Raw genomic sequence first — 144,179 nt, 5'->3', positions numbered from 1 at the left:
TGTCACATCACATATTAAACTTTTACACTAAACCAAGCAGGAAAAGTATAATCTTGTTCTTCTACAGCTTCTAGCTTGTGTTTTTTTTTATTTTATTTTTTTATACAAACCACAAAAATGAGATAATAGAAACAAAACATATGTGACAGAGGGACTCAAATTACCATACACTTGCACAGTGGGCGTCCCGTCTACTTGAAAAGGGAAACACTTTTAAACTAATAAAAAAATGTGATATAGCACATCACTGTCAGAATATCAAAGTTGCATTGTTTCTTCCAAAATTCTGTTAAAAAATAAGAGTTGAACTGATGAGATCAGCGTCTGCTCAAAGGCACCATGAGACTGAGGTCATGAGTTTGGTGTCTTTTCTCAACCTACACCACATTTTGTTTTGTAGATATAGCTGTTACCACACGCTGAGGTCACCTGCACTGCGACATGAAAAAAGGATGAACCAGGACTGAACCAGACTCTTCATTCATGCTTCACAGTCACTGACTCACTCACAGTTGTCTGTCTAACAGCTGGATCTACCAATCATATTCAAGCCAATATAATATTATAATTATAATACCATTATAACTTAGTATTTCTCAGCTTATTTGATAACTGATATCATGTTCTCATATATGTTAGTCAAGAGGGGCTCGCTCTGTCAGCATCCTGTGAATATATACCAGCTGAAATCTGATTGGCCCCTGAAGTACCCCTGTATCGTCAGTAGTCTCTTATGTTTTATATAAACTAGCAACTACGAACAATAAATATGACAATGTATTTTATTTTCAAAGCTTTTTTGATTTTTTTTTTGAAATTCAATGATGTGTGGCCTTGTTCAAAGCTATCGAGCTAATAGTAAGCAAGGAATGACTTAAATGTGCACATCAATGAATTGCATATGGATGTTGGACATATAATTGGCCCCTCTGTTTAAATTGTGGCCCCTTTATGGCCCCTTATTTAGAAAATCAAAAACAGCCAGGGCTGAAAACATAACCTCCTTATTGGAGGGGGTAATAATTAATTGAATGTGTAACATTTTTGTAGCTGAATGAATATTTAAACTCATCTCAATTAGCCCAATGAGGTTTAAATAAAGCACAATTTGAGCTCTATATTTTGTCTCCTTCAAGCACTGACTTTTTGTCCTTTACAGTGTAAAGTCCCTGTCGGTGCACACAACGGAGCTTTGTTCACATTCACAACACTGTCAAACATGATGGTAAAACAATTTTTATTTCATGTCCAAGTTTAGCCCATGCTTTTACTAGTGACACCTCTGTCTGTAATGCAGTCATTTAGTATTTGCTTTAAATCATTTTATTAATCTATTGCTTCTGGAAAAGAAACAGCACTGATGATTATACCTTTAGCTCAAGTGGTATTATTAAATCCCCTCATATTTTCAACCTTTGCATTTTATTTAACCTGCATTCAACTAGGCAGCTCATTTAGGAATAAAGCCTGCTTCGTGTGTGCGTGTGTGCGTGTGTGTGTGTGTGTGTGTGTGTGTGTGTGTGTGTGTGTGTGTGTGTGTGTGTGTGCGTGTGTGCGTGCGTGTGTGTGTGTGTGTGAGGGAGAGAGAGAGAGTGGAAATGTGGGGATGAGGGGGTAGAACGAGTGTTTTGGAATGACAGGGAGAAGTGAGGGGGATAATGAGAGGAGGAGAAAGAGGAGGAGTGGGGGAAGGAGAGAGGAATAGCTGACAGGCAGCAGACAAAAGCTTTGTTTGAAGTGTCAGTTCAACAACGCACCGTGTGTGTGTGTGTGTGTGTGTGTGTGTGTGTGTGTGTGTGTGTGTGTGTGTGTGTGTGTGTGTGTGTGTGTGTGTGTGTGTGTGTGTTCATTCAGACAGCATTAGACATCAGAGAGATATCAGCAGGCATTCCTGGATAGACAGAGGAGAAGGAGAAGATCCAGTGAGCCATCAGTATGAAAATATACAGCTCTTAGCTTTGTGCATGTGGATGGATAGTTAAGAAAGAGGATCCCAGAAATCACTGCTTTGTGCCTTTGTGTGTGTTCAACATGAGAGCAAGTATTATAATGAGACACAGCCTTCAAACACATTGTTACCTTCCGGCTTTGTTTTCATGCACATCACACACCTGTGTGTTTGACACTGATGGATAGATAAAGAGACTGAGAACGAGGACAGAGCAGGAATAAGACGGGACTCGGCTGCTTTGTGTTCTTATGTGTGTGTCACTTCTGAGACAAGATAACACTGACACACAGACATATAGAAATCACACAGTAAATGTAAAGGAGTTCTCTCCTTTACATATGTACACATTTTTCTTATACTGTTCGTCTTTTTGTTTGTATTTAAAAACCGTCTCAACTCCACCAAACAATAAAAGCCATTAGAGTTTGAAAGTGAGCAATACTAGTAAAACTGTGTGGAGTTCTTACAGGATCAAACCACTTAGAGTAAATTGCAACAAATCACACCAGCCATTTGACAAACCATGTTGTTGAGTTGTAGACTCCTGAGTGTTTTCTGTTCTGTTCAAAACACACATTTCACATCATTCACTTTCTTATATGAAAGTCAATTAGTGAACTTTACCCAGTCAAGATGACAAGAGTAATATGATGTACAGACTGCAGAAAAATCTTCAGCGGTTTAATCATGAATAATCTGAGGCAAGAATTCACCAGCCTCTGTGTGAACCCACTATCACAGTGAAAAGCTGCTTGCAGACATGCACTGGACTCCTCTGTATGTTCTCCAGAGGATGTGTGAACGCAAATGTCTGAGTGATATGCTCCCCAGTTTCTAGGGAATTTATCTGCCTGACCTCCTAGTATAAGGTCCGTAGAAATTCAGAGGTCGAAGTGTGAACACAGCAGGGATCCCCCCGCTGGATTCACCAAGAGCGAGTGGGGGGGGTTTGATGGCGCTTGAAACACGCGACAGATGCAAAAAATGAAAATAACAACAAAAAACCTCCCGCTGCGTTTGCATGTGTGCACGGCAAACTGCGGTTAAACTCCATAGACAATTCTCCGGGTTTTACCCCCAGGTCATGTCTGAAAACGGTTTCAGACCAAAATGACAAATTATGCTCAAACATGTTAACAATAATGTAGTGAAAGAAAACAAAGATGCGCTGTGTGAACATATAACCCTGCTTAAATAAATGTTCCTTTATTCTTTTTTGATACTTTCTGAATACTATTACTAATATATCATCTTTGACTGATATTTAGTGTCTTTACTGTGAATTACATTTTTAACTACTCACTTCTTCAGCCCTGAGTTCTGTCTGCAGGAGCTAATACAAACATAGAGTGTACAGTATACTGCCCCAACAATGTCCATCCGGTAAGATAGGGCAACCTGTGTGTGGCCTGACCATTGACAATGGACGACGCGTCTCTACCTCCTCCCATTATCCAGAAATTTAGTCAATATAGATACTAACGCTGCCATCTTACACCAACATCGCATTTGGAGCCAAAGTCTGTGCACTAGTGACTGGGGGATGCATTTTAGTATTGTAAAAAGCGAGGAGGGCATTTTGTAATTTAAAATCAATGCATGAGGTATCATTTACAGTGCATTTGATTGGTAAGTGTCACATTTAGAATATGTTACCATTTCTTAAGTGCCTTTTCAACATGGGAGACTGGAGACTATATCTTTGCACGGTGACGAAAACGTGTGTGTAGGGTGTGTGTGTCTATGTGGGCATGTAGTAAATTATGTGTCTCAATTGTCGTAGGTACTTTAACATAATGGCTTTTGGAGCCCAGTGAAACAAAGGATTATGGAGAGAGAGAGGGAGAGGGGGAGAGAGATGTTGAAGTGTGTGTGATACAATGAAAACAGACCACTTAAGCACATTTCTGAGTGCAAACACTTTGTAGTAGAATCACATTCAGCGCAAACAGACTCTATAGTGACTCCAGAAGCCGCTCTCATGCCAACTCACCGCCACGTCCTAGAATTCATTCTAAATTTCTGAAACGGCGTCTCGCTGGTCTTTGTACAATCATCAAAGTTTTTCATTACCTGGCCTCTTAAAACATCTTGAAAACAGTTTGAATTGTTGTGCTTTAATTTATCCCTGGTGTGTGTGATAGGCATGTTTCCACAGTTATCAAAGGGCAGGGAGCAGAAAGTGATCAATTCCAAAAGTATGATATTCTCCAAAGAGTCTTTTCATCTTGATCCGACTGCATGCCGGTGATTCGACGACCTATTCTTCTTTCAGATTACAAGTACAACAACGTGCGATAATTCACAGTTTAAGTGTGAAGATTAATACTGTTTTCATTAATGATGGTACACTTCCTTTTATTAATTAGGTGCTAATGAATAATGACCAGATGAAACGTAGGAAATGATTTTCACAAGTTATGTAAAACACAGTGAGGTCGAGTGGAGTTTATCTCTGTGACTGTGGTTCTCAGGCTCAACATTTTACTCACATGATTGGAAACATTAAGGACATTATGTCATAATTTCATAATTTTGAGGAGGAGGGGGGCGGGGGGTGGGGGGCTCTCTGCCTTGAAGCTTAGAGAGACAGCAATGATTTACAATAAAAAGCCAAATGTGTAAGCTATCAAATGTTTTTATTTCATGTCTCTATCTAAATTATATCAATTTTGTAAACGTTGGCAATTCTGTCAGCTCCTCAGAAAACCCTCAGGTAGTTTTTAAATAAAGCTGTTTTTTTGTGCCTTATGTCTTAATGGGTCAAAATAGCAGCTTCAAAATAAGTTTGACTTGGAGCAGGGAGAATGGTGACTCCCACTCCCACTCCTCACCCTTATTGTCTGTTTTTGAAGTATGATCTCCTGGGAGAAGTGTGTAACTGAGAGAAGAAGGTCAATCAGGTCAAGAGCAATGCTGAACTGTTCAAGACATAGAAGGCATTAAACATTTGAGTTTATCTCCAAACTGTTAAAATATCAAGAATTGAAAACAGGGTTTGGTGTATTTGTTACAGCAGCAGACTTTCTAAATCAGGAAGCCGGGGATCATGGGTATTATCCACCAACCAGTTGTGTTTCAGTTTCGTGAGTGGCACTAAACAGTCAAAGCTTGATAGGCTTTTCTTTCCTCTACGTGAAAACCACTCAATCAACAAGACACAGAGCCCATCAGAAAAACTCCACAGACTATTTCAAGTGATGTAACTAAGTTTATATGTTCAGTATGTTGGACTTAGTGTCAGGTAGTGGTGGGGATGCAGATAACAACCAACAGGATACCCCTCCCTTTCACAGCATATAGTTGAATCTACCGTAGCCTGCAGGTGGTGTGAAAATGTGTAAGGTCCTCTCTAGAGACAGTTTTTGGTTTGTCTGTTCTGGGCTAAAGAAACATGGTCCAACATGGTGGAAGAGGACCTGTTTCCTATGTGTAGAAATAAAGGGCTCATTCCAAGGTAAAGAAAACAGAACAATTCTTGGTTTCAGGTGATTATATACTAATGAGAACAGGATTATGAATCTTCTTTTCCATTTCTGCTAATGTGCCTACTACGAGCTCCCTCCAGCACCTGAACTCCTCAGACAATCTCTAAGGCTGAGCTCAGCCACCTGACTCACTGAGAAAACTCATTACGATCGCTTGTGTACGCGACCTCGTTCTTTCGTTCAACCGCTGCCCCTTTTTGTCGAGAGGAGACGGTTGAAGTTCGGGCATTTAGACAGGATGCCTTCAGAGCGCCTTCCTATGGAGGTTTGCCAGACAGGCTCAACCAGGAGGAGACCCTCAACCAGGAGGAGACCCTCAACCAGGAGGAGACCCTCAACTAGGAGAAAAGATTATTTACCCCATCTGGCCTGGGAGCGCCTCGGTATCCCCCAGGAAGAGCTGGAAAGTGCTGCGTGGAATGTCTGGGATACCGTACTTAACCAGCTCTGCGACTAGATAAGTGGAAGACAATGGATGGATGGGTTTCTACTTATGGATCTGATTCTAAATTAAACTTGAAATTTTATCAAAAACTTTATCACACAATGCTTCCCACGGAATTAATTAAATCTATGCTAACCGGGGTGCAGATGCATGCGCACAAAGTTAGCTTGCACGCTATAGCTTGCATGTTGTAGCTCACACACAGATAGCTTAGTAGCTCACATGCTGTAGCTAGCACGCAGTTGCAAATAGCACCACACACACCAAATTAGAGATCTCTCATGTTATTATTAGAAGTTGAAAACGTTTTTTGTTTCATAATGAAACTATAGCAGGACAAATTAGAATATAGCGGGCCACCACAGTCTAGATAATTAATGGGAACCACTGATGTTGTCGCATTAACATCAGATGTTAAATGTCTGTCAGACCAAAACAATTATAGGCTCAGAAAAACGATCTGCCTTCATTCAAAAAATCTAACTACCTGCAATCAAACAAAAAGGAAAAGACAGAGCCCTTCTTCTGCTCTCTCTCCCACCACTGTTTCCAACATCTTGGTTGTTATAGGATTTTCTGCTTGTCTAATTCTATTCCATTACAAATTCAATATCTTTGGGTTTGGGGCTTTTACTGTGATCCTCAATTTTTATATTTCCTATATTTTTTAAATTAAATTAAAAAAAACTGTTGTCTGCAGCTTTAATAGAAATCGCTGTAAATATGACTTTAAACCTGCTGCTGCTGTGTTTGGAAACATGATCACTTTGCCGAATGCCCAGTTTCAAAGATCAAAAACAGCTCTCTGACAGATGGATTTCACTGAATTAATGGTTATCAGTAAATTAGCCTCACTGGTAAAAATGTTATTAAAAAATGTGTGTGATTTCCTCACAGGCGATCAGTGAACTCTGATTACACCCAGCAGTGCTAATGTTTTGACGCGTACAGAGGGCTGCTTCCCATCATCAGATTTCAAGATTTCTTTCCGCTCTGCTTGATGTGTAACTCCTCAGTCTGCCTTAAGGGTGTTTTCATGTGGCAGTGGGCCCAGCTACTTCCAAACTGCACCAAAAAGGGAAAAAAGCAGAGGATGACGTTCAACACTGGGGGAAACGAGCGTGCAGTGGCAACAATGACACTGTATTCCTAACACTGAAATGTGTCATAGCAATTATTTCCCAGGAATGTGTTTATACTAAATGGCCGCAGGTCGTTTCTCCGTCTGCCAACACAACAGATGACACAAAATCAGAAGTGATGGCGTGAGGACAAGCCTGAATGTTCACTGTTGCCTTTTGAATGGGAAACAGATTATTCCCTGATTAGTCCGATCAGTGATAAGGGCTTTCTTTATGTCCTGACTTTCACCTGTTAATGAGGGGTTAATAATGTAACACACCCTCAAACAGCAACCTCCCCTCCTCCTCCTCCTCCTCCGCCACACACACACACACACATCATAGTTAATCTACAGACTATTAGCTGATGAGAAAGAATTAGTGCTGGGTAAATTTGTTAATTAGAAAATGAATGAACGCACTTAACTACATCCTGTATTCTGTGAAATCAGAGCAGGAGAGAAAGAGAGAGAATGATCAGATAACAGGTTAGAGAGAGGAAGACAAAAGATGGAGAGAGTGGGGAGGAGGGGGACACTGAGAGGGAGAGAGTCAGACCGAGGCATCTGGTGACGGAAATGTTTGCCTCTCAATGCTCCTAGAGCCAAGCTCTGGAGACATAGTCTGGTTGAGACAAACGCACGCACACACAGAAACAGTAATACACACAAACACACACACAGTATCCCTCACTGTCATCTCCAAAAACATTCATTAGAAGATGTTCAAACTGGGCACACAGTTGCACAAACCCACATGCATCCATGCTACAAGCCTTCACAGTCTGGAAATTGTGTGCATGCACACACACACAAGCAGACACACACAGATATACGAAAACAATGTCAGACAGGCAGTTTATCATAAGGGCAGGAAGAGACAGAGAGAGATTAGAGACCATCCTCATACTCACAGGAACATAAACAGTGTGTGTGTGTGTGCGTGCGTGTGTGTGTGTGTGTGTGTGTGTGTGTGTCCAGAGAGCAACTGAGAGCAAAAAAAAAAGGTAATTTGGGGGAAATTACATTTTTATTGCATTAACTGGAACCTTGCCTGTTTTTGCGTAACTGTAAACTCTATATATGATCATTGTTAATCAGCAACACATTACTTGGCAAACTCTTACAGTAACATGGTTATATGACTATACACCAGCTGATTGATATCAGTTTGGTCTGTGTGTGTTCAGTGAGGATATGTCTGACGTGGGCTGTAGGTGGGAGCTTCTACCAAAACAATAAAGGAGACGCATTCCTATTACAAAGTTGTCATATGAATGTTGCAAGCTCTTAGCAGACTGACGTTAACCACAATTACCTCATTCCGTGGTGGGTCAATCTTTCCAACTGGCCTTCACCTACTTTTTAAACTGCAACGTCATGTTTCCCATTTCCAGATGTGCTGCAGACTGAACATGTGACGTGGTGTGGGTGTGGAGTTTATGGAGTTATTTGGAGTGGACAGTTGAGTAATGAAACCAAAGTGATGACTGATGGTGGTAACTTAATAAACTGCTGAGTAACAGCAAATTAAATTACTTTTTCAATGACTAAGTGTAATGAGTAATTGATTACAGTTTACTTTTTAAGTAACTTGCTCAACACTGAGTGACATTATGTTTGTAGATATTTGTATCATATAATCCTTCACTTATATACATTTTTGCGGTGTATTATGTGTGTGTGGGGGGGGGGGGTGGCAATTTCCATGGTGAACGCAGTGTTTAAGCCTGTTTATATGTTAATGAGATCTGTCATCTAGAACGTAATGGCTTCACTAATGTAATCACAGCCATTATCACGCTTATGATCTCTGTCTCAGACATTATTGCTGATGTCACTTGCTCGTCATGGCTGCCGCTGCGATCCTCTGACAGTGGCCCCGTCGCCTCCGTAATGCACCGGCGACATTTCCCTGCGCTACCTCTGCCGTTCACAGTCGAGGCTTTATATGACTCTGTAAATTTAATTGAAAAGACAGGCGTGTAATCCTCACGCTCTAATCTCGCTCATTTACATGTGTGTACATGTCCACATAGATGTATACCTCATCTTTGTATGTGTAGGTGTGTGTGTGTGTGTGTGTGTGTGTGTGTGTGTGTGTGTGTGTGTGTGTGTGTGTGTGTGTAGTTTTGCCTGTGGCTCAGGCAGAGTTTAAAAAAACATGAATATATTAGAGGTGGAACCAAATATTTTGTTAATATTGACATTTTAATAATCTGCAACATTAACCTGAGGATTTATTGTAGATTAGCTGATGCTGTATAATGGATCAATATTACTGATTCTGAAGTGTATCCTTTAAGTCTGAATCTTAGACTTTTAGAGTTGAATAGAAGTGTGTGCTCCATCCTCTGTGATGATCACGTTATGTGTAGAGGCAGAACAGGGGGGTTGTTGTGTTTCATGTCCAATTCGTTCAAAATACTGACAGCCCTGGAGCCCACTGGGTAATACCAGGACTTATGGATATTAACACTGTGACTGTGGTGTTATAAAAGATTCTCATAGAGGCTGTACAGTGTTAGAGTAAGACCGTATTACGTTTGAAAGGAGAAATAATTTCCCCCTCTCACAAATTAAAACTTGACCTCTCTTTGAACAACATGCACCTGAGTTGGCACTGCTGCTGCAGCTGCACTTGGTCTGGTAGAGACTGTTAGCTACATATAAGGGCTACTGCTTCATCCCTGACATAACTGGGTCAGAGTTCATGACTTTTCTCTACTTGTGCTATTCTCCAGTAGGAGAGGCCGTTACATCAGCCCATCAGCTCGTACTCATATAATCTAGCATCAATTGATTTTTTGGCCCCTAACAGCAGCACAATAAGCACAATGCTGACATGTTATCCTTTGTTTTAGCCAATGTTGGTGAACAAAGCAAACAGTTTTCTGTTTTCATCATAGACTTGTAGTGGACACTACAGTCGCCCTGTAGTGGCTGGCTGCAGTAAAGGTCATATTTCCAGCATGTTAGTGGATGGGACATGGACCAAACTACAAAGTACACGTCAAATACATTTTTCTAAAAGGTGGTTTCTGTCATTTTAAGTATCCTTGTTTTTAACTAGTTATTTGATGCAGTAGAACGGGATAAATATGTGGCTCTTTAGCTTCTAAATGTTCCACAGTGTTCAACAGCTAGTCCCTAACAGTGTTCACCTGCTGTTTGGTAGGAAGCATTTAGTGTACGGTGGGTTTATCAGGGCTTTTTAACTGACCACAGCTGCAGCTGGATACAGGGCTGATGAGATTGCTGAGACGGAATCAAATCCTAAACAATCAGCACTAAAGATGCTGTAGTTTGTCAGAGCAAGCAACACCTTTCAGCCATTTTTACCCCATTGTTAGCATTGATTACTGTAAAGCAACAAGCTCAAGTGAATCTTGGGAAATAAGGTTTTATGAACACTACCCTGATGCTTAAATCTCAATTTACTGCCCACGCCTGAGTAAACTAGTGTCGATTACAAAGGGAGTGTTGGATTAGTGAATGAGGGAGGGATTTTGGACAAAGCCATGGTTTCACTTGAGTGTCCAAATCATCTAAATACCTCTACTCCTCTCTTGAGTTTCCCAGTTGGTTCAACACGCATGTAACATTACTCCACCAACTGACAATCAGTGCTTGTTATACACGATGAAATTATTTTTGCTACCCTAATGTCCACTCTGATAAGAGTTACATTTTTATAGCATGGGAACAGTTGCATTTTAAGATATTAAACATTGGCACAGAATGTAACAGAGGTATCATAAAAGCTACTATAAAATACCATTATGTACCACTACACTACACCATGTACTAAAACAGACAAAATAAACTATGACAAAATAAAGCCACAGTGTTTTTTGGTATTTCGGGGGGGTAGGGGTTTCAGCAGAACTGTTTTGAGCCAGCAAACCATTATTTGTGGCTCTTCGTGGAGCCAAAACTACCTGTTGTACAATAGGCTGACAGCGCGAGAAAACACGAGAAATAATAAATGACTAAAAGCCAATTATCCCCCTTCAGTGGCATTAATAAACTATCCCGCTGTTCTTACATGACCTCGTCTACTCTGCTGCAACACTCCGCCTGTCCTGCTTTTCCTTCTCTCTTTCTTTGTGCATGTGTGTGTCTCCATGCTTTTGCCTGCCAGCATGAACAAGCTGTACTGACACACACACACACACACACACACACACACACACACACACACACACTACACACACACACTACACACACATTCACTATACTCCCTGCCAGTTTGTATATGTGCAAGACAGACGAAGGAGCAGCATGTGTATTTTTGTGTGTATGTGCACGGGGGTTTGCGAGTGTGTGCTTGTGTGTGTCTGAAAAAAGATAATACAATTTTTTGGACTCCGGCAGCATTACCTCTTCTTCAATGTTGCTATGGTAACAAGCTCCGGACCAGAGAGTGAGAGCGAGAAAGATGGATAGAGAGACCCCCAAGGACAAACACACGCTTACACACACACACACACACACACACACACACACACACACACACACACACACACACACACACACATTGCAAACATGCCTCCACCCCTCCCTCCTCTCTCTCTCTCTCTCGCGCGCTCTCTCTCTCTCGCTCGCGCTCTCGCTCTCTCTCGCGCTCTCTCTCTCTCTCAGACAAAGGCTTTTCCAGCCAATTATCCAGCCCCGGCACATGAAGGGTTAACAGCTGCTTGGTGTCTGTACCACAGAGATTTTACCTCGAGCCATTTGGTTGGCTGTAATCGCTGCACACTATTCTGTAGCTTTAAATGTATGCCAGACAGCATTCACTCATTTTGGGATATTGCAATAACAGTGTCTCACCACACACACACACACACACACATTACATGGCAGCAGTGTGACATGTTGTATACTGACTAACCGCGTACCAGATGACCATGCTGTGACTTTGTCCTGCGGTACTTACTGTGTAAACAGATACATGTGACTTCCTGTCATTTATTCATTACTCTATTAGTATATTTGGTAAGCCAGATAAAAGAAAAATCACACTGACTCAATGTATTTACCTTAATTTGTTAAATCAAGCACAATCAATATTTATTGCATCAATTTGTAGATCCAAATTGCAAAATATGTATATAATATAATATAATATTTGAAGATCATTACCCTCATTTATTGGTATATTTATGTTTTATGTTTATATATTTATTCACCTTAACATTTTTTTGTTTGGATCATTGCTAACTCTGTCCGTCTGCTGTCTGGTGCTGAGCGGGTTTAAATATGGTTGGATTAGAATTCACAACAGATTCATCCATTACGAGTTAGACCTGTTTCATTTGATACATGGGTAATCATTTTGCTGCCATTCCTGTCTGGTGAGTTCAACTAACCTTTGGTAGCTACAGAGCATAAAAAACTAAAGTAGTAATAATTGCATATTTAAATTAAATTATAAATATATATTCATAGTCAAAGGAGCATGCGGTTAATATGCACAGTAATAGTTCCATAAAAAAAAGCAGAGGCTGAGTTATTGGTAAACAACAGGATACAAACAATGTGTTTTCATTGTTATTGGAGATGTCTGTGTCTGGGTTTGCCCTGGAGACAGCACATTCTCCTGTTTTCAGGTGGGTGAACTTGTCATCCATGACAACACCTTCTGTGATTCACACTGAGGTAGTGCAGTGACTTTTTAAACACAGAACCATCTATAGCACATAGACTGACCGGCCGACTGTTGAAGACCTGCTGCAGAGAGCTGTCAGGGATCTTATCTGAGCACTTCAATCGCCCACTGCACATCCTGGACATCCTCAGTCATTTATCTTATCCCTGAGAGGAGCACTAACTTCAGCTGCGGAGTCGGTGGGCTAACAGGTGCGTGTGGGTGATACAGGTATCACTCTGTTAATACACACAAATAAAAGCAGGCCAGGCTGGTGATGGTTGACCTCTCAAGTGCACTCTAACTGAGGTGTGAGTTCATCATATGGGCCACAAGCTGCTTAGTTTGGATGTAAACCATCATCTGATCTGCTGGATTCTGTCAGGGCCGGGCAGATTCAATACACTCCAGACACGGTATCACTATCTGATCTATCTCTACAGAAAAGCCCAGAGGGTTGTGTATTAACACCAGTGCTGTTTACTTTGCATACAGATGACTGCAGCAGGACAGCTCCTGGTTCTCTGTGAAATAGTCCAATGACACTGTAATCGTGAACACGTTTAGGAATCTCCCAAGGAACACCTGAGCTTTTGTTTTCACAAAGAAACATCAATCTCCATCTGAAAACATCCCAAACAATCCTGTGTCACCTAACAGCCCCATCATATTTGACAGTGGATAGCCGCATCATTGAGGAGGTGGATGAGAGCACTTGAGATTCACTTTTAAGATGAACACATCCTCTCAAATCACTGAACGTGGTTCTTCTTGAGAAAAAGCAGGTGTCTACATTTGCAAACATCACTGGCCACAGGTTTTTTTACAGACTTTCCATTGAATTAGTGTTGGGGTTCATGGTTGAGCTGTTAGATCTCTGTCTGAGCCTCACACAAGACTGTTACTGTCGAAATATAGCCGACATACCCAAAAATGGTTCTTTGGACTGGACAATACCTGCAGACTAACTCGTACATACTTCACACCAAGTACAAAGTTTATGCAAGTTTCTACAAGCCCAAAAACTACACTATACAAACTACACAACTATACAATATTTTTGTCACCACCTAGTCAGATTAGTTCATGGATCCTAAAATTCTTTCTGTGAATTTGTCAGGAGAAATGACAGAATACAGTAGACTTGATGTTGTTTTTATAGCTTTTTTATGTGCAAAAGAGCGATCTGTGCTTTGTCCATGTTATAGCACACACCATCAAAGTTGTCAGACTAGGCAAGAGATAGTGCTGTCATTCATATATAAAAAGTTTAAACCAATTTGGAATAATATTTAATGAGTTCAGTTAAGTGAGTTTTCACAAATTCGTCCACACATCATCGCTCAGATGGTTTGGTGTCGTGATTATCATCATGCATGGCTCACTAGTTTTTACCCCTAGCAAAGAAGACAACTATGGCCAGATTTACTGGGAGGGCAACAGAGCACCCAGAGGGTCCGATGGAAGAGTGCTTTTACGAGAATCTCCTTGGTTGTACAAGGTACGGCCCAGTGCACCTACAGGCCCTGTTCACACCTGGTATTAAATTGTGAATTGTACATGGCGTCCCATTCCCAAGTGGACGGCTCTAGGTATGTGAGATCACACATGGCATTAACAAATGCAATTTCAATGCACGTGTGTGTGAGAGAGAGAGAGAGAGAGAGAGAGAGGGGGGACAAAGAGAAGCTGAGCAAATCAATATGATGCGTGCTGTTCACCGATTAAATCAAATTTTACCCATTTTAAATCGTAAAGAAAGGAGGTGGTGCCTTACATGTGTCCCAGGATGCATTTCACACACATAGAGGAATGTGGGCACTTCCGTCCCAGACCACCTCCCAGTGTGGTCAGAGTGACTGAATCCGTGGGTGCGTTCACACCTGTACTTAAAGCTGTCCACTTGTTGATCGGATCACTCAGGACAGATGTTAATACCACAACTGAGCAGGGTCATACAACAGGACGAATCACATCACTTTCTCAGACTGTCCCACATAATACGCTGGTTGTCTTTCACTTTAACACACTCAATAAAACGGGATAAAATCTGTAATTGTTGGGCCTGAAGATTTGTTGTAGTCGGCCTATGCCGTTTACTGTGGTTACAGTATATTCATCTTTTCCCTAAATCCATCCAAAAGACAAAGACTCAAACAGCTGCCTCTATCAGCTCATTCAATCAAAACACATGGCATAAAAGATGAGCTGTTAAATCTGTGAAGTTAATGATAAGATAAAGACCAATCTCTTTAATCAGTTACTGTTACAAATAAATAGTTGAGCATACAAAAACAGTAGTAATGCCATGTGTTACAATGTGTGTAATAACTGAAATATATTGTATCATAGGGTCTTTCTACACAAAGACTTTTCCCACACAATCCAGGTTCAGACATGAAGTGTCTCGGTACAATCCTCAAAGCGTGTTAGTGGCCCTGAAGAAAAGGACTCTCACAAACATTTGAGAAAAAAGTTTTTTACATTTGGAAAAAAAGTGTTTACAGGATGTGATTGAACTGTTAATATGAGCTGAGGTGAAAACACGTCGACTCACATATGAGTACAACAAAAACATTTATTGATTAACTCTCATCGGTGCAAAAAACTAACATTCATTCTTTCTTTCTTTCTTTCTCCGTCTGTCTTGACTCACTGAGCTGTACCTGGAGGCTCAAGGAAAGAGCCTGACAGGATAGTTGTTTTCTAGGTCAGTTCTTCCTGCATGGCAGACCATCAAGGCCACCCACGTACCTGGTTGTCACACTGGGGATACGATGTTTAGAGAAGCCTCGTTCTTCAGCAGATTCTAAAAGACAAGGACTTTGTGTTCTGTCAGTTTGAAAGCATGAGACAGACCTGGAATCTGTTTTCAGTTGTTATATATCTTCGTGGAACAGGTTGGCTGGCTCATGAAGATGGGGCGTTAAGCCTAACTCATGCCTTTGCGTCGAAAAGACACCGTAGGTACACACGTAGCCTACTTGTTGGAGTTGAAGCTGATAGATGTTGAATAGCAATTACTTTTTCCTAAAGAACTGCAATGAAGAAATTCCTTCATTCCTTCAACTCAATTCACCTCGTAGGGCTGCCGCCCAATTGAAGCTATGACTCATCCGCAGCGGCCTGGGTTCGATTCTGTCCTGCAGCCCTATGCTGCATGTCATCCCCCCACTCTCTCTCTGCCCCCCTTCACAGCTAGCTCTCCATCATATCCAAAATAAAGGCCAAAAAGCCCCCAAAATATACATTTTAAAACAGCGGCAAGTCTGCCAGAAATGCGATGCTACCAAGCGGACCAATCGCAGCTCTTGTGTTCTGCATCTCCTCGACACGTAGTAACATTTTTGGGGAGGTACACGTCAGGGTACAAACACGTTTTATCTCAGCCTAAAAATGATCCAGATTTAACTCCACATACAGCCACATTCTGTTTACACTGTATTTTTGCTGATTGGGTCTTTACGGTCAGAATAAAGCCTTCGCTGATTCGTCAGGTTCATAATACATGACCTCCTTACTGAAGAAAACAACCGGCATTAAGGCTACAAGTGTAGAATGCAACATGGATAATCAATTACAAGCATAGCTGACTATGTTGTCTTTGCTAACAATTGTTGTGCAGTTAAATTCTGTATTTCATTGATACAACTGTTTACATGTGTACGAGATAAGCTATTCGAGCCATCTGTGACAATTCCTGTGTCCAGGACGCGCATGCCCGTGTATGTTATTGATAACGTGAAATGCGTTTTCAGACATGTTAGAATGGGCGGGGATTAGAACTGATAGGGAACCAAAACGCTTGAGATCATTTTACTTTGAAAAAACAAACTATTTATGTGGTTAGTTAGTTGGTTGGTTTGGTTTCAACTTTAGCTTTATGCTAAAGTAAGCAAACCGTCTCCTGGTTCTACCTTCATGTTGAAAACACACAAAAACAAGAGATCAATCTTTTTACTGATCTTCACAAAGTCTATTTCCCAATTTAGCTACAAATTGACATATTACATACACAATTATTACATATTTAGATTCCATATGAAGTATGGAAGAGTGAAGAGACTGTATCTTTTATAATTGTATTTCTGCATTTGATATCTGTCATTACTAAGAAAATATCTGAGCAATATAGAAAAGTGAAGATATTAAACTCGACCACAAACACATTATTATCTGCCTCTTCACACTTGAGATTATCAGTGTTAATATCGAACTCAACTCGACAAACCAGTGAGCAGGAAAGCAGCAGGATTCCCACACATCTCAGAGGTGACAGAGAGGCTACAGAGCAGCAGTGAATCAAGCAGCTGCCGAACAACAGCCCTGGCCTTTTCAGGGAACCAGCCACGGGTCACAGTTTCTCTCAGTGATGGAGTAAAGGGGGAACCAGAAAAGACTAAATGGGACTGATGGCCATTTTGTTGGAATGAATGAAGCACTCACAATTCATGTTTTGTCAGCAACAAACTGCAGGGACATTGGAAAAGTTATGATTTATCTATTAGGGTTTACATTCATCACCAATGGAGCACTGATTATTCAAAGTCTGCTGTAGCGTGCTGTCAGGACATTCAAGGTAAGCAGTGCTCAGTTAAATCTGAAAACAGACCTCAATGAGAAGACACTGCAATGAACTAACTGTATATCAAAATGTACGACATGACTGCTCCCCAGAAGTGAAGCCAAATCGTCTTGTCCATCTCATCCTCTGGTGGGTGGCTGCAGTAAAAGTCATGAACCCCACCTCCTCCATATTAGCGGATGGGTCATGGACCACACTAAAAAGTCCTTGTTAAGAGTTCATAAAAAACATATGTGACAATGAATAAAAAAAGTTTGTCTGACTTTTTAAGGCCTGTTGACGACTGAAAATTCACGAAGATGATCGAGAGAAATAATTCAACAGAAAGTTGCAGTCTCGGCACAGTGCTGAGTAACATTACAGAGATTTAGTCTCTAGAAATAGAAAAGTCGAACATTATCTCTGACTAAAATAACCAAAGCGTGATATATTCTAAAATAAAATGAGGGAAATATTACAAATCCCCATGAAGCTAAAAGACTTAAGACTGAAGGATTTGCCCTGATGACACGGTGATTATACTCAGAGAACAAAAGCAGCAGAGTAAGAAAACCTGAGAGAAATGAAAAGAATAAAGGAAGACAATGAGTGGAGGAGGAAGGACTGAAATAGCAGAGTGTGGAGCAATGTTGGGAATACGAGTTCATGTTTGAGAACTTGCAGGAACTGGTTTGTATGTATGTTGGGCTTTGTGTGTATGTGTTGTTATTTACAATAGCATTAACAATTTGACCTGGTTTCCTTTTCCTTCTATCTTTCTTTCTCGATTTAAGTCCCACAGGGTCTGAGACTCTATTATTTTTGCTCAGGTTTATTATCCTTATTATTCTCCCCCTGCTGTTTCACTATTTCCCCTGAGAGCCCGAAGACTTGTGTATAACTACATATCTAATGATGTGCAAATGCTTCTTAACAAATGCTTCTTGTATTTCCCAAATGTTGGCGCTAAAAATAACATTCAGAGCTCAGATATAACAACATTTGGGGAGTAAGTTATTTTTTATCTATATATAATTTCATTATATATATATCATTCATAAAACAATTACAATATGGCAATTAAAAAGGGTTGAATGCTAAGATGCTAAATGTATTCCATTAGGAACTTTTTGGCTTGAATGGGGGTAAATAATTTAAACTCTTAATATCTTAATACTTTAATACCCTCAAAAGACCAATCCTGTACTGTAACACAGTACACTACACAGGGCTCCAGAGTGTGACCAAAAATCTGTGAAGTGCGACTAAAAAATGTCCTTTGCCGCACCGGTGTGCCGAACATTTAACTGATGTGTCTCTGTATTTGGTCCAGTCGTGTCGCTTCCTCATCTCATCTCCTCTGCGGAGTTTACACTGACACACACAGACCCCGAGCTGCCCCCGCCCACACTCACTCACACACTGACACACTGAGATGAGAGACGCCGGTAAAGTGACAAATGTGCAACCAATGTAAAAGGTTAGTCTGGAGCCGTGCAATAGGTAAATTACAAAGAAAAACCCTGGTAATTAAAACACAGATAAACTGTAAAAAATAAATATAAAAAACATATTTAACATCTATTACTGTAATTTTACAAGAAGTCTCAATAAAATTCCATATATTTTACCTTTAATATATATTAACATTGATGTTCGCAACATAGTTTATAACAAATCGTTGTTAGAATTTAATACATCAACATTAAACTTGCCTCAGGAGATTGAGCAAGACAATTGATCTATAAATACTATTTCAAGAAGAGGAACCTTACATAATAAAAGAAAAGCATATACATAAAGATTAAAAAAAAAAAGATTCTCCCCCCGTCTATTGAATAACACACACTGCAGGCTGGGCAGAGGGAGATCATTATCAGAATGACTACCGGAGATGATTTGAAAGACAAACTAAGCTACAACACTGAAGAGATGTGGGAATATAGATGACAGTAAACACTAACAGCACGACCAACCACTGAGTACACAAATGTGTGTTTATGTATATGTCCAGTGAGTCTGTGTGTGTGCGCTTGATGATATCTCTGTGAATTCAAGGAGCTCAAAGAAGACTGACCACACAGTACCCAAAATGCATCAGTTTGAATTCTCAGCTGGTGAAAAAATGTCCCTTAGACTACTTTTAAAAATCATGCTGATGAATCACGCTTGAGCCGACTTCATCTGTCATTGTTTGTGCGAGAGAGCTGGACTTAATGAAACTGAAACACAGCAGAACCATCAGATACACAAAACAGCACCACAGGATCAATACACACTCAGACAGCCTGTCCGTACGCACACACACACACACACACACACACACACACACACACACGAAATGCAAATGCATTCACACTATCCAGACTCTCTCTCTCACACACACAAACACACACACACCCACCCACCCACCCACCCACCCACCCACACACACACACACACACCCACACACACACACACACACACACACACACACACACACACACACACACACACACACACACACACACACACACACACACACACACACACACACACACACACACACACACACACACTTAGCGTATTGATTGAGCTCCCTGTTAGCCATTTTCTCCACTAGCTGTACGGGCAGGGTGAAGGCTTACAGCTTGCAGTCTGTCCTCACCAAACCACTGCCATCTATCTGCAGGTTAATGAGCCTCAACTTGTTTTGTTTTTTTCTTTTGCTCTTCTTTACTGTGCTTAGCAGCAGCATAGTCAGGATTATACACAATTAGACAGAGTATTCTGGGATAACGGAATCGTGTTTATCAATAAATATCGATGATCATTAAGCGACAGACCGTGGGGGGAAATGAGTAATGGACACCCAGCTGCTCGGGTTTGTGACTTTTATCATGTCCACCAAGGAGGTAATGTTTCTGTTTGTTTGTTGTTTGTTTAAAAGCAAGATTATACAAAAATAACTGAACCGTTTTCCACGAAACTTGTTATGAGTTATAAGAGATAATTCATGGATTCCATTGTCTTAACCCCTCTTATTATTTATAAAATGCAACCTTTTGCAACAATATACATTAACTTGTAGAGGGTTATATATATATATGAGTATTCAACATCCAAGCCCTCACATCCTCACTATAGTCTTCTTCTTGCTCTGGCACTTAACACTAACACTATTTGCACTATTATTAATGTTTGACATCATTTATTTAGTTAAATAAATAAGCTAAATGCAGATTACAGGTGTTCCACATATGCAGCAGCGTTTGTAGACAAGGCCACACTAGCAGAATAAAGAAGTACACAATTCAAATCTGCACTCATAGCTCATATGTGGCTGCATTGTATTAATACCTGCACGAGTCTGCCTGGGCATAAACATGTGTACATGACAAATGCAAACATGTCTAAGGTGATATAGAGATTAAATTACATGCTGTGCTGGATAAACAGGAGGATTTGTGTGTTTGTGTATGTTCGCTTGGGGCTTCAGACTGGAAGTAGAGAGCTGTGGGTTATTGGAAGATGATATTTTTTGTTTCAGAAATACAAAACAAATGAGATTTTCGTTTCTTTTTAAGGATATTTATGAGACCTTAAGAGTAACTTTACTAAGGAGGAGATGTTTTAGGGTGACATTTAAGATGAATGCTAATGGGTATCACTCAGACACCCCATGAACCCAGTATGGGAGCCTGCCAAGGACTCTGAGGCTAAGACCGCGGCTCGGGAAGAAATAAGTACACACAAAAAAACAAGCACGGACATAGCAAGACACAAAGCGAGGAAAGCTAAGAGAGATTGAGAGACGCGAGTCCTCGCGTTCACACAGAAAATGGATCTCTGTGTCCTGCTGGCGTTCAGACAGACAAATTGTCTGCCTGTAGATAATAGAGCCTCAGAAGTGAGGATGAAGGGGTATCCTGAAATTCATCTATTCACAAACCTGAGAGGGACGGACAGGGAAGATGCAGAGAGAAGAAAAAGTCCGAATGAAATAGGGCAGAGTGAAGAAGACATCTTGACAGAGTAATAGAGATAGGAAAGACTCAGAGGAGAGGAGGCATGTTAATTAAGGAGCAGGTTGATAACAAATGTATTAGCAGGCCTCTGAAGGAAGGCAGGGCCGAGTAAAGGAGAGGAAGAGGGGTGGAGGGAGATAGCAAAAGGTTAACAGAAAAAGGAAAGAGAGGGGAGACACTGATGAAGAAGGCAGAGGGACAGACAGGATAATTATGAGTTAGTTGATAAAGAGGTAATAAAAGTCCTGCAGTGGAGCAGGAGTGACAGAGACAGAGGACACACAGGAGCAGCGGAGGGGAAAATGAGGGCTGGGATACTCTGAATAATACATTTTGAGCATGGAATAAAAGTGATTACCACTCTTATTTACTGACTTTGATGACTCTTCACCTAACGTCGTAGGGTCAGAAATAAATTTCGACAATGGGACGCCGTTTGAAATGTAGAGCTATCGACTGTCACATCAACAAGAGCAAATACACAGACCATGTGCAATGAATAGTATAGTCAATTAAGTTTAGTCAAATGTTTAGCTTTACTTCAGCCGACATGTTTTGAAATAAAGATCGACAACTTCCACAAGGATACGAACACCGCCACATTGCACCAATTATGTAATTTGGAGCCAGAGACAGAGGTGATGGAGCTCCCGTATCGAGGCCATGATGATACACGCTTTCCACCAATCAGGAGTTAGGGCTGGGCAATTAACCGAAAATGTATCGAAACCAACATTTATAACCTCTAACCAACTTAATTCACTGAAAAATCAAAGCATGTATAAATAAATGTACAATTCAAATGTAGAACTCTGGTGCTGTATCTGCATCATCACTATACTATATACTATGTATAAAAAGCACATACTGAAGAATCCCCCAATTAGTTACTTGGCCCCTGCATCACGACACCTTCTCTGCCAACACTCCACACTAGATGCTGCCACTTTAAATAACAAAAACAAGGTTGATATGAAAAGTGTACTTCTGTGCACTTCTTATGGGATCTAATTTAAATATTATGCTTTAGTAATTTAAAAAATCTAAAAAATGTAAATATTCATATTTCCATTCATTCCCAAGTACCAGACAATTTAACCACAAACACCTTCGGCTATTCCTTTCTCTGGATAGCCCAAGGGACACAGACATATGCAAACACTAAGCTGCTCTTTGGGGAACTGAGTCCTCTCCTTCAGGGGAAATAAAAACTACTGAAATATATCAATTTCTCCACCAAGTTGTAGTTTGTTTAAGGTATTGATAATAATGGAACAAAGGAATTTTTATTATATTGTACAAAATATCACATTACTTATATACACAGTGTAACATACTGTAGGTGTTAGACCATATGTGTGGGGGTTTATCTCCATCTTTGGCAGTTCCCAGTTGTTCCCAGTCAGTCAAACAGTTTCTACACTTCACTTTACAGAGATTATCCATCAGTCATAAAGTATTTTCCTGCAGCTTTTCTTTGGTGGATTTACCTTCTTCTAGGTGGCACAGCCACATCACTAATGTAAATTGCCCACTTCTTCTTGAACTAACTAGAAGGAAACATCAAACATCACTTCCACAGCTCCACAGTGGTTTTCCCTGAAAAGACTTAACAGCCAGTTAAAAGCAGTGATGTTGTAGAAATCAGTGAAAGACAACGGTAATACTGTTTTGTGAGTTTGAAAATGCAACAGATAGCATTGGAAAACTTATTTTTTAACAATGATCAATTTAATGTCCACATTAGTCAGTACAGTGTCTCTCTGAATATCCAAAACTAGGTGGCCAAAAAATGAAAACATCAAAATGTTGCAGTGAAACATCTCTAAATAACACGTAGGACATCACAGATGCATGTCAGAAATGCAGGTGTTTTGCTTCGATAAGAGCATCATTAGGCAAAGTGTTAGCAAATGTCTTCAGGGTTCTCATGTTAACACAGTAGACCAATTAGAGTCAAACACACACGCTCTACCTCCCACCCTCTTCTTATACTCTCTGTGTGTCTCTAGGTCTCACTGCCTCTTTCTACCCAGTGTAAATAATGTAATTTGTCATAGACAGGGCTCCATGTAGGAGATGACCTTTAGAAACCTCACAGTAAATTGGCCTCGGCTAGAAAAGCTACGTCATTAGCCCTCTCCTTCTCCGTCTCGCTCTCACTTCCTCTGTGTCCCCCTGCTTTCAAATTCAGTTTTATTCTTTCTGTTTCATTTTAAATTCAGTGTTTAATCGACTTCTATGTGAGGCTAACTAGCTCTCTGGCTTTCGCCCTTCTTCTAAATGGTGCCGTCACACAAACACACAAGACCAGATTGTTTCGCTCAGATGTTAACATGTAGTGTTTACTTTTTTAATTTCTTTTTATTTATTTGTATGTATTGAAAAATCACAATACACTGGGTACAGTAACTTGCATAAAGGTTCTTGTAGCTGTTAAGTTTATCCAGGTTTGATTTGAATTATATTGCTATAACCCCTGTATTATTGATTTAATGTATTATTTAACTTTATTATTTTTAGGAGAATAAAACATAGCCCTTGCTAAGCTAGCCAGTGCCAACTTGGCTGCTTACACAGGTAATGTAGAACAGAGAATATGATCTTTAATACTGCTGAATCCAATTACTAGGTTCATGAGGGGTAATTATGTTAAAGTAATGCTTCAGTAACCATTGACGAATATAAGAAAACACAAAGCAGCACACACAATTGTTAACTAGCCTGCTACAAACGGCTCAATATTGCTAACAGTATATTACAGATATTTAAAAAAAACCTTATGAGGGTATCAGCAAAAAAAGAACATAAAAAAGAAAAAGAGAGGAACATTTTCAATTAAATGTGTAATCTTTTTCATCTTTGTCAGCATCATTTTGTTGAACCCAATAATTGGGGATTTACTTAAAATAAAAAGAACAGTTCAGTACACTTGAAGGTAATAGCATATACTGAGGGGAAAGTCTGTGTTTTGATAGTAAATAATCTCATCACACAAGCCAAAAATCTGTTGTTATTTTCATCAAATGGCAAGAAGATAAAGTCTGGTGGGGAAATAGTAAATCCATTATCTTTATTTCTTAGTTTAGAATTTGGCAAATTTATATGCAGTACTCAGCCAATTGAACAAACAACAATCTGTAAAGTTTACAGTAATTGTACCATGTGCACTCCCACCAGGTTGACCAGGTTGCTGTTATGGACAATTTGAAGAGTGTCTGCCTCTGCCAACAAGCTGGTCAGAGTAGGCGGAGATGCAACATGGAGGACACTTTCCTCCATAATCTTCATTTCTTTCCTCAAGTTGGGCTTGTAAAAGATTTAAAGATAATTATGTGTAGCTGATTGGTAGCAGTATTGGCCTTTATGAGTGTAGGATGTTTACAAAAGTGGACATTTGCAGGACTCTGCTGGAAGCATCAAAATGTTTCTGTTTTTCTTTAATGATGTCGGACAGACTAAAGCTACTAAAATGTAAAAACACCCCAATAACAGCCAGATAGACGGATTTCCAATATGTCTGTACAGAGCAAGAATTAAGTTGGCTCTCTGCCACCTTAAGATACTCAGACACTCACACACACACAAATTTGTAGAGAAATGCACAATATACACACAAAATAGGTATCAGCAACATCAGCAGTGCCAGCTACCATGCACAGGGGAGAGAACTACTCGTGCCCTGGTTTCAAGGCAGACTGTGTGTTTGTGTGTGTGTGTGTGTGTGTGTGTGTGTGTGTGTCTCAAAAAACAGAAAGAGAGGAAAGAAAGAGTGTGTCTGTGAATGTTGTTGTGTGCATGTGTTATCATTCCTCAGCACCGTGCTCCTCTTGGCAGATGGCTCTGCCAACCACGGGACCTGGGGTTTGTGTGTGTGTGTGTGTGTGTGTGTGTGTGTGTGTGTGTGTGTGTGTGTGTGTGTGTGTGTGTGTGTATTGTATTGGTATCTTGGGGAGCACAAGGGCAGAAGCTACCTGGTGTTGACTGCCAAGTCTCTTGCTCCCTTGCGCTCTCTCTCTTTCTATAAACCTTGCAACACACACACACACCTGCACACCCACAGACTGCTATGTCTTGCCCTGGTACGACTTTTATGGTGTTTGTGATTGAATTTTTTATTAATAAGTTTCGGCAGTTAAAACTGAAATTTACTGTAGTAGATAAATGATAGTGGATATCATTACTCTTATTTAGATGACCAAGTTTATTATTCTTACCAGCACTAGTGTAGCTGTAGGAGAGCAGGTACAACTTGTGGAAAATCCCAAACTTCTGCTGTCTGAATTCGAGTTACAGAGCAAACACTACTTCATTAAAGGGGACATAGCATGCAAATTCCACTTTGTTAGTGCTTCTACAGGTTAATGTGGGTATCTGGCATGTCTACCAACCCAAAAACTCTGGGGAAAAAACACTCGCGCGTTTTGTTATAGTTCCTCTAAGTCAGAAACGTCATGCTTGAGCGACTCGATTGCACTTCCTGGGTATTGTGTCGTAACAAGGAACTGGAAGTCTCCCTACATGGTCTTGGCCCACCCCCCTCCTCCACACAGCCAGCAGTGTGGAGGACTTCCGCAGTGTTCAGCGCTACTGTAACCCCCGAACCCCGACATTCAACGGGTACAACAACAAGCGGAGAAAGCAGAATCGCGGGCTGACCTTATATATACAGTCTATGGGGCTGACCAGCGCGGAGAAATGCTCGTCCCGTGTGAACAGCCAGGCGGCTGCGCGCTTGAGAACGGCGCTACGCTGCCTCGCAGCGGTCTTCCACACTGCCAGCTGTGTGGAAGACTTCCGCAGTGTTCAGCTCTACTGTACGCCGGGTTACAGTAGTTACGCCGGGGTACAGTAGTTCCGCCGGGGTACACCGGACGCGGAAGTGCCGCTGCGAGGCAGCGTAGCGCCGTTCTCAAGCGCGCAGCCGCCTGGCTGTTCACACGGGACGAGCATTTCTCCGCTGGTCAGCCCCATAGACTGTATATATAAGGTCAGCCCGCGATTCTGCTTTCTCCGCTTGTTGTTGTACCCGTTGAATGTCGGGGTTCGGGGGTAAATGATGGTCTTCATAGCCCCCCCCCCCCCCCCCCCCCCCCGCCCCACCTCTCTTTCTCTCTCTGTCTGTCTGCTTGTGTGCTTGTAGTGGATGGGCAGAGGGGGACATTTAATTATGTGATTGGGAAAATTAAAACTCCAGGACAACAGAAGGGGAATACAAAGTATGGGATGCATATTTGATAATTTATATCATATAAAATATGTAATTTATATCGTTTAAAATCATGGGGGGAGAGGGGGGAGGGGGGAGCTGGCTCATTAGCATTTAAAGGAACAGGCACTCAAAACAGGTCACTCTGTGGAGGGCTGTTTTATACAGGGTAAAAAGGGTGCTGTTTTATATGATCCTTGTGGTATTTTGACCAAAGTATGTTACAGACATTTCATTAAGACCCCAAGGAACCATATCAACTTGTGGTAAAATGGGCATGCTATGTCCCCTTTAACTGATTGAACTAATTAGTAAAAAAACATTCACAGAAAATAAGGGAACGCTACCTCAAGTAAATAATTAATTCCTAATTAGTTTTAACAACAAATTAGGGAGTGTAATTTCAAGCAGGTTATTCATTAACTAATTTGACTTATCACAAATTCAACTCTCACAATAATGAGTGAATATTATCAAATAATTTACTAATGACTTCATATCATTAGATTATTGAGCAAAACAAAAATAGCATGCTAAATATTTCCGTGCACTTCATACAGTAATTAGCCACAATTTTCAGATACACTATCCTGACAGATATGGATTTTACAAATGTGCACATCAATTGTATCCCTCTCCCTGTGTTGAGGGTTTGAATGTGGTTCAAATACTCTCCAGCAGCTCGCTCTCTCCTCTGTGTACTGCCTGATAACAAAAACGACCCCAAAAGTGGTCTTTAAAAAGGCATGAAAGGGACTCCGGGGCCATCACTGCACAGATAAATATGAGCATTAAAAGGTGGGAAACACTGTGAAGACAACGACTCTGCCAATATTGGAACAGCAGCGACAACAGGAGCCTGGTGATCTGATCCCATGGGGAAGATCTGGTGCAGTTATGTACACTCTTCTGCTTCAGTGTATAATCAGCAGTTACAAGGCTTTTAGTCACATCTATTGACAAGGCAGCTGAAATCCCTACACGTCATTACTAGACAATAATATCTGTGATAAATCTGCAGCATCTTACACCTGAAACGTTTTTAACAGCTTTTGATGAGGGGACACTCTTATCGTCTATTCTCTAAGTCTTTTTTAATGAAGATATTGCAGCTCAGGGGGACATATGTCAGTGTAAGTACCTTCAGCTGCACTCATGAATGACTATTTACTGCGCCTCTTTGAGCCACTCAGTGCCTGTTGGGTCTTATCGTCTCATGGTTGTCATGGTCATTTGCTGTGTGCGACTTCATGTTGTTTCTTATTGCGGTTTCATTATGTACTTGAAATTAAGCGAAAAAGTGAAAAGGTAATTTGATTCCCTTACAAACTAGTTAAGAAAACAACTGACCTTTTTTCATTATGATAAATAGAGAAAAGTATGTGGCTTAGTAGTATTAGCAGTAATCAGATTTATTAAAGAAGTTCGACCTCTGGAGATAATGGTGCTATAGCTAATTGTTGCATTGTACTTGACTGAGCCCTGTGGCCTTTTGGCTAATTATCTATGACATGAACCCAGCTTACGAGGAGAACGTGTAGCATGCAATAATAATATAACGAGCGTGATTCTACTATTAAGTAAGTTCTGGCACTTACCACATTATCGTCATTAATGGGGTTCTTGAACTAGCAAACGAGCGGCTGGCCCAGTGCTGTTCTTTCAGAGCAGGTGACCAGAGAACTTACACCGTACAGCGTCAAACAGAAATGGAGCGGCACATGTTGGAGCTCAGAGATCTTTTTAACAGCAGCCATTTTTACAGGAAACAGTAAACACTATTACTATAATAATAATAATAATAATATACAATACACAAGTAATCAAGCTGACTAAGACTCTGTGACTAAACAGAACAGAAGCTTCATTAATGTGATTAGTAACACCTGTGTTTACCTGTGTTTCAAAATGGCTGCCGTTAAAAAGGTCTTTGAACTACAGTGATTTTCGCACAGAAACAACAGAGGACAGAGGAGTTCATTTAACAGATAAAAGTAGCGTAGGGCTGGGCGATAAAGCGGTATCGATAATTATCGCGATATAACTTTTCCTCGATAGAAATTTGAGACATGTCGATATAACGTCGATAGAACAGATAGAACTCATCCCGTCTACGTTTTGACGGACAACACAAACAGCCAATGAGAGAGAGATAGACTAGAGTTACGGAATAGAGTTACGCCCACATCAATTTAGGTTGAGGCACACAGCACAGAGTGTAGAAGGAGCAGCACAGGTGTTAGTGTTTGGGCTCCTGGACAGAGGTGGACGACTCGGCATCGATGCAGTAACATATACATGTTTTCTGCTACGTTCATTGTTTCAGCCATTTTCCGCTGTTGAATATTTATAACACCGCTGCTTCAGGACCAGGACAGACACTCATTAAAGGTCCGGTCCTGTGTCTCTGTCAGAGTCTCTTTCTTCCTCACTCCCTCTGACCTGCGCTCACTTTACACTTTATTATTAAACACAAACCACAAGTTATTAGGACACGTACAGGACTGACGTTAACTTTGTGTTTGTTTGATTCACTAGAGTTTATGAGACACATGTTTAAACCTGCTACACAACACGAGACGTAACGCACACAGTCAGGGCATCAGGGTTAAAGTGACCGGAACGATCCAGAGACATGATCCGACACCATCGATTAATAACTGAATACATGTGATTATCAGTTTGTGTGTGAAAAGACAGAGAAGAGAAGAGAAGACACGCACGCACGCACACACACACATACACACACGCTCTCTCTCTCTCTCTCTCTCTCTCTCTCTCTCTCTCTCTCTCTCTCTCTCTCTCTCTCTCTCTCTCTCTCTCTCCTGCAGACAGAGGTTCTTCCCTCACGCAGTGTTTTACTTCTGTGTTGCAGAAGAAGCGACGCCCCGTTCATCCAGGAAGATAAATATGAATTCATCGGGTTTTTATAAAGATCAGTTCTAAGTGTGATGATTAGAAGACACCAGAGGAGCAGAGTCACTGGTTGACCAGCGGAGTAATGAGCCTCAGTGCAGTGAAGCTCATTTAAGATAAGATAAGATAAAACTTTATTGATCCACACACCAGGGAAATTCAGTTTTTACAGCAGCACAGGCACATCAGAATGAGGGAGACAAGAGAATAAAGAAATAGAAAAGACAATAGAAAAAACAATTTAAATTTAAGAAAAAATGCTGAGTATGTACATTATATTCACCTTTTCACTGTAGTGGTTTGTATGACATGTTCTAAGTAAAGTGCTGTGGCACAGAATGATTGTATGAGCAAGTAAAATTAGTCTTTTGCATAAGAAAAAACATTTGAAGAAGAATAAGATTGTACATAAATACAAATGTTCAAAGAATGTATTTTCTGGTTATTAGATTAATATCGCGATATATATATCGATATCGACTGATAAAAAAAAAATTGTGATACGATTTTATTCCGTATCTCCCAGCTCTAAGGCAGGGGGGGGGGAGTTTGCTTGTTTGACCACTGAGACACACCTGGTATCAATATGTGGCTTTTGTGATACGATCTCAAGCGGACAGCTCTAAGTACAGGTGTGAACGCACTCCGATCAGATATAGATACAATCACGAGAGAACACATTTGCCAGACCACTCTCTCATGCACGAGATTCACTCAGCTCCTCCAGACTCCTCTCTCTCTCTCATGCCGACACACAGACACACACAAACAGTGACATCGGACACATCTGTTACCTCAGACTGGGTCAGAACAACATCATTTGGTCTTAACTAACACAAATGACATACGTGTTCGTTTTCATTTAGAGCGGGAAGTGAGATACGATCCCAAGTGGTCACAGGAGACACATTCAGGACTCATGTTAATACCAGTTGGGAACACGTGCTTAGCGATGGCTACTTGTGCATACAGGCTCATATAAAGATAGACAACATGACGGCTCCCAAAAGTGAAGCCAAATTGTCCTGTTCGCCCCCTGGATGCTAACTGCAGTATAGATCATAAACCCTGCCTCCTCCATGTTTGGTGAAGGGACGTGAATCAAATTAAAAAGACAAAATTCCCAGTAATTGTACATAAATTGGCCTTAAACTGGAGCAGGTTAATCACACCCGCAGTTATACCACATCCCAGTCCACATCCTTGGCCAGTGGTCATTAGATTTCATGTTAAAATTCGACAAGGTGAATTTGAAAGCTCTGGGAACAGTCTATAACAGACCATATGTGTTGCTGTGTCCTGCTGAGGTGCAAATTATGGCTGATGGATACTGCAAGACCTTTGACACCTCTGAAGAAGTCACAGCTTTCACATCCACCCTGAACAAGACAGCTGGCAGACGGCAAGTTTCTGGACATTTCAGACACTAGGTGCGTCTTAAATCATTACTTCCTAATTATTGTTTGTTTGTTTGTCTCCTCAATACAATTCTTCTGTGGGTTTGGAATCACTGTATGACCTTGCCATGGCTTGAACAGTTGGCAGAGGTATATTATTCTACAGGCTACTGTTTGTGTTGGACGGTTTAGATGAGGGTTATGTTGTCTGTGTTCTGATAGTTTTCATTTTTTATAATATTTGTATGGTACTTAAACCGGCTAAACTCCTTCATTTTTCCTCAGGGATGTGCTTACTGCAGGTTCTTCATTGGATTACCTACCTTTACTTTAAAAGATCCTTTTACATGAAACTATAAAATTATATATCACATTGTTTCTTCAGCTAAGAGCTAGTGTTACCGTACTTGCACTGCTTAATCATATTGAAGATTACTATGGGATGCTCTTAAAAATAACTTAAATAACTCAAATAATAATACAAATCTATTTTCAGCCACTTACTTCTCATTTGTTTTCCTCTGAAACTAAAGAATGACATTTCTGGGTGAATAGAGACTTTCTTATAAGATAAGATAAATGATATACCTGCTCATTAATGAAACACGTTAATGGTGGTTTTAAAATCACATTTATGAAAAAAAAAATCTACATTTATGGGTTGAAAATGGCTCATAACGCCACTTACAGTTTCAAACCATCTTGGATCTTGCAGGGCCAATGCTAACGTAGAGTAAATCGTGGGGACGTCTCTACATCATGACATTATACATATATACGTATATATTTGAAAAGATTAACAAATGACTCAAATCAAAGGTGGGCGTATCCATCTTTGAGGGACACTGAGAAGACGCGGATCCCACTCTCCTCACATCCTGTGTGGGCAAAATCTTCACTGTTAAAGACAAATGTTCTGCTGGGGATTTTATATCCGATCCAGATGGTTACTGTTTTATTTTCTTGTAAGACACTGGCTTAGCTCTTCATATAAAGCATGAAGCCTAAAAAGTCTACACTGCACCTCTCACCCACAGATTGGGGCTTTGTTTTACGCAATCATAACGTTTTAACAGTTGACCCGTGTCTTTGCAGCACCAGTGTCATGTAATCATTTAAGTGGATTATCTGTAGAGCAATTAGCTCAAAGGCTCCATCTCCTTCATTAGGATTTCTTAGGATTTCTGCAGTCGAGGCATTTTATTATCTGTGCCGCTGCTTTGATGACTGACAGAAAGTGTTTCAGTTATTTTACTATAGATATTTTTTGCAAGGCTCGAGCATGTCTAAAAGCTTATGGTGCTAAAAAGAAATTGTCAGCAGTAAGTGATAATGACATGATATCTTACACATGATACCTGTAGGAACACAGAAACTCTGAAGCAATTCAGCCTCACCTCATTCACATCTCCTCTTGAAAGTTTTTAATCCTAATATGTCACAGATGTGGTATCTGGACTGCTTGTCTGTGGTTTTGTGCCATATTCTAATCACGCTCAATCTAAATCCTGAAAGAAAGTAGAATGTTTGGAGATTCAGCCTCATCGTGATTCAGACTTCCTTGTTAAATTGGAACAGCTGGAAAGACACATCTGTATAATGTTACACCATTTGCAGCTCAGAGAAATCTGTAGTCTGCAGCCGATCAGTGACGAGTCCTTACAATTAGCGCTTGGCACAGAGGTGAATAAATACTTCTGGAATACATCAAAAGCTGCTCTAATCAGTATTTTTCCTACAAAAAGGGGATATAATATCTGTGGTGAGAAAATTGTCAATTGCCGTGGCAAACCTACAGGGAGCTTTACCCACCGATGTCATTCTTATGTTTTACTGTCTTTGAGTTCCTTGTATTGGTTTTACAGCCTGAAAATTATTTATTTGTTCACTCTCAAGTTGAGAGTCTCAACCCACCGTGACACCCCGCATTGGTTTGTGAACTGCTGATTTCAAGCCTCAAGTCTGGCATTTTGTCCAATAAACCACTATGTACTACCAGCACAACACCACAGTTAGCGCATGTAATGAAAACTAAGCAGCTAAAGAGTCATGTATTTCTCCAGTTCATTCATTGAAACCTTTTTCCATTACTTTGCAGTAAGTACATCAGATGATCTGACGGGTCTCGCCAGCTTCCTCACATCTGACGACAGAGCTCCCATTTTCCATCGCTGAGGGATAGTCGCGCCACCTTGACGGTATACAACAGGATATTTTTCCTCCAGACAGAAAACTTCCGTCATTGTTATCTGCGGTTAGTCGTGGAGCATTTGTTTGTGGATTCTTGGCAGCTGGCGTTGAGACGTAGCATCCGTTCAAAGCCTGTGAGTCGCTGATGATGTTGGTGTGAAGTACTATCAAGTGGAGTGAGAATGGAAATTTCAGCGGCGTGATGAATGGCTGTGTCCGTATTGAAGTTGCACGTGTGACGTGTGAGCTGACTGAGAGCTCGGGAGGATTGAGGGGCAGACTGAGTATTGGACTGTGGGTCTGAACATCATATGCACTGACTATAAATTGACTGTGTCACCACTTTTCCCTGCAGATCCCATCTTCTACTTGGGAGCTTATCCCCAGACTGAGGATTTTTTGCTCTGAACAGCAATTTGATGACAACATTTTTACATTTCTCTTGAACTGTTCATCCATCGGCTTCACTCTTGGTATGTGTGATGTTAATCGGCCGAGAAAGTGCTTTGTCAAATTTGGTGCAATTTGAACACATATTATTAACAATCAATGAATATAAATATTCTGAAAATTCAATAAATAGGCGACCCGTGCTCTGTAGCAGTCAGTGGGGGCCAGGCAGTGTGCCTTCAGTTTGCGGACAGAGTTGAACATGTCTTCTTCTACATCCCTGGATAAACTACTGCAGTGATCGAAAACTGGGTCAACCCGCAGATCAAAATTGCAGCAAGATCATTTTGATGATTTGATTATTTTTATTTCACTTTATATCGGACTGAGACACAGACACGGATGCATTGGGTGCTGATCTCCATCATAGTCCAATGTTCTTAGACTCACTTTCTTGAGCAAGTTATCTTCAAAGTAAAAGCACAACCCTTGTTGTTCTTCTTCTTTTTTGGTGGCAACCAACATCAAGGTGCATTAACACCATCTACTGTGTCTTCGCCCTTCATCGTCCCCACACAACCTTTGTTTCGTTGCTGTAATGCTTTATACCCAGCGCAATTACAGACTTTTTATTTTGAAAAGCTGTGAACTTGGTACTGAAGATTGTGTCGACTGATTAACAGATCTGTGAAATACTTGACATACCATGTATGAAAAAATAACAGCAGTTAAACAAATCATTCAAATTGATATATAAGCCACATGAACAGTAATAAAGAAAATCCACACATAGTTTTCTAACTTTACTCTGCATTGTTTATAAAAAGCTCTGCACACAACGTCCAGCACACAAACAATAAAAAGTGACAGTATGTTGCAGAACTGTTTGAGGAGGACTCACTAATGACCAGGAATAATTCTGAAGTAGCTCCAGAGCTTTAACTCAGGACAAGAGAACAGCTCATTCCAAACCGACAGGTTTAGAACAGGCACTGCACTAGTGATGTTAAAAAATAAGTTCCTGCAGATCTCAACTTTCAGGTTCTGAAACACACAGTATTAAATGCTGATGATATGTGTAATCAATTCCCTAATTAACTGCTTAAATGGTTCAACCAATCACAATCAGTGTCAATTACCAGTCAACACGATCTCCCCCAGATTCCACCACCATGATTAGCCAGCTACATGATGGGCAATTACAGCGAGGAGTATGCAACATTCAATGTAAGCCCCATTAAAGTCATACAAAGCCTTCAGATCTCTGAGCGAGAGAATGAAACAAGGGGCGAGATGGGAGGAGGAGGTGGAGGGAGAAAGAGCAACAAAGAGGAGAAGAGATGAAAGGATATTTCTTCAGGAGGAGGAGGAGGAGGAGACCTACAGTGTTGGATTCGTTCAGATTTAACAAAGGCATGGGGAGCTTCAAAATTGTTTTCTCTCTCATTTTTTTTTCGCCTTAAAGGGAAAATCCACTGCCAAACAGGAGCCGCACATCAATGGCGACTGACAGACTTTTAACTCCAATCTCAGTGATTTTCATGGTTTCTATTGAAGCTGTGCGTCGCCTTTTATGCCCAAGTAATCCATTGTAAAATGTTAAGAAAATATCTCTCTCTCCCTTCAGGTTTTCATCCTTTAGCTGTGTTATTCTTCTTAGAATCTTGGAGAGTTAAGTCCATTCTAACACTTATTGACACTGAGCTGCCGCTACTTCAAAAGTGCTTCCAGAGCTGTTGGTAGAAGACACTGGTTGACAACAACACACTCGGCTGCATCATGTGCTGCACTGGCTGCATTCAAAAACCTTTTTTGGCCCCATCTCTCAACTTTTCACTTATCATGTTATTTGTATCTGACTGGTTTAGGGGTCAATATGCTGGAAATTACCAGAATCCTATAAACTGCGTCTATATAGGAGAATGTACAACTGTTCCTAATGACCTTCGTCTTGGCTTCATCTTACTTCTTCTTCCTCTTTTAAAAAAAAAAATCTGACTTTGAAATGAGACTTCTTTGTAGTTTCCACACAGTGCATGGATCATTCAGACGGGAATAACCACACACTCTCAGACTGTCTTTCATCAAAGGCTTTTATGGTGCCACACTTGTTTGCACACACAGGCTACGTCCACACTAAAACCTTTTCATTTTTCCACGGCATTTGAAATCAAAAGCAGTTTCCAGTCCATCTCTACATCAGAGATAATCTCTGTCCATACTGTCGTCTGAAATATGACCATTCACGTAAACTGGGCGTGTGTGTACTCTAGCCTTATGACATGCAGAATTAAACTGTGCAACAGCTGCTAGCAAAGACAACATGCTCATCAAGGCTTTTAATTTGGTATCCACGTTGCCTTCATCACTGGGTCAGGGTCAGGTGACGGACAGTTTTCATGTCCATTTGACATTTGATAGACAAAACAATTAATTGGTTATGACACTTGTTAGCTGTATGCTTTATATCTGACTGTGAACACCCAGTGACAAGCAACATATGTCTGAGTTTTGAACATGTGTTCTACAAGAAAAAAGCCAATATTCTGAAAGCCTGGAAAAAGAACATAATTCTGTGCAGAATGTTTTTCCTTCTTTCTTATTCCATCCAACATCTTGTAAAATGACAGTCAAATCTCTGATGTTCAATAATTTCAATCCAACAAAGTTGTTTGATCGATTATCATTTGAAGCACTTTACAGAACAGTAACTAATTAATATAGGCACACACGCACACATTAATACAGTGCATCTATGTGCAGCACTTGGGGGCTCAGTATCTAGAAGGACACTTTGGCATGAAGAATGGCATCTAACTTTCAAACTTCTGGTAAGTGGACAACCCGCTAACCATCCTGAGCCACAGCCAAAGTCACGTCACAGGCAGCCCTTCTCATTGTTCTGTTCTGTCTGCACGGTTCTGTGTTTTCTTCTCCGTAATAAAGCGCATTTCTGTGTGTGTGTGTGTGTGTGTGTGAGCCCAGTTTCCCACAAGGACCGTCTGACAACAGCAGCGTGATGGAGTGGTGGCAGGGGGAGGGTTACATGTGTAGACACCCTGAGCTTGTTGTTGAGCCCTGAGCAGCTCCACTCCAGCAGCGGGGGGTTAAGTACCTTGCTCCAGGGCCCTTCCACAAGCGGCTGCTGAGGGACAGCAGTGTGTGTCACTTTTCTGCTCACACACACTCGCCACCACCATCACCACCACCCACAGGAATAAGGATTCAAAACAGCAACACGGTTGCCAAGTTATTGTGCTCCCACTACAATACGTAGCTGAAGTGGAGAGGCTGACTTTTATATCCAGTGTGCTGTACAATCGAATGTGAAAAAGAAATGTCTCCGACACAGTGGTTATCCAGCGCGGAGTGAAACGTGAGAATGTATTTGTATCTTCCTGTTTTTGAATTCATATTCAGCCGGCACAGAGGGTCGTCCACTACTGTCAGGGTCGACATTTCATGGTTGGACGAGAGGTAAAATGCAAGGTGCTTTGGATAAAAGCTTCATACAGTAAAAGAACTTTATACTGTAGCCTGTACTGGGAGCAGGACAGTACGATCTGAGTCTGAGTTGACGAGCTGATCTATATTTTCAGATCGTCCCTCCATTACTCCTCATATATCTAAATAAATCAATGAATTCCAAATCATGCAGACAAACACAGATCTAACTTCTTGCAGATCCAGTATCTCTTGTTTTCCCTGATGTTAAAAAGTCTCCATCATCTCTCTCCACGTGAGTATTTGTTCTTGTGTTCTCAGCTGCATATAAAACCTCCTCACTTAGAATTGTAGTATTGTACAGTATTGGTTACAACTGCATTTATATTCATCATATTATATAATTTATTGTTTTCATTGCAGATGATTTCCTGAATATTGGTGAGTTTCTGAGATCAATATTAGTATTGATATTTGTTTGAATTGGCAACCTAGTATATTGGAGAACACAAATATTTTTCTACTATAAATATATAAAAAATTATAATAATCATTTTTGGTTAGAAGAAATAAACTGAGCAGCCACTTTACATTTGAAAAGTCAAATTGACAGTGCCCTCTGTTGGACAAAATGAGAATCAGTGAGATTGTTTCTCGTATTTCTGGTCTGGATTTTATCAGGGTATACATGCATATATGCAATGGGCTCACATCAGACAACACACAAGTCTGACTCTGTACAGATTCTATGTTTTTTAATTGATTAATAATGTTGTTCAGTCTTTCAAATGTATACCCCAAAAGATGAGGGATTCTTAAAGCCATTGATTCTGTTATTTGTGTATTTTGTAAATCAAATAATAAATATTGACTGATATATTCATGAGATTAACATAATGTTTTCCTTTTAAAAATGTACCTGGACATTAAAAAAAATAATTGTATCACTTCTCTTGTGGACCAAATTGAAGCTGTTTTGAAACCTGTCTTCAGCTTTTCTGTAACACAATGTGTTGTCATTCATCAACCAATACCTATGTATCTGTATGGACTAATATCAGTCAATACTGGAACCAGAGCATGTTTAGTGTTTGGGGACAATTGATCTACTATTGTAATAACATGTCTTAGTAGCTCTACAAACAGAACACACAACTGTCAGCCTCATGTACAGACTGTGTGTGGAGCACCAGCACAAAGCTGCCCAGTCATTTCACTCAGTCCACACAGGAAAGAAAAATGACGCCTGGTCTAGTTTTAGATTTTAATAACCACATGCAAACATTTAGATTCCTGCAACATCCCAAAATAAACCCCCAAGTTGACTCTGTCATTGTGGAGCCCACCAGCATCACCTGCACGGCCCAGGCCCTGCTGACCAACACATTCTCCGGACTGAGGGGAAACTTCTGCCCCCTCTTCCAGGAGCCTTTCATTCATTCACAGGTTTTGGTATTCCTCTGTGCATCAGTGTCCCCGCTCCGTCACATCAGCCCGTGCAAATCAAACATTCCTTAATGTCACAATGTGAACTGTGTGTGTGCGTGCGTTGGCGTGTGTGTGCGTGTGTGTGTGTGTGTGTGTGTGTGTGCAGGCTACATGTGCATGTCTCCCGGTTCGTCTCATGCAACAACGGTGACAAAGAAAGACGCATTTCTCACTTTGGCTGCGTCCCCATCTCCCCAAATAAAAACAAACACACACACACGCTCCATTTAAAGGCTTGATTTCAGGATGTCATGTCCGCTCATCCTCTTTAAAGCCTCACATGCATCCACACACACACAGAGGAGAGGATGAAGCAGCGTGTTCTGGACTTACCATGGTTGTTCAAGCTCCCAGTCTCTGAAAAAGTCGAATTCAAACAGATCCATGCCCGCTCCTGGTTCTGCTCCTGTTTCCGCTGCTGGTGTTTCTGGTTTAAAATCCAAAGCTGCTGCTACGTGGTTCTACATGAGCTACTGATACTGAGTGTCTTCTGTGCGTGTGTGTGAGAGAGCGAGAGCGAGAGAGAGAGAGCCACAGAGAGGGAGAGTAGACACGAGCCGCTGCCAGGAAGCTGCTACGTGGTCGAGGCAAGCTGACAGCCAGGCAGAGGTGGAGAGAGAGAGGGGGGGGGGGAGCGAGAGCGAGAGCGAGACAGAAAGAGAGAGAGAGAGACAGAGAAAGAGGGAGAGAGGGAGAGAGAGAAAGAGTGAAAGAGAGAGGGAGAGAGAGGCAGAAAGAGTGTGAGAGAGGGGGGGGGGAGTGTGAGAGGGGGGGGCATGCTGGAGACAAGTCACATAATAAGTGGAGCTATTTATGTTGATCTTACTAAATAAACTTTGACACCCCCCTCCAAAAAACCCAACAGTTGCCATTCATATTATTATAATTATTATCATAATAATCATAATTATTATGATGATTATTATTATTATTATTGTTGTTGTTGTTGTGATTCAGTAGTGCTGCTGGTGTCAGAGATACCTGCAAGTCAGGCTTTGATAATAAACTGTGACCCCCCCCCATTTCATTTGTAGAGTGTCAAAGCACAACATACATTATCTCAAGTTATTTAACATTTAAATTTTTTTATTAATAATGATAATAACTGTCAACAGCTGTAGGAGGATGTAAATGTCTTTAAGATGCGTGCTCTTGTATTTAGCCTCACGCACAGTTCTAGAGTCAGTGAAGTGCACACTCCAGACAGACGTCTGCACTAAACATCACCTGTGACGCTCTGTGTGCTCTCATGACTCACAAGCTTCTCATTATCTCACAATCCATTAGAGGAGATTTATTTTTTCTCGTTCTTTTCCTTCTCTATAAAAAGGGACATCTGAAGCAGGGGTTTCCTGATTCAAAGCTGTGACAGTGAAGTACACCACACATGCAGCTCACTGACTCCAGGAGTCTTTGTTCAGACTGTGCATGAACACACCGCAGAGGGCTGTCAACAGGATTTTTAGAAAGAACTGAGGTCATTAGCCAAGACTCCTCTGAATGCCTGTTATTTTTTGTCTCATTTGATTTATTTAGTTGAATTTATTCGGATTTTCTTGGATTACCTTTTTTTTTGTCTTTCCCAAAATTACTCAAATTACAGGATAGTTGGTCGAAAAGAAGCGGGTTCAGAACCCAGCATGTGTGAGGTCATGGCCTGTGTTTCCTCTGTGGAATCACAGTGATAATGTTCAGTGCAGAAACACATGACCTAACTTCCCACCCAGGGGCAGAGAGTCTGCACACGTTGGGTCGAACCTTTACTGGATCCGATCACACATCCTTTTGACCAAGTCTTCATCAGGCAAACAGCTGACTGGCTCAAGTGACACTTGATTGAGGGACAACACTGATATTGATATCTAACACTGCAACTGATTTGTTGAAATGAACAGTGTTGTCATGGGGCTGTGTGATGATGTCAAATCATGCTGAACAACCCATTTTGAAATATATTTAAATTGGATGGATTTCTGAAATTCTTCTTCCTTTTTTGTTTCTTTATTATTCATTTTATTGGTTAATCATGATGTGATTACTTCTGTGTCATGTTTTGTTGGTTTCAACAGAAACAAATGAACCAGACATTTAAATCACTACTCTGCAGTATTATAGAAGCTTGAAAAGTTTATTTTCTTGTATTATATTCTCGTATTACGCTGTTTCTATTCTGTACTGTCACATTTTAAATCTACACAAGCCGCTCTATTTCTATTCTGGAGTCTGATGTGTTCTAATTATTTGCCCCTGACGCTCAGAATGTTTGCAGGGTTTGACTGTGACTTGTTATTTTCTCATACAATACAAAGGAATAAAGATGGAACAACACTGAACTTCAGAAGACATTTTCTTTTTACTTTGAGTGTTTAGTTCCAGGTAGATGTGATTTGCTATTCGCCTGATATGACCTGAACTGTTCAGGAGCTTAGATCCGCTGTACGGTTACTCGGTGCTGTTTCCCGTCACTGAATCGGCTCTGCCACCCACCTCTGTATCCTCCAAACTTCAGCCTCCTCCACAGCAGAGTGTGAACTCCAGCTCTACATTATCTCCGGTCTTCCTCCCAGACACATCATGCACACACACACCAACCAAACCTCTAAAATGGTAAAGCCTTTAGCAGAAAGCCTGTGATTATTCCAGCCAGGATGTCAGTGCAGTCTCTTGTATGTAGCCGATCACAGTATTTAATGAGGTTCTTACAAAAGTGTTGTTGCTGTGGATTAACGTAATCAGCCATTCTCTATGGGCTCCCTCTCAGTTTGGGGCCCCAGGAAAATTGCCTGCTTTGCTGACCCTGTTGGAACACCCCTGTTTCTAAATATACTACACACTACACTTCTTCTTTGGTCTTTGAACCCTCCACAAACTGCACTCATCGTCCGCTTTTGTGTCTTTATCCGACCACATCACCTTTGTTTCAGATCATCCGATGCACCGTGGCGTTAATGACAGTTTAGCAGCCCACCATCCTCATTCTCCATCATGCACTTGCTGCAACACATGCCCGGCGGCACGTTTTACTGTTTACGCCTCGCTATGAATAATGATTGACCAGATGGTTGGAACTTCTCACTCAGCGTGTGCGGCAGCAGTAGCTGTAACTGTGGTTCCTTTATGACATCACTGTCCTCCCCTTTAAAAAGTCCTCCCACACAAAGGCCAGTTGTTTTTTTCCCCCCGTGATGAGAGAACATGAGAAGTCCAAATGTATAGGAAATTATATTTGAAGATGTACTGCAGGCTTTCTGTGTGTGTGTGTGTGTGTGTACGTCTTTGTTTTGGATGGTGTGTCACTGTGTTTGTATGTGTGCATGTGTGTGTGAGTATTTCGGTCTGGTCAGGGGCAACATGCCAGCACTACTCTACATCACACTGTGCAAGTACAAACAGCAGCCTTGGATAGAGGAGAGGAGAGGAGAGGAGAGGAGAGGAGAGGAGACTGCTGGCCATAAGCAAGTCTGAAAGTGCTGTTTCATGACCTTGATCAATTCCAGCCATTTCAACCTCACAAATTAAAATTCCAGACGTCTCCAGACCTTAAAAACACCAGATCGAAATTCAACCAATTTTCAAGGATTTAAGCACCTGCAGGAACACATTTTGTGTGTGTGTGTGCATGTGTGTGTGTGTGCGTGTAAGAAAGCCTGTCCAAAACTAGGTCAGACACAGAGAGACAAAGAATGACTGGAGAGAGAGAGAGAGAGAGAGAGAGAGAGAGAGAGAGAGAGAGAGAGAGAGAGAGAGAGATGTAGCAGAATCTATAAAAGCTATTCTAGTTTGAGATGATGGAGAAGTGGATGATAAAAAAAAGATGGAGAAACATTAACATAAAAGCTAATTAAGGGCAGATAGACAGAGACACTCAGACAGATGAATCTCCTGCTCATTTCAGTCTTTACTACGAGCAGAGGAGCTGTTAGTTTAGAGGTTTGATTTTTTTTTGTCTTTTTCTTAAAGCCACATCTGTGCCAGTGATTTATATTGTAATGGTGACACACAGAGAGTGAGTCTCACACGCAGACACAAGCACAAACTGATAAAATAGTCAGGAAGGAGCCGGCTCTCAGCTTTGAGCTCATTGTACTTGCTGTGTATCTTGCAGAAGTTGAGAAGTGCATGTCATGAATTTTCAACATGTGCCCAGGCTCTCTCTCTTTATCTATCTCTCTCTCTCTCTCCTGGTACAAGTAGTAAAAGTGGTGAATGAAGATGGCACCACAGCTCCTCCATGTGGTCAAATACAAGTATTGACCTGCGAAATCTACCAGGTAGCCGTAGGGCTTCTTTCATCATAGATTTAGAAAAATCGACCTTTTCTTCAGGGGTAGATTCAGGGGCGGGGCAGGGCCAGCTACAATTTGATTTGCCCCTGAAGTGCCTGTGTTAGTAATTCTTTTATAATTTTTTTAAGTCACTTACTAACAATTCATATGACAATTTGTCATAAGCTTTTTTGAAGTTCACAATGTGCTTTAAATATATAAAATGATGTGTGTGACTTCGCTCAAAGCTACACAGTAACAGTAAACAAAGAATGACTTAACTTTGCACTTTATTGAATCAGAAAGGTTGGAAGTATAATTGGTCCCTTTGTTTAAATTGTGGTCCTTGTGCCACGATGAGAAAATGTTTTTTTCCTGTGTATCTCAGCTTTACCTTTCCTTTTACAGGGAACCTGTGAAGAGGTGACACCCTCCTGACACGTTTATCTACCGATCTCTTTCTAAAAACTTTTTTAATCCAATTTCAAAGGCTGGGGGGAGAAAACCTGTTTGGCCTTGGCTCTTGATTGTCACTAAGGTTTGATGGGAAGCGTCATATCTTGATCTCCTTCCACTATCGTCATGTGGTCTTTTCACTAATGGACTAAACAAAGGGATCTTATCTGATCCAAGGCCTCAATTGGAGCTAAAGTCTATGCAGTAGATGGAGCCGTGGCATTGAGGTCCTGTCCCGCTGATACACATGGTCAACCAATCGCTAGTCTTTCTTCTCTTGTCGTGCACAGCAATACATATCGTTCATTCTTTATTGGAACTCTCTTCCGACTGAATTATTACATACTTTCAGCATGAGGTTAATCAATTTCTGTTGTTTAAAATTACTATACTTTACACACTATAAAGTTATCATCAAAGTTCTGGAGAAGGCTAAAGCTCAAATGATATTCTCTCTGATAGCAATTCACATTGTGTCCATTAGCCTTGACTGAGCAGGCGGTACAAATAAAAGTCAGATAAATCCTTCGACGTTTTTAAACTATCTTTTCTTGTGTTTTGACTTTTTGACAGCATAACATGCTGAAACAAAGAAAATTCTGAGATCAGGTGACGCTAACGGAGGAAGATCAACCTTCATTTATTTATTGAAACTGCCTGCATACAAAATATATTGCACTATAACCAGACCAAACATCTTAAATGCAAGTAGTATGTACAAAAGAAAAGAAACAAAAATGCCCACAGGGTGGTGCACACAGGGTTTAACAGTTTTCCTTTTTTTTGACTACCCTGGTTTTAAATATCTACAGATTTTCAGTGTATCTACACTTTCAGACCCTCTACAGTTGAACTTCCCACAGTTTGTCTGCTTAATATCTGTTGATGTTATATATACTCAAATTAATGACTGCTGAAATCTGCTGCCAAACAACAAATGTCACCTTATTCCACAAAAACCATGCTGCAATCCCAACATGACAGCATGCTCAGAGAGAGGGGAATGCAAAATGGTCTACGGGACTGTGTCACAGTTATTAGGGTTGAAACCTTTCTGCACTGAAGTCACACAAATTGAAGCCGAGATGTCAAACACAAATTGTATTCTCGGCTTGTGTTTGACATCTCGGCTTTTGCTCTGAATCAAGGTTTGACATCACAACACAGTGTCGTCAAAACAGGCTCATTCAGTCTAGTGCCTCATTCAGTTTTGAACATCTAACGATGCGGACGAACACTTTTCACGCCAAATGCGGATTAGGTCATTAACATTCCTCTTCTGGAACCCATTGGATGATGGGTAAAAAAAAAAATACCCTCATGAGAACAACAAACCTTTAAAGACAATCACAACAGCTGATTGCAGTAAAAAATAAAACTTGAACACACAAATACTAACCCCACAACTACCATTATCTTTGTCGACCGACGTAAAACATTTCATTATGTGAACAGCTGCCGATACGTGTTTCTCTAAACCACAAAAGTCCCAGTTAAAATTAATTTCCCTCTAAATTACTTCAACAGTCTGGATCCAAAGGCGATGCTGGAAAAATCTGAAGCTACAAATCTATAATCCAATTCCTCTATATGATCTGTTCACAACACAACTGGAAGATCACATTTTGGACCAAGCACAAAAACTATCTCATAACATCTGTTCATGTAATGTGGTAACAGAACACAGAGTACCAGTCATCAATCTTAATATCTAACATTTCATGGGAATAACAGGATTCAACAGTTTTAAAGAAGAATTACTCTTTTAAGGTTTACATACACTGGAAGTGTCATTATACTTTACAAAATTATATGTTATAGCACTGTTGTAATGTGCTGAAGACAATGACTGGATTGAGGACAGTGTCAAACAATCCAAGATAGTGCAACTTACATCTTTAAAAAAAAACAGTTAATGTGCAACATTCGGGTGTCGTCAGCATTGGTCGTGCCATTTGGGATCCCTGTGAGTCGATTCCAGTTGGTATGACACTTATTATTGCCAGGATCAACCAAAATATACACATATTGATCCTGGGAAGATAATGTATGCATGCTCTTACATGTCTTTGTTTGGGACCCCAAATGGTTCAAAATCTACTTTGCAGCTTTCTATATGACCACATTAGCAATATTTCAGAGGCTCAATACGAGACCAAGACAGCATTTCCTCTACTGTACTCATTTCATGTTTCCATTGCAGGCCAACATTACAACCGCTCAATCATCGCACACATTTAATTAAAATGTCCAATGTAGAAATTCTTACTTAGCACCAATTCTTAATGACCCCAACTGGTCAGTACACAACAGTCCCCCCAGCGCTCACACATATGCAAATGGAAAGCAAATATTATGGAGCTAAGTTCAAAACTTAACAAACAAAACATGTTTTACAAATTCCCTACACAACACAGTGTGGTTTGCAAATACAAAATGCACCTGACAAACAACAAAACTACATGTTGTTCAAATAAATGTAATAAGTGATATAAACAAATAGCCTTACTTTCATACAATTACAAAAAAATAATCACACAAGTTTAAAAAAATGCATCCTACATGTATAAAATATATTACACGTATAAAAATGTATTTACTAACCCTACAAGTACAAAAACAATATTCCACATGGAGGTCATGTGTGATCATGTCTGATAGTGGCGATGCGTTCAATCTCATTGGCTTTCGACTTCCCTGTGCCTGTAAACTGCCTCACAGCGCCACCTGCTGTTGTAGGCTGGAGGGTGAATTGCGCAGGACACGGCACAAAGATTGTGCATTGTATTGCAAACCACAATGTTTGCAAGAAAATGGTAAGAAATATGTAGAACATGTTTTGCTTGTTTGTTAAGTTTTGGATCCATAGAATTTTGCAGTTCATAGTTCACCAAAGTGGAACTCCACGTAAAGACAGGCTGCCGTTTGCCTCGCCACAAGATTACAAACTGAATACTTGTTCATGTGTTTAGTCACCGCCATGGTGACTAAAAAGCAGAGGCAGGATCAAAATGATTTGGGTCTCAATATATGATGGCTGACAATCAGGGACCAATGTACAGGGAAAATCCACCATAAAACTGTGGTGACATAGGTAACATTGGTCACTGTATGAGGCAAAGGTACACTTCCATTACAGGGCTTATAGAATAGTCCCATTTTGGAAGATACATAGTATTCTACTCATGTCTGTGCATACTGAGGAGAGATGGTTAGCTTAACTTAGCATAAAGACTGGAACCAGGGGGAAACAGTTAGCTGTTCAAAGTTCAAAAAAGCCCCAACCAGCAGCATTAAAAGTAATTATCTGAAAGGCTGGATCTCAGCCGTAAAGTCAGCACACAAGCAGAAATGCTAAAATGACTGGCTGAGGTTTTACCAGTGCTTGCGTGATGGAACTATTCACTTTGCTGTTGGTGTTTGAAATGAACACGACTTACAACATGTGAATTAGCTGCTGTAAGGGTGCTGGAAGTGATGTTTTTCAATTTTGGACAGTGGCGGGCTGTTTCCCTGTCTCTATGGTAATAATCTCCTGGCTCTAGCTGTTCGCAAACAGACATGACATTCATATCAACTCTGTCATGTACAATTTCAAAAAATGTCAATCTATCTTCTAACCCTATAATTTGGGGGGGGGGTTTAGTTTAACTGAACGGTCTATCCAAAAACAGAACTCAAAGTCCTCTTGCTATCGCTTTCAACTGCATCTCACAGTCCTCACAAGTCGTGTAACTTCAGTTGGTTGTATACGACAAACTTGATCTACCGAGGAGGATCATGGGAGGTGGTTGAAAGACCAAAAAAAGCAACTGAGTGAACTGAGTGTTGATTTTTTTTTTTTTTTAAATTACTGTTCCCAGGTTCCCAAACCCTGAGGGTTTGAAAGATGATCTATAGAGTTGCTGCTCCAGTATAACTGTAGTTCTCTATAAAAGGTGAAATTACTGTCTTAATTTATCAATCAAATATAAATCAATAAATCAATAAAATACATTCGATGGAGTATCACTTCCAGCTTTAATGCACAAATTGTTCTCAGTTGCGCTACCTGGAATTAACCAAAGAATGTAAATTGTTACCATCACTTCACAATTTAACGGACCATTAGCCTTAAAATGGAAAAGCATTAATTATGTCATTATAAGTGAAGTTCCTATGTGGGATTTTCATTCATGAATCGGTTAGTTTTTTTTGTTTTAGGGTGGATTTTTCTCAGTGACACCACCATCTTTTCACCAGCATTATGTTTCAAGCTCCGTAGCACTACGCACATTTCAGTATTAACTGCGTTTGACTCCACCCTGCTATTTTTTCCACACATCATTAAGTTTATTATCAAGAGATCTAGCATTGAACTGATATTAAACAGCAAAAAAGAAGATATCAGGATAAGTGCACATTTGAAACAATTGTACAAATCTTTTCTCAGACAAATAATGACATCATTATATACAGTATAACAGCCTCCCTTGTCTTATGTTTTTTTAACAATACAAAGCAACTCCATACTGTTGATGCTCTATTGACAATATAGAGGTGACTTTCACTTGAGCTGTTTGCTGATGCACTGCAGAGGATGCTCACCGGTTAAACAGCTGTGTGAACACCAAGTGAAAGCAAACGTCCGAACAGATTAGTGATGGAGAAACTGACACCGGTAATACTTTAGAAAAAGGAAAATAAAATTTCAACAAAAAGCCTGTTTCGTGATTCATTACTCATGTTTCCAGCCTTTCTGGAGACATTTTCTAAAAGGTATAAGTTTCCCATGTCTCACTGACTCTAAGCTGGTGGTTGTCAGAAGATGTTACTCATCATCGGATACTTCAAAACTCCGACCAGTCTTAGGTCATAGAGACATGAGACAAAATAACACTGATTAAAAAGAATGTATTTTTTCAAAGTCATTGAATGTCCAAAATCCATAATAAAAGATGTGCATGCATCGCAAGACTAGGAAGTTTCACTGATCTCTGCTAAAGAGAAGACCTGGCTCAACCTCTGAAATCTTTTCAGTTCCTTTCATTACTGAAGTTACTATCGGGAAGAATAGAGGGAATAAAGTTGCACTGGGTCAAACTATTTAGCATCTCAAGATTAAATGTTAAAAGAAGGAAGTCTATTAGGAGGCTGTGTTTGACTTTCAAACAGCAGCTAAGGTTCTGAACTGCAGCCGTCTACAAAAGCAACTGAATCCATTTCACAGATGAACAATTGAACCAGGTCATAAGCTACAGGCTTATGTTTGTCGACTGTACAAAGATACAACACGCTCAGTGTTTAAACCCGACCAGGTGGTAAAAGATGGTGAAGCCAAAGTCACCTGTACAATTAACAGCCGCCCTTTGGGTTTTAGAGGAGGGTCAGAAATGCTCAGCTTTTTCCCAATGACAACCCAGAGTGAATCAATGAATGAATCATGAATCACTTTGGAATTAGCCATCTTTATCCATCTGGTCAATGTCTCCTCATCATCCCTGATTTACAAGTCTAGGTTGTGATACTAGCCACAATTTAAAGGCACATGTCACACAGAATATGGTAAAGTTTCTCTGAGCATTCACAGCTTTGAAGCATAAAGATAACAGGATTTTTTTTAAAACTTGTTATATTTTGTCTTTATTACATGTAACTTTTGTTTCTGTTTTGCAGGTAAAAGTCGATCACAAATTTTCTGGAGCGATTTTGCACTATGCTTATTAATGACAGTCCTAAAGAAAGCAGTTCATTAAAAGGATAGTTTTGACATTTCAGGAAACTGTCCTTTTGAAAAGAGGAAGGATAAACATGACTCATTGTGTCGCATTATCACATTGGCAGTTAGTTAGCTTAGCTTATCATAGAGACTGGAAGCAGGGCGGGAATGCTAGCCCAGTAGCCACAGTGCCAGGCCAAGAAATAATTCGTTCTAAAACCACAGATTTATGTTTTGTACAAACTCAAGATAAATAAGATATACTGTAACATGTTAGTTGGTGGGTTTTAAGGGTGCTGGCTGGATGTTGTTAACTCTGCACATAGGCAGGCTGGGTATTTCCCCATTTTCAGCCCTTAGCTAATCCAAGCTAATCACCTGCTGGTTCCTTCAACTCTCAACAATAAGGTGAGGATGTTTTTTTCCAAAATGTCACACTATTCCTTTCGAGGAAAAGTAAAGTTGTTCTTTCCACAACATTGACGCATACGTAACATTAAAACTTAAAATCAGGTCCAGCATACTGGCATATGCTGAATTACTTAGTGATTATATGTAGAACATTGTGATCTAATGTTGACAAACCTACGAATACGCAGAGAAACCTTGAGAAACTTTTTTTTTGCTTAGAATTTTTGTTTTTACAGCAACTTTCTCACATTTCAACAGGTTTTCAAAAGAAATAAAATTAATCCAAACAAATGTCACCATGACTCTTATTTTCATTCATTGATATACAAATACTTTCTATACTAGCTCATCAGAGTTACTGGAGTCAGTTTGAACATAGGGCACAATTTAGGTCAACTGAGAGTGTAAATGATCAGTAAAGGCCTTCGTGCCAACTTATTTTGATGATGGTGAAGTTCAATAGGATCCTTCAGTCAGTGACTCTACAAAACAGCAACATTTCAGAATGAGAGCTTTAAGTCTACACAGGTCAGTTTTTTTCTGATGTTCCTCTGATGTTGAAAAACCTGCACTGCTTAGGAAAGTCACTTTCTGCTCTTTGCTGGTTGTTCTCTTCTATCTGTCTATGTCACTGAGTCACTATCACAACGCAGATAGTTCTAGAGCAAAACTACAAGACTGGACATTGTACAGGACTAGAAGCCCTGAATCTGTCGAAATTCTCTTTGACCATTTGGTCTATCCAAAAGAATTCTAAGAAATTCATACAGATTCATGGAATGAAAGAGAAAGCAGCTTGTACCCAATGTCCGAAACATGAAAGAAAAAACGGCAGCGGGTTTAAACATACAGTATTAAAGGATTTGATCTATTCAGGGTAACCCGGTGCTTTTAAGAATGGGCCAAATTCACAGAAATTGAGGAGCATAAATTGAAGGCACAAAGATGTTTGTTTTTTTTAAAAAGACTTGTTATAACCCAGAGGAATGGCAGAAAAGTGCCAGTGATGAACACAAAGGATTTAACCAGACTTATGACAAGAATTGCTTGATTAACCTTCATTTTACATTTAATCTGAGTGGTTTGACTAAAATGTGCCTCTAACTTCAGGTAACATTCACAATCCCATTATTAATAAGCAGGAAGTAGAAAAAAGACCTACAATGTTTTTAGTAGACTCCAGGCAGAACAGAAGAGCTAAATTAAACCAGATTAACATAGAAAATATTCAACTAAGACAGATGGGCCCACAATGAGTTTGAAAACCAAAGAGAATTAAACTTAAACCAAGTTTTTATTATATCAAGGCATTACTCACAAGAACTTGTTTCCTCTACACTAATACTTGAAACACTAACTGCAAAACAAAAGTTAAATACAAAGGTTTTCATAAATTAAAGAAAAGCTCGTGATCAGGCGACAGGAGGTCTACACTGACAATGTTGTTGCCTTAATCCGGTTTGTCTGAAAGCAAAAGTTGATGCACTAATTTAAAAAGGCATCCATCCTCGACTGCTTTGTTAGTAAAAAATAACCAAAGTTAAGTTCATCTTGCAGCCTAATCAGAAATATCCCTTTGTCGATGTTAGAAAGGTTGTGATCAGTGTGGATTCTAGTTGACGGCAGAGATCCATGAAGGCGGATGGGAGTGTCACAACCGCGTGGGCTCTTTAAGTGGTGATTGTGCTGAATGCTTTCATCATGAGTCAGAGTTTATTCTATAACCGTATAAAAATGTGAATGTACTAGTTTTATCTGTGATTCTAGCTGTTGTATGTTCGGTGTATAATCCTTAAGTGCAGAATCTATATAATGGACAGCAGTTCATCTCATATTGTAACCTGCTGGTGACGCTCCTGTCTCCCTTTGCTTCACTCAAGACTTTTTAACAGTTTATTTGCATCAAAGTGCCTCAGATTTATGTTTCTCCATCGCTATGTCTTCGACTTCTCTTAATTCATGCTTGGTCCGACAGTCGGAAAGAATGAAAGCATTTTACAGTATGCAGACCGAAGCAAACAAAAAACAGACAATTTAAATGATGAGACTGGTAAATCATTCACTGCTGAGTGAATTCTAAGTGCCAAGCCATGATTTCCCCATGTATACACAAGTTATTTGAGAGACACCAAAACACGTCTGCCCCTTCCTTCTCAAAAGGATCATATATTTTACAGTTGATAATTAAGTCTTTCTGGAATCATACCTGAAAGACTGTAAGACTTATAAACTCGTGACTGCCAAATGTTGGAGTTTTAAACCACCACAGATTATTTCTCCACCTGTAGGAAACTAAAATAAATCTGAGATGTAAAGGGAAGGAACACACGTTTAATTCCGCTTTCAGACGTAGTTGTAATTCCCTGTTTTTTTCCAGTTTCACCTAATTTCTTTTGTCTCTTAAGTGAGCATTTTCAAACAGGGCAGTGACAAAAAAGCTAAACAAATATTTGTTGTTGATGGGGGAGGGGGATATGTTCAGGGATAATGCCTCAGTAAGAGATGATCTTTAGTCAACTCCCTGCTCTTCTTTTCCTTTTGTCCAAAAAGGTACTGATTATTTTACTTGTCACTCCACAGAAGAGCGCAAGATAACATACCAGTCAAGAAGAGTCCAGAGCAGTACACTCACAGACCAGACCAGCAGATACCAGACAACCTCTGGTCTACGGTAAACTTCCATGCTGATGAAATATGTGTATTCACGTGTTTGACGAAAAAAAGAAAGAAAAAGCGAGAGAGAGATTGAGATTCTACAATGGTATATGACCAGTTGCCTGTGTGTATTTCTGAATGTGTGTGTGTGTATCTGTATCTGAACGTGTGTGTGTGTGTGTATATCTAAATGAGAAGGTCCTCCAGTGGTGTATCTACGACACTCCGTTCACCAGCGGAGGAGCGTCTTGTTTGTCCTTCTTCATCCCTCGGTCTCTGATTGGTCTCGGATGATGATGACGGGACGGGCCGTCACTGCCGACACCACCCTGAGAGGAGGAAGGCCCTCCTCCTCCTCCTCCTCCTCCTCGACCCCCTGACGAGTGTTGCACGCTGCGCTCGTTGTTACCGTCCACACGGATCTGTGGGGAAAAGGAGACGAGTACAGTCTGGTCCCACAGTGCACAGGTTCAGAGAGTTGAGAAACATGATCACTGGTGAACTGGGTGTTTGCTAAGCCCCGTCCCCTTTGGTTACTGTTGCTATGAATGTCAAACTTTACACATATATTCTATACATATGCAGTTAACAGAGACTGCAGCAAATTTAACTGTTGGGGTTTGGATTTCACAAGAGCTGATTTTTATTGTTTCCAGAGCACTCAATAAAAAATAAAAAAACTAGTTAGTTATTAAGTCCAATTCATGCTTCTGCGTTGAAGCTATGCCGTAGGTACGCACGTTCTTTGTCGCGTGTTAGAAACTGCATCACACGCCCACTAGCACGTGGTGAATCCTGCAAAGGATCTCGTGGTGTTTTCTTGCTCATTCGGACATTATCCCGAGCTTTTACAGGGGGAATGATGGGGGCCTCTCACTCTGACATTTTCGTTCTCACATACAGCCGCTCCGAAGAATATCAGGAGACTATAAAGAATTCAGTGCATGTCTGAAAGCAGCTTTAGAGGTGCAGCTGCCGCTGATCAGATGTGATCCTGACATGCTCAAACACCTTGTCGCTGTTTTGTGGTTTGTTCCTGCTCGTACCACTGTGAGTAGCACCTCCCCCATGTTGAGTGAGAGCTCCTCACAAGCTTCACTGTTTCTGAGATGCTTTGACTCAGTTGTCTGGCCATAATGATTTGGCCATTGTCAAACTTGCTTTGGTCTTTTCACCTGCCCTTTATTAGTACATCCGACAAGTTGACTACAAGAGTTCAGTGTTTGTTTACAGTCATATATGTCCTATATATTGACGGATAATCGACGTTATTTGTTTTCAATTGACAATTGAGATGTTTTGAGAGGGGGAGGGCTGCTTGCAGCTAGGCTGAAATCAGTAAAAAGATACTCGTTTTTAACATTAGTTTGGACTTAAAATGTACATTTTCCATACACTTGTTGAAGCTGTTTGTTATTAGAGTCGAAAGGTAAAATGTGTGTGTATGTCTGTCTGTGTGTGTGTTACCTGTAGGCTGTCTTCCGGCGCTCTGGTCTTGGGGTCTCTGATATGACGAGGTCTTGGATCACCCCACTGCATGTCGTCACCTAAACCAAGACAAAAACAATCCCCAACCAGAAATGAAGCCAAATTGCCAACATTGCTGAAATCTTGCATCGATTACGTCTTTTGGAGCCAATGTCTGTGCAGTAGTGATCGGGGGATGGAGCTGTCGTATCCAGGTCTCGTCAATGCACGCACTCAACCAATCAAGTCTGTTTTACCCCGTTTTTAAAGCATCAAATAACTAATTAAAACCCAATTTATCATAAACACTTGAACAAACAGTGTGGTAAGATCTAGAAAGAAAAAAAAATAATGTGTAATTTGACTTTAGTTTGGTCCATGTGCGATTTGCTAACATGGAGGAGGCAGGGTTTAAGACCTTTACTGCAGCCCGCCACCATGAGGCGATCAAGATGCATTGGCTTCACTTATGGAAGAGCCATCATGTCATCGATCTTTAGTTAAAGTCTAAGATCTCAACTTAAAAGTTTTCATATGCGTCCCCACAACTTGATGGGAAGATGACAATGAGTGATAAACTTATTCTGGAATCAAACACCACTCACTCCATCACTGTCACGCAGCCAAAACCCTCACATGTCCCTACATGACTTAAGAGAGGAACTCTTGGCAGGGTTTAATTTATGAGCATCATAAATGTGGGTCTCCTGGAAAAGAAAACACTCATGAGAATTTATTAGCAAAGAGAGTCCGCGGAGATCTCATTATTTGATTCATGCCCATTCTTCAGGCTATAATTTGATGAAAGGCATCTCAAACATATTTATTTCCATTAACTATGCTAAGTGACTTCTCTCTTTTTTCTACTACTTGAAACATTATCTTCCAAATCAGCTAAACTCAAATGGTGGAAAGATAATGAACAGTTGAATAACTGATTAGGAATATGTTTATCAGGATTTTCTAATGGAAATGTTTAACTTGTCTACATAAATTCTTCAATACATCTGCAGAGAAAAATCCTATTGCTACAAAGAGGTCAAATAACTGCCATTGATAATCACTACCAACCTTTATACCCTCCTCCTCCTCTTCCTCTTCCCCCTCGTCCCCTTGGTCCACCACCGCCTGGTCTCTTCCTCCCATCTGTCCTTCTGGGCAGAGTCCCGCCTCCTGTCATCAGCTCCTCGGTGCAGGCCAGCGACCAGTCGCTGAGCTCCTCTCTGTGATCTGACTCTGTCTCTGAAGCATTGGATGCCTCTGAGTTAGTGCCTGGGGAACCAGGTACATAAGTGAAACCTCATTTAACAGCCTCGGAAAGATAACATGGAATTAACCTTTGACTAACTGTTTAGTTTTAAAAGGAAATCATTGCCTGGGGAAGACAGACTCCATTCAGTACTTGTAATCTTGTACTAGCTGCATGTTTCATATCCTTTCCATTCAAATGTCTGAAATCTAAACACTTAATTTACAGAGTGGACACACAACACATACATTTTTGGATTTAAAGCTTCAGGTATTCAGTTTCCCTTCTATATGTACAGGCACAGTTTCTAATTAATATGTTACGATTATTTGAACAGGATTTAATTAGTTTTCTTGATTGTAGTTATTTTATTGTACCTGAGGCAAAAGCTGCACCTCCTCCTCTTCGTCCTCGCCCCCCTCGTCCTCCCCCTCCGGTGTAGGGCTTCCCTCCTCCTCCCGCTCCTCTTCCCATCCCCAGTCCCATGCCGTTATCGAACACGTAGGTTTTGTCTTTCAGATTCCGAGGTCCCGTCCCTCCTCCTCCACCTCCTCCTCCTATCTGTCTCAGCTGCTCGTCAATCTGGAGACGCTCTAGGCGGAGCTGATCCACCTCCTGTGGACATGGACAATTGGAAAAAAGTTTAAGTTGTTTATTCTGGTTTAGATCATATTCAAAACACAGACCCCATTCGGAGATGGTATTAACATCCATCCTGAGTGACCGATCATAAGTGGTTTGCGTGAATTTGAAGTCTGAACACACCCAAATGAATCCTCAATGCATCTTGAGATCCGAACACTCAGACCACATTCAGAAGTGATCTGGCCACATAATTTTAGCAGTGGGAAAGCATATGTGACCTGGACCACATATGAAGGACAACGTTTTCAGCTGACGTTCTTTGACCCGCTTTAGTTTATCACTCATTTCATCAGACACATCAGTAAACTCGGAAAAACATAAGTTGGTCTTCAGGAACAGAAATGATTGAGTCATAATTATTTGCACATAGAGTGGTAAAGTGAGATCCAATCACAAATGGTCACAGGGGACAGCATTTTAATACCAGGTGTGAACAGACAAACTTAGAGCCGTCCACCTGTGATGAGATCTCTCAGGAGGAACGTCAATACCAGGTCTGAACAGGCCAAAAGCATTGAGTTCAAAGACAATACATACAGTGCTAATCACATATTCAGCTCAGAAAGTTAATCAATTCATTTGATCCATTCATTTATGTTTATATAGAAATATGAAAGTACAGAGAATTAAACAACTTTAAAAGTTGTGGAGTGTGATGATTGAAAATAGTTTGCGTTGCTATGATGACTCTTAAATTTAATCTTGCTAAGTGAAATATACTTTCAACATTCCTCACTGTAAACATGAGTATTGCATTGTGTAATTTTAAGCATTATGCTGTTACTTTGACCTTGGAGCTGGGCCTGGTCAAAACTTCAAAACAACTGATGGCAGATGTTATGACTGTTGATTACACACACACACACACACACCTTAAGGTAGTTCAGATGGTAGTCCAGCAGTACTGTAGCATTGGAGATGCTTTCCTTGGTCCCCACAAAAACGAATGGCACCATTCCCTGTGAGAGGTGTAAAGAACATGAAAGATAGTGGTTCACATACTCACACTATTGCAGTTATACTTATTCATGGAGGTCCACTTTGCAGGACTTAGGGAGATGAGTAGAATATTCATAATAATTTTTGGATTCGTGTAAGATCATTTGAAACTGATAATTGCTGTGTTTCTCTTTAATTATTTCAACATAGGAAGTAGGTCCTCTTCCATGTTTCTACAGTAGCCCAGAATGGACAAACCAAACCCTGGCTCTCTGTAGGGCCTTTTGCAGTTTTACATTAACCAAAGGCCATTGTACCACACTATACTGTTCTACTGTTCAACTCCACTGAAAGATGCCACTAAACCCTACACCGTGAACCTTTTAAATACATTCAATAGCAGGGGTTCACAAACTTTTGTGGCTTAGGACGCCATTTTAAAATCTTGAATTATTAATTAATCACTAATAACAATAGGGGATGGAAATAATAAATGATTATGAAAAACTTCTAGAGTGTGTCGTGATGTGTCGCAAAGTTTCCTTCCCAACTGACCTCGTCTGCTGCTGCTGCCGCCACTGCCGACGGCTTCTTGTCGTTTTCAGGTTCAATACGAACCCGCACCACACCAGACTTATCAACCACTTCCTGGATCAGTTTACCATTCTTGCCAATGACCTTTCCTGTGAAGACAGATACATCATCCATCAGTGTCTACTGGAACTCCAGAGTTTAATCGTCTGGCTAATCCTTAAATAAAGTCATGTTACCGCATGAATGGTCTCATCATCTCAGTTGATTGATTTTCTCACCTACTAAGTTCCTGGGAACTTTGATGACATCTTCAGAAAACTCCAGGAAACACCTCGCTAAACGAACAGCCTCCTGGTCCTTAGACAGACAAGCACAATGATTTCACATAAAATGTCTCTAAGCTCAGGTCTGTACTTGTAAATCCAGAAACAAGAGGGGCTTGATCTATCAATCCTACCTCTCCATATATGTGAAAGGTGCATGTTTCTTCATCCAGGTCTATGTTAGTGACTCCTGGGACCTTACGAGCTTGTTGAATGTTTGCTCCGTGAGTCCCAATGGCCAGACCCATTAAATCATCCCTAACTACAAACTGTTCATGAAACCGTGATGCAAGCTGTCTGGAACTCTGTAGAAACACACACACAAGGGAAATGTATCAAAGGGCAAAACACAGCAAACAAGAATTATATGACTGATGACAAATCATTTAAAATCATTATTTTTAACAGCAAAATTATAAATTGAAATGCCTATGATCACAAGCATATATTTGTATGTGTGTGTGTGTGTGTGTGTATATATAAAAGTCTACCTCCAGTTGTCGGTTGGCCTCTTCGTTCCTTGTCATGAGAGACAGTTTGGTGCGGAGGCTCCTAAAGTGCATGTCACTCATCATATTGGCGCGTTTCATTGTGACCTCATTCACTGACTGCGAAAACAATTAACACCCATTTGACACAAAGAACCTTAATGTGGAATATGTTTTCGATGATGTCATCTACAAAACGTAATGTAAGTGACTTCCTACAAATGACTGTAAGATACACACGTGTACCACAGTAACATAGATTTGTGTCATGTTTATCAAATGTAATTCAAGAGATAGACAAGAGACTTTTGTCTTAAGTTCTTAAACAAAAATATTATTTTTATGTACCAGGATGACCAGCTGCTTTTTTTCTGAGTCATAGGTGACAGTGAACGCTCCCACAGCCTTCTTAAAGTCTTTGTGTGCCGATTCCTTGGAGCACCTGTCAAAACAGAGTCACACAAATTCATATCATGAGAATTCAGTCATCAGGGGCATGAGTGTAAAAATCTTACATACCTTACACATACATCACAGATTTGTGCCTGATAAAACATATGTTGTCTTTTCAGAGCAAAACACAAACAATCATAGCCATTTCTTATAAAAGGATTATTAGTATTATATTATTGCAGGTTTTAGACAGAAACCAAGAATGTGACCCACACATTCTTGAATGGGTGCTACAAATTGAAGTGCTGTATTAGTGGCACATACCACTGTTATATGGCATTAACACTGTACCAGCTAATCATGCTGCCACCTCACAGATGTGGCTAAAGATCAGCAGGTTCTGTTTAAAAGTTGTATGCTACTGATAATATACAACTGGTCTCACACTGCTTTAATAACAACAGCTACACAACTGTTTCTCCTCTCACCCCAACCGGTCTAGGCAGATCGCTGCCTACACTGAAGCTGCTTTCAGACCTGCATTGAACTCCAATAATCTCCTGACATTCTCCAGATTGGCTGTATGTGAGAAAGCAAATGTAAAAACTTTGCCGGTGTTGATGTGCTGTACACAAAAACATGCGATTTCGACAATATAATTAATATGTTACGCTCTGCATCTGCCTACTGCACCACCCCTAACCTGAAAACTCTGGATATTTTAGTTTTGTTGTCTCAGCGGAGAATCTCCTGCTGCGTTGTTCATGTGTCAAAAGCAAACTCCAAAGAACATCCCGACCCAATTGTGTGGACATTCTCCGGAGTTTATGTCTGAAAATGGCTTTAGTCTGGTTCTGCTTGAGGTTTCTTCCTGTTAAAAGGGAGTTATTATCTTTCCACAGTTGTCAAGTGTTTGCTTGTTGTGGGAATGTTGGGTTTCTCCACAATATTATATACTATTTAAAGTACCTTTACAGAACGTATGTTGAGATTTGATGCGACAGAAATAAAAATGAATAACTGTATTGAATTGAGATGCATGCAGTTGTCACAAAAGTCTTTGTGTGCGTCCTGTCTTTAAATCAAACTTACATCTGTCGTAGATCCTCGGGTACATCCAGTCTGATCTTGATGAATGTGTTTTTTGTGGCTGGTTTGTTTGGGTTGACTGGCCGTAACCTCTCCAGTGTCACAATCTCATTTAATGTAGCGTCGCATGCAGCATATTCTATTACGTAGAACTAGAGATATAGACAGACAAAGATAGAATCAGAGTGATCCAGTTCTGCATATCTGAAACAACAGATTTTGTCCAATCTAAATTGTTCATAGAATATAATCATCAGTTATAATAACAGAATTACAAACTTCTGGAAAGAATGTGGGTAAGGGAAAAAGTGAGAAAGAGCCAGTAAGTGAGAGACAAAGGAAGAGTTGCAGATATTAAAAAAGGCAGGGGATGAGATCGAATGAAAAACCAGGTCAGAGACAAAAATGGGTAACAGAAGTAAAACGAACAGCTCAGTGAGACATAACTGACACATTAGCCTAAATCCAATCTGCCAACTACTTATCAGCTGAAACTAAAAGTCCCCCCACCAATTTAAAACTGACTGTACACTTATAACTTATAATCTACACTTCATGGCACTTATATATATATATATATTTTTTTTTTTATTCTTAAACACTTGGGCTTCCCAGCCCACTGAAACTGAGAACTGATGTAGGACTTAACGAAAACATGTATGACACCGTTGTCATGCTGATTTTACTTGCATAATAACTTTAGTAAGTATTGTTTTGTTGGGTTCCGGTGCTTCATTAAGTTTGACGCATTCCTTCCTTCCTCCCTTCTTCTTCTCTCGGTTTACTGGCGGATCGCAAAGATAAAAGGTGCAAAACCCCACCAACTCTACAAGCTGTTTCTTCCAGGACTTACTCTCTGCTCTCAACTATTGCTCAAACATTTGCTGCACGTCCCGGTGTCTGAATCCTTTCGCATGAAATACAGCCACATTTTCTACCATTTAGCTTTTGGCATTTTGTTGTCTTGAGTATTGGAGTAGCTACTACCTAACTGTAGGCTGACGTTACATGCAGCCAGAGCCATGTAGACAGTGTGCTGTCACCAAAGTTAAATGTAATGTTAACAAGGCACGGGCAGTGATGTGTATGTTCCCTGTAAGCATGTCAACTAGGTCAGTGCATAGCTCTGCATTGAAATCTGTATTTTGATTTAGTCTAGTATGTACTGGCTATGAAGGAACTGGTGCCTGACTTTGGTACACAACCCTAGTCTTAAATTGTATATTAAGAGTTAGAAAACATGCAGACTTAACCTTACCTCTCCTTTAACCATGCGAACCTTAGCCAGCCACCACCCACAAGGCTCTTTGTCATTAGCCCTGGAATATACCTGGTAACACACACAGTGCATTTCTTAAAACTTTCCACTCATTACACAAAGTCTGGCTCAGAGGCAAAGAGTCTGGACGAGTAAATAAACAGATTGTATTCAGAGATTCACTAATTTGTGCTTCTTATTAATGTCATTTAAAAGCAAGATTCTTTAAAAGCCTTTTTGAGAACTTCACAGAAGGAAACTTCCAAACCCAAATCATTTTATTCAGAAAAATGGACGACTTGCTCATTAAACATTTATTAAATAGTAAGGGGCGTTCTCTGATGAATTCTGAAGAACACATTTAAATTATTCCATGAACTGAATTATTTAGTTTCACAGATCAAAACACAAATGAATGAAGATAGCAATAAGCAAAAGTAAAAAATTTGAAACAAAGGTAGGGTTGGATATCGAACTCTGTGCTTTTTAGGGTACCGACCGATAACGTCGGTACTACCGGGTACTGGTTCACATTAAATCAATCGGTGCCAAATTTCAGTACACTGGGTGAGAGAGTATGTATACGTGAATGAGAGTATAAGAGAGAGAATATGTTAAATAAAGAGAGAGAGCAAAACCATGTGACTCACCCCCGGAACGGGATCATGGCAAGCTCATTTCTGATCAGTGCACACAATCAGAACAACGGTGATGTCAATTGCGCAGACGCCCAGGGAGCCATGCACAGCACCACGGCACTGACCGAGGGACCGTCAGAGTGTGCACAGCCCGGCCACAGCTCCGCCAAGGAGAGCACCCAGGGAGCCATGCACAGCTCCACTGAGTCCAAGTTTTTTCTAAGTAATTTACTGCTCCTCTCTGTATCTCTATCATTAGCGCTGCGCACTGCCAACTGAATTGAGCGCACCCTGCCATCTCCACCGGCTCTTCGTACATTGTCTAAGTTTACAAATTCTGTTGTTTTTACCCAGACTGAGTTTACACGTGTCCGATGACACTGTTTGTTTGTGTGAGTGCATGTCAGCGCGAGAGACAAGCTGAATTATGAATGGATGTGCAGTTTAGAAGAAAGATTTGACTCATTGAAGAAAAGTATTTATCTTTGATAATCAGTGTTGATATTGTGGCGTCATTTCAAACAAATGTTTAAACGTAGCAGATCAGAGACAGCGGAGCAGTCGATTAAGAGCACTGGAGTCAGTGTGTGTGTGGTGCCGTTACCTTTCCTTAAAGTTACGTTACTATCATACTGAATCTACACAATTATTTTGTAGTAAGCAATCGCTTATAGTAATGAAATAAGCCAGGGACAAACGTGATCACTAGAAGTGGTTCTGGAATTTTGTTGGGAGGCGGATACCTCGCAATACACTATGCATAAAAAAAACCTGGTCAGATATTTGTGTGTGAGAGTAAAGTACCGCCCAGTACCAGTTCAAATGTGAATGGTACCCAACCCTAAACAAATATTTTTAAATTATAAGTGAAAATCAGATATGAAAACATAATTTGTACCACCAACTGTACACTGCAGGTTCATTGTTTTTTATGCAGAACTCTTGACTAAACTGCAGCACAATGTGCATTTCCTCTCTTTTGTTCCATTTCAGTCTATTGAAAGTTGGCCTCTGCTCACTATGTCAGGTCAATGTTTCATAGAAAGCTATGCTACCTGCAGCAAGTAACAGCATCAATTATGTTTTAATGTATTTTTTTTATTATGTAAATGACCTCGTTTCGAGGTGGCCTGTTATGTTTTTTTCAGTTGTTTTATTACATCTGAAGAAGGACTCACCATTGACTTCAATTGTATTGGATTCTGCTGCAACAAAGTTTACCCCTGAAACTCCAGAAGTGTTTTGTGGACTCAAACAGTTCACCCACCCCTCCACCGGCATAGGGGTAAGAAGATAATGAGTGAATTCGCATTTTTCGGTGAACTATCCCTTTAAAAGACCTGCTCCTCTTTCGTTCTCACTGTACCAACTTTGTCTTTGGTGTTAATGCTGATTTTCTTAAAACTATTCTGAAGGTATTGAATCAGTCCCACCTCGACCTCATCGCTCTCATTTATCTCTTTGCAGAACCCTGTTGGAGGAGGAAATCGCACATCCTGGAATGGGATCTGACGCTCCGGCTGCCAGCTGGGGCGGAGGAGCACATACAAAAATAAGAGTTAATTTGATCACTGGCAATTTTAACACTCAACAATATATCATAATTTGTTGTGTGTCCATTTGTTTTACTCACTTGTTTTCAAAAGCCACAGTGACTGATCCTTCATGAACATCCTTCACAAAGGCCTAGAAGAATCCAAGAGGGGAATAACAAAAATTAAAATAGCCAGAATTTGACATACTACAACAACAGGAGTGTTACACTGGCGTCAAGCATGCAATTCAGCAACCCAACAGCCCAGTGTTTCTTTATGGGGGTTTTTGGCTTCGTCAGGTTTGGTTGCGTCTCTCTCTCTGGTTGTGCACATAGTCTGTCCATGTGTGTCAAGTACTGCAAGTAGGACATACAACGCCTCAGAGGAAAAGGGAGATGGAGAGTCTAGCCTATGGGTAGCATTAGCCTAGTAAGCTAGCAGCCAGTAATGGATTAAATTAAGTACAAACTTAAAAAAATCCCCAAAAAGTCAAGGAAAGCTTTTTATGACCTCGACCCATGAAGGAGAATGCACATTCAGAAGCTATGCACAGATTATGACAGTTCGGATAGTGAGTTTTAGGAACAAAGTTCTGAGGTTGAGGCCAAATTTGAGGAACGTTCAAAGGGAGAAGCTTTCTTTTATTTCTTAAACTAACAGGTAAGGTTAAAGTCTCTCCAAAGATATGATGGTGTCATGTGCTGGCAGTAAGCTGCAATGACTACTCAGGCTGTTGTCGAGTCTTCTGCTACGGTTTCTCTCTTCAGAAAAGATCACAATGCAGTTGTGATATTTAATATGCTAATTAAGGACCTCAGCTTATTTTGAAAGGTAATACAGTGCCAAAGATGCAACTATCATTTTCCACCTACCGTTTTCATTAATCTCTAAAAGGCTGCTAAAAATATATTAACTAAAAATTTAATAATCAACCAATCACCCTCACAGTCATTTTAAAAGATAATATGTTCATCAATAGCATTTAAATGTCTCTTTAAAATCAAACAGATAAATCCTTAAAGCATTTGATCTGCATTAAGCTGCAACCTATTTGGCTCTGTTAAACACAGAACATGAACTACATGTATGTTGGTATTAACAGCCTGGACCCAGGCTGGCATCAGAGTTCACAATCATACCAATTGAACCACTGAACAACATCAGTGTGTCTCTTAGAAACACATCTACCTCCCACAGCTTTATGTTCACACAGGGATTTGTTTCTTTTTTTGGACAAACCAATAATGAATCTCATATCTAATGATATAGTTGTATAATCCAACAGTTTTAACTAGATAATGACATGTAATGTTTATATTCATATATAATTTTAAGAACGAAATAGTCATCTTCATAAATAAACTCACAAACCGACTTGATGCATCTAGTATATTTAAAACTAGGTTACACTAGAGTATTTCAGGTCCAGATGTCTGTAACACTGCTCACATCTCACACAAACATGGATTTTTTGTGGATATCATAAAATAATATAATGCTGACTGTTAAACATTTTTTTTTAGTTGTATTAAATTGGAATAATACCAGCTAATCAAATTTCAGGCCAGCATCACTATTTGCATTTGTGGCCGCTGTGGCTCAGTGACTTGATCCCCAGCACATCCAGTCTGCATGCCAAAGTCTCCTTGGGCAAGACACTGAACCCCCCCCTCCCCCAAGCTACCCCTGACAGCTGGGCTGACAGTGTATGAATGGGGTGTGATGATGGTGTGTGAAGAAGAGGTATGTAGAGAATGTGTGTGTGATGGGTGAAAGTGACTTGTATAGTAAAGCGCTTTGATTGGTCAATAAGACAAGAAAAATGCTATATGAATGAGGTCAATTTATTATTCTCAATGATTTTTTTAAAATCTGGAACATGCATTGGAGGTGTAGGAACTAATTTCTAAATTTAAAACACTTAAGCTGGTGTTGAATGAAGCACAATGCACATGGCTACAGTGACGAAGATTTGCAGGCAAGGTGGGGGACTCAAAGCTCACAACAACTCAGAATGATTTCCAATGGTTGTCCTTTGCAATCACATGCATCCCAATAGTTTGGCAGCAGCAAAGTTTTGAATTCTAGAAAGGTGATAGTTGGTGCAAGCATTCACAATTAAGTCAGATTAGAGGAGCTACTGGCTATAATCTGTAGAGCTTTCATCAATCAGTCAGCATATGTGAGCTTTAAATTCTAACCAACTGCCTTCCTTTACACTTGTACGTAGTGTTTCATATTCAATTGATTTTATGGCCTTCCTTACATCTTTCCTGTTTAATACTCCTCCTCAACTGTTCTCAAAGAACAATCACCCAAACTGGACATGAATGTCCATCCTACAGAAAATCGTTCCAATGTTAATAACCTTAAGGACTTGAGTACTTCTCCCACCACTGACCCCGTATGACCGACACCTGCCCAGGTATGTATGGCCCAAATGCCCAACCTCCACAACTCTTGCTCATCCTACTTGTTGTCTTCAAAATTACTCTCAAATCCTCAGCAGCGTCGATAAAATTAACACGAGCTGCAGGTGATACAAATAAAAACCCAGATTTGCTGCTGTAATCCTCTGAAAAACAATGACTGAATGCTAGAACTTGGTGAACCTGCAGGCAACTGCCCATCACACAGCCCGTCGATTTGATCAAACATGTCGCCACCAGCATCACTACTACAACTGGAATGAATTAACACACCGACACCAGCACCAATAACTCAACAGGCAGCGTTTAGCAGCAGACTGTCGTTGGCTTTGTTTACAGATTTCCAGCCTTCACATCCCTGTGGAGGCTGCACAGAAGCACTGAGGCCCGCTGATACAAACAAATGTTTCCTAGCTAATCCGCCAGGGTAATTTCACATGAGTTAGCCTGAGCTTAGTGCACGGTGCAGTGTGTGAGATGACAAAGCTCCACAAAAGGTGTTTGCCTACCTTATAAAAGGCCCCGCTGGTTCCCCTCACTTCCGCGACTAGTTCATCCATGACGCAAGTTACTAGCTAGCTAGCTAACCACCGTTAGCGACGTTACTAGCTAGCTAGCTAACCACCGTTTTCGACGTTAGTAGCTAGCTAGCTAACCACCGTTAGCGACGTTAGTAGCTAGCTAGCTAGCTGGCTAGCCTGGCGCTAGCCAAGGCAGTTTGCTATGGTTGGCGTCGCTAGCGAGACAAATACCCTGCCAGCGGAGAGCAGGAAGGGGCCAAGATCACTCTCTGTGACCGTGATGCGCGTCTAGTTCTGAGCCGTCTGTGAATCCTGCTTTTATTTCCGGCACACTTGCACTCCCGAATGTTTGATAACGCAAAGCGACCCCTGTAGCTAGCCTGGTTAGCTTGTAGTAGCTAGTTATGTTAATGTGTGGTGAGTGGTGAAGCAGCCTCTGCTGGTCGCATCTCTCCATGTGACGTCTCCACTCTCTTCCTCTGCTGAGGACACGCTCATCCACGCTGTTACTGCTCTCCACAGGTGACACACGAGAATGTCTCCGTTCGTCTGAGCATCTGAGCAATGTCTTTATATTAACAACACAAAAACAGAGTATTATTGTTAGTATTGTTATTATTACTGTTGTTTTTATTATTGTTGTTATTATTATGATTACGTTCTTTGTTATTAGTATTATTAGTATTGTTGTTTTTATTATTCGTATTATTATTATCATTATTATTTTTAGTAGTAGTAGTAGTGTTGTTATTATTAGTATAATTACTTTTATAATGGTGCAGCAGAGATTACATTCTTATCCATACATTGTCAGCTTAGATTTAATTTACTCCCTTTTGGGTTAATGTATTTATTTTTGTGTTCCCTTGGTATGATCGTATACACAATGTCTGTAAATGATAGGGTTACTGGTTGATGATCAGCCCCAAGGTCCCAACTTTTCAAAATAAAAGCTCTGCAATTCAGCTTGTTATGAAATATTGCAGCAACAAAGCAAAAATTGTGCTTTTACTTTGAAGACAAAGCTGTGACTCCCGTGAATGTTTGTGTCATTGTTCCATGGTGAAATAAAAAATAAAATACTCAAATAATCAAATTATCTGGTGACCCGGTTGCCGACCACTGCTGTAGATTATCTGAGGATGTAGAAGAAGACATGTTGAACTTTGTCCGCAGACTGAAGGCACGCAGGGCAGTGTGTCTACAGACTCCTACAGAGTCGCCTGTTTATATGGTTTATTCACATTGAGAGAGGTGTGGAGAGTGGACAGTGGGAGTCTGGATACAAGGAGTGGGCAAATAAATTGAATTTGTTTTTTCAACAGATTTGATTCTGGTCATGTTTTTTTTAAACTATAGTGAGACTGAGTCATTTAGAAATGTTAATATTCTGTCACCTGTAGAGTCAGTATCAAGAGGAGTAATCCATAGAATATAACATGTTCTGTTTGACCTCTCTGATCATTTACAACATTCTCAACAGCACTCATCTGCTCCATCCATTAAAGGACACATGAGCTGCTTGAGAATTACATTTTCTAGGCAGAGACTGGGAAGAGCCACAAGCCACATGATTGGAGAGCGAAAGAAAGATGGAGAAAGACGACTGATGTCGACAAAATTACATGAGGAGGCAAAGAAGGAGAAAAATACGGAAAGTACAAGAGGTCAGGTAAACACAGAAGCCCTGACAGTGAGATATGAAACAGGCATAGGAGGACTTAAAGGGATCAACAACAGTGAGATCAGGACAGAAATAGAATTAGAGGGCAACAGAAACATGGCGACACATGAAGGGTGAAATGAGATACAACGGAGAGAAAGAGAGAGAAAGAGAACGGGAAAAACAGACATGAAACCTGGAGTTCCTGTGTGTGAGAGGGGAAACAGGCGCTAACAGAAAAAAAGGAGTTATTAGTGTATGGCCAAAACAGACATTTTACTGAAAACTTCATCATGTTAATGCTCTGGGGGCACATCATCTCAAAATGTTAAGTCTCCACAAAATGAGGCTTTGAGTCACATGGTGCTTTTTCAGCAGATTTATCAGATTGCAACAACGACAAAGAAGGCAGTGACAATCTGTTACAGATAACTCACATATGAGATTAAGCATTGAGATTACTGGGTTTTAAAATAGAACCTCAGTGTATGATTCATCATAATCTCTGTGAAGGCAGTTTTTATAGTTGAAGGGCAGGTCTGACATGACCTCTGACCTCTCTCCACTACATTTGGTTGTTTGCTGCAAAAAGAGCCAGGCTACAAACGCGAAGCAGCAATGGCGAAAAGTAAAATTTCAGAGTTTAACTGCACAACGGCTGTCAACAGAGACAACAGGGTCCTCAAGGCCAGTAATTCGTTATCCATGTTGTGTACTACACTGGTAGCCGAAGCAGCTGCGAGAATCTACATCATAGCTTCCAAACATCTTTGTTTCTGCCTGTCCAGACTAAAATGCAGCCCTGGAAAATTATTCAGCACACTTCCACCTTCTCAGTTTAAGCTGCTCTAAAACTCCAGAGTAGTGTGGACGCCAAGTGTATCTGTAGCAGAGTGAACTTTCAAATGAAAACTTATTAATGTAGCCTTTGAGTGCACCCCATGCCAAATTGGTAACCATGTGTTACCAATTATAAATGAAATGTTGAAAACAAAATTGTTTTAGTGTTATTTTGAATTGATTTAATATGTAAAAAAAAACATTGATTACCTTAATTACCTCAATGGGATTGGAGGTTAATATAAAAAAGAGCACTTCCCCCAGGCTAGCTCAAAACCTCAAATACCTTTTGCTTTGTAACCTAATTTTCATATGACAACGTTAGGATAAACACACTAAATTTCAAAATGTAAATATATTGCTTTAAGAGTTTGAAATGGTTAATCAAAAGAAACACTTGACAAATAAAACATTTCCCCAAATACAACACATGTACAGAGTAAACAAGCACAGACACTATATATTTGTATTCTTAACTTTGAGTATAAAATACACATTTGTAGTGATTGGAAATGTTTGAAAAAGGAAATTAAGTTAGAGCTTCATGAGATATATAAAGTTAATAATTGCAATGAGTAACAACTGGAGATTTCATTTATTTATTGTACAATCAATTACACTTCTAAACTATTATAAAGTTAGTACAACAGGACCATGTTCAAGTGAAAAGCTGTAAAACAAAAAGTAATTAAATTCTATATTTTTCATTTGAAACCAAGTCAAATGTTTAGGAAATACAGGCACACACGTTTTTCTTCTCATTACAGTGATAGAATCGTCTCGCGACTGAATTAGCCAGATTATGCTCACCTATAAGAGCAATAGATGTCTGTTGTCGGCTGTACCCCTGCTCTCATGTATTATGATATGATCCAGCCACATACAAACCTGAACAGAATGAACAGTTTATAAGACGGATGAATGATTGTTGTCCTAGTTTTTGTGTGTGTTCTTTTACCCAGCCTTAGTTGAAACCATGGCTCTGGGTTGCATGTGTCAAAGTAAAGTTTTCAAGTTACAGATTTGCCCCCTAGAATGAAAATAAATGCAGATCTTCCTGGTATTTGACAGTAATGTCATGTGATCCACTCGTTACCGCTTAAATCTTTTCAAAATAACAAAACAAAAACAGTTAAAAACTTTTTTTGAATAAAGATGAACAAAACCAGACACACTTCAGATGTTAGCTCTCTGGATTCCCCTTGATTTACACAGTGCTTGCATTTCTGAATGTGTTGGAATAATTATGTCATCAGACTGCCAGCTTGGAGCAAAGACTCAACTTAAATGCTCACTGATCTGAATTTACTACATATGGCATCCACATTTATTGTTGGCATAGCTCAAAAGTAGGCTACAGTGTTAAATTAGGGTAAGATATGGTGAGCAAGATGCTGTATCACACTGACAGCATCACAGCCAGGGCTGTGGTTTGATGCCTTATTGCACAAAGGCCTCATAGCTCCGACACTAAAGTTGGGTACAGTGTGTTCTTCAACCCATAACCCAGCTGGGAGCGACCTAATGTGAAGAATATTCTGTCTCTATATAGAGTGAATAATGAATATGGCGTTCTACAGTGGTTCATGCAGCCTGAATCATCCATAGCTCGAATAATCCCAAGCATTTTTCAGACATGTATTGAACTTCAGACATTTTCCTAAACATTTCCAGAAGGGCTGTCTGTGAGAACACAAATGTCCTTGTCAGATGCTCCAGACATCTCCGGAACTTTTCTAGCAAAATATCTGAGTAACACCCATGTGAGAAAACAACAAGAGGATATCCGCAAACTTCACAACGAGCGAGCAAGTGTCTTGATCATGTTTATAACACGCGACGGATGCAAAAGGGAAAATCAAAACCCAGAATACAGCTATCTCAGGGCAAAAAAGAGGAGTGATACAAACAGAAGATGTCAACATGGTAAGACGACGAGATTCGAAAGCTTTTGGTGATAAGGACCAACTCTGATGTATGCAGTAACCGAAAACATTTGATTTCCTCAGCAGCATTTATACATGCATTTATCCTGCAGGCTCAACACAGCCACAGCTCTGGACTCAATACAGACACCAAACACTCACACAGTACATCCTGGCTCAGGCTGTCTAGCACATCTATACAGGGGCCACAGTCTTCTGTCATTTTTCCTGTCCTTTTTAAAACTGGAGGCAGTGGTACTGATGTTAAAAGAACATCATCTTAGATAAAAGACGTTTATTACAGAATAGGAAGTATGGTGTGGATAAGGAGACTGGGTGATAGAGAGAACCTCTTGGCTTTCTTAGTTACACATGGTGAAGACAGGATGTTTTCTGCATTTGCACACAAGGGAAAGCTGGATTTAGCCACTCCACCACAGCAAAAACATGGAGAGGAGTGTTTACATCACAATTCGATGAGAAAGAGGAGCCTTGACATGACGGCACTTCTCAGCAAGAGAGCATTTCTCCTGCTTAAGGGTGAGAGGATCTTACAGCCTCTAAATCAATATGTGCCATACTGCCTGACAGCCTCTAAATGGGACGTTTTCAGGAACCCTCCTTCTCCAGGTCTTACTGTAGCTTCTCTGAGCTCACCGAGATACACTAACATGTGTTCTCACCTTTCCCACGTATTTGTATTTTCACAGTGATTTTAAGTCAAGTTGTGATGGGTAGATATCTGGTACAGTAAAATGCAGAGACAAAAAAGAGTCATTCGTCCTCTCAAGTCGTCCACTTAAGAGGCCGTCAGGGTGTTACTTCTGTTGTATAAACCAAGATCATCTCAAGTGATTAAGATACTTAAGAAAAGTAAAACCTCTACCCTACTTTTGCCAGACTGGTTTATCAAAACCAAGACTGCAGGCAGGTTTTTAAGGCAGAAGGAAAAGGTTTGGAAATACTGCTTTCAGTTAGGATGTGGATGAAATTTTAAATTACTGACAGACAAAGAAATTAGACCGTGATATACAAGGTCTAATGTGGTGCCTCAGAATGTTAAAGGCTGTGACAAACACAGAGCCAGGGCAGGTTTCAGTTTATTGTGGAGCCCCCCCAAATAACCCACATGTTTAACGTGTGATGTTTTCCTGCTCCTTGCTTGTGTCTATGTTTGAAAAAATTGGAAGAATTTCTATATGACACCAGAGTCTTAAAGGCAACATTGTCTTCTTCTGAATTGTTAATAAATATGTCACTTCCCAACCCCTTTTTCCTCTTCTCTTTCTATCATCAGCATCGTCTCTGGATAACGATGTTTCAGTCTTCGCTTTGCCATCATCCCCATCCTTCTCTTCTAGGTTTCTTCTTTTTTCTCTTGACTCTTCCCATTGATAATGCCTCCCACTCCCCCATTTCCTCAACAAGGACAATTACTCTTGGTCGCAGTCTGTTGTGTGAGTCGCACTCTCCCATCCTCTCTCTCCACATCTCTGTAGAGCAGGGATTTCTGGGCCTTCAGACGGCAGGCCAGAGACATGAAGATAGAGTCGACGTTCTGACTCTCCCTTGGGTCCTTGGCCGACGTCTCGAACAGCAGCAAGTTGTGAGCGTCAGCAAACTTCAGTGCCGTATTTGAGGGCACCTGGGGAAAGCAGAGTTTGGTTACAAACCTTAATTGAATTTAGTAGTAAATAAAGTATTACATTCTGTTATGTACCTACACTAACCTGTATTTGGTCCACAAGGTCACACTTGTTTCCAACCAGGACTCGAGGTACTGATGCTGAGACCCGATGGCCATTACACTCCTAGAATAAAAGAGAAAGAGCAGAATATAGCTTTATAAAATATTGCCATGTTTCCCTGATACCATAAAAAATATAAATATGATCAGCTGAGAGGACAAAAAGACATTATTGGCCTCTTGGTTGTAACTACAAGCAATTTATGACAGTTTCTATATGTCATACTGCAAAAACAACAGCAGTGTCAAAACACTGGGGCCAGAATGGCTGCAGATTTTATCTAACTACACTTCATTGTAATTGTACAAATGACAAATGCTTCTTTCTCAAATAATACCAACTACTAGTCACAAAATATTGTTTGGCCTCTTTTGTTATTGTTCAAGATTACTGTGAGGGGATTTCAAAGATGAAGTGAGTAGATTTTGCTGATCAAACATCACAAGTTAAGGTCACTGTGACTTAACAGTGAGCAGAATGATCAGGGATGGCCGAGGGGATTTCATCGATCATATTTACACGGCGGCCGTTTTCCTCTGACATCACGCTCTGGGTGTGAAGCTCAAATGTTGTTATGAACAGAATAATCTTGTGCTGCAATGATCCAGGTTTATAAATCATATGAACACAGAGACTCTGACAAACGGTTTTCATTTCACAGATCCCTAACTGATCCGCAACTGAAGAGACTTGAGGGACATGGTGACATGTTTCAAGATTAAACAACATATTTGATAGCTCATTAGCCATTAGACAACAGCTAATGTTAGCATTCAACCACTTCTGAGCAATGAAGTCAGTTTCTATGTTGATATAATAATGTACATCTTGGACACATTTATTTAAGCCTGTAAGTCTAATATTGTAATGATGTAATCAAGCTAGCAATGTAACATTAACTGTCTTTCTGTCTTTTCACCTGACCTCAAACATTTTCAGTTGAGTCAGTAATGTTATGTCACATTATGACATATTTTGGTGTCATGTTCACAAAGTTTACATCAACACAAAGTTTGTTTCATGCACCTTAGTATTGGATTGAGCATTAAGTATTCCATCACAGGCTTGATTCCAGCGCATTTTACTTCCAGAATAAATTGTTGTCCCGGAGAAAATTGATATTTCAGGATACAAATTTATTTTTCCATTGTATCACGTAACAGTATTAAACTGTGATGTCAGCAAGGAAATGGTTGAATACTAACATATTAGTATTATTATAAATATTTTTTATAACGTGGGTTGTGCTGTGCAGTTTATGCTCAGTCAGCACTTTCTAAACTAACTTATTTGACAAAGCGATGCACCTATCACCAACCTCTATCCATGTCTGTAGGTTGCGGAAGGAAGCCATCTTGGTGACATCATACACAAAGACCACTGCGTGGACATTGCGGTAGTAGTGCTCCACCATGGATTTACGAAAGCGCTCCTGTCCTGCTGTGTCCCATACCTGCACCTGTGGAGACAGACAACAGAATAAAGGTCAAAATGTTCCCTGCAGACAAACCAGGTAGGATGAACACAAAGTTTTCTAACTTCACTCTGCACCATAGACTTGATGAAAAGCTCAGCGCACAGTGTCCAGCAAAGTGACAGTATATTGTATATGTACTGTTTGAGGAGGACTCACTATTAGGGACTAAATTTGAATTTGCTCTGGGGCGTTGATACAGGTGAAGTAAACAGCTCATTCAAAACATGCAGGTTTGGAACAGGCACTGTAGGCTACTAGTTCATTAAATGTAAATTATGAAAAGAGTTACATGTACTCTCACATTACTGTACTGTGTATTGACAGCACGCCAATAGTATATAGTGTACGTGTTTGAGTCAGCATTAGGGGGCATCTGGAGGTTGTAGACATATGGCTTGACTGAGACAGAAGGGGGGGGGGGGGGGGCATATACATACACACATGTATATCACCATCATTTGTTATGATACTCAGTCAGACTGTTATCATTCTGCACTTACACTGGTTTTGCTTCATCTGCCAAAATGTTTTCCGACTTCGAATCATTACACTTTATTTCATTATTATTTTTGATGGCGCAGGAGCTGGACAGGTAGCCTGAGACGTGTCTGGGATTATGGGTATTTACTGGTTCAGTGAGTGGATTCAAGTAAGATTCTGATGGAGGTTTGACAATATAACAGATTTTATATTAAAAATAAATCATAAAATGCTGACATTCAACTGTATGAGTCCTATTACCAGTATCTGGTCTCACAATAACATTAACTCTGTTCCTTTCTTTCTGTCTCTCAAACACTGAATCTCTCCAGCCTGCGTAAAGCATTCAAACCTGAGGACACTGTAGTGAAATGTTGTTTCAGGGTGGGGCAGATAAAATGAAAGAATGGGCCCTGCGTGGTGGGCTGGCAGACACAGAGCTGCAGCTGATCAGAAGAAAGGAAGGTGAGGAGGGGGAGGGAGGTGAGGGAGCTCCTCCTGTAGCTGCTGCTTCTCACCTTGATGGTCTCCCCTTCGATCTCCACCGCCTTCTCCCTGAAATCCACGCCGATGGTGGCCTCGGTCTTGTCGGGGAAGCTCCCCCCGGTGAAGCGGAAGGTGAGGCAGGTCTTCCCCACGTTGGAGTCGCCGATGACGATGATCTTGAAGATGCGCGTCTGGATGCTGAGCTCCATGGAGGAGGTGCCCAGGTCCACGGAGGACGCGAGGCTCGGGGCGGCTTCGGTGCCGCTGCTGGCTCGACTGCGGCCGGCCCTGAGGAGATCCATGGAGGACGTCAGGATGGTGACATTGTCGTCCGCTCGGCTCCTTTGTGCGATTCCTCCTCTTCCACTGCCTCCTCCTCCGCCGCCCAGAGCTCGGATCTCCCCCTCCGGAGAATCGTTGGTCATTATGCCGGAGGAGGCGATGCGCAATCGGGTGTGTGTGTGTGGAGGAGAGGGGGTGGACGGATGGATGGATGGGTGAAGGGAGGGGGAGGGAGGAGGGAGGAGAGCAGGGACGGATGCTCTCTTTTAGCAGCTGACTGTGGCCTTAAAGGGAGAAGCAGTAGAGATATTGTAACTTTGTCTACAACCATATTCTAAACCATAAACACCACATGAGGTCACTACATGAACACACTTATGAGACACATTTGTGGAAAGCAAACAAGTATTTCTAAAGTAATGTACTGCGGTATAACTTTATACTTTAATAATTTTATACAACCTCTCCTCCACAGTGGTGGATCTAGGATTTTTCCAAATCAGGGGCAACAATATATACAGAGGAGCCAATTTGTATGTCCTACATCCTTGTACAATTTCTTATTCATTAAGGTGCACATTTAAATCATTCCTTGTTTACTGTTTCTGTTCTGTTGCTTATTTTATACTGTGGAGACTATTTCTTCTGGTGATAATGTATGAGGAGCCCACTTCATGGATCATATACTGTGATGTTTAGTTCATTGTTGTATGTTGGTTTGGTTTAAGAAAAGAAACGTGAGGCCTGTTGATCGGGATGCCATGTATGATGACTCAACCCTTTACACTAAAAACATTTGAAACAAAAAGACTACTGATGGGGCAGGGGCACTTCAGCCTCCAATCAGATTTCATGTGGAGATACAACCAGGTAGTGAAATGCCTGGCAGCAAAATTCAAACTTAGAGAACTGCTACCATTGCCTTGCCCTCCAGAACACAGAGCGAAGTTGTAAGGACACCATTTGTCAAAGAAGGGGAACTGGAACAGAGAGGGCCTCTTCCACTGACCAGGAGTGGTCAGTTGAAGCAAGCCACAGACTGGCAAATGCGGGTGGATTTAGGCCGTCTTGGTAGAATTGACAGTACCCTGGGAGGATGTTGTCGAAAGCAGTGGTAGAAGAATACTTCTTCATCCTTGTTCTCCTAATTAAACACCTTAAACTCCACATTCCCTCTTGTTTTGAATTTTGTTCCTCTTTTTTGTCATTTGTTTCATTAAAAAAATTGTTTTCCCCATACACCATATACTTGGTCTAAAGCTGATGCATCAGTGGTATTGGCTCTGAATCATGGCTCAGTTTTCTAATTCGAGTTAATATACAAAACAATTTAATGGCAAAATAGTATAAAATGTGCTGCAGCTGAATACTGACAATAAAGACAATGTGAGAGTAACATTTCCTCTGTGCCAGAGAGAAAGTGAAAGAGATTTTCTCACACCACCAAGTCATGTGATCTGATCAGCGGGTCATATTGTCACATTCCATAAACCAACATGGCCGTAATGCAAAGGGCTGCAGTGTTGACAGATTCCAGGACTGAGTAGTTTCTCTGTCAAAGGTAAAATAAATCACAGGAATACCAGAGATTCTCATTCTAACTTATTAAAATCAGAACCTCATCAACTACCTTTAAAAGAACCAACTTAAAGAAAATACTCAGTATAATTTGTAAAATCATGATACATTATGGTTTTTTACTCTGAGATTATTCAATGAATGCCAACCAGGACGACCAGCTACCAGATGAATCGTGACCCCGAAACATTTGATTCAGAACAAAAACATATTCGAAAATGGAAAAGATGTCAACAGTACAAGACTGTAGATTATTATTCTAGGAGTGAAGAAGCTACACATGTCACAACTTCAGTCAGCTCTTAACAGTTTCATTTTTCATTGTCTTATCTTATTTTTTGCATGTACTAATTCTCATGTTATTTCAGAATTCAGCCACTCCCCCCTGCTCTGCATCACCTCGTTCCCACGGATCCCAGTACCTGCCCCACCCCCTGACTCACCTGCTTTCCATCAGTCATTAGTCACCCAGTATATATACCGGCTCATTTCCTCTGTTCTCTGCCAGATCTTCTAGTGTGTTTTCTCCTAGCTTTCCAGCGTTATCCCGTGTTTAACTCTTCTGCCTGATCTCTGCTCTGACCTGCCTTTTGGACCCTGGATTCCCTTTCGCCTGCTCCCTATCCGATTTGTTTGATATCTCCGCTCTGACCTGCCTTTTGGACCCTGGATTCCCTTTTGCCTGCTCCCTATCGGATTTGTTTGATATCACTGACTGTCTGCCTGGTTTTTGACCTCTGCTCGTCCAATAAACTCTTGTCTACTCCCATAACTGCTCAAGTGTCGTGCTTCTGGGTTCACGTCTGCCATTTTGCGCATCCTGACAACACATCCCATAAACCATTGTTAATGATCCCTTTCCAATTCTTCCTGAATTTAACCTTCTCTAAAAAATCTATAAAAAACCACAGCATGGTAGAAAGGGAAGCCATTCTAACATAATGTAATGCTGAACCATCCGATTGTAGGCAGCATGATTTTCATGGTTGTGGTCAACATTCCATGGTAACAGCGAGCTCCACCAATCAGATGTCACGATTACACTTGAGGATTGTGGGTGGTGTGGTATTTCTCCTTGACATCGTAAATAAAATGTTAATAAGTTTTTCTTCAAACACAGTTGATATCATTTGGACTTGTGGGGCTTCATATAACGTTGCTTCACCATCTCGTAACTTGTGCTACCTTGGATGGTTACAATATTAAGGCTGATAATCAAAATCCCATTTAAAATAATGAATGGGACTGTTCCTTCCAGGTCTATTAAGACTGTCGAGACACTTCAATGAAAAAAACTAAATTGTTAAACCAGTGGTCGTCTAACTAGAGGCAAATGGTTGAGACCTGTGAATATGTTTACAAAATGTCATGGCACTCCATCGAGTCGTTGTGTTTCAATCTGGATCAATGTTGAGGGGATGCTGCCAGTGTGGCTAACAATAAAATGACAATGCAAGCATCAGACTGACGGCTTTAATCCCCACAACTTTCTTACCAATCTCACTGTTAGCATGAGTCACCCTCTGTGATCAAAATCTTAATAACATGATTACAGTCATTTTACACCTGCAGATTCCAATATGTTCACTTTAATTCCTGGAGCTTTCATGTAGAACCATCCAGCAATTTTCTGTGAGAATAAAACAAAATCAGTTGTACTTACTGTGCGAGATGTAGCTGTGCAAGGTGCTGCAGGATATTTAAGCCTCTGGGCTTCCATTTTGAAGAACAGAAAAAAACAAGATACAAAAACACACACCTACACACATACATCCAGAATACACACGTAGACTACGCACAATCCCTGTCTTTTGATATCAGACTGAAATGCAGACAGACACAAACAACATCTTATTTTCTCTAAGTCAATCTCTCTCTCTCTCTCTCTCTCACACACACACACGCACACGCACCACTCACTGTAGAGAACAGTCACCCAAACACAAACTAGATCTCTTCCTCAAAGACTACACACTCTTTCACTGAGAAACACACATAATCTCTGTCTCTCACACACACACGACAAACACACTGCGTCAAACAATCCCTCTGCTTGTGTCTGACAAAGCTCCGTTCTTCCTCAGTAAAAGGCCTGTTTGTCTGGAGATGAATCTCAGTGGGACATTCACATTCTGGTGAACACAAACCAACACTGAAATATAGCATGGATTTACACACGCACTTGGCTGCATACAGACCGATCCAAAAACTATTTTACACTTGCGCATGTGCTTTTACAAACATGTGCACGACATCTAACATGACATAAGATACAGTAGGTTTTTAGCAGCAAGCAACAACTGAAATAACATTGTCATCCTTTGTTTATAACTCATCAGAAACTGTTTTTTACTAATTTGGGATAGGGGAAGGCTAATGGCTTCTTTGTGTGATAAACTGATCCGACAGCAGCTGCCACTCAAGCATTTACAGGGTTTATGAATGAGCAAAATAAGGTTAAGTCTGCCTGTGTAATACTTTAATAAGAGTGTAGATCTCACAACCATATGCATAACAACTAACAGCTCATATTGAGATATATGTCACACACGCACATACAGTACCATTCAGATGCTAAATTAATCTGAATGTACATTTGATCTGATCACAAGCTCACGACTGAAAGCCAAACACAGGATAGAAAAGTCAGAATGAGGTTACTTGTAACATCTCACACAAATTTCACTTTATTACACACAAAGCCGAGTCAAACCAGGAAGTTAATCTGCAAGTCTCCAAAACACATTTGGTTTTACAAGCATGGTGACGTAGATCATTTATTATCAGACGCTAATTGCAAGTTCATACAGTTCATTTAAAACATGTGTTTTCTCTTTTCTCATAACTGCACATAGGGGTGAGCGGTACACTGGTGTGATAGTCATCACCGGTGTGACAATGCAGGATGCGTGGTAAAAAAGGAGCAGCCAAACTGAACTCTTAAAATGGTGGGGTCTGTTGTCTCAGTTTTAAATCATCCAGAGCACAGAGCAAACTACAGTGTTATTCAATATAGAGTGCAGCTCGGGTCGCATATTCCTGTCTGAACCTGTCCAAGCCTGGGAGTCAACTTGCAGAGACGCTTTTCAATTTTTCTTTCGGACCTGACTTGAGCCCGATGCAGTTAATGTAAGCTTAATGTAAGCTGCACTGACACACCGATTACATGTGCACTGTTAAAAATCAAGTTGAAGATAGCCCAGCTAATGTGATAGAACCCGACCTGACCATTTGTCACTACTAGTCTATTATGCAAACCAGCCCCAGTGGAGCGTGTCCCAAAACCACACATTGTCAATTCAGGCATCGTTTACCGCTGCCAGACCATTAACGACAAGACTAGTGAGAGATTTAAAGATATCATGAGACTTGACAGGCTTCTTCTCCCAAAACGTGGTATGATCACGTCAACCTTCCCAAAAGGAAGCAATATTGTGATATTATTAAAGGCCACCCACCCCTAACTGCAAGTTGAAAAATTTAACTGGGAGTGAATCCGATCACAGCAAGTCTGATGGACTGATTTGACGGCCATTTTAAAATTCAAACAGGCTTGATTTAAAACAGGTTAAAACTCAATGCTTTGTTATTTTAGCACAGCAACAATAAGGCGATCGACAGATACAAAACAATACATACTTCTGTACCGTATTTTTTACTCATAAATTATATACTTACAAATGTTCCCATGTGCGTGTTAGTTTAACAGTTAGCTCACAACATAGGTATTTTGCACATAAAAAGTTCCTTAAATATGCCACTTAAACACTTGAGTAGAATACTTTATGACAAACCCACATACAGGAATTATGACATCCCACTCCTCATTACTGTCGACTATTGAGATCAAACCTTTGCTTAGTGGGGAAATGAATAAAGAATCACTGTAAAATGTGATTCTACCAGAACATAGAGAACCATATGCATATAAGAGGTACACCTTACAGTTAGGTACATTAATACAAAGAGGGAAGATTCTGAAGTTCTTTCGCTTGTGTTGTCATGTCAAAGCAAAACAATACAGTGGAGTAAATTATTTGAATATATAATCATGTAAGAGCACTGTGAAATTACATCTATGGGATAAGGTCAAAAATGCAAAGATCTGAGCAAGCACAAAAGGCACCTTGTGTAGTGAAATTGCATGTTAAGGCTCAAAATGTATAATTAAAACACTTCAACATATATACTTTAAAACAAAAAAGCACAGGTATAAAAGGTCAATGTTCACTAGAGTTTGATGCGTCATTGTCCAGTGGAAACTTCTTTCTCAATACCACCTGTGATATGGTGAGGGAATCATGTGCAGTATGTGAAAATCCTGATGAAGGAATCTTGATTCAGTCTTAATTCTCCTATGAGACATTCCCATTAGAGAGTAGCTGTAATCAGACTACTTGTAGGTATGTAGATTTGAAGTCTGTTCCAAGTGCGTTTTTGGCATTGCATTTGTAAATACCAGAGTTCATGAGCACAGAGCTCTGTAAGACGAGACTACCCTCTTCTGTCATGTGGATCCCTCCCTGCATTGTGAACCGGTTATGTGGAACCAGCGTTGTGCGTCCAGGCAACGTCCATGAAATATCAGGCTTGGGAATACCAGTCGCAACACAATTTAATGTCACCGATGATCCCCGGTTTACTCTTGTAATTGAGGTTAGCGTATTGGTTATGCGTGGTGGGAAAACCATCACTGCAACTGGGTAGGATAGTGTTGATGAGCCAAAAGAGTTGAAGGCTTTACAGACGTATGTTCCTTTGTCAAAGGTGGTGACCTGCCTGAGCTGGAGGGTCCCATTGGCAAGAAAGGATACCCGGCCAACAGTTTGATGTTTGTTCAAAATAAGGCCGTTGGGTAGAGTCCATGTGATTGATGCCTGTGGCCAGCCATCAACAGTACAAGGCAAATTGAGATTAAGGCCATAAGTGATCTTCATTCCACCTGTAAAAGTAAAATTGTAAGATTAAGTAGATGTCATGCAAAATTCGCAGATACACCAACATATACATCACAATTAAGATATCCACAATAGATGCAGACGAGCAAACAGCTAACAGATGTCAACGTCAGTGTTGTCTTGATATTTGGGCAGATGGAATCTTCTTAAGGATCTTTTCCCTCTCTGACACATCTAGTGATCACAGTGAATGTTCTGACTTTTAGTTATACATTTCGGTTTTTTGAAATTTTATTGAGTGAAAAAAACGACACCAATGCAAAAAAGGAACAAGTTTTCTGACCCATCCACTGACGAGAGCAAATGTAGTATATAGGTCTGAAAGTGCACTTAGCCCTTATCTTGATGAAAACTAAAGAGATTGTTTCTTCATAAATTTGACATGCAAAAACGTACCTGTGGAACCCCTGATCACCGGCCTTCTGCCTGCTTCCAGCGCATAACGTTTTTCTGCTTGTCCTGCCACATTTTTTGCTAGGCACCGGTAGACTCCCTTGTCAGTTGCAACCGATTGAGAGATCCGTAAAGTTCCATTACCCAAATGATGGGTGAAACGTTGGAGCTTAACACCAGGTGTTAACAACATCCCGTTGGGTAGCACCCATGCAAATTCCGGGTTCGGCTTGCCACGAGCAGGACACTCCAAGATCAGTTCCGCACCATCTTGCTTTATTGGTATGATTTCAATATTGGGAACAGCAAAGCTCGGTTTCTCTGCGAGTGATGCCACCTCCAATTCAACAAGGAGAGAGGATTCACCCAGATGGTTTTTAGCTACACACATGTATTTTCCTTCATCTGTTTTCCTAACCCCTCTCAGTTCCAAGCTCCCGTTTTGATGTACCTGGAAGCGACCACCAAGGTAGGGTTTTGTGAGTGAGTGGCCATAAGGAGTAACCCACAAGAATTTTGGCTCGGGTTTTCCTTCCACTCTACAATCCAGAAGCACTGTTTGGTAGGAAACACCCAAAACCTTTGAGGTACTTTTGCCTTTCATACCATTGATGAAAGGTTCCTGGGGTTCAACTTCAAGTTTCATGTTTTTAATATCATCACCTGCAGAATTTCGTGCCACACATGCATATTTCCCTTCATCGGCAAGTCTCACCCTTTTCAATACTAATGTCCCATTGTCCATAATGTGAAACTTGTCTGTTGACACAGGTATCACATCATTTCGTGGTGAGATCCACGTTATTCTTGGAATAGGCTCACCTGTTGCCTGGCAACTCAATTTAGCAGATTCTCCCAGCTTAACTGTCACCAAAGATTGTGATTTTAGTCTAATCTTTGGAGCATTTGGTCCCACTTTGACGCTGACCTTTCTTTCATCTTTTCCCAGTTTGTTCTTGGCATAGCAAGTGTAGTCACCCTCGTCTTTTCTTCCCATCTGCTGGAGAAGTAAAGTTCCATTGCCAAAGATAACATAGCGACGGTTGCGAAGGCCACTGTCATCTGACTGAAGGGCATTGTTGACTAAAGTTCCGTCAGGAAGACCCCAGGAAACCTCTGGATCAGGGAGGCCTGTTGCAACACAGTCCACCTATATGGAAAAAATGGAGGAGGAATATTAGTGGATTTGGTAGAAAAATAAATGTCAAAACTGTATTATTGTATTGTACCATTGGTTAGTTGTGTCTTTTAAATTATTGAATGTCTAAATAAGCCCATTTGAGAACACAGCAGGAGATCCTCCCGAGGATTCACTGTGGGGGAATAGGTATCTTGATGAGTAATCTGACACGCAACAGACTCAAAAATGAAAGAAAAAAAAAAAATCTATCCATTGAAAAAGCAGAGCCACACAAGTAGAAATCACAGCCGATGATGTCAAGTTTTTAGTGATAAGAGCCGACACCAGTATCGATGTTCTGTAAACAAAAACATGTTGCCTGAAAGCTCTGGAGATTTGTATATTGTTGTAAACGTGTTTGAGTGGTGCATCCCCTGCTGCGTTGTTCATATGTGTAAGGCAAACTCCGGAGAAAGTCCCAATTGTGTGAACATTCTCTGGAATTCATGTCTGATCACAGCTTTATTGACCATGACGCTTAAACAGCAGACAGACCAAAACTGAGTTAAAAGGAGAATGAATATTGGATTTATATTGTCAGGTGTTCCAAACCACAACTCTAAACTAATGATATTGACCAGAGTTTTCTAGTTTGGAGAATAGGAAAACATGAAATTTATAGGGTGTTAGTATGTCAAGTGTTTACAGTCTGCTCTGCTGGCCACAGGTGACCAGACAAATACAATGATATTGCTTTGAGATGTTTTACTTAAAAAAGACACTGATTACTCATTATAAGATGACATTTTTAAAAATGAGGTGATAAGGAATAGTGCCTGTAATATTCTATGCAGCCTATCTTACTTTAAATTGACCTTGAGGTCAGCCCCCCACAAATACCTGGAAATGTTCTCCAAATGTGACCTTGGTCTGTGCAGTTCTCACATGTTCGATTCTGGGGGCGGTCATCAACACCTCCAGCTGATAAAACAAATACAGAAATTACCCTTAATAAGAAAGAAAAATTCAGTGAAAAAATACAGAGACAGACCCACAGCTACTTTTCCCAAGAATATATATTAAATAAAAGCTTTTTTCTTTACTAATTGCTCAAGGAATCAGCCTGTATAGACATGTTAGACTGACGACAACATGAAGACAACATTGACTGACGAACAACACAGGGATTCTGAATGAACAATTGTCCTGTATTCTCAGCCAGTTAGCAGTGAAATGAATCCACTTGTCGTTAGTATCCGTCCTGTTACTACCTGGAAGAGCTCCATGTCTTCTCCATTGGGCCGCTGGTAGACACACAGATAATTTCCACCATCTAGCTCTGTTAGCTGAAGAATCCTCAGAGTCCCATTACGGAAAACTTTAATTGGTCTCTCTGGACTGGAAATAGATGGAGAAGAAAATGAGGCTGATATTAGAGCAGTCAAGTTAAAAGTCACCTCACACCTTAAGTCCTACCACAGTACTGTTTTCTGATCAGACTTCCTGTCAGGTCTATGTGGGTGTCGACAATCTGGGTTTGACAGACCACACTATACTGTAGCTCCTGTACCCATTTGAGACAGATAACTATATTTTTGTGACATCATAAATTCCCACCAACAATTTTCCCCTGACAAGTGGCCTGTACTATGAAGCAGAATTTGTGGATTTGGATGTTTTAAACGGTGTTTAACTTCTTACTGGGAAATTCACCTAACTAATGATAGACACTGAACCTGCTCCAGAACCGGTTAACTTCTGAATATCAGACCAAAACTTTTTAAGCACCCAAATACTGACCAATCAGATCATTAGACATCCAGAGTCGTAATTCTACAGGATCCTGACAGGGACAAAAGAGTTTGCAGCAAAGTGACAAAACATAAAGAGTGGAACAGTTGTGGTTCTGCCCTCTGGGGAACTCTTGTGAATTTCTGAAATAATTTCTTGGACATAAGATTTTCTGTTGTATGGAGTTGTCATATTATGGACGTTTACCTTGTTTTCCTTGTGTTGGGATTTATCTTCTGTGTTTGTTTGTTTTTGCGCTCTTAGTTATTCAATTCTTGTTATATCTTAACTTCTTTCCTTGTGTGTCTCTCTTACTTTAGTGTAATTTAATGTAATTATAATTGTTTTCAGTGGTATACTGCTTCATGGCGTTACAAAAGTAGATATTTCAGTTACGTGTATCTATGTTCCAGAATGGTCTTTGAGGGTAGCTGCCAGATGGTCCCTCTTGTGGATCCGGTAGACTCTGGACAGTGGAGGTAGACAGCAGAACCGTACATGGCGGAGACAGAGTGTTGCCGGGATGGCACAGCATGGCGGTGGGTTGGAGGAATGGGAATAGGAGGCTGGTGGAAGAGGGAGGGAGAATCTGCCCTCACCTCCAACTGGACAGTCCTTTTGGCTATTCCAACAGTGTTAGTGGCCACACAATCGTACCTGTGAAAAAGATTCAGATGGTTGCCATTCGCAAGCCATTCCATAATATGACAAAGAGCAACAATATTAAGCATGGTCATTACAGTAAGTGGGCAAACTCTCCAGAGGCAGGGCCTCTGTGTAGTGCAGCTCAGCTGTTCTTTAACTGGTTCAATAATCTTTCAGTCCTATCCAGCCATGAGGCCTGGGAGGACACCACTGAACTCTGATGCTATTTGAGGGGCAGCACAGGATAAAAGATTAAGTAAGAGTAATTTCCAGTGCCACTTTTCATCACTTATATGAAACCTTACTGCTGGTGACTCTTTGGAAACTTTCAGGGCTGTTATTGTCATAAAAAGAACAAATGTTAGCTTTGTTTTCTTTAGAAGTTTGAATAGTAATGCTTTTTAACATTAGCAGTACATTGTGTTATACGAACACATAATAAAATCTCACTCAACTACTGCTTAAGAAATCTTGTCTGAAACTAATGCTGTCTTTGCAGCTAGCCTAAGCGGGATCAAACAGATCTAACCCTAACCTCTGTTGCTTACCTATAAGGCTTAACATAACATAACAAAAGCTTTACATCGGTAAATTGTGAAATACATAAATCATAAATATATTGTTTGATGTAAGTGATAAGTGTAAGATTGAGAACAAATTGTCATTGTACATCATTACTCTAAATTTAATGAAATACATACCTCCCGCCATCAGATGGCGAAACCTCCTTCACAAGTAGTGTCCCGTTAGGGAAAACAAACAGCCTGCGTCCCAGAAACTGCGATGGCTTTACATGGACACCTGCTGGGAGCATCCATTTCAGAGCAGGCATTGGTTCGCCTTTCACAGAGCAGTGGATATACACACTCCTGCCTGGTTAGATGGGATTGTATTAATCTAGATTACTTGTTTTGACATTGTAAACATTCTGCAGTGCAACCATATGATGAGAAAAACGTCATATTAAAGTTATTTGTTTGTATGAATTCAAATTTCTGTACCATACCTGGCTGAATGATAACAGTATCCATTGCTCCTTCACTAATGCTTGGAGGCAGAGCTGCCACATGGAGATGATAAGTAATTGTATCAGCACCTGCTGCATTACTTGCTATACATTTATAGTCCCCTTTGTTGGAGAAATTGGCAGAAAATATTTGTAGGGTTCCATTTTGAAGCAGAGACATTGGAGTGAGAAGAGTGTGAACACTCCCAACTTCACGAACAAATGTCCTGTCTGGAAGAATCCAGGAAATTTGGGCTGGCGGTTTTCCGGAGGCAAGGCAGCCAAGAGTCAGACCTTTCCCTAAGTAGACGGCGATATCTGTGGACTTTGGTGGTTGGATCTTGGGTGCCTCAGTCTGGACAGCTAAGGTAGTGACCATGCGATCTGATCCAAACCGGTTCTGGGCTGTGCAGAGGTACTGGCCTCGATCCTGAAGCTGGATGTTTTTAATAACAAAAGTTCCATTCTTGAAAACTTCAAAACGGAGACCATGCTTGCTGTTTGCTGGGATGGTGGCACCTGACAAAGAAACAGAAAAGTTTAATCTGGTGCCCACATTGAGTAACAAAAAATAAATTATAGCAGAGAGATCTGACCCAAGTTCCAACAATAGACCGTCAATCTTTTACCTGTGGAGACTTTGGTCCATGCAATGGAAGGTTCTGGATTTCCTGTTGCTTTGCAGGGCAGGAAGACATCACTCTCTGCAAGTACCGAAACACTAGCTGCTGCTATTGTGGTGATGCGTGGCTTCATCCCACCACTTCCAGCTCCAAACCTCCATGGAAAAGGTGGGGCAGCTGTTGGCCGACGAGAGCTGATTCGTCCTGCTTCAAACGAAACAATTTTAAACAGTAAGAATTTAATCATCATTATTTAAAAATAATTATTATTCTTTTGCCATTATAAATTCATAGCTTATATCTGTGTACCTACCTCCAACAGGCCACCAACTTCCATGCAGCACGCCAGGGGTAGTTGGGTGATATGGGCGTGGGGTTGGGATGAAACCAGAGGATGATGATGATGTAGGTTTAGCAGGGTTTGGAGGTTGCAAGTTGTAAATGTAGGTAGTTGCTGGTGGCTTGGGGGTGTAGGGTCTGTACAAGGATGGTGGGTTAGGTTTAGGTGCAATTGGGGATAGAGGATTGTAGTAGTTTGTGCGAGGTTTGGGTGTCACCATCCTCCCAAGTTGAGCGATGCGATCAAGTTGTGCCTGGAACAATTAAAGTCATCAATTACTATACATTGTTGATACGTTATCCTAGCCATCATTGGCAAAGGAATCGTAGCTGAATGGTATGACATGAGTGACACCACCTTTACTACACCAACTGATTATTTACAGTTTCTAATTCAAATAATTTCAGTAGCTGTGTCATGGATTTATAAAGTTACCCTCTATGAGGTGAATTCATGTTTAGCACTTAGTCCACATATAGATCCACAATTAGAAAATGGGAAAGATAATGCACACTCCCGAGCACATCACTCGTCATACCTGTCTGTATCTGTTCCTAAGCCTTGACAAAAACAGTTGATCTATGGTTTGGGTCCTGCCATCCACGTGGTGATTTTGATGGTGATTATGTGATATCTGGGGATTAGGGAGTGTGAATTGAGGATTTCTGGTTGTTCCAAAGGCTGTAGCTGTGGGTCTGACTGTTTCAGCAGTGATTTCTGGTCTGTTGGTGACAATGTGGCCTTTAGTCCAGGGGTGGGGCAGAGACCAGGGTCGATGGGTGGGCACAGGGTATGACCCAGGACCTAGGAACAATCGACAAACATTTGATCAAATAAATATCCATACATGTCAACAACAGTCAGATATGACACCAAACAAACATAATATTGGCTTTTTTGTCTATTAAGTAATCATGTCAATTGTTTTGTTCATTGGTATTTGCCTTTTAGAGATTGTATCAATCATATCTTTATTTAAATACAGAATTTATTAAGGAAATAATTGCACTACATTTACCTTGCCTAGGATGAGGAAATGACCTTTGACCTGGCCAGGGGGGGTAGAGAGGGTAGTAATGATGATGATGGTAGAGTGAAGGCCTCTGGGTAGTTGGGGCAAATCTGGGAGGCTGGGATTGTCTGCCTGGAATTACTCCCCCCTGTCTTCCTGTGTTTCTACCTTGATTTGTGTGTATCGTCTTGGAGTTGGTAGTTGGCTCTCGTCCCTGCTTGTTCTGATGGAGCCATGGGTGAATTGGGTCCATTATTGGGAAACTGTGGATCTCAGGTTTTGCTCTAGGCTTGTTTACTTCTTTACCTTCACTCTGTGTGACTTCTTCTGTTGTTCTTCCTCTGGTTGAATGTGAGGTCATGACTTTAGGAGATGAAGGTCCTTCTTGGGTTGGCGTATTTTGCTCAAATGAAGGTCGAGTGTTTGGTCTTGGCCTATTTTGTGTTGTTAACCGCATGCTATCCTGTGTATTATAGTTCTGTGTAACCCATTCCTTTTTAGATTGTTCTGTGTCTCTCTCACTGTCTTCTATGACTGTTTTGTGTTTTTCTTGCTGTTCCATTGCTGTTGTCATCTCCCTCTCACTCTCTACTGCAATATTTTCACTGTGTCTGCTCTTTTCTTCGGTTTGTGTTCTGATCTCATCCGTCCGTCTCTCAAGTTTCTCTGGGCTGACTGTGAATTTCTCATTTTCATCAACAGTCCTTTCAGTAGGATGAGGGGTGTTGTCTTTCTCAGGAGTTACAATTGACTTTGAATTAGGTAAATTATGTCTGCCTGGAGATCTGCCTACATCAGGAAGATTTTCTGTAATTGTTGGAAATGTGGTAAGGCTACTATCAATATCCTGGGTGGTGTGAAGAGTTTCCCTGTTCAAATCTTCCTTGGCATCCAATTTGTCACTATCCTTGTAATTATATTCGTCATCGTATTCGCCTTGATCTTCCTCTGTCTGATACTCAGCAGATAGGCTTTCATTATTTTCAGCTGTGGTTGGAACAGGTGCTGTTGTAGTAGTAGTAGTAGTAGTGGTGGTTGTAGTAGTACTTGTAGTAGTAGTTGTTGGTGTGGTGGTTGTTGTTGGGAGAACAGTTGTGTGGGGCTTGTTTAATGGTTTGAAGGGGTTTAGGTGCGGATGGACTCTTCTCATTGGGGGTTTTCTACGTCTATAAGGGGGCCGTCTCCTGTTTGGCCGACCAGGAACAAAGTTGTGGTTGTTTCTCCCCTCTACAAAATCCTTATTTTCAGATTGTCTGTCTGGCTGGAAGGTAACAATAACAGCCGACTCTGTCACAGATTGAGGTACTTCTGTAATTCCACTAACATGGTCTAGGGATGGTTCCATAATTGTAGGAGGTGGTGGTAGACTTTCTAGTGTTTCAGAGTCTTTGCCGATATAAACATCTTTGTCCTTTTCAGAATGGGTCTCTGACCTAACTCTAGAATTTGTTGGCTCTACTGTAGTATCAGGAGAGGTAGTAGTATGGAGTAAGTTTCTAGTAGTAGTAGTAGTAACAATCATAGTAGGAGTTTTAGTAGGTTTAGGTGTACTTGTTTTGACTGTTATAGTACTGGGCTCTTCTAGTGATCGCTCTGTAGGCAGAGAACCACTTGGTTTAGCATTAGCTTTTGCCAGTATTTCTGCCCAAAGATTAGGGTCTAATTTCTTTACTGATTTATTGGGTTTTCTTTTTGCATCTTTAATTCTAATTTTTTTGGAAAACCCATTAGGGGTCTTCTGCTGAGTTCCTACACTTTTAGGAAACTGCGTGGCAAAAGGACGTATAGTTTCCTGGTAATATCCCCCCGAACCTTCTCCTTCTTCCACGTCCATTGATACAAGCTTCTGCTCTCCCTCTGTCTGTACTTTAGACTTTTCAGAGGCCTTTTTATCATTGACTTCCACCATGTGTGATAGCATATCAACTCCATACAGATTTGAGGCTAAGCAGCTGTATTCCCCTGCATCTTCTTGTGTCAGCTTCCTTAATACCAAAGTTCCATTTTCCATCACTTCTGCTCTTCTTGTCTGTTGCGTGGGGAGTAGAATTTGATTTTTGGGCAGGTACCACATAGTTTGAAATGGTTGAATTGAAGTCACATCACAGGGAAGAGCTAAAGAATGTCCCTTTTCAACTACAATTTTCTGACCATTTAAAGCAGTGGGGCTAAGCGAGAGTTCTTTAATTGTGAGTCTCAAAGGCATCAGGTCAACACCAGCTTTGGCTCTGACCATACAGTGGTAGAGGCCTGAGTCAGACAGTGTGGAATTTATAATCACAAGCTCTCCTCTTTCAGAAATTTCTATCTTATCATTTGCATCTTCCACAATAGACAAATCTGGAAGCATCCACTCAACTTTAATCTCCGGATCTGAAGTGGTGACACTGCACTCTAAATGAACCTTTGAACCCTCGAGAGCTGTTTGAACCCGTCCCGCTGTCCCTCTCCGCATCAGTGCCCAGGAAGAAGTGAAATCATTGTCATCGTCGTGCCCTCGAAGACTGTTGACATGCTTTGATATCAAAGTAGTGAAATCCATCACCAGTTTCTTAGTCGTTGTCTGCTGTCTGTTGAGCTTCAAAGTGACTCTGGGTTGAAGCAGCCAAGAGGGTTCTGCTGCCAAATGTCCTTTTAATTCTGTGAAATATGGAGAGTTTTCATTTACAGCTTGGGAATATTGATAAGTTACTCCGCTTGCATTTCCTCTCTGTTGACCTCTCTCCAGAATAGCAGGGCTTTCATAGTAATATGCAACCAGTTGCCATAGATTTTGCAATGTCTCCCGATCAATCTCACACTCAAGGACAGTCACCAGCGATACATTGACAGATAACTCCCCAGGTGAATGGGGATTTACTGTCCAGGTCATAGGTAAATTATCTCCAGGGTGGCGAACATTACATGCCACATGAGCTTGGTTTCCATGGGTGTCAGAGAGAACAAAAGTCAAGGAGCCCAAAGGTTTTTCAAAGTCCCTGGTGTAAGGAAGGTCAGGCTCTGTTTCAGATTCAGCCCACACTGGATTGTCCCACTGTTTGAGAGGGGAGCGAAGAGCTGGACGTTCACAGGTAAGCTGGTCCGCAGTTAACCCTAACAAGAGGGTACTGTTCAGGGGTTGAGGCGAAGCGCACTGGGGACAAGTCTCATTGGTGCCACGTTCCTTCTTACACTTTATTACACCTGGGAGTAAGAGGAGAGTGGAAGGCAGGGACAGGTCAGATAAATTGGGGAATATAAAAACAAAAGGAATAAATTAAGATTGGATACAGGAAAAGAAGGGGTGAAAAATAAAACATGAATACAGCTCTGGCAGTCACATATTCCTATTTTCAAATGAAGCATGTCATAAACATTAACTTATGTTACCTCTCTCTATAGTATCAATATATGCACAGAAAAGTAAAAATAATCTATCTCTTGTCTTCAGAAAAACATCTTGAACTTAACAAGAACGTACTGTCACAAAATGTTGTATATCTGCCATTTAGCTTCTATCCAAAAATGAAAGACACAGCTACTATCAATCAATTTACTGGTTTTGCTCCATATGTAATTTAGAAGGTTGAATAAATTGTTTACTTTTTTCTTAACTCTCTTTCTCCAACTTTTCTGTGCATATATTGATACTATAGAGAGAGGTAACACACTTAAATAGTTTGACATTGAGTTTTGGCCATGGTAGGAGCTTAGCAGTCATGTTGTTCAGTGTCTTGCATTACATCTTCACATTTGTTTTGACAGATATTGTACCTTTAAGTGGCTATCATGGATATTTTATAATAACAAAGTGTAAAATGTAAACAAAAAACAATGTGGCAATGTCAAAGAGGTCTAGTCAGCAGATGTAGAGATCAGATTTAGCTTTCTGGCCAACATCTTCACCGTTTTGATTCACTAAAGCACTGTTTTCTCCCACTGCTGGCAGCTGTTTCCAGAGAAAATGGTCTAAAAGCTTCCTGTGCACTGGTTGCATTAAACAGCACACACGTTACAGTATACACAGTTAGCTCAGAATCGAGTAATGATCAAATACTGAGAACATGAAGTGAATATTGAAATCACATTCACCAGGTTGACAGAAACGCAACTCCAAATGAATTATAATATGGCTCGATAACTGCTTGATGTGTTAATAAGTAACTGTTAGTTAACATAATTGGATTCTGTACATCACTATAATTTCTAGCCAGATATACTTTTTTCTGCCCCCAGGAATACAAATAGAATAGAACTTTATTGTTATCTGTTTTTGGAACCACAAATTTGAATAATTAAGGAAAAGTGTCAACGTACATTAAGTTGTAAGGTCAGGAAATGAGTTTAGAGAATTAATTCTTGTGTCCTTACCTTCATGTTTGGAACTCCATTCTACCAACCAGTGAAGGTGACAGTCACAGGTCCAGGGATTACCATGAAGAGAGAGGAGCTCGAGCCTGGGAGCAGTCTGCAGTGCTGCGGCAGGGAGCTGCTCCAACTGATTGTCTGACAGGTGTAAGTGTCTGAGACAAAAACATTATATCAATTTCTGTACTTACTGGTCTGCAGGCTAACAAGGGGGAATATCCTTGCATGCAGTGAAACAAGTCCAACAAACAAGCCAGGGTCTCTACTAGACCTTCATGTCATGAAACTGGAGGTACAAAATGTATATGACCTAGGTTATTTCAAAAAGGTTGTTTTAATTTTCCCACAATATGAGCAATATTTAAGATATTGTTTGATTTCTTACTTGAGTCCAGAGGTCCAAAAGCTTCCTAGTAGTGACACTGTAATGAAGGTGTGAGGGTGGATGTCTTTGAGGAGGTTTCCCTCCAGCTGCAGAAGTTTCAGCGAGGTCAGGCCAGAGAAGGAGTACGGCTCTATAAAGTCTATAAGATTGTGGTCCAGATGGAGACGGATCAAACCAACAAGACCCTCAAACAGTCCAGGATTCACTGATGTTAGCTTGTTGTAACTCAGCTTCAAGATCTGGAAACAAGAAAGGTTGTTTTATACTCACATTTAGTGAACGTTCAAACTTCTTCAGAGGCTTAGTTTTCTCCTTGCGTAGAAATTTAGCAACATTGGGTGACAGAGGGACTCAAACTCAGAACCACAGCTCTGATATACAATTGCCTTAGAAAAGAGAACCACACTTTTAGCCAGTCCCTGTGTGGTTCACTTCTTCTATTTGTGCTTTTACACATTGTTTTCTCTCTGTTGTGTGTATCTCTTCAATAGGTGAAACTGAAAAAGCAACCTCATCTCACGTATGTAGTGCAAAAATAAACTTGGTATTCAAATTTAATTTCCACTTATGGCCTAATACTGTTCTATTGGGCTCCAAATTGCTCCAACAATGATCTGAAGCCAGATCTCGACAACAGATGCTCTCAGAGGACTTAACACAGATTGAAGAAGCCCATTAGCAAGCATGAGTATTTGGATCTGTTGGAACCCCTGATTAAATCAATTTAATTCTTAATGGCCAACTAGCTCTTGGATCCATTTTGGTTCAGGTTTAAGGTCCAGTGCTACAAAAAATATAACAAGAATCTGAGTGCTCAGTCAGAAGAAAGCTGAATGTAAAGGTTTTATATATACAGCTCTGTATTATCAGTTGCGCTGGTTTTACCATTAAATATAATGAACATTATGTTATATTATTTAGACTTTGTACAATATTTCTTTCAAATTACAAATTCAATAGACTCTGGAATGAAATGGCTGCCATACGTGATGAGATGCAGAATCCGGAATTTTCTTAATTTCTTCAATTTCACACACACACACGTGCACACACAAATAAAACTGTATATGTAACTGCATTTTTATAATTATATAAAGTGCAATCATCTTTACCCCTAAAAATGAGAAATGACATCGAGGACACATTCGAATAATTGTATTGGTACTTGTAGTTTTATGGCCTGGCGCACACACTCACACATACACTACCTGGAGTGATCTAAGGCTGTAAAATGCCCCAGGGTGGACTGTGTTAATGTCGTTGCCATGCAACATGAGCATTTCCAGTTGCCGTAGTGACCTGAATTCTGAACCCTCAACCTCCGTCAGGCTGTTATATCTGTCAGAAAAGAGAAAATAAATAGGATGAGTTACTATACAGGACTGAAAGAGTAACAAAGGGTCATTGGGGGTCAGTAGGAAGGGAAGCTAAAATTAACAGTCGGTGCTTGCAAACGTGTCTGGGTTGATGTGACCTTTCAAACGAAGGGAAAAGGTAGGTGTAAGGAATGCTGAATGGAAAGAGGGAAAGAGGGATGTCAAAGAGACCTCAGTCAACCTTTAACCCCCCCAATCCCCCAATGATGTCCTTATTATTCCTCTTAAAAGTTCACCATGTGCATGGCAGAGGAATCACACACACACACACACACACACACACACACACACACACACACACATTTACCCACACATACACTCATAAAAGGCTTTGTTTTTCCCTCTTTTAAACTTCATCAATATAATATTTTAAAGCAGCAGGGGTATGTGGCCCTGGTACCACCTTGATTATACCAGCAGTCAAAACTCAAAGAGTTACAGAAGAACCTTTGATGGAATCTTCAGATTTCTACAGCCATACTGTAGATGCCAGAGCCAAAACATTATTCATCATTATTTATCAAATGAACAGAAGCTTCAGCAGAGGACACAGTCTGTTGGCAGGGGCTGACAGTGCTTGACAGATTTGAGTGTAACTGTTACTCAGCCTTTCCAACTACAGGAACCAGGTCAAATCAACACAGTAATGTCGAACACAGTTGACTCTCTTGTAGTGAGTTCCTGGGCTGTAACACACACAACACTCCCTGGCTGCAGTTATCCCTACCCAACTGAACACATATGGGAGAAGGTTGCGTTTTTCCTTTGCCGTCAATAACACATCCAGCTTGCAATATATAATCTAGGTCACTTTCATCCTGAGCATCTTTCGATGGCATGAGTGCACATATTCTTAGTGACTGCTTCAAACTAAACTTTGATCCCTGAAAGTGTTAATGCGTTGCTAATATACAGTAAGAAAAGATGCTGAATTCTTCCTGTATATAGGAGTTCCAGGCAGATTGAAGCTAGTCCATAGCTCGACAATCACCTTATTAGGCCCCTTTTGTATTTTTATTCAAAACATCTATAGCCAGGACGTTTAACACCGAACACTGAAACAATAAGATGACCGTCTCAAAGGTATAGGATGCAGGGTAATTTGAATGAATTGGTAAGGGGATGCAGGTCTGTGCACTGTAAAGGGGCATATTGACACAGGACTATGTGTCAAATGTGTGATAGACTGATAGAAGAGTAGACTTGCCAAATAAACGGCTCAATAATTATTATATACAATTAGCTTGGTTGTTAGGCCAACAAAACCTTGAAAAAACAACAACAAAAAAAGCATCACAATCACATTTATCAAAACATTATCAAGATTGCTGGTGATTGGTTTTCTGTTGATCGATTAATTAAACAATTAACTACTACTGATATTGCAACTCTAGACCAAGTGCCCCAGGTTAGACATCAGAGAGGGGTTTCAGATGCAGTTACACAATCCAACAAGCACTTCATTTTATTTGAAGCTCCTTAAGCATCAAATACTACATTCTTATTCCAATTACCTTGGGTGAATTTGTCTACGTAGAGGCAAGGTCCAGCACTACCCAGATGCAAATAAACCAAACCTTGCAACACAAAAATGAACACTAAGGGGACAGTCTAAGTACCTAATGATCTGTTGTGTTCAGCCACATTAAAGCAAGTTAATCTGATTTTAGCTTTATTCAAGGCAGACTCATCTGTGCTCTTCTTCATCACCGTTTCATGTATGAGCACATGGAGAAATATTTGAAAACCCATTGGAGTCACAGCTTCTCTAAGTATGATGAACTGCTGGCAATTAGACGTCCACATGTATCTCCTCACAGCCATTAATCCCTGTCCTGTAGGTGGTCCACACCATCCTCTATGTCACTCACTGATCATTCAGCACAATGGTCCCTTTGAAAGAGGATGGAAACTTACATGTATTAGAGCGGTTTTCTTTTATTTTCAAACAGCACTGCTTTAACCCCAAACTAAAGGGAAACAGACCCCAGAGTGTAAATAAAACACTCCAAACATGTCTGGTGTGAACATGTATACCAAAAGGTTTGCATTAGAGGGTAAATCCCCCTGGGCTGCACCTCAGTTAGCAGGGTGGTCGAGTGTTTGGAAAGGCAGAGCCTGTTAGCTCCCTAAAGGTTTGGTTACTCTCCAAATGTTTGCTCTGCTGAAAATAAATCATTCATTTTTTGCAGCTGGCTGTTTGCTAAACTTATTACTGACCCCAATACATTTATCGTTCAATTCAAAATTTTTTTTTTTGGGGGGGAGGTATGTGGTGCATTTAGTCTTTAATGGTAGATCAACACAAGTGTGAAATGGGGTCATAGTTGGGAAGACAATCAGCAAAAGGCCCGGTCTGAACCGGACCTGCATCATCAAACCTGGTTTTCACAATACCAAGACGTTTTGTATTCAACAACAAATCTTAACAGAATCCAGCAGGATTCCCATTTTTTTCCCCTTTGGTTCTTGTGTCAAAACCAAATTGGAGAGTCTTGTTTTATTTTGTTACTACGTTGACTTCAGTACAGGAAAGCTCCCTTTTTCTGTTTCAAAACCAAGCGGAGAAAACAAGTATTCGTTTTGCTATTGTGATTTCGAGGGGAAATCCAGGGAATGCTGGGGAAAAAGTGGAGGCGCAGGCACATGAAAAAAAGCAGTATCGCCTGGACAAATGGCTGATGACTCAACCAGCCATAAAAACTGATAGTTATTTTGTATTAAATTTATAAGCTAGCCTAGTTTCTGGAAAGTAAATTGTGTTAAATCTAATAAAAAGTAAGGGGGTAATTTAATTTAATAATCATCATTTAATTTAACTGTTGTGAAATGATATAAACCAGCATAGTCATTTTGTTTGGGTTTATTATTCGGAATGCATTGTTATCCAGAGTAGAGGAGCACATATGGAGACAGTTTATCTCCTGTTCCGAGCTACATACAGTAGCTTTTGTGACATATCAAATGCTTTATCATATCAAAGAGTTGAGGAGCTACACTATGCACACATTTAATGTACCTGAAATGCAGCGATTGCCAAAATAGAGCCTTGCATGCAAATGAAGAGTCTTCTATGATCAATCAAGCAGCTCTGTTTTGCCATGTAAATATGGATTGTTTGGAGACAATTATTAGACAATTTGTTATATAGAAAACAGAAGCTGGGCCGTTTCTCTGCTGTGCGGGAGGGCAGTGAATGCTCCGTCCACAATACAAAGACCCACATGGAAGTGATTAAGAGATATATTCCCGTAGTTTTGTACCACATGCTGATGCTAAGACCTTGTATTCTGCATTTAAAGGAGATTTTGTCAAATAAACTTCACCGCGGTCTACGTGGAGACGACATCGCTGGTGACACTTCTTCTTTTGTGTTTTTCGCAAGCAGCTATATGTTCTCATGATCCCACCCACTGAGGCAAGAGAGTAAATTATCTGCAGGACCCATGGTATTAAAATATGATCTGAAAAGAACAGTCAAAAGGCTATATCACCAATCAAAAAGCACTTAGCTCATCATTTCTGTGTGTAAGTGATATGAGGCGTTGATGATAATATGTTAGCTAGCGAAAACATTTCTCTGACAAATTACCTACACCACATTCCACACTATATCCTGTTGAGTGTTTAGCTTTCTTTCCCTTGGGGTGTTTGATAACAGCGTCTCAGTGCTTCTGTGTGGACGGGTGTTTATGCAGTGATAGAGTCTTACCCCAGGTTGAGCCTCTCGGTATCTTTAGGAAAGGTTTTTGGTGCGGTAGTCAGATGTCTGAATGTACAGTGGACCTCTTTAACACCTGGACAGCTGCAGGTCCGGGGGCAGGATGGGACAGCGTAGACGGGGTAGATCTTCAAGTGATGAGTGGAGGTGTGACGGCCGTCGGAATGAGAGGAAGGGGTGAGAGAGGAGAGTAATTCAAGGGAGGAGATCGGGAATAAAGGTGAGACGGCAGAGAAAGAGAGTTCAAGGGGGAATGAGAGAGCAGTGAGGAGAGGTGGATTCAGAAAAGTTGAGAAAAAGACAAGCCAACAGATGAGTTCAGACTTGTGTAGTAACTTGACAGATTTTGGAAAGAAATCAATACTAAGAGCAATAAATAGACCCGAGGCTTCTATAAAAGAGCCCAGGTGTAATAACACTGCGCTCCTATCCTCATTTCCAGCAAGCATTTTTTTAAAGATGATACAGTGGCCTGAATGAATATCATTTCAGGAAATAAATGTATCTAACTTACTAATGGCTACAGCTTTTGAAAACTGGTGTCAAATACGACCCACACAGCATTTACATGTGCCCAATATCTTCAGAGTGAAAAAAACTTTGCTTGACTGTCACAATGTTAGTGACTGTTATGAGTCATTATTTCACAATTTAAGCAACAAACCACTGGCCTGAGAAGCTCCAAGGAAGATTTACCGTTTGCCACAGCAGTGATGAGAGGAGCAGAGGAAACCACGCTGCAGCCAACCTGCAGCAGATCTTGGCGCACCACCAGAGCGCCATGACTGGACGGCTGTCTGACTGCTCACGCCATCAATACACCTGAAGGAAGGAATGAGGTGATTTAGATGCATAGATGTACAGTAAGTCAAAACAAGCTTAACATTTTAAACTTTGAAAAAAGTGAGTGTAACTAATAAACTGGTCCCTCGGTTACCGCCATTGCTGTTGATGCATATTTCCAGTAGATGTTGTAATTGTAAAGCAACTTGTACACAGCGTATCCTCCAATAACACTTGCCAGTTCCTGCAACTCTGAACAGGATAAGCACTTCAAAGAACAGATGGCGCAACATGAAGAATGTTAATTTAGATTAATAAATGGATACCTCCATAACCGCACTATGTCCTAGACATGTTCATCTAGTGAACCCTGATTCTTGAAAGTCCCTAGATCATTTAAGGCGTCATTGAGGACAGTAGCTTAGCAAAAAGTATACTGCACCTGCATTAACTGACTTTTTTGGCCACTTGGCGGCTGGACAGTCACACTGAACACAACACTGACATGCTATTTTATTATAAAGTTTTATGAAAAATGTTGAAGTTCATACACTTCCAGCAGATACTAAACAACACTACCACTAATTTGGAGTCTCCAACCACTCCTTAGGGAAATATCTAACTCTTCAAATCCACTAACTTTGCTGTTTTGTTGTGCAGGTAACTGAGCAGTTAAACAGCTACTGTATCTGTCGAAGATGGAATCAACACTTATGAGACTGGTGACACTAAATCAAAACAAAAAACTTGTTGGGTGATAGTTCTCCATATGTACTTTTTTTTTTTTTAACTCCTGACACCCAATGACTTATTAGAAAGGAAGTACCTAACTAGATGTTGCAAAGATGACTTTTCAGCTTGGGCTAGAGATTATTAAAGAGAAAATTACCATAATGACGTGCAAAATGCACCACATTAATAAGCATTTTACACAGGCCTCGGCTGGTACTGCCACAAATGTGACATAGATAATAAAAAGATAAAGAAAGAAAGAAAAAATGAAAGAAAGAAAGAAATCACATGATAGCATTTGATGGCCGAGAGAGAAAGTTAACGTGTGAGAAAACACTCCTTAAGTGAATATATTGACAACAGTAGCAGCTCTCTTTATACCAAACTATTTGCCCTCCAGGAGCTATGAACCCCAGCTCATATAAATCCTGCCTGTCTTCTCTGCACCTTCCCTCAGGTAACCCAGTGGAATGCAAATCCTCTCTTATCCATTATAATCACGATATATTTGTTGACTCACAATAGACAAATCATCTGTTGATAATAATGTCTCAAGTCACAGCTCATACAAAACACTGGAATGGAAGAGACTGCAGTACGATTCATTACAATTCACAGTTTTGTGGAAAACAACCACTCAACATTGGCAGTTGTGGTTTGCTGCAGAGCCAGGTGGTTTGGCAGTCGCTATGTTGGTTTAAACGTTAACATGCTGTTTGAGGACATTACATGCCAATTACATACAGCCTCACTCACTGAAACACACACCCCTGCACGCACTAATCTGATAGTCAACTCTGTGAAGGAGGAAAGAAATGGGTGGAAAAGAAGACGGAGAAACATTCACAGGTAAAAACCCAACAACACCCGAACATATTTGAAGTCATGAGAGGCCAGTTTGGGGTTTCTGGTTTCCACTTGTATATCTGTCTTCTCTCCTCACAGGAAGGCTAATTCACCTAACAGCTGTGTGTGTGTACTTTAACTTTAATATTTGTGGACCATTTTGAGCATTGACCTTACGGAGTGAGGCCATTTTGACCGATCCTCACTTTTTGAAAAGGCTTGTTTCAGGGTTAAGACTTGCTTCTCAGGCCAGGGTTAGAATTAGGTTAAGATTAGGGTTAGGCATTTAATTGTGTACTTAAGATGGAGGTACAAGAATGTGTGCGTGTGTGTTTGTGTTGGAGAGAGAGAGAGAGAGAGAGAGAGAGAGAGAGAGAGAGAGAGAGAGAGAAAGAGAGAGAGAGAGAGACCTGAATCATGATTTTGTATCATTGTAATAACTGAATTACTATCATACACTCTCTCTCTGTCTCTCTCTCTCTCTCATACACATAAACACACACGCACACACATGCACACACTAGCATGCACAGTTTGTACTTCCTGCTCTGACAAACACATTAACCTACAGAGGGTATAGAGCTCGGTCAGGCTCACTGATGGTTTCACTAGTGCACACACATCAAATGAATTGTTTCCATCTTCACAGTGTAACGTGTGACAGTTGGTGAGAATAATAACAAATGTAATACTCCCAATAACAAGAAAAGCATGCCTCTTTATTACTTGGTCCTACAAGGCAAAGGCCACACACATGTTAGCTTTGGAATATTACACTCTCACCACTGCAATGAACATGAGGGTGACTGATAGCTTTTCCTACTGTATTTGACATTATTGTCTGGGTTAACATTACAACTAGAATCTATAGCCTCACTACCTGCTCTAAGAGGCTGTTCTCAGGCACAGCAGTAGTTTGAGATAAAAACGTGGGCTGGACAGGCCATGGTCCATCCAACCAAGCTACTTACTGGATCTTAAATTTGCATCAACTCAGTGGCATTCACTGAAATGAACTCTTTACGTTGAAAAAGTGTAAGCGAACAGTTGCTTGTTCTACAAAAACAGCATTAGCATTCGGAGCCGACTTACAGTCAACTAGACAAATATAATCCACTCTTCACTCACCTTGTTGCTTTGTTTTTGTCCAGAACAACTTATTAAATATTTCACTCTGTTAGTGAAATATAAGCAATTATCTAATCATATCTGTTTGATGCTTGGTGCCGAGCACGTAGAGTAAGGAGGCTTTTTAGTGCTCAAATTAGAAATGTTTCTTACTGATGTGAATTTACATTTAAAAAAAGGTACAGTAATTATTTATTTATCCACAGACAGGGACTCTGTTCTCTTTCGTCCTCATAGAGGTCAGGGGTCAACTACAGAACAGAAGGTCTAGAGCTGTTTGAGATTCTTCCCTGTGGTCAAGGATACTGCAAAAGGAGGGATGCTTTGTGGCACACGAGCTTGAACCTGGGGCCTCAGCTCTCTAATGACTTTTCCACCTTGTGGAAACTTGTAAAAAACTTGTATCATAAAAACTGGTACTTTTTTTTAAGGCAGCACCTGGTCATAGGATACCTACCCAAAGAATGCCCCATATTGTTCATATTAGTTTAGCCATACGTGGTATATTTTTAAAAGCATGAGAAAGAAAATTGAGTGCAGTTTATTAGCTGTTACGTGACCCTAATCCATGATAAGACTCAGGTATGACCCAAAGCTGCTGCTACAGCTTCTACATTGGTTTTACAAAGCAATAAAGGTGTCCACTCAGTGTTGGCCTCCAATATGAAGGGGTATTATGATGGCAAGTGAAAGCTAGTTTCCCACTGGTGCTGACTCTCCTCCATGGTTTTAACAGCTCTCCTGTGTAAGCACACTGGAGACAGAGAGAGAGAAGGAAAGGAAAGGAAAGTATGATAAGAAGAGGGGATAGCAAAAAGAAACAAAGATGAGCAACAAAAATAAGGCTTCCTTTGTGTTATGGAATCACTTAGTACCGCTCCCAGGTTCTCACCTGACAAAGATAAAGCGCTGTACTTCCACCAAAAGAGCCAGAGCACTACACGTATCAGCACTCCTTCTTATCAAAATCAGATGTTCCCTGGCACATTCCTTTGTTTTTTTACAATATGGCTTGGACTTCTTTCCATCTTATTATCACAGACTTATTCTGTACTTTAAACTCAAACACTAACTGAATCATGTAATGAGCCAAATCATGCTGTGGAGGTTTAATTAGAAAAGAGGCCTGTCTGTGTAATTTTCATAAATAACTTGCAATGTAATCTCAATTTAAGTGTGGTCACAATGGAAAAGAAACACACATAAACCAGTACCAAGCCTTTGGTTAAGGTTTGACTGGGCAAGGTTTTGACTTATCCATCCTTTCACTTGTTCCAGTAGCCCAGTTTAATCTGTGTATAAATGGAGAAATCTCTGTCTGACCTAAATCATATTAGTTTAATCAGGATATTATTACCTACAGTAAAGGAAAACATGACCATGTGTTTATTCATCATATTCATTGTATTCATGACGTCCAGTGTGATTGGTTTCTGTAAGTAATCGTTCTTAACTATTTAAAAGTTAAATGAATCTCCTTAAAGCATGGTGTGTTCCTTTAAGAATGTCTCAGTGAGGCCAATACATCTTAATGTCAAAAGCATTAAACTGACTGAGAGCCAAGTCACAGCTGCTCTATTCAAGATAACACATGTCAAGAGAGGACTACGAGTATGATTCCCACATGTTTTCCATGCAAGTCTGTAATATCATATGCTGCCCATACTGTATACCCTCATTCAGAAATCTCTTTCATCATAATTTGTTAATTGTTACCACTGGATAACAACCAGTCTCCAAAATGTAATTTACCATGTTAAACATGTATATTTTCTAACTGATACACATATATTTTTGACATTGTATGCTACTTTTCACTAATGTGGAATTATTTAGATATATGACATAGAGAGACATTTTTCATTATTTTCTATGAGTTCTGATGCTAATTAGAGTTCATTTTCATTTTAAAAGCCCTCTTTGCATTTACAGATGTTATAAAATGTGTTAGTCTTTTTGCTTTGTCTCACAAAGCAATGTTTTGCCCTCACACTGAATACATGGCGTCAGGAACAAAATCCTTTGAATGGCTGCTAATTGAAAACTATTTTTAACTATTTTCACGCGCAGCTTGCTTACAGATTTCTTCTAAGCGTTGGCAGTAAATCTGTCCGTTTTTGCATGGCTGCAGATGCTCATGTGGCTTTCAAACAAACTTTAAATGCTTCATACATAAGCATGTCTTGAAAGCTTTATTCTGCCTCTCTGCTTATTATTACAGAAAGCTGGCCCGCTAGTCGTTACAACAATGCTGCGTGTGGCTAATAAATACTTGAGTGTATTTATACTCAGCGCCTGTTTGCTTGAAGAGCTCACTGGTAGCAATATGATTGAAATGCCAAAGGGAACTGGTTGTAGTAAACAAACTTCCCTTGTGCACAGTATGTCATTCATGTGTAAATATTTGCAATTTCAGATGCTCTTTGAAAACAATCATGTGGCAATCTTTTTTTGGGGGTGAGTGGTGGACAACAATAGGTTACATGCATGTAAGAGGTAGGCTCTGTTTCACACTGTTCTGGACGTAAAAGTCAATCAATGGTTGAATTAGAGCAACACTGACCACATCTGTCACCACATGACAGGAAGTAAGAAATCAGATTTCGGAGTCCAATGGCATTCCTCGAGGTTGCAAAGACGAATATGGATGTAAAACCGTCACTTTGCTTCCTTGTTCATGCTCGTCAGACAACTCAAAGTTACTCAACTGACAGCCCTGAATGATGACAATTAGATACCAGGCATTTCTCTCTGTTACGCTCAAACACCTGGTAGAAAATCACTCCATTCACTTTCGGGCTGTTGCATCAACATGTGAGAAGTTTTTTTAAAGTGCAATCTCCACATAAAAAATAGCGTTCAATGTTAGCCTCTGTTAAAGTTGCCTTTTACATCTGAGAGCATTTAGTAAGTTCTCATTATATAAAAAAACACACACACACACAAGAGACTTACCTGAAAACTCCTGCAGAAGAGTGAAAAAAATAAACAGTTTAAGTACAAAAAAGACCCCAAAAACGAATCCTTTAGTTTTCACTGGAGGCTGGAAAGTCAGAGTTTTACAAGAAAAACAGGCATAAAAAGTATCCACTTGATGTTTTGGTCCCTGGATGTTTGCTGACTTGTAAAGCCACCGAGGTCCCGACGTCTATGAAGGAGAGAGGAGAGCTCTGAGTCTCTCTTTCTGTGTGTGTGTGTGTGTGTGTGTATGTGTGTGTTAGTTTGACCCTCTGTTGGTCCTTATGGCATCTGGATTTCAGATTAACTCCTCTTCCTCGTCTCGTTCTGTAACTGTGTGGAATGCAGCGGCTTCTCCATCCCCTTTTACACCTACGCTCCTTCCTTCACCTTCTCATCTCCTGTCCCACTCGCTCCCTCTCGTTGCTTTCACCTACGCCTCGCTCTCCCTCCCTTAAACGCTTTGTCTCTTTTTCCCTGGTTGAAACATTATCACTTCCTCACCATTTCCTTTCTTTCTCTCCTTTGTGCGTCTTTCTATTTTCTTTGCCTCCTCTCTTTCTATGCTTTTTTTCTCTCTTCCCTCTCTGCCTGTTTTCCTCTTTACATGCTTTCACCTTTCCAGTCCCTCCACCTCCCTCTTGCTCCCTTTTCTCCCTCCTGAGATACATTACAGTTTCTGAATACAGATTAGACAATTATAATAATCCGTCTGTAGATGTCGAGCCTGTGCCGGCAGCTACATACTCTGACACGCTTTTTTCAAAAGTTGGCAGACAGTCAGTTTTATTCATGTGATCAACCTGGATACAATGTACAGTGAAACAAACAGGATGAGGAGTCTTTAACAGTCTTTTTGTCCTTTAAGCTCTACTATTGTATGTGTATACCTGCAGTGTTGACACATGGTGTCAACATACCTTGGTTATGTTGACACAGACGTTTACAGGATTAAAAACAATCTTTGTCTAATAGAATATCTAAGCTTTTCATAACATGATGGCATGTATGAGCTAAATATGGCTCTTGTTGTGCTTGTTGACTGTGTAATAGGTTTCATTTTGTTCGGACCATTTGGAAATACTTGAGCTGCTCATTTGTTGCCCAAGTTGAACTGGAATAGGCCTTATATGCACAGCACTTTTGTTGGTGTGCTCCACCTCTTGCTTCACTTTTATATAAAAAAGGGAAGAGAAAGAGATGCAGCCATTAATGTGTGGTTTACAAGCTAAAGCTTGTAAAATGTTTAGCAAAAGCCTGTTAATACACTGTTGTAGCAGCTGAGTTTCTTTGTTCTTTTGTTTCTGTTCCCAGGTTCAATTCCTTACTAGAAGACAAGCAATCTTTATTTTTGCATAATAGTTTTTTTTTTTAAAGCGCATCGACTTTGCCACAGATACACCCAACGTCCATACTAGTATCAGAGCCACCAAAACGGTTTGGAAACACTGCTGGCCATCTTGGCTTGAAAACTCTGGGGATGCGATTTAGTCTGGACGGGCAGAAACAGAGATGTTTGGAAAACAGTGACGTAAACGTCACAATCGCTCGCTGATTGCGTCTTTTCGGACATAAAGTGGCCTTCACTGATTCTTCAGGTTCCTACCACATGACCCCCTTCTGGAAGAAAACAACCGGCATTAGTCTCGTCTACCAGCGTAGAACACAACATAGATAATCAATTACAAGTGGTGGTGACTCTGTTGTCTTTACTAACAGTTCCAAAAATTCTGCATTTTACAATGAACTGCTTACATGTGTATAGGGACGAGCTATTATTACTTTTAATAGCCATTTCTAGCCTATCTCTTACTGCAAAAAACAATTATTTCTGTGTACATATGCCCAATGTACGTGAGTGGTCACATGATATGCATTTTCTTGTGATTTAGTATGGACAGACTGATCCGGACCCAAAACGCTTGTTTGAACAGAGATTGATTAAATTAAACATAGTTTTTTAGGATGTAGCCTCACAGACACATTCATAGAACTTTTACACAGGGCGCCTTTTCTTTCACACACGCTAATGGGGGTTCAGTGTCTTGCCCAGGGACACTTTGGGAGGGAAGGGAGGAGCCAGGGATCGAATCACCAACCTTCTGGTTAGTGGACAACCTTTCCTCATTGAACTACTCCTGAATCCTACATCCAAACCCAGATAATCACAATAATAAAAAAGAGCAAGCCTCCACCACAAAACCATTTATGTGTAATTTATGTGGCTTGATACCATCGGTTTATCACCAACTTCCAGTCGATCCTATCTAGCTTTGGCTGTACTTGTATAATTAATGTTCCTGTTGGAAACTGTTGCTTTGTACGACAGATAGAATTAAAAAAGGTAAGTTGTTCTGCATGTCTGAGGTGACCAGCAGGGAGATCATGTTCACCATTGGGTTTTGAACCTTAAAGTTACATTCTTGTCCGTGCTATACTGAAAGTCAGTATGGAAATATATGAATTAATGATTCTTCGTCACCATTACAACAGCAGTTGAAAACACAAATAAAAGACAACAACATTTTCAAAAGACTTTACCATTTGTTTTGTAGTCAAGTTAGTTTTTTAGTCATGTCACATGTATTGTACTTTCCGTGGTAATTCTCATCTAATAATAAGTTGATCCTAGGCCTCAGCTGTGACTGCATTCAAATGGGCAACTTTGAGTGCTGTTTCCCCGGTTGAAATAAAACTCAGCCAATCTGACCTTTACATATTCAAACCGCTTGTAGATTAAGAGAGGGCTGAGCAGAGAGCTACACATTTGCCAGATTTAGAACATGAAGTAGTCATTCATTCTTTTCTAATCCTCACTTGTCTCAAACTGCAGACAACTTTGGGCGTATTTTTATATCAGCAAGCTTGTACAAATCAGTCATCATGGGCCAAGTCTCACTGGCATTCTTGTGCCCTAACACTCACCTGCATACACCAAAACACAAAAATGTACATACTCACATACAAATGGGCCATTGAAAGTAATAACAAGCTTTGCATCCTGTTTTGACAGGCATGTTTATTTTGGAGCAGTGTGCGCACACTCATGTACATAAACATTCCTGTGGCTCATTCATCTCTGAGTTGAAGATCTCCTGCTCTCTCTTTTGGCAGCTGTACCAAACAGCAGAACAATGAAGAGTCCATACACCAAGTCAGACTGCTGCTTGGATTGGACGGATGAATTAATGGCAATAAACCTCCCCTACAAAATCAGCTCTGAGGCACCTTTCTGAGGGATCATCAATTTCTCTTTTCAAGACAGTCTCTCACTTTTAACCTTTCAAACTGGTATTAGACTGAAAACTGGTTTTATTTATATTATTTATAGTAGTTGTGGCAAAGTCTCTTGCCAACCAGGGTCTCCCAATACAACAAGACAGTAGCCAGTCACCACTTAACATCCTTTATTTCAATAGACCAAACATAAATTCAGAAAACTAAACTTAAATTGTCCGACAACATAACCTCTTTAAGTGGTGTGGCAGCTCAGCTCTCAGCCCTCTCCATATGTGTCAGTCCTCAGTCTCCTCCTGGCAGCTCTCTCAGCTGCCTTTTATATCCAGGGAGAGTGATTAGCCAACTATACTCTGCCGTGCCAATTACCCTCCCTGGTCTAGCTAGACGACTCTGACGAGCTACCTCCACATCAACTGGAGTTGCTCTGCTGAGCCTTCCCCACAGTGCTGATGATTTGTTGAGTGCATTCCATTAATAAGTCTCCAATCAAGTGTCATTTACTTCTTTTGATGCACCGATCTAGATAATTAATTCAGTCGTGCATGATATGCACTTTTTCTATGAGAAATTAGTGCTGCCATTATCTTGCTCAGTATTTTGCGACCCTCTGGTTAGACGATGAAGCACTCTACTTCATCTCTTTATCACAAGAGTGGGACAGACGGACAACCCAAAAACATAATGCCACCAGCTACAGCAGCACAGAGGCATACAAATCAGTCAGGTTATATTCTCTTTGTTTAGTGTGACCCTCAGTTGAAAGTTCATGGGACAGATATATTATTCTATCGTAACATTTGTATGACATTCTGCTAATCTCTAACCTTTTATATCTCTCACTACTAGTGTCTCATTCTCTTCATCTTCCATCATCTCTGAGGTTTACTATGATACATCCCCTGTCTCTGCTTAATCTCCCCAACTCCATTTTTCTATAATCTGCCTGTTCTTTCTCCTTGTTTCTTTACCCTATTTCTTAATCTTGAAGGCTGAGAAGCAGATATCAAAGCACGGTGACTTTGAAAGGAAGGCCCCAGTTTATTTGTAGTGCCTTTAGTGGAGGAGAGGCTCCATTCCAAACATTAGCCCCTGGATTAGTCACTTGTTGACTGGAGCTCCAGTTTTATCCTGACTCAGCTGGTGGGCCCTAATCCTCTGACATTTGTAAACGTTTCTGCTTTCACTGTGGAAAGCTGAAATATCATGAAAACACATGTGTGCTATAATTTACTGTACACATTTGACCAGGCTACATCACACACCCTGAAGCCCATTGGAAACATAAACAGGTTTATTCTTGAAAATGTATAGTATAGTATAATAATATAGTAGTACAGGCTTGAATAATGCAAATCATGTAATGACTCAGGCAATCAATGGGGCCAGTTTTCAATAAAATCAGTCTACTGTATTGTGAGCTGCTATCTGAGGCCGTGGGCACAGAATTGCTTTTAGCTAACACATTAGCATGCTAACATGCTCACAGTGACACTGCTAACATGCCGGTGCTAAGCAGGTATGATGTCAACAATCTGTGGGGTTTAGTGTGTTCACAGGCTAAAATTGTTCTTGTTCTTAGCACAAAACACAAAGTGCAGCTTTGACAACGTTTTGACACTAACACTTGTGAAAGGGGTCATCAAAGTTAACGGTTAAGTGTGTAGGATTTAGTAGCATCTAGTGGCATCTAGTGGCACCCCCCCCAGTCTAGGGCCCTTCGGTCAGCATGTTGCGATGACAGCCCCTCTTTCTTCATCTCCTGTTCTGTGCATCTTCTCAAGATGTTTCTAGGTTGTCCTCCACTCCTCTTGCCTTTTGGGTTCCAAGTTAGTGCCTTCTTAGTGATGGATTTATTGTCTCTTCTAAGTATATGGCCTATCCAACTCCACTTCCCTCTCCTGATTTGTAGCTCGACTGGCTCTTGCTTGGTGCAGTCCCACAGGTTGGTGTTGGTTCTTTGCTTTTTGTTAATATATAATATTTTCTTTAAGATATTAAATGCTGTTCTTGCTTTTCCTATTCTGGATTTGACATACACATCCGTCCCTCCATCTACAGAAATTATACTTCATGGTCTGCATGATATAAAAAAGGCCAATACAGTGGAAAGTGGTATTAATACTGCAGCTGTGTTTACATCTTACTGAGTAATGTTACTGTAACATTGGCAGTGCAGTACATGTCAGTCATTGCCTGTAGAACGTCAGCAACACCACTGAATAATTATATGAATACTATATACGGATAGTAAGTTGCAGATATATTATCTCATGTAAACTTGTCATTGGTTAAGTATGTTGGGTTAAGAAAAAGTGTTCCAGCCTACAACCCCAATCCCTGACATTATCATTTTGCCAACATAATAACATAAATATAGCCAATAATATTTTTTTTCCCTTTGTTTACGTCTTCAGACACTTATTCAAGAAACGAGTCTGGAGGAGCACAGGGAGCTGACCAACCAACTCCTGGAGAGGCAGTCAAGTTACTATGGCCATGATTTCCACCTTGTGAGGCAATACAAATGTTTATTCTCATTTTCTGTCATTGAGTGTCCAGTTTTGGTTTGTTTCTTTGATGTCATCGGTATATGCTCCCTTGCTTTTTCTGTTGTTAATGTATAATCCTCCATTTGGTTTAATTTTGGTTAACAAACTTCTAATAACAACATCCTAGTCCAACTTCTTCTTCTTCACATTTTACGGAGCACAATTTTTCGTCTGTTGAAATCAAGCTCCTGCATCTATGTTCAAACAAATGAAGGCCGTCTCTACCTGGTTTGTCCATTCATGGCTACTGTAGAAACATGGCGGTGCAACATGGCAGTCTCAGAGGAAGCAAGACGGGCTCCCTATGTATGTATAAAAGGCTCATTCTTATGTAACAAAAATACTATGGTTTTAAATTTACAGTGATTATGCAGTCACTATAACATAGTAATGAGAGACATATCCTATTTTTGCAAAAAAATCTTCAAAATGTCTACACACTGCTCTAATGGATTTTTTCCCAATATAATAATTCAAGGCACCAATGTGCACCCCATGGTGGTGCCAGAGACAAAGCCTGGGATCACCAAAGTCAACTGTCTTTGGACTACAAACATCTGTACTAAAGTTTATACTAATCGGTCCGGTAGAAGTGGACGTATTTCACTTGATAAATGAAACCCTTCACCGGTTGGTGCTGGAAAGGAAAAGTTCATGCATTGCTAAAGCCATAAGGTTGCTTTCACTTGTGTTTTGGTTTATCTGCTACCAAAGGAAAATATGATGCTAATCTTATGGTTTGATTCGTACCGAAACTGACATTTGACAAATAAATCATATTGAAAATTGACAAAAACAGACATTTTTGCCTTTTACTGTGTGATCAGGAAAAATCCCTGCATTTGCTGATGCAGTTACATGTACACCATGGTTACCACATGGTTTCCACATACAATACTAATTATAGTGATTACTTATTACAAAATTGCATTCTTAACAGTTCAAGGGCAGCAGATAATTTCAAAGTGTCCTTATTCAGGATAAAAGTACTCTGTGCTACCACAAAATACCGTGGTTATTTTCTTTTCTTTTAGACCACAAAGAAACTGCATCAGAGGCAATGAAAATGTAAATGTTACATCCCACCACTGATCAGAGATCACATGGCGATACACAGACAGTGTCCTTTTCTAGTCTCACTCCAGTTGTTTTTCCCGAACCAGAGTTCTAACATCTGTAACATCAGACTGAACAATCTGCAAACACATACACATACAGAATTATTCTTTAGGACTCAGAGTCGAACATATGTCATTCCAGGTTTCTCAAAAAATTCTGGGGAACGCTCCAATCTTGTGATATCTCTTCTTTAGTTTGCAGAAAGATAGTTCTCATGGGTTTCCTTGTCTTTTTTCTCTCAGTCTTTGTTCTTTATGGAAGCTCTCATGTCCACTTGCTTCTCAGTACCTTCTGTGGATTGTTTCGTGCAGCTGTGTTGATTTGTCAGCAATGGGAACAGAGACTGAGGGAACTAAATCCTGTGCGTCTCTCATTTATGTCTCTCAAGTTCTTGTCAAAAAACTTTGTATTCTCTCCTTCACAGAGCCAAGATTACATCAACGGATGGACCATAAAACATTTATGCTCTCCATTTGCAGTGAGTTGCACTATTTCATGTTTTCCCCAGCTCGAGTTTCTACTCTTTCGCAGAAAGACTTTCATTTTTAAAAGAGGAATGAAACTCATTAAAAAACAACTGCCAAATTTCCTTTTTAATGAGAGATCTGCAGGAACCTCCTGGTTGAATTTATATTTTCACAGGAAACTCTTTTCTCATTAAAAATACTACATGGTTTGTTTGCAATCAGCTTATTATGACCCATAGTTGTATTTTTTTTGTTAAGTGACATCTAACAGTCATGTAATGCACTGTTTACACCAAACGCGTAATTTTCACCTAGAGGTACGCGTGCAAGTTTGGCCACAGGATCATTTGTGTTTACTCGCGGTACTTGTACAACTAATGCAAGTAAACACAACCTGGGAATTTTTGTCCGTACTTCTCCAGAAAAAAGGCAAGGGGGACCACTGGCTGAAGTTCCTAGTTGCTGTATGTTACGTGTTGTGGAAATGCGAGAGAAGCCAGCACCATCGTGTGTGGGTCCATAAGAGCATCCAGAGTGGCACACAGCTCAGGGAATATCACATTCTTCCTCATTCTTCTGAGCAGTGGCTGGTTTGATGACCTGCTACCTGGGATCGGTACTAGGACCTGTCTCCAGTGAGTTTCTTTTACAAAAACGAATTGGCTTTCAACAAATCGCGTCCTGCAACGTAAAGTGAATGATACAATTTGCGTGTCTTCGCATCTATCGTGTTGTGGAATTTTTTTTACTATTCTCATCTTTGCATTGACTTTGCATTCACTGCACGTTTGGTGACCGCACCATTAGACTCCCACACGTCAACACAATACATTTATATTCAAGCGAAAAGACTCTTTTCTGGCTGTAACTTGATTAAAGTCAGGTAATGTTCAAGAGGCAGGAAACCTATTTTAGCCAGTATCACTGTAACCATGACAACAAACCTTTAATCTTAATGAGGGACTTATTTTTACCCAAAATCAGGGTAGTCCCTTAAAGCTATATTAATGAGCAGTATGGCTGGAGGACTTGTTTCACAATAACAATGGCTGTTGTGCGAAATCACTGTCTAATCACTACATAGTGAGTTTGCTATTTTTTGTCAAATGTATTACTATGGTGACGTGGACACTTCTTTCAGGATGTTGCTGGATCTGCAGAGGCAGCTTGTCCTGAAGATTAACTCCAATTATTTGCTGTGCTGTGTTTATGACGCTCTGTAGAGCTGTCCTGTCTGCTGCTGTACAGTTGGTATACCATACATTGATGTAATATCACAGAACACTATCTGTGGAGCAGAAGGTCACAAGCAGCAATGTGGACAAGTTTGGTTGAGCCTTCTTTACCAGGGCTTCAGGGTTTGTTATCCACATGAGGTCCCCTGTGATGTGGACTCCCAGAAACTTGAAGCTGGAAACCCTCTCTACTTCTGATCCTGATCTGTCCTTAATACAATTGAGAAAGTCATGTGACATAGTATGTGGAGCAACAAAGTCTGCATTAAGAGGATTGTCGAGATGAATAGATGTAGCAGACTTTCACCATACAGCGACACATCTGTTTCCTGTTTCAAATCAATACCTAGTGTTGTTTCTTTCACACATGACTATTCAAAAACCTAAACTGCATATTTACTGTAGCAGTCTGAACTTAACGTACTACTTACCTTGACCAAAACCATGTTCTTCTTTTAAACATAAAAACTGTTGGACTGACCTTGTGAGCGATTAAGACCAGTAGTCATGAGACAGGAGATCCAGCAAACCCCAGATGTGGGCATTTATTTACAGCTAGTTGCAAGGTGCGTGTCATAGAGCATCATCAAAATAACCAGCAGCCTCACCAGACCCAGCTGCCAGTATTGACCATCAGAGCTGGAACACAGCAGCCTTTAGTATCCACCTTTGGGTGCTATACTAACCAACAGGAGTGTGTGAGGTGACCTCTTTTACATACCCTATGTAAAGATGAAATACCGTAATTTCCAGACTATAAGCCGCTACTTTTTTTCACACGCTGTGAGACTGCGGCTTTTACAACGGTGCGGCTTATTGATGGATTTTCATAGTGTTGCAGGCATGGCCTGCCCCTTTAAGAAAGCTGTTGTGTGTGTGACGTAGTGCACCTGAGAATTGTGGGTAAGGCACCACATGTTGTACGATTGCTAGTCATATCAGACCAATGAAATTGCCGAACAGGTCACAGTGGACCAATGAAACTGTTTCGGCAAACTAAACCTAATTCTTCAGATCATCCATTTTGCGCTTCATGCACGCACCCTCATCATGGAAAAGACACGAAGATCTGCACATGATGCGGGTTTCAAGTTAAAAGCGATCCGTCTGGCTGTCGAAGAAGGAAATAGAGCTGCTGCACGTAAACTCAACGTCAATGAATCGATGGTGAGACGCTGGAGACGGCAGAATGAAGAACTGACTCGTTGCAAAAAGACGACAAAAGCTTTCAGAGGCAAGAAAAGCAGATGGCCCGAACTTGAAAACGTACTTGAAGACTGGGTGAAGACACAGAGAGCAGACGGCCGAGGTGTTTCCACCGTGCAGATCCGACTGAAAGCTAAAACAATCGCCACCGAAAAGAATATCGAAGATTTTAGAGGTGGACCATCTTGGTGTTTCAGATTTATGCAACGAAAAGGCCTGTCAATTAGGGCACGGACGACTGTGTGTCAGCAACTCCCTCCCGACTTCAAGGAAAAAATTACAAACTTCATCGAATTCACTCAAAGAAAGATAGCCGAAAATTCCATTGGACCAGACGACATCATAAATATGGATGAAGTACCTTTGACGTTTGACCTACCTCTCACTAGGACTGTTAACAAAAAAGGTGAATCGTCCGTCACGCTGAAAACCATGAGAGAACGCATTTCACTTGTGTTCTGAGCTGCACAGCATCCGGACTAAAGCTTCCACCCATGGTGATTTTTAAGTGGATGACGATGCTTTCCGCGTTAATATCTCATGTTTCAACGGGGACACCTGCGGCCTATAGACAAGTGCGGCTTATTTATGTACAATTTCTTTTTTCTATAAAAAATTAGCAGGTGCGGCCTATATACAGGTGCGCTCTATAGTCCGGAAAGTACGGTACACACACATGACAAAATCTACCAGCTAACATTTGCATTTGATACATCCTAAACAGGACACAGAGCTAACAAACAAACACAACATATTTTACGCACCCCTTAGACATTTCCTGCCAGTTAGAACCCTTCCGGAAAAAGACACCTGTTTCCCTGGGGACTCTTTTTTAATCTGGGAACCTGGAGACAGGAGAGCAGAGGTATTTGTTATATTTGTATGCTGTGTTAATCCTATAAAATACCTGCATGCAGTTTATTTATATAGTCTATTTTACTGACGGGGCCACACAATTGCCAGCACTTTCTAATCACCCTTGAAATTATCCTTCACACAGGTGGAGCAACCAATCCCACCAACCGGTGTCTGGTACAAACTACATCAAACTGCACAACCAGTCATTCAAAAAAACACTCAATAAAAGGTTTTACATGCATTCACTGTATCATTAGTATTCATGTGTAGATAGTATACAATACAAATGCATGCTCTACTGTGCAGCATATAGCAAACTGTGCAAATATACTTTGCCAATTTTAGACTCCAATACTGAAAAATTAGAGTAAATTACATTACAGAACAGTAGATTTGTTCAGTCACTTTCGTCTGCTCACTGTTGTGGAAATTCCTTTTCACATCATCATCACCTCTGATGCTGTCAGAGCCGCTCCTCTATGGAGAACCAGTGAATTTGAAACTTCTGTCTCTGGTGTCAGATGTGAATGGCCACAAACTGTTTGCAGCTGTCCAATGGCTCCCAGTCAATGATATTGCTGGTTTTAGTTAAAAGCTAGTGAAGGCCATAAATAACGATACATTTTTAACTAATACAGCTTTGTGCTGGAATGTTCTGCAATGTTTGTGGGTGCTACGAAACCAATGTTATCCTTCACTAAGATGACACCAATTCTGAAATTAGCACAGTATTGTTCTAGTTACCTTGGAGTGTGGTAAATTGCCTTACATTAAAATATAGCCTAATATAGGTTATGTTCCAAGTTTCAAGTTTTTTGAAGAGTTCCAAGTTTTTTCTGTTAAGAAATATTTATTTGTGAACCCCAAATAACAACCTATTTATCTGATGATCATCTGATGATCATCAATAGTTAGTAACATCACAAAGTCACATACCTGAGTTCACCAAACATATATATCACAATTAAAAGACCTATTCTATCATCTGTGTTCATTAGATGGAGCTTATCCAACTTACTTTACCTGTTAAATCCTGCAAAGCCATGACAGGGGATAAGTCAGCTCTTATCCAAGAACAGCAGATATGGAGAGACAAACAGTTGGTTAAGTATAAGGAAACGTGCGTTTAATTATATCAGTTCACAAGCAATTGGCTAAAGCCCAGGTATAGTGGTCACCTCATGTTTCGAAAAAAGCCTCCTGAGTGAAATCACAGACAGGTTGCTCTAGATTTGTGAGCACTTCAAAAACTATTCAGCACTGCCTGCTACAACATGTTTCTTTTTGCTTAATAGAGCTTGATGTTACTCATGCTCATGGCATTCCTCAAAGTATTGGGAATATTTATCAGATATATAATCTTGTGGGGCTCCTATCAATGTAATTCCTCCCTCGAATGAAATAAAACCCCATTTAATTGTTCACAGTCCCCCTTTAAAGATGCACACTGTTTTTGGTGGCTGCCACTATGTTTCCTTGTACTGAAGTCTGTCTCCTAAACAGCAGTTGCTTATGATTTTTTTTTTCTCAATGAATAGAATGACAAAACCTGACACCAGTTTTGTTTTGGGTAACCAGGAGAAATGTACATCCTCAAGGGTCACATGATAACACAGGTATAGTTCTTTCACAGCTATATTTAATGTAAAGGCAGCCAATCAAATTTAATATTTCTGAGCTCCTGCATTGCCTTAAGCATCAGGAGGCATCAGGAGCAAGATAAGCATTTGTTTTTATAGTTAGATTAAGTTATGCATATCTCAAAAGACAAGATGAAGTTTCTTTAAACATACAACAGTGACAAGCAATGGCAAGAAGAATGTTTTTGTTGTTATTCATCAGCTTCCAGTCATTCAACCTTCCAACAATCCACTTTATAAAACAGCTCAACATCACTTCTCTCTTTCTCTCAAACAATGCAGCCACACAGCTGCAAAGCGCCCCCTGTACACATGTCGAATATGATGTTTTTTGGCTTGTTTACATGGAAACTGTCAGTATTCACAGCTCATTCATCGATCACTGAATGCATAAATCGATGTGTTGGGTACAGAATGATGATGTTTAATGTTAATTAAGGAGGTCAATGTTCGGATACTTCCAAAATCACATCATACAGTTAAAATTTGGACCAGCAGGGAGTGCTAAACCAACACAGTTTTACCATGTTACAAACTACTACCATGCTGACCACATGGAATTTAAATCAAATTGAAATGGTTGATGTGGTTTGACTTTGACAACTTTGAAGATTTATGTATGGAATATTAATCTTGAGAAATCAAGAAATCTAATCAAATTAATTCAAATTGTCTTTAGCTGGATTGCACCGAAGAATTATCATCTGAAGAAAAGAATATTATTTGCCTCCAGTCACATGTGAGAACAGGAGATGGCTGATTGACAAAATGCTCCTCCATGCTTTGTACTTAAGACATCATATAAATCAGACTAACTAATCAAGAGTTTTGATGAAGGACTGAATTTTGTTTTTTTGAAGTGGGGTTTCTTCAACCCCCCCCCCGTGCATTCGCGCACAGTGAGGAGTGGAGGTGAGTTTTAAGTTAACCTTTCACTTTTATTTGCCTTTTAAAAATGAATAAATAAACAGTATTTGAGGCCAGGTAGTTTCCCCTTTTCACCTCTGTGCGCAGCATGTGGGATTGTTTACTTGTTTCCCCCCCCCCCCTTTTCTGCCATTGCAGGCATACAGTGGGCATTTTCAGGTGATTTACATTTATTTCACCCCTTCCTTCGTTTTATGTGATTGTGGCCAGCTGTGACCAGCCTGTTTATTAGTTCCGTAGCTGCTGGGCGCTATTGTTTATCTATTTATTTATTCTTAAATCACAAAAGTGACACAGAATTGTCCTCACATTTGTGCCCCCCCCCCCCCCCCCCCCCCCCCCTACTCCACACATCCACCAGATCTACTTTTGTTACGATCTCGGATAAAAGCAGAGATGACTGAAAATGTGGCTCCACCCCCGTCCTGTCTAACTTAAAATCTGTGCAGCAGTTCCAGTCTCCACCCAATACAATACATTCCTCTTGGTCTATGTCACTTAGTGTTTCGTTTAAAATTTTTAAAACTCTTTCCCGCTCAGAGCCTTGATTGGGTGCATAGATATTAATAAAACTGAATTTAAAATCTTGTACTTCAGCTTTTACAATCAGGATTTTAGGCGGTAACATTTCTTTTCATCTAATAGATTCAGCCCCACCACCTTTTGTAATGTGGTAACTGACTGAATGAACTTTCCAATATCTGGGAAAAAATCTCTCACATTCACTGTTTTTTCCCAAATGTATCATCCAGGAAAATATTAATCTCCTCCAGAGAATACAAATCAATGCTCTGAGAAGCGCTTCCTACAACTGACCCACTTTCACAGTCAGAGTCCACGTCCATGTCAGCATCCTCATCGTCACCATGACAACCATCCCTAACCACAGAGCCACCGGCCACCGGGCCGCTACCACCCGCATCCCCGACCACAGAGCCACCGGCCACCGGGCCGCTACCACCCGCATCCCCGACCACAGAGCCACCGGCCACCGGGCCGCTACCACCCGCATCCCCGACCACAGAGCCACCAGGCACCGGGCCTCTAACACCCGCATCCCTGACCACAGAGCCACCGGGCACGGGGCCGCTACCACCCACATCCCCGACCACAGAGCCACCGGGCACCGGGCCGCTAACACCCGCATCCCCGACCACAGAGCCACCAGGCACCGGGCCGCTACCACCCGCATCCCCGACCACAGAGCCACCGGCCACCGGGCCTCTAACACCCACATCCCCGACCACAATAGAACTTTTAACACCCGTGACCACAACTATATTCTCAGTGCTCACTTCCCCTGCTGTGCTCACCTTAGACACCGAGCCGCCTCCAGCGGCGGACCGGAACAGCCTCCTTTCCCCCGGCAGCCACAGCGGGCCCCGCTGCGTGCTGTCTGCGGGGACAGGAGATCCGCTTGTGACCCACATCCCCACACTCAAAACACTTGATGTTCCCCGAGCTCGCATAGACCATGTAGAACCCGTCCTCATGTTTGACCCGGAATGAGACATCCAGAGTATGGGTGGTAGAGCTCAGGAACATGAACACCTGTCTCCGCAGAGATTGAACATGCCTCAGTTTGTGATCTTTACATCCCAGAGTCACTGGCCTGAAACCACTCGCCATCTTCCCGAAGCGCTTCAGCTCTTGCTCCAGCGCCTGGTTGGAGATAAACGGGGGGACCCCGGACACAGTGACCCGGGTGGAAGGCACCGCCAGCGGGGACACCTGGACGAGCTGGTCCTGGATCACCAGGCCGCTTTCTACGAGCTGCGCCACAAACTTCTGCTCCTTCAGAAACACGACCACCACTTTGTTCATGCGAGAGGCGTAGGAGATGTTCCTGTGTCCCACCTGCTCTCCCACCGCCAACAACACCTGCTCCACCGGGCTGTCCTGCTGCGGTACCAGCCTCACTCCGTGTCTCAGAGACAGGGACAGCGGCCCAGAGGACGCCATCCCGCCGAGAAAACACGGCTCACTCACCGCCAAACAATCACAGACACACTAACAATACAACAACTAACAACTACACAATCATACAAAAACACAGTTTAGAATATAACTATAGCAATTTGCGAAAAAACCACAAACTCTCACACGCTCACCACCACTCCACCAACAAACTCCCAGCATGCACTGAGAGAGACAGAGAGAGAGAGAGAGAGACTAGGGGGTAGATGAGGCAGAGGGCATGACATAAACCTCTGCTTAAAAAGCCCACTCTTGATCCAGATGTTTTAGTTAATTATAGACCCATATCAAACCTGCCCTTTATTCCCAAAATCATGGAAAAAGCCGTTGCTAACCAGCTGTGTGATTACTTAGATAGTAGTGGTGCACCGATGTATCGGCCGATATTCGCCTCGTTTACTGCCATCGCATATCGGTAATAAACTTGACTTTCACCGATAACATTGGCCGATGTTCATTGGTATGTTTTCTGCAGCGGCCCGATGTCATGCGCAACGGGTACTACATACAAACAGCAGAGACAATGTCGGCAGCGTCGGCTGTGTGGGATTTCTTCACTGTCTCAGAGAAAGATCACCGTTTAGCAATTTGCAAGACATGTTCAGCCGACATTTCAAGAGGGGGTAATACCACCAAGGATTTCAACATGGCATCTAAAGTTACACTTGTCACTTTTTCTGTTTTTCATATTATTCAAGTAATAAACAAATATCGGTATCGGCCAAGAATTTCCATATCGGTGCATCCCTATTAGATAGTAATGGTTTGTGGGAAGACTTTCAGTCAGGATAGCTGTACATATCTATGAAGCCTAATGAATCTAATCACTTAGTTCAACTCCAGGAATGTCTCAAGAACATTAAAGGGGACATAGCATGCAAATTCCACTTTGTTAGTGCTTCTACAGGTTAATGTGGGTATCTGGCATGTCTACCAACCCCAAAACTCGGGGAAAAAAACACTTGCGCGTTTTGTTATGGTTCCTCTAAGTCAGAAACGTCATGCTTGAGTGACTCGATTGAGCTTCCTGGGTTTTGTGTCGTAACAAGGCACTGGAAGTCTCCCTACATGGCCTTTGCCCACCCCCCACCTCATCCCCCCCCCCCCCCGTCCCCCCACACTCATTACGCCGGGTTTACACTGGAGGCAGCGAGGCTGCGAGGCAGCGCCGTTCCCAAGCACGCAGCCGCCTGGCTGTTCACACGGGACGAGCACGAATCATGGGGGGAGAGGGGGAAGGGGGGAGCTGGCTCATTAGCATTTAAAGGAACAGGCACTCAAAACAGGTCACTCTGTGGAGGGCTGTTTTATACAGGGTAAAAAGGGTGCTGTTTTAAATGATCCTTGTGGTATTTTGACCAAAGTATGTTACAGACATTTCATTAAGACCCCAAGGAACCATATCAACTTGTGGTAAAATGGGCATGCTATGTCCCCTTTAAGGCCTGGATGACAAAGAACTTCTTACTTCGAAATTCACACAAAAATGAGGTCATTGTAATTGGCCCTAAACATCTCAGAGAAACCCTGTCTGACCAGATAGTCACCTTCGATGGTATTAGCTTGGCCCCCTGCTCCACTGTGAAGAACCTTGGAGTTATGCTTGACCAGGACAATAATAATAATTATTATTATTATATGATTATTATATTATATGAATTGTTGCTGCTATCAATAATAACATATCTACACTCTTATTGTTTTCATTATAACTAGTCAGAGCAACCTGATGTTGCACAAGTTTTTCTGGTCTCTCTCTCCTCTCTCTCTCCCCCCCTATCTCTCTCTCTTTTCTCCCCTCTTTTCCACACATCTCTCTTCCCCATTTTTTCTTCTCACCCCAACCGGTCGAGGCAGATGGCCGCCACATTGAGTCTGGTTCTGCTAGAGGTTTCTTCCCGTTAATAGGTCAGTTTTTTCTCTCCACAGTCGCCAAAGTGCTTGCTCATTGTGGGAACTGTTGGGTTTCTCTATGAATATATACCTATATGTAATGTGCCTTGAGATAATGTATGTTATGATTTGAAGCTGTACAAATAAAATTTTATTGAATTAGAACAAACCACTGAGGCAAATGAGAGAGGGGGGGTTTAACCTTTAAAACTTAAAACAATCTTTCATCTGTGTCTGGATCTGTGTGAACTGGTGCTGCCTGCTCCTCCATCTCTGCTCTTGGCGAGTGGAATCTTTTTCCATCAGCTTCTCTCTGGATGCTTGTGAGTGTTCTCCTCAGTGTGCTATCAGGCCTTTTCTTCTGACACAACTTGTTAGAATGCCCGAGCGGTCGAGGCGCCCAGAGAGCAAAAACACACGATACAGGTTCAGTTCAGGCTTGAAGCTATTTTATTCACCCCACACAAAATCCAAAGTATAAATATACAACAAATATTTACATTAAACCATTAACAAAGTATACATATGCAATTAATAAATACTAAATAAAATGCATGACAGAGGGGTAAGGGACATTTCTGATCATGCTGGGGTATATTTAAAACTACATTTAGATAACAAACCTAAGGAGACTTTATGGAGATTCAACACTAGCCTTGTGAATGACCCTGAGTAAAAAAAGGGCATTTAGGGAGAATTTAAAGATTACATTAGGGTTGAGCCGAATACCTGGATGAAACAAGTATCTTGCCACACTTTATGTTGCATCTATATTTAGCACAAGTTCTTTCAGTTCATATATTTCACTATTTAGACATTAATACATTCCTTTGGTCTTTGTAGTGTGACATTATCACATTTTGTTGTCTTTTTTCCTATTATCTAGAATTAAGAACTAGTCTGATTTTGAACCTATATATAAAAGCCAGTTGCCACCTGCTAATAAACTGAACAGAAGACGAAGAAGAACCGTGATCATTGTATCATTAGAGGAAAGGACTACTTTTGAAAAGTATTTGGGAACATTTTCCTGAAAAACTAAACAATGACAATGTCAACTTCCAGCTCAAATGATTTACCAATGTCTGAGGAGGAGGAGGAGAAGGAGGAGAAGGAGGTGGAACATGCTTTTCTCTACAGCGGAACCTGCTGCTATCTGATAATGGGCCCACACAGTGAGAGATGTCCCTGCCAAGTCTTCAAGTGTTTCAGTGTTGACAAAGTTGAGATGGTGGCCATAAAAATCCAAAAACTGAATAAAGATCGCTTCCTTCATGAAGTGGCGATGTTGGAGGCAGTCAGGGACCTTGACTCAGAAAAACATGTTGTCAAATTCATTGACCATTTCAGGCTTAAGGACTGTTCTTATTTGGCCTTTGAATCGCTGGACAAAAGCCTTTTTAACCTAATGTGTGAGAGGGAATGGATGCCACTGACTCTCAATGAAATGCGTCTAGTGACACACCAGCTACTGGTCTCTGTTGAGGCCATACATAGTGTTGGCATCATGCATACCGACTTGAAACTTGACAACATAATGCTTGTCAATCACAAGTATGAACCATTCAAGATCAAGCTGATCAGTTTTGGCCAGGCCCTCCCAGCGAGCCGAGTGAAATATGGAAATGGTACGCAGAATGCATACACAGCACCGGAAGTAACCTTGGGTCTCTCCTTTTCCCAAGCTGTTGATATGTGGGGAGTGGGTTGCATCATGCTCTACCTCTATTTTGGACAAAATCCCCTCCCTTATAATTGTGCGTATAGTTGGATGAAATCTATTGTGCACCTACTGGGAGGGCCAAAGGATCAGGTACTGTGGTCTGGAGTATACAGCTGGAGGTATTTTATCTTCAATAAGGAAACAGGGTGGAGATTGAGGACACCAGAGGAGTACCAGAAGATAATGGGTGTAAAGCCACAATTGGAATGGTCACTGGGATGTTCTGAGTGGAAATTAGAAGACGCAGTACAGAGATTCCCAGACAAACAGAATGAGCTTGACAGGATGGCATTTTTAGACCTCGTAAAATGTTGTCTACATCTTGATGCTCATCTTAGAATTAGTCCCAGTGTAGCCCTTAAACATCCTTTTTTTACAATGGTTGACATGGCAAATATACTGCAAACAAGCTCAGATGAGTCTTCCATTGATGCTGTCATGAATCAAGACTGTGATAAAGAGTCATCCTCCATTCCTTCAAGCATTGAAGAAGAAAGAAGAAGAAAAGCAGAAGACAAAGGGAAATAAAGAAGAAGAAAAGCAGATGACAAAGGAAAGGGAAGAAGAAGATAAGCAGAAGACAAAGGAAAGTGAAGAAGAAGATAAGCAGAAGACAAAGGAAAGGGAAGAAGAAGCAAAGCAGAAGGGAAAGGAAAAGAAAGAAGAAGAAAAGCAGAAGACAAAGGGAAGGGAAGAAGAAGAAATACCTTCAATCTCGAAGAACAGGGGAAAACCACAGAGACAGAAGAAGAGAAAGCATCCTGCCCCGAACAGACCCGAGGATGACAGTGCTGATGAAGTGTCAGTCAGTCATGATGCTGCTCTAAAGAAGAGAAAGCCCTCAATCTTGAAGAGAATGCGACACTTTCTTGGACTGAGAAACCCAGATATCGAAGAAGCCAAAGGATCCTGCACCCAACAGACCCGAGGATGACGGTGCTGATGAAGAGTCAGCCTCCATTTCTTCAAGCAATGGAGCTGCAGCTGCCATCACACCCGGCGATGACAGTGGTCATGAAGTCAGTTATGAGCCAGACAAGAAAATCAGGTCTGACAAGCAGAAGACAAAGGGAAAGAAAGAAGAAGAAAAGCAGAAGACAAAGGGAAAGAAAGAAGAAGAAAAGCAGATGACAAAGGAAAGGGAAGAAGAAGATAAGCAGAAGACAAAGGAAAGTGAAGAAGAAATTGATTGTGAGTTCCATGTGGACATGGAGAAAATGAAGTTTCACCAACAGGAACTGGTGAAAATAGAAGTTTTAATCCAAAAAAACTATCTTGCTGCTGCCATCCGACCTCTGCAGCTCATTCAGAATGCAGCAGCTCGACTGGTCTTTAACCTAAATTCACTCACACTACTCCGCTCCTCCGCTCCCTTCACTGGTTACCGGTGGCTGCCCGCATCCGTTTCAAAACATTAGTACTTGCGTACCGTGCTGCGAACGGATCGGGTCCAGTCTACATCCAGGACATGGTCAAACGTTACACCCCAGCCCGTTCACTCCGCTCTGCTTCGGCCAAGTGTCATTCTCAAACAGGAATGTAAATGTAAAAGAATGTCATTCTTGAACGGTATTTGGTCTTGATAATGTTAAGTGTTGAGAATGCGGATTCGCAACTGTATGTGGAGCCAAACATCATCAAGGTGTGTACTGCCACTTCCGTGAGACCAGGGACAACTTTCTCAGGTACAGTCTGTAGCCTGAAGCTGGCAGCATCACTAACTCCACACCGCTCTTTCAGTACTACATTTGCTTGCAGATCAACAAGTTCCATCTGTAGAGATGCCATATCTACCCACTTGAAGGTAATTTTAGCCTCCTGTGAAAACGTGGTCACATTTTTGACCAGAAAAGGATTCTGAATGAAAAGGAGGACCTGTTCTTCCAGGCTGAAGTCATCAAAACGATCACTGAAGTTTCCAATCAGTTTTTGTATGAACTCAACATGAGAAGAAATATCTCTCTCTCACCATGAATTTGCTTCATTGCTGGAAAATGTGTAAAGTTCTCTTAGAGATCCACTTTGAAAATCTCCAACATCCGCTGGAAAGACTGGACAGCTGCTACCAAAGACTCGGTTTTCATATATATATATATATATATATATATATATATATATATATATATATATATATATATATATATATAACTGCTCATCAAAACTAACTCTTGTTGGATGTGACACCTTATCTTACTTGAAAACAATCTGGGGTTATTTTAATGTTACTTTATGCAGTTAGCTTTAGCAGTCACAACTGACTAATGTTGGTCCTCAAACCACCGTCTCAGAGAAATAAATAGAATTTGAATAATCAAGTACATGCAGACTGTCGCATTAATTAATAATTGTCAAAGAACTGAGTTTTTCTTTAAGTATAATTAGTAGTTAAAGATAAACGATATACTTACTTTTCAATTATGAGTGACCTCTGGGCGAATGACGCATTCTCAGTCGGTAGATTTGACCCCACACAACATCTACAGCGCCATCCCGCGACATTTTGATCGTTTCGAATAGTAGATGGGAATCATTACTAATTTGCAGAATAAAAATATACACTTTGTTTGCTCTCACATTGTCTCATCTTTAGCTAAGTCCCGTTGTGCCTTATCCCAGCTCTCCCCTCTCTTCTCCTGGGACGGTCATACCATTCTCTGCGGTTTTCAGCCATTCGGCGTCCTGACTCGGTAGTCAGAAGAAAACCTCTAAAACCCAGGGAGGTGAATAATTCCTGGGGGATGTTCGGCAGTACAATGACCAGACATCCCGGTTTATCCGGGCCTGTTCCAGTTTCTATAAAACACTAAAATGTTTTCAAATTTCACTACCTAATTTCTCCGGTTTCAATCAGAATCAAAATAACAATTACATATAGCATTACATATGTTTTCAGCGCTTACATGGAGGGTTAGCAGGTTCGGCATTCTTTTAGTTACGTAACCCTATAAAAAAAAGTTAACAAAACACCATGTGATGTTCCGTTGTCACGGAGCTTGCATCTCTCTCTGACAGGACCTGTCAGTGTGATACTAGTTGGTAGGCAAGCCTGTCAATCACTCATTTTCATGCCTGTTGCTAGCCAATGGCCTTGAGGCTGAACAGACCAACATGCCCATGCTAGCAGTTAGCTGTAATGCTAAGGAGAAGTTTTCCAAAGAGCTCCAGGACGCTCAGTCACAAAGTACCCGTCAACGGCATGCGCATCGAGAACACAATGGTCCCGGTTTGGGAGTTTTAAACTGTGGTTGCCTTACATGTGGGTGTCGGCCTATGGTGGCAGCGAGGGAAGCGTCCATAGCAACAACCATAACAACAAAAGAAATCCGATAAAAGAAAACTAACAAACAACAGATCATACAAACCATCTGAAGGAAGATTATGAAAATAAAAATAACATTTTCTGCTTCAAAGTTGATCAAAAACACATTTAAACGACGAAATATTTAATTTCCCATAAAGTATAAAATGAATGTCCACTATGTTTTTTGTTTTCACGAAGAGAGAGAAGCGCAAAGGTCACGTGAACGCGAAGAAGAGAAAGGTCAGTGCTGCAGAGAGCTCTGTGGAGCCGCAGCCAATTGTTTCAAAAAGCACAGAGTGCACAAGCACAAACCCTCAATCTTGAAGAGAATGCAACACTTTCTTGGACTGAGAAACCCACAGATATCGAAAAAGCCAAAGGATCCTGCACCCAACAGACCCGAGGATGACGGAACACCTCCTCATCATCGGAGCCGAGGCTAATGGACTCCACTGAGTCGGAGTCACCAAGACAATTATGCCCTGTCCGGACATTAGGTCGGTTTCGTGCTCGCTGTGCAACGGCATCGAGATGATCTAACCCAAACCTTACCCCAGCTTGCTCCCGCGGGTAAGGGGTTTCCCTGGGTGCTCTTCGCTATCGCCTGTGGATGTGGGATGGCTACCCCATCAAAGGATCCACCACTGACAAGCTAGCTGGGTGCGCTAGCTTGCGTCGGCTGTTTTTTGTGATAAGGCGTGCACTGTGCTCATAGCTGCCCGGGGATGCTAGTGTTTTTCAGCCGTGTTCCAGATCGAACATACAGAGTGGGTATCTGCCCCCGAGATGTTGTTACCACATGTGCACAACCTCGTGGTACCTTGCTCTTGTCCATGGTGAGGGCAGTAGCAGGGTCCATGGTGGCCATCTCTTCCGATAAAGTTGGAAGCGGTGAGTAGCTAGTATGGTGACTAGCTACTAAACTCAAGAAGCTATGCAGCATTCAGGTAGCGCTCGTCGACCGATTGAGAAGAGGTCTTAGACTGAAGTGATGACATGACGTCAGGTCTATATATAGTAGGAAGAAGTCCCTCCTCTAGTGACAGACAGTCTGCCTGCCAGTGTAAAATTGCTTCTGGGGGACAGCGTGGAGGGCGTGTCCCATAGTGAGATACAAGAAACGATTGTTGAAAGAGAACTGCCACTGCCTGTACCTTCTTTGCCTGTGACAGTTACATAAGCAGCTAAAAAGGGATTTGTATTATTTGTATTCGACAGTTTTGGATCAGTTGAAACCACTTTCTCACTTTTTTGTTGTTCTGACAAGGATTCATTCATTCATTCATTAATGAAGAAAAAGGGAATACATGTTACCATCCGGTATTTGTAGAGAAAACATTGCTTTAAAATGTGATGTGGGATCTGATTTGGGCGGTGTGTGCGCTTGCTTCAGCATGTAGCATATCACTGACAGGTTGACCTTTCTGTTCCACATTGCTACCATTTTATTTCTCATACATTTTGGTGAATTTGTTTGTCTTGTTGTAGAATCACCTCCACTCACTGCTTTTGACGATTCGTTACCCTTTTTCACAATCACATTTAAGACATTATACATCAACAGATATCAATACTGCAGCAGCATCAAAGATGTCACACTTTTCTTCTTCATATCAAAATGGACGAAAACACAGAAAGTATTTCACCTTGTGTACACACTCTTAAAACTATCGGCGCCTAGACTCCTGGATCAGGAATCCAAATGGAGCCCCTACTTTTCCCAAAGGACACAGAGTAGATTATCCCCGTTATTGATTCAAATGAAATAGGCCTCTTCGTACTACTTCAAAAACATATTTTCTATAGTTTAAACCTCAGGTGGTTCCCTGTGTCGAGTGCAGCCCGAAGCCGCCCCAGAAAACAAAACAGCCCTCTTTATGGCTCTGCTGGGGTCAGAAACACACAACCCTGCGTCTTTTTATTTTTTTAACTTCTTCACCACCACACACTTTGCTCTCTAACCAACTGTTACCAGCTTTAGTTAATCAATTACAACATCTGCATTTTCTTTACATGTATTGAGTTCCATTTGTTTTGACCATTAATAGACACCAAAATTCCTGACCCATCTGTTTTAGATGTATTCAAATTTTAACATATTTCTTTTCAAGCCAATTGAAAAGGAACACAGTTTTTTTTACAATCTCATCAAACGTAGACATGGCAAGAACAAAATATAATTTGAACTTACCACGTCTTAGTTGTATTGAGATCCTGTTCGTGTCACGCCAATTGTTGTGGAAAATCAGTGAAGAAAGTGTTCAGGAGCCCTATGATGTCTTATGCTGAAATATTTATTGAAGCTTGGCTTCAATAAATATATAAAAAATGAAATCTGAATTCATCAATACAACTGTTCATGATGTCCTCTCATATTCTGAAGTCTCTTTTCCTGCAGTCACACTTTAAACCCCTACAGATCATTTAATCTATGGGTCAGCTAGTTCCTAAACAATCAAATGTATTTTCTAGTTCTGGAGACAGTATTGCCTGCTTACGCAGTGTAATGGAAAATTCCACTGATCAATGTCTTACTACTGTGATGAATGTCCTACTACTGTTTTGACTGTTTTGACTGTTTTCTGTGCACTTAGCAGATGCAAACTCAAAGTTCATGCCCTTACTTGGTAATTTCACCTCCTGTTGACCGTTATCTGTGCAACTGTGTGCTGGGTTTGATTCCTCTTTCTGTAGCAGTGATGCCAGACAGCAGACATTTCCTGTCTGCTTTCTGTCTTGTTTCCTGTTCATCACATTGTATAAAAACCTTCCTTTTTCACTCCTCGTGGTTGCACTCTGAGCCATGTTGCTGGCTGTGTAACCCTCTGCAGAGCTAATAATTAAAACTCTAAGACAACTCCAGTCTGAGAAACTCATTATTTCAAATCTCATGATAAATTTCCACGACAGCAGTCTCATATCTGTGGTGTCTGGGGAATGATGCCTTTGACCTTAGCCAAGCTCTCGCACTTCCCCAAACACGACAGCCAGCTGCACTATGCCCCACAGAGAGGAGACGGTGTCTCTGACAATTCCATAACATATACTATACTAGTAGTGATAATAAATAGATTTAATGTTGTTTTCACGATAGTAGAATTAGTAAACAGTAGCAGTAATGAGAAACAGAGATACAAATATTTAATTTTGTCAGGAAACAGCAGCAACCGGAGTTAATCCATACAATGTCAAAATTTGTTATAGCTGGAAAAAACACACCTGGTGAACAACGGTGCAATTCCTGCTATAATAAATGATTCAACAGCAAATGTCGGCTGTGAAAAAGTTCTGTCATTTTAGTGTACCAGGGAGGGAAAGTCAGTTGTATCTGTTGGGTGCAGGGTCCTTTGGCTTCTTGCATCTCTGTGGTTTTCACAGCGCAGTCCCAGAAAGGGTCACGTTCTCTTACATTTACATTTACATTTTTCATTTAGCTGATGCTTTTATCCAAAGCGACTTACAATAAGTGTATTCAACCATGAGGGTACAAACCCAGAACAACAACAATCACGAAAGTAACATTTTGTTCAAAAAAGCAAAACTACAAAGTGCTATAAGTAAGTGCCATTTATTAAATGTTATTCAAGGTATAGTCGGAAGAGATGTGTTTTTAGTTTGCGGCGGAAGATGTGTAAACTTTCTGATGTCCGGATGTCCATGGGGAGCTCATTTCACCATTTAGGAGCCAGGACAGCAAACAGTCGAGATTTTGATGAGGGTTTAGTGAGGGAGCAACAAGCTGATTGGCCAAAGCAGAGCGGAGTGAACGGGCTGGGGTGTAACGTTTGACCATGTCCTGGATGTAGACTGGACTCGATCCGTTCGCAGCACGGTACGCAAGTACTAATGTTTTGAAACGGATGCGGGCAGCCACCGGTAACCAGTGAAGGGAGCGGAGTAGTGTGAGTGAATTTAGGAAGGTTAAAAACCAGTTGAGCTGCTGCATTCTGAATGAGCTGCAGAGGTCGGATGGCAGCAGCAGGTAGACCTGCCAGGAGGGAGTTACAATAGTCTAGGTGTGAGATGACCAGGGCCTGGACCAGAACCTGCACCGCCTTCTGAGTGAGAAGGGGACGTATTCTCCTGATGTTGTACAGCATGAATCTACATGCCGGGTTCACGCCGGTCATTGATTCACTAATTTTCTTGTCTGGCTCATAACTGACTTCATGAGCACTGTCATCCCCGGGTGTGATGGCAGCTGCAGCTCCATTGCTTGAAGAAATGGAGGCTGACTCTTCATCAGCACCGTCATCCTCGGGTCTGTTGGGTGCAGGATCCTTTGGCTATTTCGATATCTGTGGGTTTCTCAGTCCAAGAAAGTGTTGCATTCTCTTCCAGATTGAGGGCTTTCTCTTCTTTAGAGCAGCAAGATAGTTTTTTGGGATTAAAACTTCTATTTTCACCAGTTCCTGTTGGTGAAACTTCATTTTCTCCATGTCCACCTGGAACTCACAATCAATTTCTTCTTCACTTTCCTTTGTCTTCTGCTTATCTTCTTCTTCCCTTTCCTTTATCATCTGCTTTTCTTCTTCTTTCTTTCCCTTTGTCTTCTGCTTGTCTGGTCTGTTGGGTGCAGGATCCTTTGGCTTCTTCGATATCTGTGGGTTTCTCAGTCCAAGAAAGTGTCGGATTCTCTTCAAGATTGAGGGCTTTCTCTTCTTTAGAGCAGCATCATGACTGACTGACACTTCATCAGCACTGTCATCCTCGGGTCTGTTCGGGGCAGGATGCTTTCTCTTCTTCTGTCTCTGTGGTTTCCCCTGTTCCAGAAAGTGTTGCGTTCTCTTCGAGATTGAAGGTATTTCTTCTTCTTCCCTTCCCTTTGTCTTCTGCTTTTCTTCTTCTTTCTTTTCCTTTCCCTTCTGCTTTGCTTCTTCTTCCCTTCCCTTTGTCTTCTGCTTATCTTCTTCTTCCCTTCCCTTTGTCTTCTGCTTATCTTCTTCTTCCCTTTCCTTTGTCTTCTGCTTATCTTCTTCTTCACTTTCCTTTGTCTTCTGCTTATCTTCTTCTTCCCTTTCCTTTGTCTTCTGCTTATCTTCTTCTTCACTTTCCTTTGTCTTCTGCTTATCTTCTTCTTCCCTTTCCTTTGTCATCTGCTTTTCTTCTTCTTCCTTTCCCTTTGTCTTCTGCTTGTCAGACCTGATTTTCTTGTCTGGCTCATAACTGACTTCATGAGCACTGTCATCCTCGGATGTGATGGCAGCTGCAGCTCCAATGCTTGAAGGAATGGAGGATGACTCTTTATCACAGTCTTGATTTGTGACAGCATCAATGGAAGACTCATCTGAGCTTGTTTGCAGTATATTTGCCATGTCAACCATTGTAAAAAAAGGATGTTTAAGGGCTACACTGGGACTAATTCTAAGATGAGCATCAAGATGTAGACAACATTTTACGAGGTCTAAAAATGCCATCCTGTCAAGCTCATTCTGTTTGTCTGGGAATCTCTGTACTGCGTCTTCTAATTTCCACTCAGAACATCCCAGTGACCATTCCAATTGTGGCTTTACACCCATTATCTTCTGGTACTCCTCTGGTGTCCTCAATCTCCACCCTGTTTCCTTATTGAAGATAAAATACCTCCAGCTGTATACTCCAGACCACAGTACCTGATCCTTTGGCCCTCCCAGTAGGTGCACAATAGATTTCATCCAACTATACGCACAATTATAAGGGAGGGGATTTTGTCCAAAATAGAGGTAGAGCATGATGCAACCCACTCCCCACATATCAACAGCTTGGGAAAAGGAGAGACCCAAGGTTACTTCCGGTGCTGTGTATGCATTCTGCGTACCATTTCCATATTTCACTCGGTTCGCTGGGAGGGCCTGGCCAAAACTGATCAGCTTGATCTTGAATGGTTCATACTTGTGATTGACAAGCATTATGTTGTCAAGTTTCAAGTCGGTATGCATGATGCCAACACTATGTATGGCCTCAACAGAGACCAGTAGCTGGTGTGTCACTAGACGAATTTCATTGAGAGTCAGTGGCATCCATTCCCTCTCAGACATTAGGTTAAAAAGGCTTTTGTCCAGCGATTCAAAGGCCAAATAAGAACAGTCCTTAAGCCTGAAATGGTCAATGAATTTGACAATATGTTTTTCTGAGTCAAGGTCCCTGACCGCCTCCAACATCGCCACTTCATGAAGGAAGCGATCTTTATTCAGTTTTTGGATTTTTATGGCCACCATCTCAACTTTGTCAACACTGAAACACTTGAAGACTTGGCAGGGACATCTCTCACTGTGTGGGCCCATTATCAGATAGCAGCAGGTTCCGCTGTAGAGAAAAGCATGTTCCACCTCCTTCTCCTCCTCCTCCTCCTCCTCCTCCTCAGACATTGGTAAATCATTTGAGCTGGAAGTTGACATTGTCATTGTTTTAGTTTTTCAGGAAAATGTTCCCAAATACTTTTCAAAAGTAGTCCTTTCCTCTAATGATACAATGATCACGGTTCTTCTTCGTCTTCTGTTCAGTTTATTAGCAGGTGTCAACTGGCTTTTATATATAGGTTCAAAAGCAGACTAGTTCTTAATTCTAGATAATAGGAAAAAAGACAACAAAATGTGATAATGTCACACTACAAAGACCAAAGGAATGTATTAATGTCTAAATAGTGAAATATATGAACTGAAAGAACTTGTGCTAAATATAGATGCAACATAAAGTGTGGCAAGATACTTGTTTCATCCAGGTATTCGGCTCAACCCTAATGTAATCTTTAAATTCTCCCTAAATGCCCTTTTTTTACTCAGGGTCATTCACAAGGCTAGTGTTGAACCTCCATAAAGTCTCCTTAGGTTTGTTATCTAAATGTAGTTTTAAATATACCCCAGCATGATCAGAAATGTCCCTTACCCCTCTGTCATGGATTTTATTTAGTATTTATTAATTGCATATGTATACTTTGTTAATGGTTTTATGTAAATATTTGTTGTATATTTATACTTTGGATTTTGTGTGGGGTGAATAAAATAGCTTCAAGCCTGAACTGAACCTGTATCGTGTGTTTTTGCTCTCTGGGCGCCTCGACCGCTCGGGCATTCTAACAAGTTGTGTCAGAAGAAAAGGCCTGATAGCACACTGAGGAGAACACTCACAAGCATCCAGAGAGAAGCTGATGGAAAAAGATTCCACTCGCCAAGAGCAGAGATGGAGGAGCAGGCAGCACCAGTTCACACAGATCCAGACACAGATGAAAGATTGTTTTAAGTTTTAAAGGTTAAACCCCCCCTCTCTCATTTGCCTCAGTGGTTTGTTCTAATTCAATAAAATTTTATTTGTACAGCTTCAAATCATAACATACATTATCTCAAGGCACATTACATATAGGTATATATTCATAGAGAAACCCAACAGTTCCCACAATGAGCAAGCACTTTGGCGACTGTGGAGAGAAAAAACTGACCTATTAACGGGAAGAAACCTCTAGCAGAACCAGACTCAATGTGGCGGCCATCTGCCTCGACCGGTTGGGGTGAGAAGAAAAAATGGGGAAGAGAGATGTGTGGAAAAGAGGGGAGAAAAGAGAGAGAGATAGGGGGGGGGGGGGGGGGGGGGGGAGAGAGGAGAGAGAGACCAGAAAAACTTGTGCAACATCAGGTTGCTCTGACTAGTTATAATGAAAACAATAAGAGTGTAGATATGTTATTATTGATAGCAGCAACAATTCATATAATATAATAATCATATAATAATAATTATTATTATTATTATTGTCCTGGTCAAGCATAACTCCAAGGTTCTTCACAGTGGAGCAGGGGGCCAAGCTAATACCATCGAAGGTGACTATCTGGTCAGACAGGGTTTCTCTGAGATGTTTAGGGCCAATTACAATGACCTCATTTTTGTGTGAATTTCGAAGTAAGAAGTTCTTTGTCATCCAGGCCTTAATGTTCTTGAGACATTCCTGGAGTTGAACTAAGTGATTAGATTCATTAGGCTTCATAGATATGTACAGCTATCCTGACTGAAAGTCTTCCCACAAACCATTACTATCTAAGTAATCACACAGCTGGTTAGCAACAGCTTTTTCCATGATTTGGGGAATAAAGGGCAGGTTTGATATGGGTCTATAATTAACTAAAACATCTGGATCAAGAGTGGGCTTTTTAAGCAGAGGTTTAATTAAAGCTATCTTAAAAGCTGGTGGTATATAGTCAGTTAACAAAGACATATTAACCTGATTTTATATGGAACCGTCAATTAGGGGAAAACGTCCTTAAAAAGTCTAGTTGGGAGTCTAATAGACAAGTTGTTGGTTTAGAGCAGTGGTCACCAAACCTTTTGAGCCCAAGATCACTTTTTAATTGAAAACGTAAGCCGGGATCTAACACCCTGATAGCTTCCAAAAAAACACTTAGGAGGGTCATATTTATTATTTTTGTCATTTCTGTTAAAGGCTGAATGTACGAGCATAAATATATACAAAGCAAAATACAGATTTGCAACTTTATATATTCAATGCGCAATATTCACACATCAATTCATATTTACAGCATCTGTTCGTTGCACAATATTTAGTTCAACAATATGTTTTGCAGAGGAGCTGCTACTGCAGCACAATGTTTTACATATAGGCTTTGCCTTGAATATTTCCATAAATATGACTATTTCCTTGTATAAAAGTAGTCCTGTGTACTCAAATAAATACCAGTACTATACAGTATGAAGCCGTGTAACTTTTGCTCCTGCAAATATTTCACAATAGAAACCCCTTTTTAAACAAAAGAATGGATTCCGTCAACAGAAACGCTGGAGTGCTTTTATTTTGAAACGCCTACAGAAAGCGTTGCAACCATTTATGTTTGTGACATAAATTCATCAGATAAAACTAAAAAAAGGTGAAAGATCATTTTCACTGTTTATTCTGTGTATCAAAGTAAAAGCACTCCAGCGTTGCACTTTCTGAATCCATTCACTTGTTCTAACCATAGACTGTATATAAAGAGGTTCTAACGGGGCATTGATTGTTATCGACAGATGGAAGCTGATCTGCGGCGCAACCACAGCCTGTGAGTCCAGGGAGTTCAGGGATCGACAGCGAAGGTTTTAGAGATTGACTGGTAGATCGGGATCGACGGGTTGGTGACCACTGGTTTAGAGGATGAAACTATTTTTTCTTATGTGGTCAATGAGGTGGAGAGCACACCTCACGTTGTTCTGGGTTTGCTTATTTTTGACAAACCTGTTTGATCTGGATCTATCAGATCTGGGATTATCTTTTCCATTCGTTTTGCTAAAATTGATGCATATATTCTATAATCAATATTTAAAAATAAAATAGATCTATATTCTGTCTTGTCCTTATCGAGTTTGGGGTTGACTGAAATTTCTGCCTGTCTCCAAGAGAACGGGGTCTCCCCACCTCCAAGAACTAATTAAAAGAAACCTTAAGTATTGCTACCATTGTTTCAAACTCTCAAAGTTTTGTACCATTCTGAAGGGTAAACATCGGCACTTGGCATTTTATTTGCTTTCAATCTTGTTATAGCCTTGTTTATTTCTTCATCTGTTATCTCCTTATTTATTATTTTACTCTGTTCCTACTGATGGTAAATCAAATGATGTTAAAAAGTACATCATTGCTGTTGTCTCTGCTACTGGGGGTTAGGAATATAACTGTGAATAGTATTTTTCAAAAGAATTGTGTGTGTCTTCGAATTTGTGGCATGTCTCATTGGTTTGGGGATCTCTAACTTTAGTCAGTGGTCTGTCAGAGTTGGTGAGGCAGTGGGACCCAGACGCAGAGTTTTAAACTAAGGAGTCTTTTAATGAAAGGAACAGGAGATCAGGACGGGAGCTCAGGAGACACAGGAATACAAAACACTGGAGAGCAGGACAGGAGATCCGGACAGGAGGACAGGACAGGAGATTAGGACAGGTAGACACGAGAACACAACTACATACGACAACGATCCGACAAGGACAAGCACAGAGGCTTAAATACACACAGGGAAGGCAGGGGCAATTAGACACAGGTGAGACACATGAGGACTGGTGCAGACAATCACGGACAGGAAGTAAAGCTAGAGACGAGACACAAGAACCCAGACACTACAAAATAAAACAGGAAACAGAACCCGGAGTGTGAAGACATGAAACGCAGGAACAACTAAAACAGCCAGACAAACATACAGGGATATATTAATAAACAGAAAACACTTCTTCAAAAAGAAGTGGACAAAATAACACTCAGAACACCAGACCATGACATGGTCAGTTGGAACAAGCCCGAGACTGGGAGATGTTGGTGGACGTGGGCCAGTGGCTTACAGTCCCTTCACATATTGTCACTATCACCCTAAGACCTGACCTGATACTCTGGTCCAACACCCTGTGCATTGTTTATTTCGTAGAATTGACAGTACCCTGGGAGGATAATGTTGAAGCGAATGAGAGGAAAAGGCTGTGGTATGCAGGCATTTGAGGCAGAGCCACGTGGTTGGAAAGCAATAGTTTGCCCTATGGAGGTTGGCTGCAGGGGTTTCCTTACAACATCCACAATCAGGTTGCTCAAAGATCTGGGGATCCATGGACAAGCCCTGCGCCAGCCCCAACTGGGCCCCACGATGCTGGGGACATGCACCCAGGTCTGATCCACCTGTGGTAGGCCTGCCTTAGAAGAGGGTGTCTTGTGATTAAAAGACCAAAACATCAAATGACACTAAGGTACACAACTGAAGATATGTCCCTAACAACCGCTGTTGGTCACTAACATGCGATAACATCAACTGGTAGTAGGCATTAATTAGTGCAGCCAAACGTACAAGGGATATTCTCCATCTTGTCCTATCTTCTAAAACGGGAAAGCGTTTAGTTTTAAAAAGGCATATAGGTTATAATGTGTGATCTACTGAGCGGGCCACTTGGCTTTCATAGTACTGCCATACAAGCCAGTAGCCAGTCAGATTTACCTTTAGCCTCAGCGTACCCTCAAGTTTGACCTGTGTCATTGATTACAAGGCTAAAACACACACACACTAAAACATAAACGCTAGGGGGATAAGGGAAGTTATGTCCCTAACATCCGCTGGTGGCCACTAGAACCTGCTACATCTACTGGTAGTTGGTAACCTAAATTGTGCAGAAAACCTTCAAACGTACAAGGGATATTCTCCATCTAGTCCTATATTCTAAAAAAATATATATTATATATCGGGATCTCTCAGCCTGTTGTTGGCATATTCTCCATGCAAGTAATTTTTTTCGATTTCCATTTTCTTGTTTATAGATTGTTTTGTATCCAGGATCTGATTTAGAAAACATAATATATGTCATTATATTTCACATCTTTATTAGGGATGAGCGAGTACACCATTATCTGTATCTGTATTTGCGTACTCGGATTGTTTATTATAAAACTATTTACAGAACAGCCTTAGAATTGAGCTTAGTAAGATAACTATTTAGAACAAGTCTTTCATGTCTTTTTTCATATTATGTTTTATGAAACGCCTCTTTGTATAAGTTCTGGCTTTTGTGAACTTGCGGCCAGTTCCATTTTGAGTACCCGTGCTTGTTGTGTAATCTCTGCAGAGCTTACTATTATAAAGACTCGAAGGCAACTCCAGTCTCAGAATTTCATTATTTCAAATCTCAAGATGAATTTCCATCACAAACTTGGCGTCACGAACAGGATCCCTTGAAAGATCGTCTGGACCCGAGAAGTCTTCGGTGGCTGATCACCCAGGAGAGAAAATCTTCTGCCTCTACCTCCAACAGTTAAGAGAAGAGAGGGCCGAAATAACTTGGGTTCCGGACCTTCTTCACAGGGATCCAAAGACCTCTCTTTGGTCATCTTATATCTGGTGAGATGTTGAAATTCAGATTTTCATGACTGTTTAGATGATTTCTCAAATACAAAATCAAACATAATAAATAATACATTTAAAGGGTTTTATTTGGAACGGGTGTATTAGTCATTCTCTCTGGACTATTGTGGATTAATGATGTTAATCTGACTCGTCCTTGTGGCAATCATCCTAGTTGATGGCATTTTCCTGTTTTGCCGGAGAAAGAAACAAGGATTCATGGAGACGTCCACGTCTTAAATTGAGTGTTCAAGGGAAATTGTAGGTGTGCACGATTTCATACACTTAATTGATAAGGATGGGTAACAAGGGAAGTAAGGGACTTCAAAACCCAGAAAGTCCAAATGGTGGGCTTTATGGTTGCAAGAGTGGGGATGGGAAAGTGTGACATTTTCTTCCAATATGGTCCAGAGACTTTGCTTTTCCTCATAACGGGTCATTCATTGTCGACAAAATTAAACTTTTAAGAGAGAAACTCCTCGAGAAAGAGGAAGAATTAAAAAGCAACAAAAAAAAAAGAGAATAAAATAAAATAAATCAAGGTCGCAATGTGGAAAGACAGAAGATAATAAGAAAGTGTCTTGAAATGTGGGAAAAAGAGGCAGAGTGTAGGGACAGAAAACAAACATTTAAACAGATGGCTAAGGTTGATAAGAAGGAAACTGAGAAAGTTGAAAAGAAATCATATAGATCTCTGTATTCTCCATTACAGGGTGTGGCAGTCCTCCCCTCGACGCCTGCCTTCCTCCTCACCTACAACAAAACCCTCCTCCATATGATGTGCAGAGACCAGACTCCACCAATCAACGATCAGGCCCATCTCAGACTCCACCCACCACTCTCCCAGTCTATGGAGACGGGGCAGCGGGAGGACTGAATGATGACGCCACCTCTTCCTCATCTTTAGGCCCCACTGACTTTGCAAAGATATGTCCGCACTGTGGGGGAGACCTCCGTCTGACTTCACCAGACTGGGATGATGCGGTTAATGCAGCATACGTCAACGCTCTCAACACACTCCTCAACGCCCTGAGGACCACCTTCCCCAATAAAATTGACATGTCCAAAATAACGGGGTGCAAACAACAACCAGGCGAAACCGTAGGAGATTTCCTCACATGTCTGACCGTCCTGTTTAATCAACACAGAGGCATCCCCATACCTGACACCCTTGGCGACAAGCCAGGGGCTTATGAAACACATCTGAAACAGGCCTTCCTGAATGGTCTGCTCCCCCCACTACGGGCAGACGCAGGCCACACCTGCATTGGGCTTGAGGATGCTCGCTTGACAGAGGTCAGATGTCATGCTGAACATGCTGAACGTCAACACAAAGAAACCAAAGACAAAACTCAACAGAAAAAGAATCAACAACTCCAGAAAGCACAGCTAACCATGATGCAGGCTGTGTCAGCCCTGTCAAGGCCACACAGACAAGATAACGCTGAGAGCGGAGCCAACTTCACTGTACCAGGAAGAGAGGGGCGCGGACGTGGCCGTGGGCGAGGCTTCTCTGTACACTGGGCAAGGGACTGCCCCCAGCAGCGAGAGGAGGGGGAGACAAGAACTTTCACTGCCGACTGAACTACAGAAAGTGAGGAGGGGGCAGACGGGGGGGAGACGACCAATCTACCCGCCGAGGATCAGAGAAAGGGAAGTGAAACACAGATACATACATGCCACTGCAATGAAGAAAATGCTTGCAATTTTAACCACACACACAAACAAAAGCTCCAGCAATGAAGAAATCGCTTGCTAAACTAACCGCACACACACACACACACACCAGAGCAAACACAACTTTGTGGTTCTTATGTTAAGTACAATAGTGATGCTTTTAAGAAAATGCCTCAACTCGAACTGTGTGTTAACGGTCACAAACTTAATTTCATGGTCGACTCTGGTGCAGGTTATTCTGTGGTTAGGATGTCAGATTTGCCCACATCTCCTGAGATGAGTGGTCGCTTTATATTCTCTCAAGGTGCCAGCGGTGCCACTGTAAAAGAAAATTTCACAAAACCTCTCAAATGCACCGCTCGGTTTGACAAACATCCCATAAGGTTTGAACATGATTTTCTGTTGTCTCCCTGTTGCCCAATTAATCTATTAGAAAGAGATTTGATGATGGTGTTAGGCCTCAATTTAGTATCCTCCCCTGATGGAGTGACAGTTACGCACAATTCTTCTTCACAATGTCACAGACCACACATGAGCAGCTGCTTGTATATCAGTGGCAACTTCCTATAAATGCCTCCACTGATCTGCTCTCCAGGTCAGGGTCTCTCGACACCCCTTTTTTCTGATTTTATGCACACTGATTCACTGCATTGCACTTCACATGTGACAGACACAGCAGATCACGTTTATGAATCTCTGTTTTTGCCTTTTCCTGATGATTCTCTGAAAGTGTCCAATATTTTTTGGTCTGGTTCCAGAAGTGCCGCTTCCGTCTCACTCACTGACCAACAGATGGCACTGTTTCGCGTCTCGAATTCCAGCCCTCACATCTCGCTCTCCAAGTCCCATGATGACCAGTGGCAAGACTTAGGCCCATTTGTCAGATCATGCCAGGCTGCCGTTGATTGGCAACCCAAAACCACGCCTGATGTAATGTATTCACCCAGTCTGAGTGCATTTGATCTAAAAATGTCTCCAACCTTCTGTTCTCCAGCCACACGCTCATTTGTTGTGACTGAAAATCACCTTCATTCTTATGCAATGTTGTCCAACCCCTCTGATGTTTCGCCTTTACTTTCAGATCTGCCTGAAACACTGTGGGCAAAGGACAAATATGATGTGGGCCTCATCAGAAACTGTGATCCAGTCAAAATCACTCCAAAATCTGATTATAGGCCACGTAAACAACACTATCCACTCAGACAGAATGCAGTGGAGGGGATACGTCCTGTTTTTGAATCCTTTTTGCAGGCTGGTGTAATTGTCCCCTGCCCTGATTCACCGGTCCGCACTCCACTGTTCCTAGTTAAGAAGATCAGAGACAAAGGTCAACCTACTGAGTGGCGGTTTGTGCAGGATCTGAAGGCTGTGAATGATGCTGTAATTGCTCGATCGCATATTGTTCCCGACCCATACACGCTGCTTTCCCAAATTCTGTCCAATGCAGCGTGGTTTTCGGTTGTAGACTTATCCAATGCTTTTTTTAGTGTTCCTGTCCACAGGGACAGCCAGTACTGGTTAGCTTTTAATTTTGAAAACAAGGCCTACACGTTCACACGCCTGTGTCAAGGCTACTGTGAGTCTCCATCATTATACAATCAGGCTCTCAGGAACAGTCTTGAACCCCTCATCCTCACTCCGGGTTCAGCTCTCTTGCAGTATGTTGATGATCTACTAATTGCCAGTCCCACACAGGAGCAATGTGAAACAGATACGATCGCTTTGCTGAGACATCTGGCTCGTGAGGGCCATAAAGTCAGCCTCAGCAAACTAGTTTGTTCAACAAACTGTCACGTTTCTGGGTCATGTCGTCACCAAAGATGGCAAATCCCTGTCTGATAAGAGAGTAGAAGCTATTGTTAACATGCCTAAACCCTTGACGAAGAAACAACTCATGTCATTCATCGCCACATGTTCTTTCTGTAGAACGTTCATTCCTGACTTTGCTCTTCTTGAAGGTGCTCTGTACCATGGCAAATCACTCACTCCTCACGAACGTGTCGTTTGGACTCACGAGGCAGACAAGGCATTTGTCACACTGAAGAAGACGCTGCAGCAATCTCCCACTCTTGCTCTCCCTAACCCTGACAAACCTTTTGTTCAGGCTGTGGATGAGAGAGACCGCTGCATGACTTCCGTCCTCCTTCAGTCTCATGGTGACAAATATCGCCCTGTCTCCTACTTCTCCCCCAAACTTAATCCGGTGGCAGCTGGCCTTCCACGTTGTTTGCGTGCAGTGGCCGCCTGTGAAAAAGCCGTTCTTGCCTCACGAGACATAGTAGGTTACTCTGACTTGACACTCCTTGTTCCTCATGCTGTGTCTCTCATTCTTACAGAACAGAAGACCTCACATCTCTCTGCTGCTCGCTGGTTGCGGTATCACACTGTTCTTCTTGACATGCCCAACATCACAGTGAAACGCTGTTCAACTTTGAACCCAGCCACACTTCTTCCGCTTCCGGATGACGGGGAAGAACACAACTGTGTGGCTGAACTTCAAGTCCAGTGTTCCACACGACCTGACCTCTCTGACGAACCGCCATGCATCGATGTTCTAGAACCTCTCCATGGTGGATGTGACCCTGTACGTACGCAAAGTGCGTGGGTTGAAGACTCGTCGATATTTTCTATGATTATGATGTTTCTTGATTATTTTTCGTTAGTGATCATATTTTTATTGATGATCAAAGGGGGAAGTGTAGTGGAAAATTCAACTGACCAGTGTCTAAGGTATTGGAAATCCCCCTGACCAGGTGTCTAACTGCTGTGATACTGTCTACCTGACAGGATGGAAGCCTTATTTGGTGGTGTCTCACTGCTATGACCTTGATAAACAGGGTGCATGCCCTTATTTGGTGATGTTTTTCTTCCAACTGCTACAGCGGACGGACAGACACAGATGATCTCATGTCTTTCATGTCTTTTTTCATATTATGTTTTATGAAACGCCTCTTTGTATAAGTTCTGGCTTTTGTGAACTTGCGGCCAGTTCCATTTTGAGCACCCGTGCTTGTTGTGTAACCTCTGCAGAGCTTACTATTATAAAGACTCAAAGGCAACTCCAGTCTGAGAATTTCATTATTTCAAATCTCAAGATGAATTTCCATCACAGTCATCTTTAAATTCTCCCTAAATGTCCTTTTTTACTCAGGGTCATTCACAAGGCTAGTGTTGAATCTCCATAAAGTCTCCTTAGGTTTGTTATCTAAATGTAGTTTTAAATATACCCTAGCATGATCAGAAATGTCCCTTACCCCTCTGTCATGCATTTTATTTAGTATTTATTAATTGCATATGTATACTTTGTTAATGGTTTTATGTAAATATTTGTTGTATATTTATACTTTGGATTTTGTGTGGGGTGAATAAAATAGCTTCAAGCCTGAACTGAACCTGTATCGTGTGTTTTTCCTCGACCGCTCGGGCATTCTAACAAGTTGTGTCAGAAGAAAAGGCCTGATAGCACACTGAGGAGAACACTCACAAGCATCCAGAGAGAAGCTGATGGAAAAAGATTCCACTTGCCAAGAGCAGAGATGGAGGAGCAGGCAGCACCAGTTCACACAGATCCAGACACAGATGAAAGATTTGAGAGAAGAGTGTGAGAGCAATATTCTACACTGTGTCCATGATGACAATGATGACGATGATGATGATGATGATGATGATGATGATGATGATGATGATGATGATGATGACTACGTTGATGAAGAGGATGGGGGACATCAGAGAGCCAGTCAAGCCGACGCATCGCAGCCGATGTGAACAGCACAATTTCGGTAACAGGGGGGCGGACAGAAGGCGCCCGGCTTTTCTTGGCGCTGCGCGGCGCTTCCGCGTCCGGTGTGAACCCGGTGTAAGTTGGTACCACTCAACCCTGCTGATGACATCGAACACTATATGACCACATTTGAAAGAATGGCCACTGTCTGTCGTTGGCCAAAAGGTGAGCTGAACCTGTATCATATATGTTTTTCCTCTCTGGGCGCCTCGACCGCTCGGGCATTCTAACAAAGTTATTCCTGACCCTTCTGTCTTAGATGTATTAAAATTTTAACATATTTCTTTTCAAGCCAATTGAAAAGGAACAGTTTTTTTTACAATCTCATCAAACGTAGACATGGCAAGAACAAAATATAATTTGAACTTACCACGTCTTAGTTGTATTAAGATCCTGTTCGTGTCACGCCAATTGTTGTGGAAAATCTACTGGTCAATGGTCATCTCATCAGTGAAGAAAGTGTTCAGGAGCCCTATGATGTCTTATGCTGAAATATTTATTGAAGCTTGGCTTCAATAAATATATAAAAAATGAAATCTGAATTCATCAATACAACTGCACGATGTCCTCTCATATTCTGAAGTCTCTTTTCCTGCAGTCACACTTTAAACCCCTACAGATCATTTAATCTATGGGTCAGCTAGTTCCTAAACAATCAAATGTATTTTCTAGTTCTGGAGACAGTATTGCCTGCTTACGCAGTGTAATGGTAAATTCCACTGATCAATGTCTTACTACTGTGATGAATGTCCTACTACTGTTTTGACTGTTTTCTGTGCACTTAGCAGATGCAAACTCAAGGTTAATGCCCTTACTTGGTAATTTCACCTCCTGTTGACCTTTATCTGGGCAACTGTGTGCTGGGTTTGATT

General features: G+C 41.0%; 4 protein-coding genes and 1 long non-coding RNA gene across 8 annotated transcripts in view; 1 reads left to right on the top strand and 4 right to left on the bottom strand.

The window, feature by feature from the left end:
• aff2 (AF4/FMR2 family, member 2) overlaps positions 1-38,869 on the bottom strand; it is a 150,429-nt gene extending 111,560 nt beyond the window's left edge. For all 4 annotated transcript variants that reach the window (XM_034598016.1, XM_034598018.1, XM_034598017.1 and 1 more), the window contains exon 1: positions 38,593-38,869. In XM_034598016.1, the coding sequence (XP_034453907.1) occupies positions 38,593-38,645 (53 nt within the window). In that variant the 5' untranslated portion in view covers positions 38,646-38,869. The remainder of the gene's footprint in view (positions 1-38,592) is intronic.
• Positions 38,870-50,051: 11,182 nt separating this feature from the next.
• Positions 50,052-65,795, bottom strand: fmr1 (FMRP translational regulator 1). Its single transcript, XM_034597538.1, has 15 exons — positions 65,241-65,795; positions 62,401-62,453; positions 62,201-62,294; positions 60,130-60,201; positions 58,875-59,023; positions 57,738-57,831; positions 57,393-57,509; positions 57,036-57,206; positions 56,857-56,935; positions 56,600-56,727; positions 55,978-56,064; positions 54,838-55,075; positions 54,283-54,483; positions 53,212-53,291; positions 50,052-52,166 (listed from the first exon to the last, which is right to left on the bottom strand). Exons 1-15 carry the CDS (start codon positions 65,289-65,291, stop codon positions 51,960-51,962), a joined length of 1,821 nt encoding a protein of 606 aa, XP_034453429.1. The 5' UTR covers positions 65,292-65,795; the 3' UTR covers positions 50,052-51,959.
• A 1,409-nt stretch (positions 65,796-67,204) lies between these two features.
• On the top strand, positions 67,205-80,693 carry LOC117768999. Its single transcript, XR_004615135.1, has 3 exons — positions 67,205-67,399; positions 75,535-75,539; positions 80,683-80,693. It is a non-coding gene; the product is annotated as an uncharacterized LOC117768999 (long non-coding RNA).
• rab33a (RAB33A, member RAS oncogene family) lies at positions 68,505-77,640 on the bottom strand. Its single transcript, XM_034597539.1, has 5 exons — positions 77,395-77,640; positions 73,904-74,437; positions 72,747-72,887; positions 71,411-71,491; positions 68,505-71,325 (listed from the first exon to the last, which is right to left on the bottom strand). The coding sequence occupies exons 2-5, from the start codon at positions 74,294-74,296 to the stop codon at positions 71,101-71,103; spliced, it is 840 nt and encodes a 279-aa protein (XP_034453430.1). The 5' UTR covers positions 74,297-74,437; positions 77,395-77,640; the 3' UTR covers positions 68,505-71,100.
• On the bottom strand, positions 78,771-103,964 carry si:ch211-159i8.4 (matrix-remodeling-associated protein 5). The gene is made up of 17 exons (XM_034597537.1): positions 103,893-103,964; positions 98,145-98,270; positions 97,440-97,576; positions 93,560-93,689; positions 92,352-92,590; positions 91,970-92,121; positions 87,626-90,802; positions 87,146-87,411; positions 86,581-86,860; positions 86,274-86,474; positions 85,645-86,163; positions 85,340-85,511; positions 84,390-84,650; positions 83,474-83,600; positions 83,103-83,183; positions 81,086-82,232; positions 78,771-80,673 (listed from the first exon to the last, which is right to left on the bottom strand). Exons 2-17 carry the CDS (start codon positions 98,229-98,231, stop codon positions 80,120-80,122), a joined length of 7,530 nt encoding a protein of 2,509 aa, XP_034453428.1. The 5' UTR covers positions 98,232-98,270; positions 103,893-103,964; the 3' UTR covers positions 78,771-80,119.
• Positions 103,965-144,179: the final 40,215 nt, after the last annotated feature.

This window comes from Hippoglossus hippoglossus, chromosome 10 (assembly GCF_009819705.1).
Source record: "Hippoglossus hippoglossus isolate fHipHip1 chromosome 10, fHipHip1.pri, whole genome shotgun sequence".
Classification (NCBI taxonomy): Eukaryota; Metazoa; Chordata; class Actinopteri; order Pleuronectiformes; family Pleuronectidae; genus Hippoglossus; species Hippoglossus hippoglossus.
The sequence above is the reverse complement of the archived record's forward strand: the minus strand, read 5'-3'. Positions and strand labels throughout refer to the sequence as shown.

Coding starts and splice junctions, on each gene's coding strand:
- rab33a (XM_034597539.1), bottom strand. CDS start 74,296: ATGACCAACGATTCTCCGGAGGGGGAGATCCGAGCTCTGGGCGGCGGA. Junction 72,888..73,903: donor TCGAAGGGGAGACCATCAAG/GTGAGAAGCAGC, acceptor CTGTCTCCACAG/GTGCAGGTATGGGACACAGC. Junction 71,492..72,746: donor ACCTACAGACATGGATAGAG/GTTGGTGATAGG, acceptor CTTTTATTCTAG/GAGTGTAATGGCCATCGGGT.
- fmr1 (XM_034597538.1), bottom strand. CDS start 65,291: ATGGATGAACTAGTCGCGGAAGTGAGGGGAACCAGCGGGGCCTTTTAT. Junction 57,207..57,392: donor AGGCCAACCGACAACTGGAG/GTAGACTTTTAT, acceptor GTGTTTCTACAG/AGTTCCAGACAGCTTGCATC. Junction 56,728..56,856: donor AGTTCCCAGGAACTTAGTAG/GTGAGAAAATCA, acceptor CTGTCTTCACAG/GAAAGGTCATTGGCAAGAAT.
- si:ch211-159i8.4 (XM_034597537.1), bottom strand. CDS start 98,231: ATGGCGCTCTGGTGGTGCGCCAAGATCTGCTGCAGGTTGGCTGCAGCG. Junction 93,690..97,439: donor ACCGAGAGGCTCAACCTGGG/GTAAGACTCTAT, acceptor CTTTTCTGACAG/ATATAACAGCCTGACGGAGG. Junction 87,412..87,625: donor ATTTCCTCATCCTAGGCAAG/GTAAATGTAGTG, acceptor GATTGTTCCTAG/GTCCTGGGTCATACCCTGTG.